We start from the raw sequence: 142,790 nt of genomic DNA, 5'->3' as shown, positions 1-142,790 counted from the left end.
TTGACTGGTACGAGAAGTCATAGTTTGAAGACATTAGGAGGAAGGTATAAAGGAAACGTCAAAGGTAGATTCTTTACGCAGAGAGTTGTGAATGCATGGAATGCGTTGCCAGCAGTGGTGGTGAAAGCAGAGTCATTGGGGACATTTAAGCGACTGCTGGACATGCACAAGGATAGCAGTGAGTTGAGGGGTGCTTAGGTTAAGTTATTATACTTTATATTAGGACTAAATCACGGCACAACATCATGGGCCAAAGGGCCTGTTCTGTATTGTAATTTTCTATATTCTATGTTCTATGATATCTTCTGGTTTTAATGTAACAATTAGCCTTAAGTGTGTTTTGTTAATATTGTAATGGGATATTCCTGTGCAAACATCTGTTTAAATTAGTTGTAAACCTGCAGTTTGACTCCAGAAGGCAGTAATAACAGGCTCTGGTCACAAGACAATACCGAACAGCAAATCCCAGTTTGTTCACATTGAATTCTATCTGCCAGCACAACAATGGCAAAATACTGCAGATGTTGAAAATCCTGCATAAAGAGCAAAAGTGCTGGAGAAGTTGAGCAGGTCGGGTAGCATTTGGGGAGAAAGAAAAAGAAAGTTAATATTTTAGATCATGGACTGTTCTCTCCATTGTCCTCATCTTCTGGCCCGCTTAATTATTTCTCAAACTTTCTTTTTGATAATGTTATTTTAAAATTGAATTGTTTCTAATGAGGCAATTATCATATCCTCTCCTTTCAGCCTCCAATCAGAGACTGTACAGTTCTTATAATTAACAGCTGTAGCTTTCATTTCCTTTATGCATGTTTTCATTTCTTTTATCTCATAAACATACCTCATCGAAATCCTGTTCAGTAAATATCTGAGCATTTTGTTTAATTAATTTGTACTTGTGAATTATATTTTAGTTCTTAATTTTAATCAAATTATTATTTGAATCAAAACAAAGGGTCAATTTAGTCTATCAATAAACTGGTGCACAGATGAAGAACATCATCATTATTAAATGAGCGTTGTTTTTATTGAATAAAGATATTCCTTGGGGAATAACCCTGTTGCCTATATTCCCTGATGACAACTCAACAAGACAACGACAAATATGTCATCATGACACTTATGTTAGCCAACCATGGTTTGTTCAGAGACCTAATGTCTCCTTGTGCCATTATGTTTAAAACACGCTTTTTATGTTGATGTTGAACAATGCAACTGCCCCAGTTAACACTTAAAAAGGGAATGGATCTGCAATCATTTCTGTTTAATCAGAAGCTCTCTCTCATGGACCATGGATGTTACTGATGTTGCCTCCATTGTGTGTGTCTTTGCTTTCTTCTTTAAGAAAAGAGGCTAAAGACAAAACTTGCACTCTGTGGTTGCACTCTGATTGCTTAACAGTTTCCTAAAAGCAAATGAAATCTTAAAGAGCAATTCCTGTCAGGAAATTACGATGTTGTCCTACTCACAGCAGCTGTACAGCAAGTACATCAGCCACAAGGAGGCTAACTTTACTCTGGTAGCACACCCACTTTTTGATGCCCTGAATGGTGTTAAACAAGATTGCATTCAGGTATTACCAAGCTCTCAGCACTGATGATGTCAGGCGAAAGTGAGGACTGCAGATGCTGGAGATCAGAGTCAAGATTAGAGTGGTGCTGGAAAAGCACAGTAGGTCAAGCAGCATCCGAGGAGCAGGAAAATTGACGTTTCTGGCAGGAGCCCTTATCACACTAACATTCCACATATAGTGAGAATTGGATTGCCTCACACCTGTAAACAGTTTGGTTTGACTATCAGTATCAGGAAGACAAATGTCATGGTTCAGGATGTTACCATACCACCATCTTTGTGCATTATCAATGTGATGCTGGGGATTTCCAATAAACTTACACAGATAGACTCCCACAATTACCAACAATCTGCCACTTGAATCTGAAACCAATGTCCAAATTGCAAAAGCTGTGGATGCTATGTCCAAGCTGGATAGGAGAATGTAGAAAAACAATGACCTGAGAACACCAAACTGCCTGTGCACTCTTCTCCTGGATAACATAGGCTAAGCTGGAGAAAAGGTTGAACAGTTTTCACTTTTGCTGTCTCAGACAAATGCTGAGCATCTCTTGGCAGAACTAAATCACCTGCTCAAAGGTCACAAAAGGTATAATTCCATCAACTTCCAGTTATTGCTAAGCCAAAGGTACCCGTGTTGGTTTAATGACATTCAACGTATTGAAAACGAGCATATACACAAAGATATTCTGCAAAGTGAACTGGCCACTGGATTGCAACTTCCTGGGCATTCATAGATCTGCTACAGGGTCACCTGCAAGCTAGATATACAACAAGAACACAATCACTGACAGCTTTATCTAGAGGTTGACTGTTTGGAAAGGCACTGGAAGAAGTAACTAGAAATGGAAAGCTCAGTCGGCTGAGATTGGGGTTGGGGAAGGAAATAGAGGCCAGTGAGTATTCTTTATTATTCACTGATTTGCGTGTTGCAGGCAGAGCCAGTGTTTATTGCTTATCCTTCATTGCTCTTGAGAGGTTGATGGTGATCTGCCTTCTTGAACCACTTCAGTCCATTTGATGTAGCTATATCCACAAAACCAATAGAGAATAGAGAAGAAGTTCCAGGATTTCAGGCAACGACAGTGAAGGAACGGTGATATAATTCCAAGTCAGAACGGTGTGCAACTTGGATGTGAATTCTCAGGTAGAGATATTCCCATGTATCTGCTGCCCTCGCACTTCCAATGGTAGTAATTGTGAATTTGGAAAGTGGTGTCTAAGGAGCCTTTAGCAGTGCATCTTGGAGGGGGCACACAGAGCTGTTACTGGACACTGGTGGTGGAGGGACTCAGGGCTTACGAATGTGGTGCCACTCAAATGGCTGCTTTGTCTTGAACAGTGTCAGGATTCTTAATGTTATTGGAGCTGCATTCATTTAGTGAAGTGAAGTCTGAAATTGTGTCTTGTCGATGGTTTTTGGTAATTGTTGGAGTCTAGCTGTGTAAGGTTATTGGAAATCTCCAGCATCTCATTGATAATGCACAAAGATGGTGGTCTGGTAACATCCTGAACATGACATTTGTCTTCCTGATACTGATTGTCAAACCAAACTCTTTACAGGTGTGAGACAATCCGTTTCTCACTATATGTGGAATGTTAGTGAAACACCATCAGTGCTTTGGGGAATTGGGAGGTGGGTTATTTGCTGCAGGATACCTAGCCTCTGACCTGCTGTTTTAAGCACAGTACTTTATGATGAGCCCACTTTAGTTTCCAGTCAATGGTAACCCCCCAGGAATGCTGCTAGTGGGACTGAGTGATGTTAATGTCATTGAACATCAAGGGTCAATGCTTAGATTCTGTCTTGTTGGAGATGGTCATTGCCTAGCACTTGTGTGGTGGATGCATTACTTGCTACTTGTCAGTCTGAACCTGGATATCACTCATGTCATGTTGGGTTTGGGCATGGACAGTTCTGGTATCTGAGGAGTCACAAATGATGCTGGATGTTTTGCAATCAACATCGAACATCCCTGCTTCTGAATTCACGAAAGAAGCAGCAGGAGATGGTTGTGCCAAGGAACATATACTTATCAGTTTTCCTCTGCAGTCAATGCAGCATTTATTGCCATGCCAGAGTAAGGTTCTTAAAATGGAGGGTTGCCAAAGGCTCACAAAGGCCAAAATCTCTGTTAAAGATATTGAACTCATCAACATCTCTTGAGTGTGATGATATCGGATTTTGACAGATACCACAGCAACCAGTGATTCTTACTGTTCTCTTGGTGTTAGTTTATTTATATTGCCCTCAGATGCTACAACATTGACAGTCATTCTCTGATTCCTGTGGTTTATGCTGGTTTCAGTGGGTGCCATTCTCATAGTGCAATGTTATGGTTTAGAAAACAAGGTGTACCACATTTTGTTCTGACTGAAGGTATCAATTTTATTGTGATATTTTTAAATCTGTGATTTGTAGTGATCATATCATCTGACAACTTTTTTTTAATGTTACATTTTCACCTTAGTCTTTGGGAAGAGCAACGTAAAGATTGCAACGCTATGTATGGCTTGAATACATGTTTTCCAAATGCATTCCTGTGGTGTTGTCATCAGAGGAAATCTAGCACTCATTATTCATCTCTAATTATCATTGTGAGTCACTTTCTTCATCAGTGCAGCCTGTGTGGCCAATGTACTCCCACAGCACTGTCAGAAGGAATTTGAGGATTTTAAACTAGCTAAGCGATCCCAAATTAAGCAGTCAGTCACATTTTTGAGGATCTGGTCTGGTAAGTGGGTAAGATTGGGCAAGTTAAATAAAATTGCCTATCCAAATCTCATTTATCATTCAGATCGGTTTTGCAATAACCCAATTGTTTCACTGATTTACTGATCCTAGATTTAGCCTTCCAGATTTACTTAATTCACTGAGTTTTAAATTCTTCCAGATGCTGCAGTGGGATTTGATCTCACATCCTCAGATCATAGAATTTATGCTCTGTTAGAGCAATTCCATGAGTTCCACTTCCCTGCCGTCTTACCGTAGACTTATAATGTTTGGAAAGTTATTGTTGTGGGGAAAATCACCAGCCTTGGAGTCAGAGTTGGGGTTCAATGGCAGAGTTTATTGTACAAGGAATTACCGGAGCTCCGGGGAGTGAAAGACACCAACACACAGTGGTCAGCTGCGAGTCTGCTCTCAACCCGGAGCACATGTCAATACGTTTTGTAATATAATAGGATGGGTTATTTTCTGTGTAACATATTTATTTATTGTAAATATTTCAGAATCACTGATAGTTTGGGTGCAGTCATTGTCAGTTCCAGCGTTGTCTTTGTTAATTTCAGTACGGTCATTGTCAGTTTCAGCACAGACAGTGTCAATTTCAGCGTCGGCGCAGAAGTCCATTGCTATAGTAATGGGCGCTAATCGCTCTTCCTGAGAAGGATGATTATTGCAGCTCTGGCTATTATCACTCTGTATTGGGTCCATATCAAGCTGTTAGCATTTCTATCAAAGATGTTGGCTAGACCCAGGCACCTCGGCGGGTAATGTACGTTACTCACGTGTATACTCTCCCCCACCCACCTTAAACAATTCAACTGGTTGTGAGAGCATTGTGCTGACATTCTGGTGGTCCCAGGCAGTTTCTGTGTTTGCTGTGCTGTCTGTCTCTATAGTCTGGTCCGGTGGCCATCTTATGTATCAAGTGGCCAACTGATGGCTCAGCGGCCTAGTGTCACCCTGCCCCATGCCATCTCCCACTTCACTCACCCTGTTTGTGGTCAAGGAGGCGATTTAGAAGCTCTCCCGCAGACCACCCAATTTACATGTACAGATAGGTTATCTCTAGGAGCTCCTCCTCCTGAAGGGTATCATGGAGTGCCAATTTCGTTGGGGTTCTTCCATGGTGACACTCGCTGCTGGCACAGTTCTCGCCAGTAGTACCTTACAGCAGAGTTTTAAACACCCGAGGCCCACACAGAATACCAGCATGAGTGCAATGAGGAGAAACGTCCCGTGTGTCAAATATGGTCCCCAAGATTTACCTATCAACCAATTTAGCCAGCTGTCTGTAATTGAGGCTCCCTGTCAAAAATTATCAAGCTGAACTCGGGTATCCTTGATGGCTTCTGTAATGTTATAAGAGTCATCAATTACATGGATAATACAATTGTCACCTTTAATTGTACAAACTCCCCCTTTCTGTGCTAATTGATAATCCACCACATAACGTATCTGCTGTTTGTAGACTCTGAGTTTAGCCAACCCTGTATTAATTGCTTCCGCAGCTTTTGAGGTATTATTGCCTAAGACTGCCAGGCCACATCCAAGGTAATTTCAATTTTTAGTGCTGATGACCCCTGCTGCATCCCCTCAAAGATAGAGATCCCAAGAATCCATATCCCAATGATGACCCCAGAGTGGTGGGGATTTGCCAGTCAGCGTAGAACATCTGGCTGATGGAGCAGGTCACTATCCTTCTCCAGACATGTCCCCCCCTGGGGCATGGTACAGTAAGGGGTGCCGTGAACAGGTTTGCGAGGTCTGCAGTGTCTGTTGCATAAGTCCCCAGAAATAGAAATCCCTTCACCGTTTGGTAACATACATTGTCCTGTCCTTCCGTCTGTCTGTCCACCCAGATCCCCTGGGTGTTCCCCTCAGCTGGTAAGTATCAAACAGGTATGTCCATGTGGCAGAGCTGACATAAGTGCCATTTCACTGACCACATATGAATTGCCTCCCCCCGGTCACATTCAAGCATGCCTGCTCGCTGCAGGTGCAGATAAACTGTCCCCTGGTGACCGTATATTGCTGATAAGTGCACAATGCCTGAACGCATGAGTCATTTTTTGGAACCAGAGCATAAATACATCCCCATCCCTGCCCTGTGAAACAGAGTGGGTAATTACTGGGTTGAAATAGGTCTTCCCTTCACTGGCTGGGAGACCCAGCCACATGGGCCAGTGGTCCTGACCAGCTGTACACATCTAGCCTGGAAGTCCCCGTTTGTACTTCTCTATCTGCGCCTTACATGGCGCTCATGAGGTGTTTACTGCATACAGGTCGCGAGGGGTCCACACTGGGGTGGGCACTAATAGGGATTCTACTCATTGCGCCAGTGGGTAGCAGACAGTTCGGTTCCCATGCAAGCTTAGGTGGGTTTTATAGAAGAGCTTATCTTCAAATCCTGACATGTTCCCAACAGTCACAACACTTAAATACAGTGAAATACATACAGGTATATACATTTTTACGTTAAATAAGGTTATCAGTCAAAGTCTTTGTTTTTGTCAGGAGGTGCAGTTGTGCTTCTGTGTGGTTTGTTCTGTGTGTTGTCAGTGCTCTCCCCAGGATGACCATCTTGTCCGCCTTTCCTGTCTGCACCTGGGGAATGGTCAATGACATTAATTTGACCACAGGAGTCTTTAAACGGTTTTAGTTGGGTCCAGTACTTCCATGTGCCTTTTCCTTTACTATATATGTAGGCACAGGTGTCCCCACTTATTACCATGTCGTATAACCCATTCCATTTTGGGGTGAAAATGTGTTGCTGGAAAAGCACAGCAGGTCAGGCAGCATCCAAGGAACAGGAGAATCGATGTTTCGGGCATAAGCCCTTATTCAGGAATGAGGAAAGTGTGTCCAGCAGGCTAAGATAAAAGGTAGGGAGGAGGGACTTGGGGAGGGGTGTTGGAAATGCGATAGGTGGAAGGAGGTCGAGGTGAGGGTGATAGGCCGGAGTGGGGTGGGGGCGGAGAGGTCAGGAAGAAGATTGCAGGTTAGGAAGGGGCGGTGCTGAGTTCGAGGGATTTGACTGAGACAAGGTGGGGGGAGGGGAAATGAGGAAACTGGAGAAATCTGAGTTCATCCCTTGTGGTTGGAGGGTTCCTAGGCGGAAGATGAGGCGCTCTTCCTCTAACCGTCATGTTGCTATGGTCTGGTGATGGAGGAGTCCAAGGACCTGCATGTCCTTGGTGGAGTGGGAGGAGGAGTTGAAGTGTTGAGCCACGGGGTGGTTGGGTTGGTTGGTCCGGGTGTCCCAGAGGTGTTCTCTGAAACGTTCCGCAAGTAGGCGGCCTGTCTCCCCAATATAGAGGAGACCACATCGGGTGCAGCGGATGCAATAGATGAGGAGGTGGAGGGCGTGGGTGTTGTCCCGAACGTAGGTGGGGAGTTCTTGGACTAAGGGGGACAGGACCGTGTCGAGGTATGCAGAGATGGGTTCGGTGGGGCAGGAGCAGGCTGAGACAATGTGTCGGCCCGGGGAAGTCAGGTTTATGGATTTTGGGCAGGAGGTAGAAACGGTGGTGCGGGGTTGTGGGACCAACTCCCTACCTACGTTCGGGACACCACCCACGCCAATTCCCCACCTACGTTTGGGACACCACCCACACCCTCCACCTCCTCCATGATTTTCGCTTCCCCGGTCCCCAACGCCTTATCTTCACCATGGACATCCAGTCCCTGTACACCTCCATCCCCCATCACGAAGGCCTCATAGCCCTCCGCTTCTTTCTTTCCCGCCGTACCGACCAGTACCCTTCCACTGACACCCTCCTTTGACTGACTGAACTGGTCCTCACCCTGAACAACTTCTCTTTCCAATCCTCCCACTTCCTCCAAACGAAAGGAGTAGCCATGGGCACCCGCATGGGCCCCAGCTATGCCTGCCTCTTCGTAGGATATGTGGAACAGTCCATCTTCCGCAGCTACACTGGAACCACTCCCCACCTTTTCCTCCGCTGCCTCGTGCTCCCACGAGAAGGTTGAACAGTTCATCCACTTTACCAACACCTTCCACCCCGACCTCAAATTCACCTGGACCGTCTCAGACTCCTCCCTCCCCTTCCTAGACCTTTCCATTTCTATCTCGGGCGACCGAATCAACATGGACATTTACTATAAACCGACCGACTCCCACAGCTACCTAGACTACATCTCCTCCCACCCTGCCCCCTGCAAAAACACCATCCCATATTCCCAATTCCTTCGTTTCCGCTGCATCTGCTCCCAGGAGGACCAGTTCCAAAACCGTACAACCCAGATGGCCTCCTTCTTCAAAGACCGCAATTTCCCCCCAGACGTGGTCGACGATGCCCTCCACCGCATCTCTTCCACTTCCCGCTCCTCCGCCCTTGAGCCCCGCCCCTCCAACCGCCACCAGGACAGAACCCCACTGGTCCTCACCTACCACCCCACCAACCTCTATGTACAGCGTATCATCCGCCGCCATTTCCGCCACCTCTAAACGGAACCTACTACCAGGGATATATTTCCCTCCCCTCCCCTATCAGCGTTCCGAAAAGACCACTCCCTCTGTGACTCCCTCGTCAGGTCCACACCCCCCCACCAACCCAACCTCCACTCCTGGCACCTTCCCCTGCAACCGCAAGAAATGCAAAACTTGCGCTCACACCTCCCCCCTCACTTCCCTCCAAGGCCCCAAAGGATACTTCCATATCCACCACAAATTCACCTGCACCTCCACACACACCATCTATTGCATCCGCTGCACCCGATGTGGCCTCCTCTATATTGGGGAGACAGGCCGCCTACTTGCGGAACGTTTCAGAGAACACCTCTGGGACACCCGGACCAACCAACCCAACCACCCCGTAGCTCAACACTTCAACTCCCCCTCCCACTCCACCAAGGACATGCAGGTCCTTGGACTCCTCCATCGCCAGACCATAGCAACATGACGGTTAGAGGAAGAGCACCTCATCTTCCGCCTAGGAACCCTCCAACCACAAGGGATGAACTCAGATTTCTCCAGTTTCCTCATTTCCCCTCCCCCCACCTTGTCTCAGTCAAATCCCTCGAACTCAGCACTGCCTTCCTAACCTGCAATCATCTTCCTGACCTCTCCGCCCCCACCCCACTCCGGCCTATCACCCTCACCTCGACCTCCCTCCACCTATCGCATTTCCAACGCCCTCCCCCAAGTCCCTCCTCCCTACTTTTATCTTAGCCTGCTGGACACACTTTCCTCATTCCTGAAGAAGGGCTTATGTCCGAAACGTCGATTCTCCTGTTCCTTGGATGCTGCCTGACCTGCTGCACTTTTCCAGCAACACATTTTCATTTCTGATCTCCAGCATCTGCAGTCCTCACTTTCTCCATTCCATTTTGGGCCAAAGCCTGGTTTGGCAGGCAATGCTCGCACCAGGACACGGCTTCCTGCCGCTCAGATGTCAGAGAAGGTGGAGCTCCCCTGCCTTGCCCTTTTTGTCCTGGTTATCAATTACAGATTTCTGCATCCCTTTCAATTGGGCGTGTAATTGTATGACATATCGCTGAATTTTATCTTTTCGTGGACCCACATCTGTGATCATTGTCTCTGGCAATTGCATTGCTCGCCCGGTCATTAATTCATATGGTGTTAGCCCAGTTGCCTGATTCACGGTGGCTTGTAATTTCATTAGTATGGTTGGCTGCACCTCAGCCCACGTTCTGCCTGAGGTTTGCATAGCCTTAGCTGAATTATTTTTGAGCGTTCTATTCATTCTTTCTACCATCCCTGAGCTCTGGGGGTGATAGGGAATGTGAAATTTTTGTTTGATGCCAAGTAATTAGCAGACAATCTCCATGACCTTGCCTGTAAAATGCGTCCCTTGGTCGGAGTCGATCTGGAGGGGTAATCCCCTCACCTCGGGATTAGCTCCTCGGCTAATATTCTGGCTACAGTGGTCACAGTGCAGCTTTTAGTTGGAAATGCCTCTACCCACCGGGTGAATCGGTCTATGATGACCAGGCAGTATGTTTTCCCACAGGTAGGTGGTAGTGACCCTGTAAAGTCTATCTGAAGGAATTCCCAGGGTCCCCTAGGTCTGGGCTGGTGTCCCATCTTAACGTTTATAGGTCTCTCTGGGTTATGTTGTGCACAAACCATGCATCTGCAGCAGTACATGGTCACATCTTTACATGGTCACATCTTTTCCCATTTCCTTTCCACCACCACTCGCTGCCGAGGCTTGCTATCATGGCCTCTCTACCTGTATGGGAGAGCCCATGGTGCAGTTCAAGCAATGTGTTCTGTATACACGGTGGTGCTACCACCTTGTCTGCTCACCTCCAGAGACCATCCTCCCCTTTGAATACCCCTGCAGTTCCCATTGCTTTCTTTCTTCCTGCGAGGTAACCTCCTGTAGCTGCTGAATTTGGATAGCGGCTTTTGCTAAGTCAATAGTGGCTATTGCAGCTTCATCAATGGCTTCTTATTCTCGGGCTTTTGGAGCTGCTTGGTCTCCTTCCTGGTTTCCTTTGAATTTTAGCCAACCTAGGCTCTCTTTTTGTTGCCTCCTTTTGCTGGGCTTTTATTTTTATTACTGCAGCCTCTTTTGGCTGTTCACTGGCACACAGTAGTGCCTGAGTTCTTAATTAGTGTCTGATAGGTGATCCCCATAAGGTGGTGAACCCTCATCTACCCATGCCACCATGTAGTCATGGACTACACCAAAGGCATATTAACTGTATATATATTCACCATTTTTCCATTTGCTAGTTCCAGTGCTTTGGTGAGTGCTACCCAGTTCTGCTTCCTGTGCGGACTGACTTCCATCAATCCTCCCGGACGTAACTATTTCTAACTTATTATTTACCAGAGCCCATCCTGTTCGGGGCGATCTGCTGCATATTTTCGTGATCTGTCCGCGAAGAGTGTCTCCTCAGCTGTGTCTAGGGGGATATCCTTTACTCTCCCACTATCTGCAGCCCCATCTATATCCCCATCTGTTGGATTGCCTTCCTATGATCGTTGGACATTTCTTTGAGTCCCTGGGATATGAGGTGTCCTAGGTATAAGACTTGTGTTTTGCCAATTTGTGCCTTTTTGGGACAAACATTTTACCCTGCGGTTGCCAATTCCTGTAGTACTAGACATAAAGCTTCCTGGTGTCCTGACTCGGACGCTGTTGCAATTAGGATATCATCTACATTTTGGAGGGCAGTGCTACCCTCTGGTAAATCTATTCTCTTCAGAATGTCGCTCATCACAATGTGAAAAATAATGGAGCTGTTGTGAAACCATTGTAGCAGATGAGTTCACGTATACTGCCTGTTCTTTACTGTAAAAGTGAATTTATTCTGAGACTCGGTTTGTAACAGGATAGACCAGAACCTGTTGGCTGTGCCTAAAACAGTAAAAATCTTGTGTTCGGTGGCCAAGCCATTTAATTCATTTTCTAGTCGCCTTCAAGGAGAGTCCTTGCACATACACTCAAATTAGGCAAACACCCAGGTGGCCAGTGACAAACACTGCCCTTTACATCAAAGGGCAGTGCTGTGTGAATCCCTATTTATTTATTTATTTATTTTTAAAAATAATTCAACCCCATACTACCACCTAAGTGCGGTAGTTCTCCTGTTTATATTTTTTTTCTTCTTTTTTTTTTCTTTTTCCCCTTTCTTTTTTTAACCCCCACACTACCACCTAAGTGCGGTAGTGCTTATTTTATCCCCAGCACCCATGGTGTGTGTGTGTGCAGGTGGGAGACACAGTGGAAGACACAAAGTGCACCAATCTTTATTCAATTTCCACCACCAGGAAGATAGGAAAACACCCGAGTGGCCAGTGACAAACACTGCCCTTCACATCAAAGGGCAGTGCTGTGTGATCAAAACAGTGAAGGGGAGGGTAGGGACTAAATCAAAATAGAGTTGGAGGGAGAAATAATGCACTCCACTCCCTGCGGCGCCCACCTCTCCCTGAACAACTCCAGGGTGTTGGTCGACACCGCGTGCTCCTTCTCCAAGGACACCCGGGCTCTAACATAACCGCGGAAGAGGGGCAGGCAGTCGGCCCTAATGACCTCCTCCACGGCCCGCTGCCTGGACCTGTTGATGGCCAGTTTGGCCAGACCCAGGAGCAGACCAACGAGGAGGTCTTCAGATCTGCCCTCCTTCCTCCGTACTGGGTGCCCAAAGATCAGGAGCGTGGGACTGAAGTGCAGCCAAAAACAGAGGAGAAGGTTTTTAAGGAAATCAAAAAGGGAGTGCAAACGCCCACACCCAATATACACGTGGTCCACGGACTCCACAGCGCCACAGAACAAGCAGTTGGGCTGGGAGTCCGTGAACCACCGCAATCTGCGGTTGCAGGGGACTGCTGCGTGCAGCACCCTCCACCCCAGATCCCCAAGAGAAAGGGGGAGGACTCCCGCGTAGAGAGCCCTCCACTGGGGATCCTCACCGCCCGGTGGCAAATGGGCACGCCAAGGCGTGTCCGGACGGTGGATGAGGGAGAAGAGGTGGACGGTGTGCAGCAGCATTCTGTACAGGGCTCTTCTTTTTATTTCCCTAAACGAAACAAAATTAAAATTTCGGAGGCGGCTCAGGTTGTGGGGCACAGGCTCCCGCGGGAAGTATGGGACCTTGGGGCCAATGTGAAATTCCGTCCGGGCTGGGGTGAGCGCGGACGGGATCCCACCGCACACCTGAGCGTCCTCCAACTGGTGCACTACGTCGGGTCCGAGCACCGCCGTTTTAAGGCGTCGGATGGCGGTGGCCACGTACTGGACGTCTACCGCTGCCCTGCCTGCTATGGCCAAGCCATTTAATTTTTTTTTTTTTTCTTTTTTCTATAATTTAACCCCACGCTACCGCCTAACTGCGGTAGTGCTTATTTTTTCCCCAGCACCCATGGTGTGTGTGTGCAGGTGGGAGACACAGTGGAAGACACAAAGTGCACCAATCTTTATTCAAATTCCACCACCAGGAAACCTCCTGTTTTTATTTTTTTTTTCTTTCCTTCTTTTCTTTTTTTTTTAGTGCTGTGTGATCAAAACAGTGAAGGGGAGGGTAGGGACTAAATCAAAATAGAGTTGGAGGGAGAAATGATGCACTCCACTCCCTGCGGCGCCCACCTCTCCCTGAACAACTCCAGGGTGTTGGTCGACACCGCGTGCTCCTTCTCCAAGGACACCCGGGCTCTAACGTAACCGCGGAAGAGGGGCAGGCAGACGGACCTAACGACCCCCCCCACGGCCCGCTGCCTGGACCTGTTGATGGCCAGTTTGGCCAGGCCCAGGAGCAGACCCACGAGGAGGTCTTCAGACGTGCCCTCCTTCCTCCGTACCGGGTGCCCAAAGATCAGGAGCGTGGGACTGAAGTGCAGCCAAAAACAGAGGAGAAGGTTTTTAAGGAAATCAAAAAGGGAGTGCAAACGCCCACACCCAATATATACATGGTCCACGGACTCCACAGCGCCACAGAACAAGCAGTTGGGCTGGGAGTCCGTGAACCACCGCAATCTGCGGTTGCAGGGGACTGCTGCGTGCAGCACCCTCCACCCCAGATCCCCGAGAGAAAGGGGGAGGACTCCCACGTAGAGAGCCCTCCACTGGGGATCCCCACCGCCCGGTGGCAAATGGGCACGCCAAGGTGTGTCCGGACGGTGGATGAGGGAGAAGAGGTGGATGGTGTGCAGCAGCAGTCGATACAGGGCTCTTCTTTTTATTTCCCTAAACGAAACAAAATTAAAATTTCGGAGGCGGCTCAGGTTGTGGGGCACAGGCTCCCGCGGGAAGTACGGGACCTTGGGGCCAATATGAAATTCCGTCCGGGCTGGGGTGAGCGCGGACGGGATCCCACCGCACACCTGAGCGTCCTCCAACTGGTGCACTACGTCGTGTCCGAGCACCGCCGTTTTAAGGCGTCGGATGGCGGTGGCCACGTACTGGACGTCTACCGCTGTCCTGCCTGCTATGGCCAAGCCATTTAATTTTTTTTTTCTTTCTTTTTTTTTGGAGGGAGAACACTCCTGTTTATTTTTTTTTATTTTAACCCCCACACTGTCACCTATTTTATCCCCAGCACCCATGGTGTGTGTGTGCAGGTGTGAGACACAGTGAAAGACACAAAGTGCACGAATCTTTATTCAATTTCCACCACTAGGAAGATAGGAAAACACCCGGGTGGCCAGTGACAAGCACTGCCCTTCACAGCAAGGGACAGTGCTGTGTGATCAAAACAGTGAAGGGGAGGGTAGGGACTAAATCAAAATAGAGTTGGAGGGAGAAATGATGCACTCCACTCCCTGCGGCGCCCACCTCTCCCTGAACAACTCCAGGGTGTTGGTCGACACCGCGTGCTCCTTCTCCAAGGACACCCGGGCTCTAACGTAACCGCGGAAGAGGGGCAGGCAGTCGGCCCTAATGACCCCCTCCACGGCCCGCTGCCTGGACCTGTTGATGGCCAGTTTGGCCAGGCCCAGGAGCAGACCCACGAGGAGGTCTTCAAACCTGCCCTCCTTCCTCCGTACTGGGTGCCCAAAGATCAGGAGCGTGGGACTGAAGTGCAGCCAAAAACAGAGGAGAAGGTTTTTAAGGAAATCAAAAAGGGAGTGCAAACGCCCACACCCAATATATACATGGTCCACGGACTCCACAGCGCCACAGAACAAGCAGTTGGGCTGGGAGTCCGTGAACCACCGCAATCTGCGGTTGCAGGGGACTGCTGCGTGCAGCACCCTCCACCCCAGATCCCCGAGAGAAAGGGGGAGGACTCCCGCGTAGAGAGCCCTCCACTGGGGATCCCCACCGCCCGGTGGCAAATGGGCACGCCAAGGCGTGTCCGGACGGTGGATGAGGGAGAAGAGGTGGATGGTGTGCAGCAGCAGTCGATACAGGGCTCTTCTTTTTATTTCCCTAAACGAAACAAAATTAAAATTTCGGAGGCGGCTCAGGTTGTGGGGCACAGGCTCCCGCGGGAAGTACGGGACCTTGGGGCCAATGTGAAATTCCGTCCGGGCTGGGGTGAGCGCGGACGGGATCCCACCGCACACCTGAGCGTCCTCCAACTGGTGCACTACGTCGGGTCCGAGCACCGCCGTTTTAAGGCGTCGGATGGCGGTGGCCACGTACTGGACGTCTACCGCTGTCCTGCCTGCTATGGCCAAGCCATTTAATTTTTCTTTTTTTTTTTTATTTTTTCTCTTTTCCTCAAATCCCAGTTCCACATATGACAAGACAGTGACAATGACATTTGTACATTAGACAATACCGTTACATACAAAAGTGCAGACAATACAGACCCAGCAAGCCCCCGCCCCTCCCACCTTCCGACCACTCTAAGGCAGCCCGCCCCTACCCACCTGACACTGCCCTTTTTTTTTTATTTTTTTTTCTTCTTTTTTTCTTTTCTCTCTTCTTTTTTTTTTATATTTTAACCCCCACACTACCACCTAAGTGCGGTAGTGCTTATTTTATCCCCAGCACCCATGGTGTGTGTGTGCAGGTGTGAGACATGTGAAAGACACAAAGTGCATGAATCTTTATTCAAATTCCACCACCAGGAAGATAGGAAAACACCCGGGTGGCCAGTGACAAACACTGCCCTTCACATCAAAGGGCAGTGCTGTGTGATCAAAACAGTGAAGGGGAGGGTAGGGACTAAATCAAAATAGAATTGGAGGGAGAAATGATGCACTCCACTCCCTGCGGCGCCCACCTCTCCCTGAACAACTCCAGGGTGTTGGTCGACACCGCGTGCTCCTTCTCCAAGGACACCCGGCTCTAACGTAACCGCGGAAGAGGGGCAGGCAGTCGGCCCTAACGACCCCCTCCACGGCCCGCTGCCTGGACCTGTTGATGGCCAGTTTGGCCAGGCCCAGGAGCAGACCCACGAGGAGGTCTTCAGACCTGCCCTCCTTCCTCCGTACCGGGTGCCCAAAGATCAGGAGCGTGGGACTGAAGTGCAGCCAAAAACAGAGGAGAAGGTTTTTCAGGAAATCAAAAAGGGAGTGCAAACGCCCACACCCAATATATACATGGTCCACGGACTCCACAGCGCCACAGAACAAGCAGTTGGGCTGGGAGTCCGTGAACCACCGCAATCTGCGGTTGCAGGGGACTGCTGCGTGCAGCACCCTCCACCCCAGATCCCCGAGAGAAAGGGGGAGGACTCCCGCGTAGAGAGCCCTCCACTGGGGATCCCCACCGCCCGGTGGCAAATGGGCACGCCAAGGCGTGTCCGGACGGTGGATGAGGGAGAAGAGGTGGATGGTGTGCAGCAGCATTCTGTACAGGGCTCTTCTTTTTATCTCACTAAACGAAACAAAGTTAAAATTTCGGAGGCGGCTCAGGTTGTGGGGCACAGGCTCCCGCGGGAAGTACGGGACCTTGGGGCCAATGTGAAATTATGTCCGGGCTGGGGTGAGCGCGGACGGGATCCCACCGCACACCTGAGCGTCCTCCAACTGGTGCACTACGTCGGGTCCGAGCACCGCCGTTTTAAGGCGTCGGATGGCGGTGGCCACGTACTGGACGTCTACCGCTGTCCTGCCTGCTATGGCCAAGCCATTTAAGATGGTGGAGGGGTCTGCTACAATAGGCTGCAATTTGGGTGTGACCTTGTTTAATCCTGTATAATCAATGGAGAGCCTGTAGCTCCCATCAGGTTTTATTACTGACCACATTGGGGAATGAATTGTACTTGTGGTTTCTTTCAGGATTCCCTGTCTCACTAGTCCTTTCCATGTTAACTAAACCTGTATCTAACTTTGTTTCTGCCCAAGCTCCAGGGACAGAGGTGCAGATGGCTCCAAATCTCCCCTTTTTCAGGTTCCAGTCTCTATTGGTGACTGCAGCCACTTTAATAGTTTCAAGGTACCGTGAGTTTCCCAATCTCGGTCTTTTGACCGCCCTGTCTGGGACAAATCAATTTCCCTTTTGCACAATCAATTAGAACATTATATTCTCTCATGAGGTCATTGCCCATTATGGTGCCCTCATTATTTTGGCAAAAGTAGAACTTCATGGGGATATATATATTGTTTATTTCTATGAGGGTAATTTCGCTTAGGTAAGCTGGTGTTTTATCCTCACCTACCCTGGTGAAGTGAATCATTTTATTTGTGTGGGGTAAGGGTAAGTTTGTGATGGATTCAGCCGCTCTTGTGTCTACTAGCATTTCACATTTCCTCCCTCCTATTACTGCGGGTACAAAACTTCTCCCTTCTCTCTTACCCTCATGAATGGGGGCAGCTGGTTGTCAGCTTTGCTGATCTCGGGATTCCTGTGGTTCTCCGGGTGGTGTTTGGGGGTGCCCCGTGCTTTTTTCAGCACACTGCTTCTGTGTGTCCTATTCTGTTGCAGTGGTTGCAGTATTTTACATTATTCCCTGCTCATGGGGCCCTACATTCCCGAGCAAAGTGTCCCTGTCAGCCACAGTTATGGCAGAATAGTTTTATTATACTCTTGCCTCCATTCCGGTAGGCTGCTTTGTCAGGTTTTGCCTTTATTGCAGGAGCTTCTACCTCCTGGACCCTGTTAACCCACTCAACTAGATCATCATAATCCTGGGACATTATTACTCCCATTTTCAGGATGGCTTGGTGGGTGCTAGAGAGCCCATCTCTAAAAGCTTGGATGAATGCCCAGACTCCCTGATCTGAATTTGCTTGATCTGAGCATTCCTGATAAACCCTAAATAATTGTTCCCCATATCAGAGGCTCCTTCCCATTTAAGCTGTTTAGTGGTCATGATTTTGCTCCAGTTCATGGGAGCGTTTTCCAACACACTCTGGATATTTTTTAAAAAATTGGTGAAGGGGACCTGCTGGGCATCAATCTTGGCTGTTAGGGCAATGGCATGTGTCTACCATCCTCTCCTAAAGTCTCGGGCTGCTGTGGCATCGGGTCTGCCAGCGACCTGCCTCCACTTGTCTGCTGGGCTAGCTGCCCGGACCAGCTGGTGTACATCCCTCAGGTGTAGTTGGTGCCTTACCCATACACTATCCAACTCTTCCCAGCACCTGGTGTTTGTGGTCTGAGGCTGTAGTTTGCTCAGGGATGCTATAAGTTGCTGCCTCTCCCCTGACGTGAAGGGTTTATAATTCGCTTTGAGTTGTAAGTCTGTTCCTCCTCGAGTAACTGGCATTAAATTATACTCTTGCACAGTTCATCCAACAGAGGGAGCAGTTGGTTGCGGCTGGATAGTCTCGTAAGGACGAAGCGAATCCACGTCTGAATTTTTGTGCATCCTTCCCAGCTCCTTCTCCAGCTCTTGTATACTCTCTTTCAGCTCTTTAACTTGTTCCTAATCCTTTCTCCACCTATTCGTAGAGGCAGTCACTTGTTCAATTCAGTCTGCTAATTGGTGCACTAACATTACCCCTATCTTTTTAGTTTTATTCCGTTTCTGTTTATCTATCCACTCTCTCTGTTGTGCTAATGTCTGGGATGGATCCCAACCACTTTTCTTCATTTGCTCTGTCAGCCCTTGTCTGTCTGCCTTGTGTTTCTCAACAAGGGAATCTGCAGTATCTCCCTGAAACTTTGATCTGCATTTAGCAGGTTGTGTACTCCCAGATACCACCAACAATAAAATGTTCCTAACCAGTGGGGACTCCTTTATCCCCTGGCCAATAGTAGTGTCCCAGCACCGTCCGTACAGCCATATCATACTCCTAGCAAGGTGTGCTCTCTACTGATGGGACTCCTCTATCCTGCCGGCCACCACTACTGACCCAACACCTCCCGATAGGTCCAGAAACCTACCTCCAACCTGGTGCGCTCTCTACCAAGGAGACTCTTTACCCTCCTGGCCACCGCCACTGTTCAAGTTCTGTCATTTGACTACGGGCTGACAGGGTATCACAGTTACTCGCAGGGTCCATGCTTCCCACCTTGGTAATGTGCGCTTCACTGAGGTTTGGCTCTTGGTCAGAGTGATCAGCTCCTCTTCCTCACCACATTGGAAATTACAAGTACAAACAGCACCCAACTTTTGACTTAAACTCTAACTGGACTCTGCGTTGTTCGCCCCTACAGAGTCCAATGTTACCTGACTTTGCCATTTGTGCTTCACAGCTCCTAGTGCCCTTGGCGCCTCAATTCCCACTTCAAATCCCAATCATTGCATTGGTGAGGGTGGGGTCTGCCAGGTTAGGGCAGGGTTTTTGAGACAGGCACTACCTTGTCCTCTGGCCGTTTCAGCACCAGCAGCAGGTTCTTACAACAGCTAATACAGTTAACACTTATTTTCCACAGACATGCACTTAAATTTTTTTATCTCAGTACTGTAGCAAGTTAGACATTACAATCGATATAACTTTTAAACTGTATCTTTGGCCTGGTCTGACTCTTCCTGTTTGCAGGTATAAATTGGTTCTTACCCTGCCCCCCTTGCCCCCCTGCCCCGATCGTGGCCTTTGACCAGGGCACCAGTAATAAAAATCCTGCCGACTATGCTAATTGTTGTGGATTCAATCACCAGCCTCGGAGTCAGAGTCGGGGCTCAATGACAGAATTTATTGTACAAGGAAATACCAGAGCTCTAGGGAGTGAAAGACACCAACAGCACAGTGACCAGCTGTGAGTCCTCTCTCAACCTGGAGCACATATCAAGTGGGCAGTATACACTACTCATGTGTATTCTCTCCCCCACCCGCCTTAAACTAACCAACAAGGTTGTGAGTGCATTGTGCTGGCACTCTGGTGGCCCCAGGAAGTATCTGTGTTTGCTCTGCTGTCTCTCTCTCCATAGTCTGGTCCAGTGGCCATTTTGTGTGTCAAGTGGCCAACTTATGGCTCAGCGGCCATCTTGTGTGTCTATGTGCTCCGTGCCATCTCCCTCTTCATTATCTACAGAGGAACCTCGATTATCCGAACAAGATGGGCAGGCATTATTTCGTTCAGATAATTGATTATTCGGATAAATAGAGAAAGCCATACTGATCTAACACTGTGCTCTAATGGAGAATTTGTTTCAATCTATAATTTTAATGAGTCTGCCATTTAGACAAACTAATATTTGTAGTCTGAAAATTACAGGTTAAAATGAGAAGAACAAAACCCTTACTGTAAAATCCCAGCATTAAGCAAGGTCCCAAACAACTTCTAGGATCGCAAGACCATTTACAGTATCAGTTTCTGGGAAATCAGTCTCGCGATAGAAAGATGGAGGCCCCACTATTCGGAATTGTATCCTTTATTTCATACTGCCCTTCTATTTTCTTCCTACCTAATTGTATCACTGCACCCCCATTTGGAATCTCAGTGACAATCAGTACATGGAGGACCTTTACTCACGTTAGTGTCAGTGTACTTGAGACCTTTGCCCCAGTTAGAATCAACACTCATGTAACCTTCACTCCAATTACAATCAGTGCATGTGGGACCTTTAGCCCAGTTTGAATCAGTACATCTGGGACATTTAAACCAATTAGATAACTGGGGAGACAAGCACTGATCCCTGCAATATCCCACTACTTGCTGCCTTCCACTCATAAAAGTGACTATTATGCCTATTCTTTGTTTATCTGCCAACCAGTTTTCTATCCATGTCAGGACACTACCCTCAGTCCCAGGTGCTCTAATTTTATATGCTAATCTCTTATGTGGAACCTTAACAAAAGAACTTGGCAGTCCAATTAAACCATGTTCACAAGATCCCCCTTATTAGCACTATTATTTACATCTGTGGGAAATTTGTCAAGCTTGATTTCCCTATCAGAAGCCCATGCACAGTCAGCCCAATCTTGTCAGTGTTTTCCCTCTGGCCTTGGAACCTCTCTTTTGATCAATGATCGCTTACAATCTTGGCTTCTTGGAAAAACTTGCTGTGACATGCTACAGGATGGGACACCTGTGATAGGGTTAAGGTTAGAGTTAGATTTATATTCAATCTACACCAATTTGTGGAGCTAAAAGCATACTCCCCAGACATACTTCTTATGCTCTTATGATTTTACATTTTTGTATTTATTTTCTGATTCGTAGGTAATGATGATTTGCCTTCACTCAAGAAAACCTTGAATTAGTTCTCCTTCAATTTTATCTTGTTTATTACATTTGGCATGAAGTGTGATAGCTGCATACTGAAAGAGAAATGATGTTATTTGTTATGACCGACCATGATGTGTTTAAAAAGAGGGGAGCTGATGCCTCCTCCTCACTTACCTGAAATATTTTTTAACTAGTCCAGCTCCTATTGGAATTCCTTTGAAGCAACCTTTATTAAGCACAACTCTATTTCTTTATTTAGATTACGGATTTGGGAGAAAGTATAACTTTTATCAGTTTAGTCTTTGATGCCCAGCAAATTCTGTGTCTTAAAGATTCTGGTTTGGATCCAACAAACTCTACACTGAATCCTATCCCGGATGCTGTGAGTATTACAACGTTAGCGTTAATTGCTCTGTTGTACATAAACCTTATTAAACTGGAAACTTCAGTGTGACAACACAATGATCTACCATGGAGCAGTTGAAATTTAGTGCTGTGTTGATTGATGTTTCTCATTGACCCACATACAGCAGATACTGATAAAGCATTTTCCTATGTCTAAGTCTTTGGAAAGCCATCCTGTCAACATGGAGCGATGTCTCCTCCAATATCTTCTCATTCAGTACGAGACATTGGCTAACCAGTCTCATAATTTAACAGCAGTGGAGACAAGGGAGGTTGTGGTCAGGTGGATCTGGGTGCCAACTACATTTTTGAATGATGTTGCCTAAAAGGCAGCATACAGATGAGAAATAGGAGGGGACAAAGAATAGATACTTTGGAAATAACCGAGGTAACAGTGCAGGAGCTGGAAGAGAAATCATTGCAAGTGATTCTCTGGTTTTTAATTAAACAATCAGATGAGAGCAGTCCCATCGAAATGGATGATGGTGCAGAGGCATTGGAGGTTGGATGGTGTGGTCAACTATGTCAAAGACAGCTGGCAGTTTGAAAAGGATGAGAAGGGTCAATAACTGCCACATAGGAATGCATTCTTTATTCCCAAGTATACATCGTCTACCTGTCGTCCTTCAGCAACATTATGCATTCCTCAGTGATAAATTCAAACATGTCTGCTGATCACATCCAGTTCTAGATCACTATCATGTCTCACAACCTATAATTACCTCTGTGCTGTCAACCTACTAGACCACCAGTTGAGCTTGGATGAGCTATCATTTCATCCAGTATCATTGTAAGAGTAAGTAACAAATTTTCAACAGACAAGCAGAATTCAGGCACGTGGTAATTTATTCAAGCATTACCGGTACAATGCAGGGAGAGGTTAAAGACCACATTGAATCTGGCCTCAAAGTGAGGGTTCAATTATCCCTTTAATCTTCAGCTCAGATTGGAAGAAAAGTCGATGATGCTCTGATTTTAAAACAACTAAGCTTTCTTTTATACATTTTCTTGTTACTTTAACATGGTAACATATACTCCCTCCCTCTATGTACTATTGGTAAATTAGTGCTGGGTTGTCCAAATATGATTGGGTTTTAGTACATTACTCTATATTATTAATTGCTTGTTGCTGTGATCTGATTGGGCCATTTTAGCATGTGAGAAGTTGAACTCTCTCTGGTCACTTGTGACCCTTATCTCTCAATTATGACATCTGTGTCTGTTATCTTGTACAAGGCTGTAACAAGGCCTTTTTGTGATTTCCTTTCATTCCCACTCTCTTAACCACTGTCCTTGATAAGAGATAGGGAGGTTCCCTCCATTACTCATAATTAGTTTTTACACCTTTGTTTCGAATGTTTTGTTTACTGATTGATGTATGTGTTAAATCTATAATTTATGGTGAAACTATATCAATGATTATCTTGAAGAATCTTAATTAATTAAATATTATAACTGGTTGATTAGAAAAAAAACTTAAGTGAAGTGGTGTTTAATGTTCTTATCTTCAGGAGAGCAAAGAAAGTTGCACATCCAAGATCACAGACAGCTATTGTTTTCTGTGCTGAGAAAACACATTTTTCCCACACTCTTTAATTTCTGTTAATCGTGTACTGCAAAACCTGTTGGGGCTTTTGTCGGCCATTTTATGCTGTTCTGTCATGAGTATCCCTAACAGTCCCACCTAGTTTGGTGTCATCCAAAACTTACGATCCATGCCTCTGAAATTCATATCCAAATCACTTCTATAAATTACAAAAACCACTTGATCCAGCACTGATCCATGTGGCATATTGTTGGTCGCAGGCTTCCAGTCCAAACAATAACCCTCCACCACCACCCTCTGTCTCGTACCTTGCAGTCAATTTGTTTCCAAATGGCCAGCTCTCCCTGAATATCATGTGATCTAACCTTACTAACCAGTCTACCAATGCAGAACCTTGTTGAATGCTTTACTTACGTCCAGATAGAAATGTCTACTGCTATGCCTTCATCAATCTTCTTTGTCACCTCTTCAAAAAACTCAATCAAGTTAATGAGACACAATTTCCCAGCCACAAAACCATGTTGAATATCTTTAATAAATCCTTTCCCGTTGCAAATGCGTGTAAATCTTACAATATTCCCTCCAACAACTTACCCATCACTGACATAAGGCTCACTTGTCTATAGTTCCCTATAGTCTTTCTTAAATAATGTCACAATAGTCAATCTCCAATCTTCTGCCACCTTACCCCTGGTGTAGATGATACAAATACCACAGTAAGGGGTCCAGCAATCTCTTCCCTAGCTTCCCATAAAGTTCTGTGAAACAGCTGATTAGGTGTGAAGGTTAGTGTCCTCATAGTGTCCAGGGATGTGCAGGCTAAATGGGGTTAGCTTTGGTAAATGCAGGGTTACTGGAATAGGATCTGGGTGGCATGCTCTTTGGATGCTCGATGTGGACTTGGTGGGTAGAACGGCCTCTTTCCACAATGCAGGATTCTATGGATCTATTTATTTTCCATCCCTAATTGTCCAGAGGGTAGCTAAGTGTCAACCAAAAAAAAATGTATTATGAATATTATTGCGTTAACTGTCAGCCCTTTGACCTACAAATGTCTAATATATTGAAAAGAGTGGAAGGTATTGAATGTTATATGGACAACATTCTCTTCCACTAGTCCACTAAAGCTCAACATGAGAATGGAATACAGAGGTCTTGCATAGGCTACAGGATGCTGGTTTAATACTCAATGTCAAGTGTATGTTTTCCAAGTCCATTATCAAGTTCTTGGGACATACTGCAAAAGTAACAGGACTAATGTTAGATCCACAAAAATAGAAGCCATCAGCACCTTTCCACTAGCCAGAAATACTACAAAACTCTCATGGTTAATGGTAATGGTAAATCATGGGGGGACATTCTTACCTTACTTAACTCAGGTTAATGAACGTCTTTGATAACTTCTGAAGTATGATCAAATGTGGCGATGAAATGAATATAAACAGCATTCACTTGAATGCATTAAAGAGTTGGAGAAAGTGAGGACTGCAGATGCTGGAGATCAAAATCGAAAAGTGTGGCGCTGGAAAAGCACAGCAGGTGCTTCTGAGGAGCAGGATAGTCGATGTTTTGTGGCATAAGCCCTTCATCAGGAATGGGCTGATGAAGGGCTTATGCCCGAAACGTTGATTCGCCTGCTCCTCGGAAGCTGCCTGACCTGCTGTGCTTTTTCAGCGCCACACTTTTCAACTCCTGATTAGAGAGTTGCTCTTTTTGTCTGAGGTCCTCTGACACTATGACCCAGATCCCCAAGTACAACAGTAGCAGATGCCTCATCTACAGGTCTGGGTGCAGTCTTATTTCAGATACAATGTGATGGGGTCAGATAGCTGGTCTACTATGCCTCTCTGATGCCATTTGGTGCCAGTGTCGCTAGGGCTCTTTCATGCCATATTCAATCAAATGCAGCTTGGATGTCCAGGCAGTCACTCTTACCTCACCTCTGGAGTTCAGTTCTTTCATCCATGATCAACAAAACTTGGAAAGAGGTCAGGAGCTGAGTGGCCTGGGCATAACCCAAACTGAGCATCAGTCAGCAGGCTATGACTGTGAAAGTGCTACTTAGTGGAACTTGATGACACATTCTAACATTTTGCTGATATTGAAATAGGAGTACGTGGATGGGGTCATGGGTGTTCATGTTAGATATGACCTGCAAATTTAGACAGGATGCACCTGGACAAATTTACATTGTCAGATCGATGCCAATATGGCAGCTGTATTGTATCAGCCTGGCTGGTGGCCCAGGTAATTGTGCAACCAAAATCTTCAGTGCATTTGCCAAGACCCTAGCCTTTGTGTCTTTAGTAATTTCTTGATATTATGTGCAGTATATCTAATTGCCTGAAACTGGTATCTGTGATGCTGGGATCCTCAGGAGACTGAGATGGATCATCCACTCAACATTTCAGGCTGAAGACTGTAGCAGTTGCCTCAACCTTGACTTTTAATGTGCTGGCTGCCCTGTTATTGAGGAAGGAGATTTTGTGGAGTACCCTCTTTCCAGTAGTTTTAGAGTTATATGGTCAGAGAGTTATTCAGCACGGACACAGAAAGTTTGGTCCAACTAATCCATGCTGACCATAATCCCAAACTAGAATAGTCCCACCTGTCTGCTCTTGACCCATAATACACCAAACCTTTCTTATTCATGTACTTATCCAAAACTACCCGCATCCATCACTTCCTCTGGAAGTTCATCCACTCATGAACCACCCCCAGTGTAAACAATTTGCCGCTCATATCTTTTTAAAATCTCTTACCCCTCACCTTAAAAATGTGCCCCCTAGTGTTGAAATCCCCCATCCTAAAGGAAAAGACAACTACCATTAACTGTACCCATACCTTTAATTATTTTATAAACTCCTATCAGATCACCTCTCCACTTCCTACACTGCAGTGAAAGAAGTCCCAGCCTGTCCAGCCTTTCTTTATAACCTAAAACTTCCATATCCAGCCACCTCCTGTTAAATCTCTTCTGAACCATTCACTGTTGGACTGCGACAGAATGAATGAGAATGACTTCTGATCCATTCATTATGGGATTGCTTTGTTCTATCTATCACATGTGCCAAGGTTGATCCCTCAGTTTCAATCATAATAATGGAAGAAGGGCGGTGGTTATGCCAGGCCAGGAGGTCACAGATGAACTACAACTCTGCTGCTTCTGATGTTCCATAGCACCTCATGAATGGCAATCTTGTGTTTCTAGATTGCCTCAAAATCTCCCCATTTATCACAGTGGCGATAATGCAGTACAGGTTGGAGGGTATTAAGTCACTGAATCTGTTCATATAGGTACACCACACATACTTCAGGGATGAATAAAATTGCAATGAGTAAAAAGGCATTTCCATGCGCTATAAATAGTTAATTTTATTTGAAAAAGGGAACCATTTATTTGAAAAACATATATGTCTGGTTCACCTTCATCTGGGTAAAATGATGCAATGTATCATATGATTCCGATTCAGTCTCATTTATTGTCAGGAAGCTACTAACTCAGATCATGTGTAATAAATTCTCTCATCACACCAACAGGCCAGTACTCAGCCCCATATATGTGTGAAATGTTTTTTGTGTTGTGTTCTCAAATTGAAAGAGCCTCAGGGGCTCAAAAATTTAATAGTCGATATCAATATCTACTATGCATTATATGGCAGTTAATTAACTAGTTCATTGCTAAGCAATGATAATGAACAAGAATATATTGAATTATCATAAACTATTACAGTAATATCAACTAAACAGTAAACTATTAATAATTAAAAATCCACAATGTTTTAAAATTAACTTTACAGTATGATAACTTTATTTTTCCTGCAGATCATTTTCCTTCATTGTGACATCTCTTTTCATTCTTTAGTATTCTTCCAAAATCTGCAAATTAATCAGGGAAATTAATTCAGTGAAAATTCTCAATTGTTTTAGCTGAATTTTAGTTAATCATTTCTAAAAGGTGTTTTTGGAGAGTCTTTTCAGTTCATGAAAAGTCTCTCCAGTTAAAGGGAAATTTGATTTCCTTGCGGATACCTCCTTAGAAAGGGGCTAATGCTGGAAAGGATGCTTACTTCCTTCTAGATATGATGGCACCAGTATTGAGTTAACAGATTAACTCTGGAAGCATCAACGGTCCTTTCTACAGTGACTAAGCACAGATACATGGAGTATTTTAATTCTGTTCACAGGAAGATACATGCATGAAAGGGAGCTAAAAGAAACTGAAAGGACTATTTTCATTTTCAGTGTAAGTATTTACCAGATCCTCTAACGTGACCAAATATTCGTGACACTTTATCACACTTGACAATTTTGACAGTTTACATGTGGGGAAGCGGTGTTGTAGTGGCAAGGTCACTAGACTGGTAATCCAAAGGCTCATCATCTGGGTTCAAATCCTATCACAGCAATTTGTAGAATTTAAGCTCAACTAAATTTGGCATAAAAAGCTAGTCTAATGGTGACCGTAAAACCATTGCCTTAAATATTCATTAGTGTCCTTTAGGGACAGATCTGCAGTCCTTGCCTTCTCTGGCCTACAAGACCCAGGAATAAGATCCACAGCAATGTCACAGCAATACAAAAGCTCAAAGGAATGAAACTAATCACACCACTCAGTATCAACCTAGACACTGGAACCAGTGAAGTCAGCCTTGTTGACCCTGCTTAGTAACGTCAGGGGGCTTGTGCCAAACTTAGGAGAGCTGTCCCACAAATGACTCAGGTAACAGATTGACATAATCATACTGAGCTAATCATATTACACAAGGTCCCAGTATGCACTGTTCCACATACAGGAGAGATTTATGAAAGGTGGTAGAGCAGTGATACACAGTCAGGAGGGGGCTACTGTTGGAATCTTCATCATTGCCTCCCAACCCTATGAAGTGACATGTTCTCAGGTCAAGCATTCAATTAAATGTCCTGCTGATTACTACTGATTACACTTCCACACAGTTGATGCATTACTACTCCTCCATGTTGAACACCAAATGAATGAAGCACTGAGAGTAGCAAAGTCTCTGAATGTGCACTGATGGGGGATTTCAATGTCTATCATCAGAATGGGTTGTTAACACCACTACTGGCCAAACTAGTTAATTGCTGCAGGACAAAACTCCTAGACTGGGTCTGCAGCAGACGATGAGGGAACCATCAAGACAGTTAAATTTACTTGACTTAATTGTTACCAATTTATCCGTTACAAATGTATCTGTCCATAACGGGATTTGGAATAATAACTGTCATATCAGTAATAACGGTCCAAAAATCAATTCTTTATTATGAATTGATTAACTTCTTGGATCCACAACCTCCTGTCAGGATCTATTGGAGATGAATTTAGCCAGGTCCAGGAGCAGGCAACCTATTTGTATTGTCAAGTCTTTCTTGCATGGGGCTGTAGCTGCTGTCACAGAACTTGTTTAACCTGATCACAAGTTTCATTTGAAGTTAACAACTGACTGAACTTGTTCCTCAGGCTGATTTGTGTGTTACAAATCTTCTTTGCTGTTTTGTTTCCAACACATTTTGAAGCTGCTGTTTTTACTCCCTAGATTCTCCTAATTCAATCAAAGTTTTAAGCATTTGTTGGTCCAGTATATTTTCTCCTTTTAAACCAGCTCTAATAATGGACTGGCCTCTCCATCATTTTATTTTTTCCCTCTTGATTTCTTTTCCACTTGCTGCTTTCATGGTTGTTTGTTCTCTTAATGTCCTGTTTAAGTTATTTCATTACTGGCACTTATTTCTGAAAAGACTGTATTATGAGTGGCCTTCAGCTCTTCAACCATCTGATGAATGAGCAGCACTCCGAAAGCTAGTGCTTCAAAATAAACCTGTTGGACTATAACCTGGTGTTGTGTGATTTTTAATTAAGTCTGTGCAGACCCTCATTCCCAATTGCTAAGCAAAACTTGCTTGATACTCTGCATCAAACCTGAATCCAGAAACCATACCTTTGAATGGTGTTCAAGTATTTTGAATTCTTTTAGGAATTCTGCTGTGTCCCAATTTACATGAAGGAATATTATGAATATTTTTACAGTGTGTCTTTGGCTTGCATTATTTGCTGAGAGTTCAACTCATACCCTGATCAGAGGAGTTGAACTGATCTCTTGGAAGGAATTTTGCCGATTTGCCAGCATTGAAGTGTGATTTCATTCTTCAATGCTTCAACCAACAAAGGCATCAAAGGTTTATTCCATGCACTTTAGTGCAATGTAAGACTTGCAATCATCTGTTTCACCTATAGAATAATTTTCTTGCTCAGTATTCGAATGCAGTATGTCTCATTAGCACAATGTTTTCCACCACTTGTTTTTCCAAACCATTATAACACAAATTGTATCTTACTCAATAGCTAGGACCTCCATGGATTATTATATTTAAATTAGAAGGACACATTATAAGTTATGACATTACAGCAACCAACTGATATCTGTGGTGTGCAGCTTGTAAACCCCCAGCAGAATAACAGCTGAATAGAGTTTCAACATTGTATGCACACTGCATACGGAGCCCTTCAAGGCAAGATACATGTACAACAGTAACCACCACACAAGTCATGTGGATCTGGACATTTGTGACAAGCTATTGGCCATCATGCAGCAGAATTGTAATCATCCACAATCTGTAACCTCAGGGGCTTGCATATTGTAATGGAAAATAAACATTTATTGTGAAATCTGTAAAAGAATACTTTGTAAAGTCTTGCAGGCAGACATAAAAAGCAAAGCCAGGGAAAAATGTAAAGTTAAACCAGACTCACAGTTGTCTCACAAGGACAGTAAACTATCATATCAACAATCAAGGAATGAGAAAAACTACTCCATATGTGGAAAGGAGCTTGAATGTTCTAAGCTCCCAACCTTGAGATATGATAAGGAAAAGCGAAGTATAGTATAAAGGGAGCATGTGAAAGTCATGAGGCGCCCCTTACATGAGGCATCTTGCCAATGTATTGGGTAGGCTCTGCAGAGTCCAAAATAAACTTTTTCTTTGCTCTTGCTAGCATTTGAGTTGAGTCAATTTAATTTCCACGATACATATCCCCAAATCTATTGTTAGCTGCAAGCTGGGCGAAAAACCTTAATTCAATGAGGAGTAAGGGAAGGTATGCCAGGAACAGTGCTGGCTGTAACTAAAAATAAAGTGTCAATAAAACTACAACCCAGGGCTACTTACATGCCAGACAATGGAAACAGCATGATGTTGACAGTGCTAAGTGATCAATTAAATAATAAATCAGATCGTTTTCACCGCAGTCCTGTCACAGCCAGTAGTGAATGATGGTACACAGGACAAGGACATTCCAAAAATATCTCCATCTTAAATGGTGGGGGAGCCAGACATATTAGTGCAAAATGCTGAACTGAAGTATGCTTTAGGTCCTGACAACAATAACACTGAAGATTTGAGCTCCAAAATCAACTATGCTTTTGACCAAGCTGTTCCAGTCCTGGCAATTCCCTGGAAATATGCAAAAATTACCCTGGTATTTCCTATCCATAAAAAAGACAAATACAATTTAAGAGATTGCCACTCCATCAGTCTACTTCCAATCATCTGCAGAGCGACACAAGGCCATCTACAGTGCTAATAAGTGGCACTTTCTCAGCAACAAACAGTTCGCTAACACTCAGTTTGTGTTTGACCAAGGCCACTCAGCTCTTGACATTTTTACAGCCTTAATCAACCAAGGACAAAAGAGATAAACTCAAGATGTGAGGAGAGGGTGCCTGTCTTTGACAGTAAGGTCCTGTTTTAACAAGTGTGGCTTCAAGGACAATTAGCAAAACTGGAGTCAATAGGAATCAGGCAATAGGAGAAAGTGAGGACTGCAGATGCTGGATATGAGAATATAAGAGTGCGGTGCTGGAACAGCACAGCAGGTCAGGCAGCATCCGAGGAGCAGGAGAATCGATGTTTCAGGGAAAAGCCCTTCATCCGGAATGAGGTTTTCCTGATGAAGGGCTTTTGCCCAAAACGTCAATTCTCCCGCTCACTTGAATCAGGTAATTGACATTCCTTGGTTAGACTCATCCCAGCACAAAGGATCGACATCGGAGTGCATCTGGGAAAATTATCAAACAGTGAAATTCATAAATGATCTTGGAGGAACTGTTGGATGAAGTTCACAGCACAGAATCAGATAAGTGAATTGTTGTTTTTAAGTGTGGCCTGCAGAAAGTCTGCAGTAGTGAGTAGAGTGGGTTCTTTCTTGATTATATGTTTTTGGAGATATGTCTCTTGATTAAACTTAAACACCAATTTTGATGGTATTAGGTAAGAACTTTCAAAAGCTGATTGGGGGCAGATGTTCACAGGTAAAGGGACTGCTGGAAAATGGGAAGCCTTCAGAAATGAAATAACAAGAATCCAGAAGAAGGAAAGGCTGATAGATACACGGAATGTTGGATGACTGAAGAAATTGAGGGTTTGGCTAAGAAAAAGAAGGAAGCATATATAAGATATAGACAGGATAGATCGAGTGAATCCTTAGAAGAGTATAAAAGCAGTAGGAATATACTTAAGAGGGAAATCAGGAGGGCAAAAAGGGGACATAAGATAGCTTTGGCAAATAGAATTAAGGAGAATCCAAAGGGATTTTACAAATACATTAAGGACAAAAGGGTAACTGGAGAGAGAATAGGGCCCCTCAAAAATCAGCAGGAGGTCTTTGTGTGGAGCCACACGAGATGGGGCAGATACTAAATGAGTATTTTGCATCAGCATTTACTGTGGAAAAGGATATGGAAGATATAGACTAGGGAAATAGATGGTGACACCTTGCAAAATGTCCATATTACAGTGGAGGAAGTGCTGGATGTCTTGAAACACATGAAGGTAGATAAACCCACAGGACCTGATCAGGTGTAACCTAGAACTCTGTGGGAAGCTACAGAAGTGGTTGCTGGGCCTCTTGCTGAGATATTTGTATCATTGATTGTCACAGGTGAGGTGCCGGGAGATTGGAGGTTGGCTAACATGGTGCCACTGTTTAAGAGTGGTAGATGTAATCCAAATGGACTTCAGTAAGGCGTTTGACAAGGTTCCCCATGGGAGACTGGTTAGCAAGGTTATATCTCACGGAATACAGGGAGAACTAGCCATTTGGATACAGAACTGGCTCAAAGGCAGAAGACAGAAGGTGGTGGTGGAGGGCTGTTTTTCAGATTGGAGGCCTGTGACCAATGGAGTGCCACAAGGATCAGTGCTGGGTCCTCTACGTTTTGTCATTTAAATAAATGATTTGGATGCGAGCAAATGAGTTACAGTTAGTAAGTTTACAGGTGACACCAAAATTGGAAGTGTAGTGGACAGTGAAGAGGGTTACAACAGGATCTTGACCAATGGGCTGAGAAATGGCAGACGAAGTTTAATTCAGATAAATGCAAGGTGCTGCATTTTGGGAAAGCAAACCTTAGCAAGACTTAATGGTAAGGTCTTAGGGAGTGTTGCTGAACAAAGAGACCTTGGAGTGCAGGTTCATAGCTCCTTGAAAGTGGAGTCACAGGTAAACAGGATAGGGAAGAAGGTGTTTGATATACTTTCTTTTATTGGTTAGAGTACTGAGTACAGGAGTTGGGACGTCATGTTGCGGCAGTACAGGACATTGGTTAGGCCACTGTTGGAATATTGCGTGCAATTCTGGTCTCCTTCTTATCGGAAAAATGTTGTGAAACTTGAAAGGGTTCAGAAAAGATTTACAAGAATGTTGCCAGGGTTGGAGGGTTTGAGCTATAGGGAGAGGCTGAACAGGCTGGGGCTGTTTTCGCTGGAGCGTCTGATTTCTTCTCTACTTATGCTGGATGGTTTCAAGTAGAGGTTTTATTTTGACAGTTTGTGCAATTCTGGTCTCCTTCCTATCAGAAAGATGATGTGAAACTTGAAAGGGTTCAGAAAAGATGTACAAGGATATTGCCAGGTTGGAGGATTTGAGCTATCGAGAGAGGCTGAACAGGCTGGGGCTGTTTTCTCTGGAGCATCGAAGGCTCAGGGGTGACCTTCTAGAGGTTTACAAAATCATGAGGGGCATGGATAGGATAAATAGACAAAGTCTTTTCCCTGGGGTCGGGGAGTCCAGAACTAGAGTGCATAGGTTTAGGGTGAGAGGGGAAAGATATAAAAGAGACCTAATGGGCAACTTTTTCATGCAGAAAAAGTTATAGAATGAGCTGCCAGAGGAAGTGGTGGAAGCTGGTACAATTGCAACATTTAAGTGGCATTTGGATGGGTATATGAACAGGAAGTGTTTGGAGGGATATGGGCCGAGTGCTGGCAGGTGGGACTAGATTGGGTTGGGATATCTGATTGGGATGGATGGGTTGGACTGAAGGGTCTGTTTCCATGCTGTATATCTCTATGACTCTTTGACTCTAAGATGGTTGTGGTTGTTGGATGTCAATCATCTTGGTTTACTGGCATTGCTCACATCTCATGAATAAAATATAAAAAGCACCGGGTACCAATCAGACTAACGGTTGGTGAAATCATATTGTGCTTTGCTTAGACTGCCCTTTACGTGCTGTGTCCAGTTCTGGTCACAGTGAGATAAAGGAGAATAATTCAAATCCTGGAGGAAGTTCAGAAGGAGAATCTGATCCATAGTATTAGACAAAGAAGTTATGAAGAAAGACTTTAGATTTTCATTTTCGAAAGACAGCATCTGGAAGTTGACAATGAACAAATATGCACAATCAAAATACTGCTGAAAAATCAATCCCATACCGTTACTGCAAACAAAACAATTACAATGGACAATGTAAAACATTTGAAGATTAAAATAAACTGCATGGGACTGAGGATGATGAGAACCAAGCAGAAAGCTGAGAGTAGGAATAAATGGGTCATGCTCAGGTTAGCAGCATGTAACCAGTGGGACACTGAAAATAGCAGTGCTTGGAACCACTTACTCACTATCTGTATCAATGATTTTGAGATGGGAACTAACTGTAAGATTTCAAAATTGTCAGATAATGCAAAACTTTGTGAGAATGTGAGTTATGAGGAAGATGTAAAGAGTGTTCAAATGATTCAGGTAAGCTGAGTGAGTGGGCAATAAATATCAGATCAATAATAATGTGGATAATTGTAAAGTTATCCACTTTTGTAGGAGGATATTTCTTAAATAGTGAGAGATTGGAAAGTTAATATCCAAAGGGACCCAGGTGTCTTTGTTCACAGATCATTGAAAGCTAGCATGCAGGTGCAGCAAGTAATTTGTAAGGCCAACACTGCGTTGGATTTTATTATAAGAGGATTTGAATACAGGAGCAAAGAATTCCTGTTTCAATTGTACAGGACACTGATAAGGCTGCACTTGGAGCATATGTGCAGCTGTGAGGAAGGATATTCTGACCACAGAGGGAATGCACAGGGTGTCACAAAGCTAGTCTCTTTTTTTTCGAAAAGGTGTTCCTTGGCTCAAGGAGACTCTGCCCTTGATTTTATTCAGAGGGGTAATAAACTGGGCCGGGCTCCAATCAGTCTGGTTTGGTACAGAGATGAACAGTATTTTGAGAGGCCTTTTGTTTATATGTAAACAGGTGAGACTTCAGGCCAAAGTGGTAATGTCTTAGAAGTGACCTGCATAATGAAAGAGGAGTGGTCAGCTCTCTAACTGAACTGAACAGTTTAGTTCAGTCTTGAGCTGGTTGGAAGTTCAACAGGGAGCTGTGTGGAAACTCTCTCTCTTTCTGCCCTTCAACTTCAACCTGTAAGCATGTGTTCCATTTATACTGGGCTTTAAAGGGAGTTTGCTTATAGGGACTGTTGTGTATATTTGGAACAGTCTAATTAAGTCTATAGGTTGAATTCTGTAGGGGTTCTTAATTCTGTTCTTTGAGTTTCATTGTGTAATTTTGTGAATAATTTTTGTCTGTTTTAAAACCTAGTTGTCAACCCAGCTAACTTAATCTGGGTAATTTTCATTGTATCCTTACCCGAAATTGTAAAGTTATGATCTGTGCTGCCAGCTTAAGAATGTTTTAATTTGTCTGACCTAGTCCATAACAGATTGGGGGCTTTTTGTGGGATTTTAAACAGTGAGTGGTAGGTGCTAGTGTCTTTATTTTGGGTATTGGTTTGGTTACGTGGACAAAATTTGGGATAGAAATGGTTGTTTCAGTTGGCAGAAGTTTTCTGGAGGTGGATGTGGTGATTTTGGAAGTTTTGCAAAAAGACCAAGTTGCAAGAATTAGCAGAGAAGCTGCTTCTGTGAGGAAAGGAGAGATAATTACAGCAGTAGCTCAGCATTTAAACTTGCTGGAGAAACCATCAGAATCTATAGAGATGGCAAGAATTAGCTGCAAATGAAGTAGCTTGAGTTGGAAGAAAAAGATAAGGAAAGGGCAGCAGAAATGAAACAGCTTGAGTTACGATTAAACGCAGAAGAGAGGGAAAAAGAGAGCAGAGAAAAAGAGAGAGCTTTTGAGTTTCAAAACTGACACTTAAAAAGGAAAGACAGCTTAAAAGGCTGGAGATAAAGGCTGAGGGTAGGCTTAATGAGGAAGAGAGTGAGGAGGTGCAATCCCTTGGTAGTCAGAAGCCTTGTGAGAAACTGTTGAAGTATGTTCAAAGATTGCCTAAATTTGATGAGAAGGATGTCGAAGCCTTTTTCATCTAATTTGAAAAGGTGGCTAAACAAATGCAGTGGCCAGTGGCAATGTAGGTTTTGTTGATCCAAACAAAACTTGTGGGTAGGGCTGGTGAGGTATTTGCATCACCATCAGAGGAGGTAATTGGGGAGTATGTGGAGGTGAGAAAAAGCCATTTTAAGTGCATATGAGCTTGTACCAGAGTCTATAGACAACTTTGCAGGAATCAAAGGAGGGACCCTGATCAAACCTATCCTGAGTTTGAAAGGATCAAACAGAGTAATTTCGATAGGTGATTAAGAGCTTTAAAAATTGAGCAAACCTATGATGCCTTTAGAAAGGTAATTCTTTGGAAGAATTCAAAATTCACTGCCTGAAGTAATGAGAACACATGTGGAAGAGCAGAGAGTTAAAGCAGCAAGGTTAGCAGCTGAAGTGGCTGATGATTATGAACTGCTCCATAAAACTCGGTTTGGCTTCCAGAACCAATTTCAGTCCATGAGGGATAGAAACTGGGGCCAAGAAAAATCCTCATTTGGAAAGGGAAAGGTAGATCAGAGTGAAGATCATAAGGATAACTTATCACAGGGTGAAAAAGAAACCTTTGAGGGGCACAAAGAAGTTAAAAAGCTCCGGTGTTTTCACTGTAATAAAGTGGGCCACATGAAATCACAGTGTTGGTGGGCTAGGAGAAAGCTAGATGTAGGGAAGCCAGACAAGCCTGGAAGTTTTGTTGGACTAGTATTAAAGAGCACCAGGGAAGTTAGACAACTGCCTCAAAGTGTACAAGATGATCAGAGGTCGATTAAGGAGGAAGTGCCAGATCTGCTTAAAAAATATACATGCAAGGGTAAAGTTTATTCACATAGACCAGGAGTAGTAGGTAACGAGGTTACAGTATTAAGGGACACAGGATCCTCTCAGTCTGCAATGCTGAAGGATGAGGAGATGTGTTCTCCTGAGGGACTATTGCCAGAAAAGGTACTGGTAACAGGAATTCATGGTGAGACAAAAAGTGCTCAGTTGTGTAAAGTGAGGCTAGAGAGTCCAGAGAAGAGTGGAGAATTTGTGGTAGGAGTACTGGACAAACTCTCATGTGTTAGTTGCAGTAACAGGTGAGCCTTTAAAAGCAAGGTTTAGTGGACTATATTAAATTGAGAAGAAATGGAGTGAGGTAAACTACTTGATAAGGACTCCAGACAGGAAGAAATCTCACAGAGTGTGTCATGTGAATATGCTCAAAAGATATTTTGATAGAGAAGGAAAGCAAGAGGAGAAGGTGTTAATGATTACAGCTCAGAAGGAAGAATCAAGTTCAGACAATTCTGAATTAGACATTCCTCAAATCAAATTGGACAATGAGGAAGTTGTCAAAAATTGGTATACATTTTTGAGTTACCTTCCACAAGAAAATCAAAATGACCTGAAAGAGTTATTACAATCACATGGGCGAGATGTGCAGAAATAAACTGGGAAGAACTAACCTAATTGTGCTTGATGTAGATATAGGAGATGCTGTTCCATATAAGCACCATCCTTGTAGGCATAACCCTCTAAAGTTGGCACAGGTTCAGAAGGGGATAGGGCACATGCTCCAAAATAGTATAATCAAAGTGAGTTACAATGACTGGAGCTCACCCATAGTAATGGTGCTAAAGCCAGATGGTACCCAACAGTTATGTGTGGACTATCGCGAAGTCAATGCCATTACAAAGACTGATGCATATCCAATTCCACGGTGGGAGGACTGTGTTGAAAAAGTGGGACAATCAACTTACATTTCAAAGTTGGACTCGGTCAGAGGCTACTGGCAAGTACCTCTGTCAGGGAGAACAAAGGCAATTTAGGCTTTTGTAATGCCAAATGGACTATATTAGTTCAAAGTCATGCCATTTGGTATGAAAAATGCTCCAGCCACATTTCAGAGACTGACTAATAAGGTCATTGCCGGTTTATCCAACTGCGTAGTGCATATTGATGACCTGGTGATTTTTAGTCACTCATGGAAGGAACGTTTACAGCATTTATTAGACTTGTTTGATCGACTTCGGAAGGCAGGCTTGGTGGTAAACCTAGCTAAAAGTGAATTTGCCAAAGTCCAAGTCACCCTCCTGGGCCATGAGATGCTAGAATGAAAGTAATTGGGGAATATCCCACACCGTTGACGAGAAAAGCAGTTCTACAGTTCCTGGGATTGAACGGGTTTTATCGAAAGTTTGTGCTGAACTTTAGCAGTGTAGCTGCACCACTCACTGAATCGTTAAAAAAAGGCAAGATGGTTCAGTGGACAGCGGACTGTCAAAAGGCATTTGATAGCTGAAAAACTGTGTTAACTACTGCCCCAGTATTAGCCACACCGGATTACACAAAACCTTTCAAGGTGGCTATTAATGTCAGTGATGTGGGTGTTGGTGCGGTGCTTTTGTAGGAGGATGAAGGGACAGAAAAACTTATCGGGTATTTTTCCAGGAAGTTAAACGTTCAGCAACAGAAATATTCAACAGTGGAGAAAGAGACTTTCAGCTTGGTGTTGGCATTACAACATTTCCGTGTTTATATTACCAGCAATGCAACTGAGACAGTCATATACACTGATCACAACCCATTGACATTTGTGGAAAACGTTAAGCACAAAAATGCCAGTCTGTTTAATTGGAGCTTGTTGTTGCAGCCATTCAATTTGACAATTCTGAATGTGACAGGTTGTAAAAACGTGATTGCCAATGTGTTGTTGAGACTCGAATGAGATCCAGAGGCAATTGGTGGTAGGTGTACCGTGATCTGAATTTGCATGTGGTTATGAATGTTTGCATGTTTATAGTTAGTATAGTGTATATGTGTATTTAGACTACTAACCAGGTTTTGAAGGGTTAAAAATGAAGCCATCTTTTAGTTTTTTTTAAGGGGGAGGTGTCACAAAGCTAGTCCTTTTTTTTCTAAAAGCTGTCCCTTAGCTCAAGGAGACTTTGCCCTTGATTTTTTTCAGAGGGGTAATAAACTAGGGTAGGCTCTGATCAGTCTGGTTTGGTACAGAGATAAAAAAGTATTTTGAGAGGCCTTTTGTTTATATGTAAACAGATGAGACTTCGGGCCAAAGCGGCCATGTTTTAGAAGTGACCTGTATAATTAAAGGGGAATGGTCAGCTCTCTAGCTGAGCTGAGCAGTTTAGTCCAGTCTTAAGCTGGTTGGAATTTCAACAGGGAGCTGTGTGGAAACCCTTTCTCTTCCTTTCTGGCCTTCAACTTAAGCATGTGTTCCATTTGTATTGGGTTTTAAAGGGAGTTTGCTTATTGGGACTGTTGTGTGTATTCAGAACAGCATAATTAAGTCTAATTGGATGGGCTGAGTTCTGTAGGGGTTCTTTATTATGTTCTTAGTGTTTCATTGTGTAATTTTGTGAACGAAGTTTTGTCTGTTTCAAAATCTAGTATTCAACCTAGCGAAAGTAATCCGGGTAATTTTCACCGTACACTTACCGAAACAAATTGCAAAGTTATTGTCTGAGCTGTCTGCTTAAGAACGTTTTGAGTGGTCTGACTTAGTACATAACAAGGGGCATAACTGGACTGATTCCTGGATTGGTGGGATTTTCCTGTGATGACAGATTGAGGTGACTATATAGTCTGCAGTTCAGAAGATTGAGAAATGATTCTGTAGAGACCCACAAAATTATTAAAGGGTAGATACAGAAATGGTATTTCATCTGATTAGCAGGGTCTAGAATGAGGGAACATAATCTTAGACTGAAAGGCAAGCTAATTTAGACTGAAAAGAAGCAGAATATCTTCGCTTTGAAGATGGTGGATCTGTTGAATCCTTTACCTGAGAAGGTGATGGAAGACTAGTCATTAAGTAAGTTCAAGGCAAAGATTGATAGATTTTTAGTTATTAATGATGACAAAAAATATGGCGATAGCACGTGAATATTGCATTGAGGTAGATAATCAGCCAAGGTCTAAAATGGCAGAGTAGGCTCAATGGGCTGAATGGCCTATTCGTGCTCCTATGTTTCGATGCTTCAGTAGATTATAGAGGAAGCTGAATGAGGGAGAGCAAAATTGATTTGGAAACTGGATAGGCATATTGATTAGATGGGAACAAATAAGACCAACACAAACTGGTTATAATGTTATGCAATCCAGGACAAAACATAGATGAAATAAAAACAAAAGTAAGTCTCTGGTGATACTTACTAAATTTGGATTTTACTCTCTCCAGTTCTTCCAGCCTTTTCAGTATCTTCTGTGGTACCTGTGGCGATTCCATCTGTTTTGCCTTCGTCTGCCCCAGCGACGCCTCCACCAATACCACCATCTTGAACCATGTCCCTTCCTGCAATGTCTGTATCTTCGACCTCTGCCATATCTCTGACATAAGAAGTATCAGTTATATCTCCAATTCAGAGGATATAGAGGTCTTTGTGTAAATATTTCTTGAACAGAAAATCTCAAAAATCTGTCTTAATCAATCAATCAGGTCTTCTTTATGGTCAAACATATTAATTGCCCAGATTTTGACTTCAGTGACCTATCTCTGCATAGGCAAGTTTAAATCTCCCTCAGATAGCAATGTGCTAACTTCACTTCATAACACAGCTCCTTTCCTTAAAGCCAAGTGATCAAAGGACAAAGTTTTCATTGCAAGTAAAAGCTTTAAATGGGAGGTCAAAATAAGACAGTCTGTCCATGTAGGTGAACAAAGAAGATCCCATGTTGTTATCCAAAGACAATGAAGCTCTCGTGGTCAAAGGTTGCACCATCAATAATTAGATGAATTGCTCTCCTTTCGCATTTGTTATTTGTGGGGCCTCATAAGCTGCTTGCTGTATTTGTTAAAAGGAATAGAGTGTATTGTTGGTTTAACCAATCACATGTCATTGGGTTTGGGAAGTTAATAAGTGGTGTCATTGCTGATCTGATCTTTGTGTTATCAACCACTTTCATACTGGAGTACATTCTGAGTCGGCTGAAAAACACGTATCAGTGTTGCCTGGACTTTTCATATACAGCAAGCACCTAATTTTTAAAATTTGTTCACTTGTGGGAATAGATAATGCTGGCTGGGCCAGGATACATTGCCAGTTCCTAGGCACCCTTGAGAAGGTGTTGGTGAGCTGCTTCTTGAACTGCTGTATTAGATGGACAATGTGAAAACTCACAATGCTGTTGACTGAACCACAGAATGTTATCAATTAAAAAGGTAAATTGTGTATATTACCACTATTACAAGAAGGTTGAAACATAAAAGCAAGGGAGTCGTTTGCAATTATCAGGGACTTTGGTGAAAGTACATCCAGAGAACTGCATATAGGTCTAGACTCCTTACTGAAAGAAATGTTGGAATATCTGTAGGAGTGCAGCAAGTATTCATGAGATTGATTCCTGGAAAGGGTGGGCTATTTAATAAAGGGAGTTGAGTAAGATGAACTGATTCTCTCTGAAGTTTTGAAGAACACATGGTGATGCCATTGAGTTATATGAAGTTCCACTAGTATTTCAAAGATTAGCTTCCCCATTTGGAGAATCTAGAACATGTGGGTCAAAGATCGATGACAATAGGTTGTCCGTTTAAGACAATGATAGGAGAAATTTTTCACTCAGATTATTGTGAATCTTTGGAAATCTTTCGCACAGAGACCAGGATCCCCATTTGCCTCATATTTAAAGCTATGATAGATTTGTGCCTAAGGAGATCAAGCATTACATTCACAAGCATCCACTCCCTCCAACACCAATGCTCAATAGCCGTATTTACAAGATGCACTGCAGAAATTCACCAAAGATCCTCAAACAGCATCTTCCAAACCCACAACCACTTCCATCTAAAAGGACAAGGGCAGCAGATACATGGGAACACCACTATCTTCAAGCTCCCCTCCAAAACACTCACCATCCTGACTTGGAAATATATCGCTATTCCTTTACTGTCGCTGGGTCAATATCCTGCAATTCCCTCCCTAACGGTATTGTGGGTCAACCCAAAGCAGGTGGACTGCAGTGATTCAAGAGGCAACTAGGGACAGGCTATAGAGAGTACAAGCCAGGTACTCCCACATTCTATAAATGATTTTTTTAAAATAAGGGCACAATAAAGGGGTTGTGTAGATGGTCAACCTTGATCTAGTTGAATGGCATGAATAAGATGCCAAATGACTCACCTCCCTCCTTATGCTGGACGGTTTCAAATAGAGGCTTTATCATAACAATTTAGCTCTAACATAAAATAAGACACCACTATTTCAAATCAGATTACAGGATGTCATAAACCAGTACTTAATGAAGTGAATTTTTCAGAGTTCTGCAATTTACCTTTGTATTGCATTCCTCTGATGATTCACTGCTTTCCGATGACGACGATGGTGGTGATTTGGTTGTTGTTGTTGTAGTTGTGGTCAACGTTGGCCTTGATGTTGCTGTTGACGTCGGTGTTGGTGTTGATGTTGATGTTGAGGTTGGGGTTGATGTTGGTGTTGGTGTCGACGTTGTGTTTGGTGTTGGTGTTGATGTTGGGGTTGGTGTTGTCATACTTGTGTTCATGCATTGTACCATAACAACTGGACTTTCATTCCGTCTCACTTGAACCTGGCTGGTGCAAGTAGCAGTTTTCTACAAATATAACGATTGAGGTTATAATTCAATAACAGTGTTAATGAGAGGAATATTGAACTAAAGATCACCCACCTGACTGAAGTATACTGTAAACAACAAGGGATTTTATTAACACAATGAATATTGGGCTAGATTTCCTGGGGAGTGACAGTCTCATGCAAGTTGCCACTCTCATCCTTCTTTTCAATGGAGGAATGGGTTTTTCGGAAGTGATCTGCTTTGGTCTCCCTCAGATATGTGGAGCCATTCTTCTATTCTGGCAGGTCTTTTGCAATGTTGAACTGTCAGAGGAAGGCAGACTGCATCCCCATTTCACAACAGTCAGTTGCTGTATTCTGAGAATTGAAGAGTCCACAAAAAACACTTTAACAGCTGCTGTCAGACAATAAGTGCATCATCAAGTATGATGTTAGGGTGCTGGGTGGATAGGATGCTAGGTGGTCAGGGGGCATGAAGCCAGGTAAATAGGGTGACCAATGGAGTCAGAGTTAAGTGACAGCTGGATAGTGCCCAATGTATGTAGGATATCATGAGCAGGGGGTAAAGTGCCATGTGGGTACAGGGCCAGTGTTAAAGATGGCAAGCAGGGCAGTTAAGTGGTGAGGGTGAGCTGGTAAAATTTGGTCTGGCAGTGGAGTGGTGGGTGGGGTGTGTGGATGTTGTGTCTCGGGATCACATCCAGTGGCAGTGGCAGGGGGTGGGGGTCAGATCCATCGGAGGGGCTTTGGGTCCCAAGGACTGTCAGATGAGGTCCTGGGTGATGTTAATGGTCGGCGGGTGTAGTTAGGGGTATGTAAGGTAAGTACGCAGTCAGTAGATGTAAGTCTCCAGTTTTAATGGCGATGTTCAGAAGGTTCTGCTGAGCAGAAAATTCAATTCCTCAGGCAATTCCTATGAGTGTCTGGCACTGTGAGGCAGCAGTGCTAACCACGGGGGCTCAGTGATCAGTACTACTGCCTCACAGCGCCAGGGATCTGGGTTCAAATCCAGCCTCGGGCGACTGTCTGTATGGAGTTTGCACATTCTCCCCGTGTCCGCGTGGGTTTCCAACGGGTGCTCCGGTTTCCTCCCAAATTCTAAAGATGTGCAGGTTAAGTGAATGGCCATGCTAAATTGCCCATAGTATTCAGGGATAGGTAGGTTAGGTGCATTAGTCAGAGGTAAATGCGGAATAATGGGAAATGGGTTTGGATGGGATACTCTTTGGATGGTCGGGGTGGACCTGTTGGGCTGAAGGGCCTGTTTCCACACTGCAGAAGTTCTATGGGAGTGTGCTACAATCAGGATTCCACAGAGTCCACATGCATACCTCCTCTCTACACTGGAATAATGTCTATCTGGCCAGCAGAATATCTGTCCCACTGCACATTGGTATGGTACCATGATATTGTTCAGTGTGGGAGACTGAATGCATGATATTTCTTTTCAGCTCCCTGAATTTCACTTGCGGGTCCAGAATTTTTCATCATGCCCGATAGAAGGATTGCCCAAGGAAAATTAGGCTGGAGGTAGGACTCCATTACCTGCCATTTTCCCACTGCTAACACTTTAACAACATTGATATTCAGCGCTCTGATATCCAGCATTGCCAGAACAGTGCAAAGGGCAGTGCAAAGAATGAAAGGGTTGCCTATCTTAATGCAGCTAATCGCAGAATCAATCTGACTGAATCAGATCAGCGAGGTTACTGAGACAACAGGGTTATAGGCAAATCCTGAAACTATTCAGAAAAGTATTTTTAAAATATTTTATAAAGATTCCTTTTGCTACATTCTAACTCCTCCCTGACTGTCATGATAATAGTCTATGTATCTCTTTGCTCAGGTACCACGGTGTTTGAATCCTTTCCTTTAACTGTTTCCTATGTTTTGAATATATTATCAGGGAATGCTTTAATATTTGAGTCTGTGGAACCACACCCATTCTGTTTAAAAGCCTTTAATAATGGTAACCATCAGTCATAATCTTTGGTGTATAAGCCAAGACCTATTGCAGCTAAACAACAACTCGCTTTGCCTTCTGTCTAATACGTATCATTGACCTGCTTCTTTCTCCCAAGTCTCATGATTCCCAATCCATGCAGAGTTCAGTTGTACTGCTTTCCAAAGATCTTCAAAAAGTATTATACCGGTCACAGTTTTAATAGGAAGTCCCTCAGGTCCCTCTGGAGCAAGGTGTCCTGAGTTAACCAGACAGACCAACAGTGGATCAAAAAAGCCATGTCACAGATGGGACAGGCAATGGCCCTAGTGGTGCTACCACTAGACTAAAAATCCAGAGAGCCAGGTAATGTTCTGGGGACCTGGCTTGAATCCTTTCACTATCTATCTCCCTACAGAAGATCTTTGAATTCCCTTTGCGCAGACTACCAATCTAATCTTGTTTTGCCCCTTGTATTTCCTTTTTCACTTCTCCTTTGCACTTTTAATATTGATCCAGATTTTATTTATACTATCCGGGTGATATTTTTTCTACACACCATTTTGCTCTAAGGCAAAAAACATGTCTTGATGATGGTTTGCAGGAGACAAATTCAAGCAGTCCACTTTTGCAAGTCTCAAATCAGTTTATCCATCATTTGATGTGATTCTCCCATAGGAAATCATTTATGAAACAATCTGGACATGCTAAGAGCTACACAAGTAACTAATTTTAGATTATCAGCTGGGTGTACAGTGTGATGCTTTCACATGTACTAAAAGCTAATTACATTAATGCACTTTTATGGAGACAAATGAATTTGTACATATATTACAATTTCTTCAAAATATTGGTAATGGAGACAGCTAAATTCTGTTGCAATTCCATGGCAACGCACTGACCTATCAGAATTTAGCTGTCTTACCTAAGAATTAAGATTAAAAGGTAACTTCTTTCTGTGTCTCTATGCCAGTGATGGCCCAACAAATCAGCACTCTTTTCTCCCTTTGTTCAAGTATGTTTCTTGTGGCATAGTTATGAAGGTGCAATATAGGTAAGGAAGAGAAGGGAACTGAGGATGTGTTCTTGAGGTAACTATTCAGAAATGGGAAGCGATCCCATTACTGGCACTGGCACAACTATTAATGGATAAGCAAGAAAAGATTGATTGAAGGCAGTCCCATTCAGCTGGATAATGGAGGAGGTTCATACTGCATCAAAATTAGAGCTGTAGTTCATTATACTATTGCCCTATCACTGACCCTACTTTGTTCCATGTTAACAACAGAACCTTCCAAAGCTATCTCTGTAATGCTAATTTGCAAGTGGATGCTTTATTACCTACTGATGTGTGGGGGTCAATGTGAATTATCAACCAATGCAGGACTAAATTTCATATGTTGCATGGCAGGTCAATATGCCATTTAAGGATTAATTAGAACAAGGCAGTAAATGGTTAGCATTGTAATACTCACAGCATCTGGGGTAAGTAGCAGTGTACAATTTGCCGGATCCAATCCAGAATTTACAGCACATACAGTTTCCTGGACATCAATGATTATTTCGAAATCTGTTGCACCTTCTCCCAAATCAGTGGCCTAAGCAAAGGGACAGGGTTAAATGAATGAAGTATGTTTCAGGTAACACTTACAAACAATGATATAGGGCTTGGTTCCAAAAGAAAGTGTGCCGGCTAAAAGAAAAATGACTTTGACATGACATGCCATGCCCAGAAATATCACCCCTCCAATTTTGCCTTTCCTCAACTTTTATTATTTCAAAAGACAGTAAAAATCCTTTAGCCAACCCACACAAATTATGAGGCCAATTGAAAAAACAAACATGTATGCTTTAAAAAGTAAAGGGTACAATTCTAACCGGGTGAAGGAACAAAGGGACATGGATGCATATGTGCATTGGTGGCAGGACAGGATGAGAGAGTGGCAAACATAGAATACAGTAAGTCCAACTGTAACATTAAAGTTGGATGTCAATAACTAATATGATCTGGGTGATACTTTCTTCTCCAACAGTTACCCAGGCACAAGAACAGAAGTGTGTTTCAGCTCACACTTATAAATAATGATATTTTAGCAAATAGTGTTTTTTTTTCCTAAATCTTATTGTGCTCCTGGAAAATGACTTGGGACATTTTACTATGTTAAAGGAGCTATTCAAATTCCAAATTGTTGCATAGTGATCAGTTAGAAGAACCTCTTAAAAAATTATTGTAGAGAAGATGATATGAGTTATATGAGTCCTAAATTGAGTAGATTGATTTGTGGATGAATTACTAACATATTCATATGATCAATTTCACGAGTTGATTTTCCTGGTACTGAATTTTACAAAAATGCAGGAATGTAATGGTTATGTTCCTGGATTAGTAATCCAAATGTTTGGAAGATGGGGTTCCTCATCTCTGAAAATGATTAACTGCTGGAATCATACAGATGTACAGCACAGGAACAGACCCTTCAGTCCAACTCGTCCTTGCTGACTAGATATTCTAGGTTATTCTAGTCCCATTTGCCAGAATTTGGTCCATATCCTGCTTAACCGTTCCTATTTGTATACCCATTCAAACGCCTTTTAAATGTTGTAATTTTACTAGCCTCCACCTCTTCCTCTGGCAGCTCACTTCATACTCACACCACACACTGGTAAATTCTGTTGCTTTTATTAAATAACATAAAGAAATAAAATATGAATCTACTAAAAAGTACGAATTAAATCAGAGACTCAGATGTACATTGAAGATGATTTCACTAAAACAAGTGAAATTTGTATCATCAATAGTCACACGTGAGGTGCCGGAAGACTGGAGGTTGGCAAACATGGTGCCACTGTTTAAGAAGGGTGGTAAGGACAAGCCAGGGAACTATAGACCAGTGAGCCTGACCTCGGTGGTGGGCAAGTTGTTGGAGGGAATCCTGAGGGACAGGATGTAAATGTATTTGGAAAGGCAAGGACTGATTCGGGATAGTCAACATGGCTTTGTGCGTGGGAAATAATGTCTCGCAAACTTGATTGAGTTTTTTGATGAAGTAACAAAGAAGATTGATGAGGGCAGAGCGGTAGATATGATCTATATGGACTTCACAGCAACAAGTTAGGAATTACAAAATCTTAATTCAGCTTCAATGCAAAGCACTTACTATTTTCTTTAATTGTAAGAAGGCAGAACTTACACATGGGTCCCCTAAACCTGACTCATGAGAATTTGAGTTAACACCCAATGTTCAGAATAAAAAATCTGACCCTAATCACTCCAGAGTGCACCTCACTATTTGCCAGAACAGCAGAAAATCTGGCCTACAGTAAACTTGAAGAGAAATATTTCACTTGTGTTGTAAATACTTCTATTCCATTCTTCAAAAGGCAATCTAATTGAAACATGCAAGATCCTGAGGGTGTTCAGTAGTGTGGGTACCATGAGGTTTTTTCCCCTTCCAGGAACTTGAGGACTCAATTTATAAATGAAGGATCATCTGTTGAGATGGGGGATGAGGAAATTGTTTATTTTTTTTGCAGAGAGTTGTTAGTATATCGAAGACTCTTTCCCAATGAGTAATGAAAACAGGATCATTGAATATTTTTAAGCCTAAATTAAATAGAGTCTTGTTTAAGCAGGGAATCAATGGTTAAAGCTGGTAAACAGAAAAATCGAGTTGAGGCCATAATCAGATTAGCCATGATCTTACAAATGATGAAGCTTGTTTGAGATCCCCAAGATCCTGCTCATACTCCCGTTCATATATTCTCTGCCTGTCGTTTGTTTCTTTTTAATGTTTACAGTCATCAGGCCATGCAAAACAATAGAGCATTTTACAGAACAATGATGCAATCAGACCACGATCATTGCACTCCACTCAGTTCATTTCATTCATAATCTTACCACTTATTAACTACGTGTCCGAACATATCACAGGATGTTGCAATTTATTTTGTAAGGAATGGCATGCATCAATTTCCAGTTTCGTAATCAATACACTCCAAACTCTAAATTCTTTTGGTAACTTTCCCAACTATCTATTATAATGTCAATGGAATAAAGAAGTGGTGAATTATCAAATTAAGTAAACAAATTCAGAGGTATGAAATGTTCTGGCTTCTGTTACCGGATCTTTTAAGATGTAGCAAAAGCACAATGACAGATCATTCCCATCCTAATATCAAACTCAGCAATATTCCAGAATCCTGTTTACTGCTTTGAGACATAGAGTCATACAGTTACGCAGCACAGAAATAGATCCTCTGGTCTGACGCCTGCATGTTGATCAGTTATCCGAAATTGATCTCGTCCCATTTGCCAGCATTTGGCTCCTATTCCATCCAAATGCCTTTTAAATGTTGTAACTAGCTGTCAGCTGTAAACTGAAATTTCCTGCCATTTTTACTCAGTCATTGACAGCATAACTTCAGCCACCCAGTTCCCATCTTCTGATATTCTGTTCTTGAATTATGCTTCCTCCCCCCAATTCTTTTAAACTCCACCATTTAGTCAAGTTTTGTCGACCACTTCCAATTAGTCCTTTTCAGTTCATGAATGCATTTTCAATATGCATTTGTGAAGCTTCTTTGGATATTTTTTCTGCATTAAAGATATTGTTTTGTTTGTGAGTTATTCATCATGTGAAAAGGTATAAAAGTGTAGACCAATATAGGAAAAGGCATTGACACAAATTAATACGAAGGAATGTGGTTGTGATTCTTGAAGGCTAACCAGCTAAGTCCCGGTGTAATGCAAGCTGTGTGATTTATATGTTATATTTTAATAGAACTTATTTTTGACTTTGAGCTTTGAACCAAAGACATGTGGCTTTTGGTCTCCGTAAATGAAATGATTTAATGAGTAACTGTCAATATTGGAAGCATATTATTTTTAAGTGAGTGTGTGAGAGAGGAACTTCTTGGAATAGTAATGGGAAACTGTTTGCATTGGGAGAGTTTTGCAAATGGGCAGAGTAAGCGTTGAGAGGCATTAGCTTGCTTTTAATTAGATGGATCAGGAGATATTTTGGTTTGTTTGTTGAGGGAAAAACTAAAAGTTTGGATTTTTTGTTTCAATTTGTAGCAGACCTGGTTGAAGTGAGATAGAACTTGTTTGAAATCCAAACTCAAAAGAAAAAATATTAATATATCGAAATGACACACCTTACCTCATAACTTACATCAGAATTATTAGTTTATCAACACAATGTCCATATGTCTTACATTTAACAATTAATGTTCAAGCAATTAAAGCTAAATACTTGGAACACAATTTTCAATGTACTACACCCCTCTATTCTTAGTAAATGAGAGTCATCGTATGTTGTAAAAGCTTGTTTTCAGAAGTGAAAATAATAAACTTAAACATAATATGATCATTCAACTTCACCAGTAACGCTACTACATATTCTATTTGTTGTCATAAATTAACAAAACACTCAAGTCATATACAATGAAATAAAAGATTAGTTCACTGTCTGAAGAGAGCTCATTTCATAACATAATCACTCAAATCATCTTGTTGCATGAGGAGGATACCTTCCAACATCAGGTATGATCCCTATTTTATCCCAATCTTCAATTGTGAAGTTAAAATTGGAAAAATGGTCAATGTTTACCAACATGGTTTTCAAGAGCTTTGAAGAGGGGCAGGTTTCCTGTGATGATGTGTGAACTGTACTTACCAATGATAATTGATTCTTTTGGCTATGTCCCAGAAAATGGCTGGGTGGCAGTCATGATTGAATAGCAGCGCAGACTCAATGGGCCAAATGGCCTAATTGCATCAATAGCTTAGGGTCTCATGATCTAACGACACTGTCTTGAAAACTAATGCAACTGAAACAATTCAAGCCACAGAACTCACAACAATTTTTCATATTTTGCAAAGCAGTGAAATAGTTTCATGAGATGAGTATTTTTCATGATCCAACATCAATTTATTGATCAGAACATTTTGGAAGTTGACATGCTATTAATGATAGATTCCATTGCTCTGGGATGGATGTGCTCTTTTTGAATCCATATTAATCCTAATTATAATGATTCCTCTCTCCACTCCTAGTCTTTATACACAACTTTCTAGATCTGCATGGTGTTAATTAAGGGCAGCCACTAAGTTGGAGTGAGAGCGATGCAGAGGTAGTGCTGCAGCTGGGGGCACTACGTGATCGGGGGTTTCTGATGTTTTAAGACGAAGATGTACAAGCAGATGTATACCATTCAGCCCATCAAGTCTACTCCATCATTCAATTAGATTATGACTGATCTGTGATCCTCAATTCCAGCACTGATCCTTGAGGCACGCTGTGGATTACAGACTGCCATCCAGAAAATGCCCCACTTATCCCAACTCTCTGTCTCCTCTTAGTAAGTTAATCCTCTATTCATGTCAACATACTACCTCATGGACTCTTATCTTATTAAGTAGCGTAACGTGTAGTACTTCATCAAATGCCTTCTGAAAATCCAAACATATTATATCCATTGTTTCTCATTTATCTATCCAGCCTGTTACCTCCTCAAAGAATTCTTGTAAATTTGTCAGGCATGATGTCTCCTTCATGACATCATGCTGACTCTGCTGGAAAATATTATGTTTTTCTAAATGGTCTGCTATTACATCCTTTATAATAGATTAACATTTTCCCAGCAACAAATATTAAACTATCTGATATCCAGCTACCTGTTTTGCATCTCCTTCTCTTTTTAAATAAAGGTATTACCTTGGCAGTTGTCGAATCCTTTGGGATTTTTCCAGAATCTAAGAATTCTTGGAAGATCACTATCAATGCATTGAGTATTTACTGGAGCTACTTCCTTGAATATGCTTGTATGCAATCCCATCAGATTCAGGGGACTTATAAGCCTTTAACCTCATTAGTTTCCCTGGCACTTTTTCTCTCATGACAGTTTTTTTTTTGTGTCCCTTGAATTTTGGAAGACTACTAGTGTCGTCCACTCTGAAGACTGAGGCAAAGTATTTACTCAACTTCTCTGCCATTTTCTGGTCCACATCATTATTTCCGGTTATAGTCCAACAGGTTTAATTGGAAGCATACTAGCTTTCGGAGCGACGCTCCTTCATCAGGTGATAGTGGAGGGCTCAATCATAACACAGAACTTATAGCAAAAATTTACAGGGTGATGTAACTAAAATTATACATTGAAAAATTGATTGTCTGTTAAGCCTTTCATCTGTTAGAATACAGTGATAGTTTCACTTCTTTCTTGTGTAAATCACAAAACCTTTTTTTTAAGTTGCATTCTCAGGTTAGCTGTTAACAAAGGTGATAGCTAGACAATATGTTGAAGGTGTTGGCCCCCTGTGTTCTCTGTCTATGCCATGATGTTTAGATTGATTCTAATCTAAAAAGTGAGATAACAGAGTTTTACATATATTCAGCGTCCACCATGACAGGGGTGTATGGAGTTATCCTGAGAGCCGGGCAGTTTGCTACGAACAATGATCTGTTTGACGTTTGGCGGTTGTTTAAAGGCAAGTAGTGGAGGTGTGGGGAAGGTCTTGGTGAGGTGCTCATCCTCATTGATAATGTGTTGCAGGTCACGAAGAACATGGCGTAATTTTTCAGCTCCTGGGAAGTTCTGAACAATGAAGGGTATTCTGTCAGTTGCAGCACATGTCTGTCTCCTGAGGAGGTCATTACGGTTCCTTGCTGTGGCACGTCGGAACTGGCGGTCGATGAGTTGAGCATCGTACCCCGTTCTTGTGAGGGCATCCTTGAGTACTTCCAGGTGTCCGTCACGTTCCTCCTCATCTGAGCAGATCCAGTGTATGCATAGGGCTTGTCCATATGGCTGTTTTAATACGTTTTGGGTGGAAGCTGGAGAAGTGTAGCATTGTGAGGTTGTCTGTGGGTTTGCGGTAGAGTGTGGTGCTGAGGTGTCCGTCCTTGATGGAGACGCATGTGTCCAAGAATGAGACAGATAGTTGAGAGTAGTCCATGGTGAGTTTGATGGTTGGATGAAACTTGTTGATGTCACTGTGTAGTTTTATCAGTGACTCCTCGCCATGGGTCCAGAGGAAGAAAATGTCGTCAATGTACCTGGTGTACAATGTTGGCTGTACAACTGACAGGGTACCCTTCGTTGTTTATTACTTCCCTGGAGCTGAAAAATTACACCATGTTCTTCGTGACCTGCAACACATTATCAATGAGGATGAGCACCTCACCAAGACCTTCCCCACACCTCCACTACTTGCCTTTAAACAACCGCCAAACGTCAAACAGATCATTGTTCGTAGCAAACTGCCCGGTTCTCAGGACAACTCCATACAACTCTGTCACGGTGGACACTGCAAGACGTGTCAGATTGCGGACATAGATACCACTATTACGCATGGGAACACCTCCCATCTTGTACATGGCAGGTATTCATGTGACTCAGCCAACGTTGTTTATTTTATACGTTGCAGGCAAGGATGCCCGGAGGCATGGTACATTGGGGAAACCGAGCAAAGGCTATGACAACGGATGAATGGGCACCGCACAACAATCAACAGACAGGAGGGTTCCCTCCCAGTTGGGGAACACTTCAGTGGTCCAGGACATTCAGCCTCGGACCTTTGGGTGACCATCCTCCAAGGTGGACTTCTGGACAGGCAGCAGAGAAAAGTGGCCGAGCAGAGGCTGATAGCTAAGTTCGGTACCCATAGGGAGGGCCTCAACCGGGACCTCGGGTTCATGTCACATCACAGGTGATCACCATTGCACTACACACACACACACAGATATTCCTACACACACACACTCTCACATACACACGGACACAGGTACACACAGACATGCACACAAACACCCACACACACCCTTATAGACACACACACTCCCACACTCACACATGCACCCCCTCACAGACTTAAGACACTCTGCACTCACTACACACACACACACACACACACACTTTCTCACACTCACAACCCCCACGCCAAACAGACACACACACAAAGACCCACATGCACACATATATTTTGTGGGGTGAATTTGTACTTGCAGAGTTACATTGTTATTTGCTCAAAAACTGCATGCACGCATGTAGAACTCTGAGCTCAAAAGCTGCATGAATTTATGTAAAACTCTGTTATCTCACTTTTTAGATTAGAATCAATCTAAACATTAGGTCATAGTCAGAGAACACAGGGGGCCAATACCTTCAACATATTGCCTAGCTATCACCCATTGTTGATAGCTAACCCGAGAATGCAACTTTAAAAAAAGGTTTTGTGATTTACACATGAAAGAAGTGAAACTATCACTGTATTCTAACAGATAAAAGGCTTAACAGACAATTAATCTTTCAATGTATAATTTCAGTTACATCACACTGTAAATTTTTGCTATAAATTCTGTGTGTCAGGATTGAGCCCTCCACTATCACTTGATGAAGGAGCGTCGCTCCGAAAGCTAGTGTGCTTCCAATTAAACCTGTTGGACTACAACCTGGTGTTGTGTGATTTTTAACTTTGTACACCCCAGTCCAACACCAGCAAGTCCAAATCATTACTATTTCCAGTCTTGTTCTCTCAGGGGCTTATGTTCATTTTGGATTCTGTCCTCCTTTTTATATATTTAAAGATACTCTTGCTGTTTGTTTTCATATTATTTGCAAGTTGAGACTAAAAGTTTACATTCTCTTTCTTTATAATTTTTTGGTCACCTTTTGTCAGATTTTAAAACTTTCCCAAGCATTTGGCTTACCACTAATCCTTGCAACATTGTATGTTTTCTCATCAATTTGATGCTCCCTGGTTATATTCTAGTTCATCGCCTTCTTCTTCATGAGCTGTGATATACTTTTGCTGTGAGCCATGAATTATTTTCTTCAATGTCGGTGTTTTTCCTTGATCGGCCTTGCTTATAAATTCCTTTCTTGGTCTACTCCAGCCAGCTCTGTGCTCATTCCTTTGTAATTACCTTTATTAAAGCCTAGCACAGTTGACTCTAAAGAAAGTTCCTCCCTCTCAAACTGATTGTTAAATTCTATCATGCTATGTACACTGTTTCCGAGGATATCGTTAACTTTGATATCTTTTATTAAATCTGCCTCATTGAACATCACCACATCCCAAGGAGCCTGTTCCCTGGTTGAATCCAGAACATAATGTTCCAGGAAATCATCCCAAGTACAATCCATGAATTCTCTGTCAGTCTGATTTCATGAATATTAAAGTCACCCATGATTAATGTATTCCCTTGTGGAATCAAGATTAGAGTGATGCTGGAAAAGCACAGCATGTCAGGCAGCATCCGAGGAGCAGGAGAATTATTGTTTTGAGCAAAAGTCCTTCATCAGGTCCTGATGAAGGGCTTTTGCCTAAAATGTCGATTTTTCTGCTCCTCAGATGCTGCCTGACCTGCTGTGCTTTTCCAGCACCACTCTAATTTTGACTCTAATCTCCAGCATCTGCAGTCCTCACTTCTGTTGACCTTTGTTGAATACTTAGTTACCAGCTACTTTGTACTCATGTCTCTGTAATGTCTATAAGATCACACCCATTAACTTATATTTGTGCCGATAATTCATGTCTTTTGCTTTGAGTATGAGCATTCAAGAAAAGAGCCATTAATTTTGTCTTTTTACCAATCTTTCCCCTTTTGACCCTTTGTATGGCTGTTCTACTACTGGTTTTCTATTTTTGTATCTTCTTTCTCTCCCTGTCTACTTGGGTATCTTTACCCAAATAGCTGCCCTGTTAATGCTGTCACATCCACTTGCTTCATATGCCTACACTACCCCTCTCCAAAACCCCGCAGCCCTCTAATTATTTTAAAACCCTATCTGCAGTCCTAGTTTTTTGACTTTCCAGGCCGCAGATCTCAGGATGATTCGGATTCCATCCAATTGCAGTATTCAGGGCTTCCTTTCATGTGCGATACTTTATTCAGATTTTATTCAAATTTCATGCAGCATTTTGCTTTTGCTATGACGACAGAGAGGGATGGACTTGAACCAACTGCATATTTGCTTTTCAACAGTATCTAATGGCTACAGCCTCCTATTGTCACCTCTAGAATGAAATTGCAATCTCATCACAGGTAAGCAAATCTTTGCGCAGGGAAATCCCATTTTGATGTTCACAAAGGAATTTCAAGATTACTGGTTCACATCGAAGCAATTAATAAAGAGGTGATGTCAAGAGGAAATAATAGATTTGGACAAAAAGAAATACAATCATACATTTTCTTTTAATAAGATGTAGATCTAATCCAAACAATTCCAACCTAAAATGTTGTAATTTATTGTCTATCTCTTGACTATGACCAAATTTCTCACTCTAAATTCATAGCACGTTCCATAAAATGTGTAAAGTTAATGTTCATTACAAGGAAAAAACTAAAGGGAATCAATTGGATTTGGTGACACTTACATTTAGTACTTGGCAGCTCACAATACGGAAGAGATTATTCATTGCAAACATCTGATTCACTTGTGTAATTGTAGCATTTACTGCCTCAGGTGTCTGTGAATTGGTCGACTGATCACATGGAATCCCAGAATCTAAAAGCAAAGGGAGTTAAAGATGAATATATTTGTGATTGTTTGTCTTTTGGTTTAACATCCAATGCTTACAACAACAATTTACACAGTAAAATCATTCCTTAATATATTTCAATACTTGCCAGAATAGTAGAGGATCTGGGCTACAGCAAATATGATAAAAATGATTTTCATTTTGTCTGTTTGGATATGTTGATAGACACTTCAGTTCTGTTCTTCTGTCTTTGCCTGCTGCCTGTTTCTATTCAACATTTATATACCTCAGGAAAAACAACTCACATTCTGCATCAGTGATGTAATCTGACCACAAGTAATGCACACCTTCACTCATTTCGTTTCCTTCAAATTCTTCCCACTTGCTAACTATGTGTTCAAAAGCGTCACTGGGTGTCGCAATTTTTAATAAGCAGTAATGTGTGTCAATTTCCAGTTACATAATCAAAACAATCTAAAGTTAAAAATCACAGTACACCTGGATGTAGTCCAACACATTTATTTGGAAGCACTCACTTTCAGAGTGCTGCTCCTTCATCATGTGGTTGTGCAGGATATGATCGAAAGACACAGAATTTATAGATAAAGTTTACAGTGTGATGGAACTGAAATTATATATCGAAAAAGACCTGGGTTGTTTACTTAGTCCCTTATCTTTTAGAATGACCATTTTGCTTTCAGTTCATTCATTTGTAAATGAGCCTCAAACAGGACATCTCACACCTTCAATTCATTATCCAAAAATGTAACTTCAAAAAAGTTTTGGGATTTACATATGGAAGCACTGAAACCAACATGGTCATTCTGAAAGATGAGAGACTTAACAAACAATCTATGTCTTTTTCAATATATAATTTCAGTTACATCACACTGTGAACTTTTGCTATAAATTTTGTGTTTTACGATCTTATACTCCACAATCACCTGATGAAGGAGCAGCACTCTGAAAGCTAGTGCTTCCATATAAACCTGTTGGACTATAAGCTGGTGTTGTGCAATTTTTAACTTTGTACATCCCAGTCCAACACCGGCATCTCCAAATCAAAACAATTTGAGTTCTACATAACTTGGTAACTTTAGAAATTATTTATGATGAACTTCAATAAAGTAAAGAAGTGATAAATTATCAAATTAAACAAGTAACTCATGAACATGAAACTTATTGGTCACTTTGAAGTTACTGGATGCCTCAATAGGTAGCCAGCCATTCGAGCACATCCAACCTCTCAATTAGCATCCCTTCTATTAACTTAATCATTTTCACTACAACTGATACTATGGCAACCTTCTCTTCCTTAGTTATTGCCAGCATAAAATACCCGTAAGTATTTTGGACTGATCCTGCTATCTCAGCATATATAATTTCTTTGTCTATAATAGGCCTCACCTCTCCTCTGAATACTGAGTTATTAGGTACATTTAATGAGAAGACATTTATGTTCCCTTTTATTAACTGCAGTTCTGTTTTCATATTCTGTGTTTGCTGGTCCTTTATTCCTCTTCATTTCCTGTCTCAATTTACTGATTTTGCCTAGTTCTTACTTAAAGAATTCACCGAATATACCTCAAGTACACTTCATTTGCGTCTGATCATACTCTCCACCTTGCTTGTCATCCAAAATAACTTGTCTTTCATAACTCTACCTTTTGCTCTTCTTACTTTGTGCCCAGCCCATTCTGAAAGCATCTCCTCCTTGAAGATCACCCATTGATCTGTTCCTGCTTTCACTGTTGGACACTGGATAGATCCTCTCTTATCACATTACGATTGGCCCTTTCCAAGTTTAGAAATTCTATTTTACATTGCTCCTTGATCTTCCTTCTTGCTTGCCCAGCCTTATGATACAACAATCACTCTTATCTGAGTGTTCTGCCACAAATATTTGGTCAACTCACCCAACCTCATTCCCAATCACCAAATGTAGCAATGCTTTATGTTCAGAAGAAATAGGGCAGAGTTATCAAAACTGAAATTGCTTGAAACATTCAGCTGATCTGGCAGCATCTATGGGGAGAAATCAGAATTAACTTCTCAGGTCCAGTGACTCTTCCTTAGGACACAGGGAATGGATATGTCATTTGCCCCTCAAATCTGCTCGGCCATTCAATAAGATCAGATCTAATCTGCTTGTGTTTTGATTCTCACATTTTATTCAATACTTGATAACATTTGATTCAATTGCCTGTCAAGAAACTATTTTTGTAGTTGGATGTGAACATACTGATCAAGGAAGTGTTCATAAATACATTTTAGAAATTCCTTCCTCTCTATACATTTTACTCTGACATAATACCTATTGATGATAGGGTAATTAGTACCATTCTATAGCTGTGATCTCCCCATGATTTTGATCCTTTGCTTCTTGCTTCTTGCTTCACATCTCATACTGAATGGATCTTGCCTTTGCTCTGTCAAGGCCAGCCCCTTTTTTCCAACACTAGAGCTCCAGGACCTTTATTCCTTCTCCATCTGCCCTGAATTTTTGTCTAAATGCTAGCTTCCAATTCTGAACTGTTTTTAATCCATGTCTATCTATAACATACTCTGACATGACTATTATACTTTTAGTTCACCAACCTTGTCCACCACACTCATGTTTTGCAATAATATCTCTACATCCTTGATTGCTGTTCCTCACCTGTTATTATCTACACTCTCTCTTGTATTGTCCAACACTCACTATTCACCATATTCCTCTTTTTTATTTCTATATGCTATTGCCAGAATGTGCCAATTTTAATTGAATCCTCTATAACCACACCAGTGAACCTCCCAAAAGGAAATGTTCCCATTGTGTTGAGCTGGAAGCCATCTTTTTGTTTCAGCATCTCCTGCCACATACTTGGTCCCAATGGCCAATTATCTGAAACCTTTCCTGTACCTGAAGCCCTGCATTGATCCTTCAGAGCTGCCAGTTCTATTCTCAATGACTCTTAATTCGCACATTTACCCTAAATCTGACCATGACTTCCAATACTTGCTGTCTTTTATAAAGGGGAAAGGGAAAGACTATTGATGGAGAGCCAACATTTTATGTGTAGGTGATATCTTCATGTTTGTAAATTATATCATTAATATAGGGACTGCAGGAAGTACATAAGCTGTATTTGCACCAATGCAGATTTAAACTGAAAATTGATCCATAGTCACAGACAGTACTGGTATGAAGGCAAAGCAACTTTTAAAGCTGTGTTTTTAAAATAGTGAAATATTTTAAAACAGGAGACAAATCAGTTCCAGACAAGTCCTGAAACTAATGCAAGTACCTCAATAGATTATGAGCAATAATTGCCTTTTTGTTAAGGGGGAAAACAAGCAAATGTCCGTGCTGTCTCAAACCTCACAAAAAATGAAAAGCCCCATCTCAGCCCAACCTTGGACTCATAATGAGTCACGTGACCGAGCGAGCCATATTTGTGACCTGCGTTTAAATGTAACAGCAGAGATTTCTTAAATTAGCGAGAGAAACGCCAAAGAGATACCGTCTGTAAACTTATTGAAGTAACAATGAGACAAAAATATCTTGTAAGTGGGAGTGGAGCTCTCCTCCATGCTATTCCACCTGTATATTCACCAAACAGAAAATCCCTGGATAATTCAACTGTGATAAACTTTGTAGCTCATGAGCATCCTCTCTATTTACCGATGTGATGTCAAGTCTGTCATTTATATTTTTTTTAATCATACATAAGATTTGGACATGACTGGATAAAGAGGCCTGCATTTATTGCCCAGCTCAAGATGCCCTTGAGAAGATGGTGACAAGCTGCCTGGTTGAACTGCTACAGTCCATGTGTTATAGGCAGACACATCATCCCATCATGCCATTTGAAAGGGAACTCAAGAATTTTGACCAAGCCACACTGAAGGAGCAGTGATACATTTCCAAGATTGGATTGTGAGTGGCTGGGAGGAAAACTTACAATGGCCTGTGTTTCCATGTCTCTGCTACACTTGTCGTTTTGGGTGGTAGTGGTCATGGTCATTTCCTTGAGAGATGCTTTCTAAGGAGCAATGGTGAATTTCTGTCGTACATATAGATGGTGCACACCACTGCTACTGAGCATTGGTGGGGAGAGTGTGAATGTGGTGTAAGGCAAGTAGATGGCTTTGATTTGAACGGTGTCATCATCTTGTGTATTGTCAGAGCTGCACTCATCCAGGAAAGTAAGGAGCATTTTGTCACATTCCCATCATATGCCTTGTAAATGATGGACAGATTTTTTTAATGGAATCAGACGATGAGATACTTGTTGCATGATTCTCAGTATCTGACCTGTTCTCATAGCCATGTTATTTATACAGCTAGCCCAGTTCAGTTTCTGATCAATGACAAGCCCCAGAGAGTTGATAGGAGAGGGATCAGTGATAAGAATACCATTGAAAGTCAAGGGGGTGATGGTTAGGTTCTTTCTTGTTGGAGATGGTCATTTCCTGGCACTTTTCTGGCTTGATTGCTACTTGCTACTCATTGGTTGAATCCTGAATATTAAACATGTTTTGCTGTATTTGGACATGGAATGTTTCAGTGTCTGAAGAGTTGTGAATGGTACTGAACAACGAGCAATCATCAGCAAACATCCCATTGCTGACCTTTTCATGGCTGGAAGGTCATTGATGAAAATGGTTGGACTGAGGACTCAACATCTCCTTTAGAGATATCCTGGAACTAAAATGACTGACCAACAGCCACAGTCATCTTCCTTTTTGATGAATATAGCACCAAACAGGAGACAGTTCTCACCCTGATTCCCATTGACTCTGGTTTTACTAGGGCTCTTTAATGCCACACTCAGTCAAATGCAGCCTTGACGTTAGGGTCAGATACTCTCACCTCACCTCATCAGCTCTTCATGAATTCAGCTCTTTTGTTCATGTTTGAACCAAGGCTGTAATGTGATCAGGAGCTGAGTGGCCCTGGTGGTACACAAATTGTGCACCAATGAGTATGTTGTTGCGAAGCAAGAGCTGCTTGATTATATTATTGATGACATGTTCCAACACTTTACTTAATATCACGAGTAGACAGATGGTGATTGCCAGGGTTAGATTTGCCCTGTGTTTTGTGTACAAGGACACAGCGGAGCAATTTTCCTCATTGTCGGGTTGATGCCAGTGATATAGCTTACTGAAACAACTTGGCTAGGGCTGCAGCAAATTCTAAATTACACGTCATCAGTACTATTGCTGGAATGTTGTCAGGGCTCATTGCATTTGAAGCGCCTCCAGTTTTTTCTTGATACCATGGGGAGTACACAGAAGTGGCTGAAGGTTGGTGTCAGTGATCCTGGGAAGTTCTGAAGGAGACTGAGCTGGATCACCCACTTGGTACTTTTAACCAAAGATCTTTGCAACTGCTTCAGCTTTATCTTTTGCATTGATGTGCTTGGCTCCCCTGTGTTTAAAATGATGACACTTATGGAGCTTCCTCCTCCAGTGAGTGTTTTGTTATCCAGTACAACTCAGATCTGGGTGTGACAGGTCTGCAGAGCTCAAATCTCAGATCCATTGATTGTGGAGGTCCTTAGTTCTGTCTATCACTTGCTGCTTATGCTGCTGAGCACATACGTGGCTCTGTGTTGTAACTTCACCAGGCTGACCCTCATTTCAGATACACCTAGTGGTGCTCCTGGCTTTGCCTCCTCCACTCTTCATTGAACTAAGCTTGATCCACTAGTGTGAAGGTAGTGGTAGTAGAGTGGGGGACATGAAAAGCCATGAGGTTGCAGATAGCATTGGAGTACAATTCTACTGCTGTTGATGTCCAGATCGTGAGTTGCCAGATCTGTTCGAAGTCCACACCATTTACCACAGTGATTGTGCCAACACAAAATGAGGGTCAGCATTCTCAATGTGAAGACAGGACTTTGTATCCATAAGAACTACTCTTACTGATACTGGTTATGGGAAAATGCATCCACAGTAGGCAGATTGGTAAAGATCACACCAAGCACATTTCCTCTGGTTGGCTCCTTTCCCACCTCCTATTTGACCCATTCCGATAGCAAAGTTCTTTCAGACTCAAGCAGCTCGGTCTATATTGGTGCTGTCAAGGCAACCCTGCTGCTGAATGATGTAGTCTCTGACTGAGTGTACATTGTGCATCCTTCCCAACCTTAATATTTCCTGCAAGTGGTATTCCACATGAGGGATGATGGATTCCCCAGCCGAGGGAGGCACGTCAGTGTGGGGTAATCAGCAGAAGATTTCTGCACTCAAAGTTGACCTGATGCCATGAGTATCATTGGGGAGGTTCAGAGCCAATATTGGTGACTCTGAGGGCAACTCCCTCCCAAGTATATACCACTGTGCCACCACCTCTGCTGGATCTTCTGTAAGAAAACTCAGCCCTTACAGAGTCATATAGTTCCAACAAAGGGGGAAAAAGTTCATACATCCCGTCAAGTCTCTGTGAGAGACATTTAGTTCAGTTCTTCCCACACTACTCCTTTGTGGTTCATGTTACCATTTGAAAATTAATATAAGCCCAGAAGCCAACAAAAACAACACAGTGAAATGGCAACATAGGAATTTTTCACTTAAAACTCCATGTATTGTAGATCAACACATAATTTGTTAGTTAATATGAAAATCTGTGGTTTCAATGTAATTTGTAGAATGTTATTGGTCAGAAATATCAACAGGGAAGTGGTCAGACATCCACAATAGGACCACACAGAAATTCCTACAATGTTAATGAAAAGTCACTCAATCGAAATTAGAGTCAGAGATTTCAGATGGTTCCAACTCTCTCAAGCTTAATATTAGGAATTGTGAGAGGATTAAAGCCTGCTCTCCCTCCTGTGTAATTATTACACTGAATCATGGTATCACTGCCCTTAATCTGACAGCCCACTCTCACAAAGCTAACTCCCACAACATACTTACTCACGACCCTACTCTGTCTGATCTACTACAACCCCTTTACCCAGACACAACATAACTCAACATCCCATCCCCGATCCAATCAGACACAACAGCACCCCACTGCAATCCAAAATCCCCCATCTGACTGGATTCGACTAGATCCCACAGCCACACCAATTCCTGGCTCTAGCCTGAGCACTCATCCACTTACCTGACTCCCTACCCCTCACCTATACGTTACCCCTCATCCCCCTGACACCTTACACCCCTCTCCCCAACACCCACTGGCTGCCCTCCTCCCTCACCCACCTAGGACCCAACATCCCTTCCGACTCACCCCACCCACGTAACTCTCTAACCCAATTCTTTCCTTCTCTCAATAGCATTCAAAGGGGCTGCAGCACTTTTAAATCACAGAATGATGCACTCACTGCTGAGGAAGGCAGTATGATTTCCATGCCGATTCCCTCCACTTCTGTGTGCACAGATTCCTAGATTCACCTACATTGTTTTGGAAGAGAAGATTCCTGTCCAGGAAATTTGTGGAGAGAATTCATCTGAAAGCAAGTATCAGGATCAGGATCACAAATAAGGGGTCAGGCCCTTATTTCACCTATTTATGTTTGTTCCAGCCAAGCTCTCCACATTCCTCAATGATAGAACACTGAGGGAGACCCATCTCCTCCTGCTCATTGAATCCAGGATAGCCATGTATGACCCTCTACTACACATTTCCCCATATAACACAGAAGGGAAAAATGGTAATGTTTGGAAATGAATGTATTGTTCATTCTAATTACACAAGATGAGCCAGAACACCGGTGCATGATTAGAACATCAAACGTAGAATGGTACAGCACAGGAACAGGCCCTCTTGTCCACTATGTTGAGCCAAAAATGACGAACATTGTTTTAACTTTTATTGGTTGTCAATACAGAAATCAGTCTGAAATATCTCAGGTTATGGGTTTTTCACACATACTCTGTCCCTGTTGCTGCCTTCTCCTTCTCATTAAGTTAATCTCTTCAATTCTTTATGTACTGTCACACCTCTATGTTGACACCTTGTACTGTTAGAGTCGAAGTGTGGTGCTGGAAAAGTACAGAAGGTCATGCAGCAGTCGAGGAGCAGGATTGTCAATGTTTCTCAACCCACTTCCCCCAAACATTCCTGATGAAGAGCTTCGGCCCAAAACATCACCCCTTCTGCTCTTCGGATGCTGCCTGACCTGCTATGCTTTTCCAGTGCCACACATTTCAGTTCTGACTCTCCAGCATCTGCAGCCCTCACATTCTCCACCTTGTACCGTTAGGTTGAACATACCTAACGACGTTCTTTAAGACCTGATTGAAATTAATGGAAGAAGACACGCACACTTTAATATGAAACAAATTCACGATCGTGTTCTACTTTTGACATATACATACAAGTGAATCTTTCACTGCCTGTCGATCCATTGGGCAGTTTGGACATGGTGTCACTCAGACCTCCATCTTAGAATCTGTGGCACCGATCTCATGAACCCCAGCCTGAAAGTGAAATAAACAAAGCATTGATGGGGACAGCTCCTGATATCAATACCATCTTGGAATTGATAAATCAGGCCTGTTTCTCCTGAGCTTACCCACTTTATTTCAATTGTTCATTGTCATGTCCAATTAATCATGTTTATGTCAGAATGATAGCTGCTAATGTGAGTCCTTTCCTGGGAGAACCTTCCCCATTACACCCCCAGCTCTACCTTTCTTAGTGCAAGCACAAGGCTTCTAATTCAGGGCCTGCAGCTATCGTAAAATATTTATGACACTTCCTCACCCACCCGTCAGATCTAACTCTTTTCTCTCCTGTACTTCAGAGTGAGACAGAGAGAAGAGGAGGACAAAGCCAGGGACTCGGGTTGCCTGGGTCTCGGTGCCAGTGCAGGGTATAATTACAGGGAGCTTGTGAGCTCATCTGCTGCTTGTGTGAACATCATGAACAAGGAACACATCAGGAGCTGGAAACTGTGGCAACTCAACACATGATGGAAGATATTCCACTCAATTTTATAAACTTATTGCCCATTGTGACCGCTCAAAGATTCATGTCAGATCTCTCAGAAAACTAACCAACTAGAGAACCTTGAGTCTCTAATACTTTTACTGAACTGCAAGGGCTTCTGAGACACAAAATTGGACAACAATATTTTGTTTATTCTTTGTGTTTACATTGATATATTGTACAAATCACTTTGCTAGATTTACTCCACTTACCAGACAATACTGAGTAGTGACAATATCTTGAGTATCAATGTAAGAAGCTATATTATGAATTTCTAATAATTAAGTAGCAAGCTAGCTCTCATTAAATGCTTTAGAATTAAGCAATTAAAGCCGATTGGAATTTTCTTCATGTTCATCAGTTCCTTTACATCTCCATCCACTCTTCTTAAAAGTCTGTAAATTAATAAGCAATGTTAGTTGAATGACAGTTTCCAAATGCTTCATGGGGATATTAGATTCCCATTTATTGAAAAGGCTTTAATGAAATGTTTTCAAACAGGGTATGAGCTGAAAAATCTCTTCTCAATAATGGAAAAGCGATTGTCTTGGATAGACATGGAACTGACACAGGAAAGGTTCCATGTTTCCCTCGAGGTGGTTATGGTCACACTATGGAATTAGGTGATTAGTTCTCAAAATGTTTGCTTTTTCTGCAGTAAATAAGCACAGTTTATGCAACACTTTAATTTTGTTCCCACATAATTGAGTGTGGAAAATAAGTTAAAAAGAGATTATTTCATTCTTAAGGATTTTTTGAAGTTCCCCAATATGTGCTGGTGACACTTCATCACACTCGGTGGCTCCAATATTTTCAGGGATGGGGTGAGTGTGCTCACCGAGTAAAAACTGTGGCAGACACGATGGGCCATGTCCTCCTGTGTTGTCAACGTCTGTGAGTATATAAAATCTGGGAATGTTATGGGAGCAGAGTTCCTGCCAAATTAAATTGCAGGAACCTGTTATAATCTTTAAAAAATCAATGCCCTGCTTGGCAGCTAATCAGGCTCCAAGTTTGACCAGTTGGCTTTGGAATTAGGAAAACACCCCAACAGTCAAGAGTTTGAAGGAGAGGAAGGAAGGATTCTGGGTAATCCAAGATGGAGGACAGGAAAAATTTCTGGCTGTAACAGGCTGCTCCTCTTTGACATATTTTAGGTGTTGGAGGTGATTTCCTCAAATTCCAGGAGCAGCAATTGCTTTTTATCTGCTGTTGCATTGCTTTGGAACTTTGGAGAAAAGAAGTCAATACAACAGTACTTATAATAGGGAGAGGAACAGACAAAGGCAGCACATGGTCAGTCAGTGCAGGAGAGAGAGAGAGAGAAAGAAATCCACAGTGCTCCCTGACACAGCAGTGAATCTGCGTAGTTTCTGCCTTTGCTGTTGAATTAATGTATTTCTGGACATTGGAGTACGTCTGCGAAAATTAACAATAGTGAAATTCACAGCTGATCTTGGAGGAACTTGTTTGGGAGAGGTCACAGCACAGCATCAGATAAGTGAATATTTTTAAGTGTGCCCTTGCTGTAAGTCTGCAGTAGTGAGTAGAGAGGTTTCATTCTTGAATATATTTTTTACTGAGCTATATCTCATGATTAAACTTTAAAATATAAGCCATAAGTATTAAGTTAGCCTGGAGCAGTGTTTTCTAGAAAAATAAGACTGTGCTACTTTCTGGGTCTGTAGATTGGAAGAAGGAAAAATGGCCTTTAGTAAAATGATATGCTCTTCTTGTCGGATGTGGGAGTTTAGGGAGAGTTTATGGGTTACTGAGGATTATATCAGCAATAAATGATGTTGTTTGCAAATCCTATCAGATCGAATGGATTGGTTGGAGAGACAGTTAGAGGCACTGAGGAAGTTACAAGAGCAAGGAGGTATGATGGATGGCAGTTATCGGAAGGGAGAAAAGTTACAGATACAGTCACATAGATGGGTTTACTCCAGAAAAGGTAAGAGAGGTAGGTAGGTAATGCAGGAGTCTTATGTAGCTATCCCAATTCCAAACAAGGATGCCATTTTGGAAAATGGAGGGGCTGATGGATTCTCAGGGGAATGTAGCACCAACAGCCAGGTTTCTGGTATCGAGATTGGCTCTCTTGGTACGTTGGGTTTCAAGAGATCGATTGTGTTCCTGGACTTCCTAGTCCAAGGCACAGACAGATGTTTTTGTGGCCAGCAGCGAAAAATCAGAATGGTGTGTTGCCTCCCTGGTGCCAGGATCAAGGATGTCTCAGAGATGGTGCAGAATGTTCTCAAGGGGGAGAGGGACCAACAGGAGGTCATTGTACACATCGGAATCAATGACATAGGAAGGAAAAAGGATGAGATTCTGAAGAGAGAATATGGAAAGTTAGGCAGCAATATAAAAAGGAAGTCCTTGAAAGTAATAATATCTGGATAATTCCCGGTGCTTTGAGCTAGTGAGGGTAGGAATGGAACGATAGAGCAGATGAATGCATGTCTGAGGAACTGGTGTATGGAAGAAAGATTCACATTTTTGGATCATTGGAATCTCTTCTGGGGTTGAAGTGATTTGTACAAGAAGGACGGATTGCACCTGAATTGGAAAGGGACTAAGATACTGACAGGAACATTTGCTAGAGCTACTTGGGAGGTTTAAACTAGTAAGGTGAGGGGGTGTGACCCAGGGAGATAGTGAGGAAAGAGATCAATCTGAGACTGATACCATTGACAAAAGAAGCAAATCAAACAGCCAGGGCAGGCAGGAACAATGCAGAGAACAAGGTAGGACAGATAAATTAAGCTGCATTTATTTCAATGCAAGAGACCTAACAGGGAAGGCAATGAACTCAGGGCATTGTTAGGAACATGGGACTGGGATGTTATAGTAATTAAAGTGGCTCAGGGATGGACAGGACTGGCTGCTTAATGTTCCAGGATACAACTGCTGTAGGAAGGATAGAAAGGGAGGTAAGAGAGGAGGGGGAGTGACAATTTTGATAAAGAATAGCATTACAGCTCTATGAGGGAGGATATTCCAGGGAAGTTATTTGGGTGGAACTGAGAAATAAGAAAGGGATGATCACCTTATTGGGATTGTATTATCGACCCCATAATAGTCAACAGGAAATTGAAAAACAAATTTGTAAGGAGATCTCAATTGTAAGAATAATAGGCTGGTTATGGCAGGGAATTATAACTTTCCAAACATAGAATGGGACTGCCATAGTGTTAAAGTTTTAGATGGAGAGGAATTTGTTAAGTGTGTACAAGAAAATTTTCTGATTCAGGATGTAGATGTACCAACTAGAGAAGGTGCAAAACTTGATCTACTCTTGGGAAATAAGGCAGGGCAGGTGGTTGAAAGGTCAGTGGGGCCAATGAGCATAATTCTATTAGTTTTAAAATAGTGTTGGAAAAGGATAGTTCTAAATTGGAGGAAGGCTAATTTTGATGGATGGCTGGAAAATGGGAAGCCTTCAGAAATAAGATGACGAGAGTTCAGAGAAAGTATATTCATGTTAGGGTGAAAGGAATGGCGTAGGCAATGCTGGATGACTAAAGAAATTGCGAGTTTGGTTCAGAAGAAAAAGGAAGCATATGTCAGGTATAGACAGGATACATCAAATGAATCCTTAGAAGAGTATAAAGGCAGAGGGATTATACTTAAGATGGAAATCAGGAGGACAAAAAGGGTAACTAGGGAGAGAATATGGCCCCTCAAATATCAGCAAGGTGGCCTTTGTGTGGAGCTGCAGGAGATGGGGGAGATACAAAATGAGTACTTTGCATCAGTGTTTACTGTGGAAAAGGACGTGGACAATATAGAATGTAGGGAAATAGATAGTGACATTGAACAATGTCCCTAGTACAGAGGCAGAGGTGCTGGATGTCTTGAAATGCATAAAAGTGGATAAATCCCCAGGACCTGATCAGGGGTATCCTTGAACTCTGTGGGAAGCTAGTGAAGTGATTGCTGGGCCCCTTGCTGAGATATTTGTATCATCAATAATCACAGGAGAAGACTAGAGATTGGCTAATGTGGTGCCAATATTTAAGAAAGGTGGTAAGGACAAACCAGGGAACTATAGACCAGTACACTGATGTCAGTGGTGGGCAAGTTGTTGGAGGGAATCCTGAGGGCCAAGATGTACATGTATTTGGAAAGGCAAGGACTGATTAGGAATAGTCAACATGTCTTTGTGCGTGGGAAATCATGTCTCACAAACTTGATTGAGTGTTTTGAAGAAGTAACAAAGAGGATTGATGAAGGCAGAGCAGTTAATGTGATCTATATGGACTTCAGTAACATTTTTTGCAAGGTTTGTGAAGGTTTGTAGCTCAGGATGAGGTTTAGGGTGTAGGTTTGCTCGCTGAGCTGTAGGTTTGATATCCAGACGTTTCATTATCTGGCTAGGTAACATCATCAGTGGCGACCTCCAAGTGAAGCGAAGCTGTTGTCTAATGCTTTCTATTTTTATGTTTGTCCTTGATGGGGTTCCTGGGGTTTGTGGTGATGTCATTTCCTGTTCGTTTTCTGAGGGGTTGATAGATGGTATCTAGATCTATGTGTTTGTTTATTGAATTGTGGTTGGAGTGCCAGGCCTCTAGGAATTCTCTGGCATTTCTTTGCTTAGCCTGTCCTAGGATAGATGTGTTGTCCCAGTCAAAATGGTGGTTTTTTTTCCTCTGTGTGTAGGGCTATGAGGGAGAGAGGGTCGTATCTTTTTCTGGCTAGCTGGTGTTCGTGTATCCTGGTGGCTAACTTTCTTCCTGTTTGTCTTACGTAGTGTTTCTGGCAGTCCTTGCATGGAATTTTGTAGATGTCTGCAAGGACTGCCAGAAACACTACATAGGACAAACAGGAAGAAAGTTAGCCACCAGGATACACGAACACCAGCTAGCCAGAAAAAGATACGACCCTCTCTCCCTCATAGCCCTACACACAGAGGAAAAAAACCCACCATTTTGACTGGGACAACACATCTATCCTAGGACAGGCTAAGCAAAGAAATGCCAGAGAATTCCTAGAGGCCTGGCACTCCAACCACAATTCAATAAACAAACACATAGATCTAGATACCATCTATCAACCCCTCAGAAAACGAACAGGAAATGATATCACCACAAACCCCAGCAACCCCATTCAGGATAAACATATAAATAGAAAGCGGGAGACAACAGCTTCGCTTCACTTGGAGGTCACCAATGATGATGTTATCTAGCCAGGTAATGAAATGTCTGGATATCAAACCTACAGTTCAGTGAGCAAACCTACACCCTAAACTTCAGTAACATGTTTGACAAGGTTCCCCATGGGACTCTGGTTAGCAAGATTATATCTCATGGAATACAGGGAGCACGAGCCATTTAGATACTGAGCTGGCTCAAAAGTAGAGGATAGAGGGTGATGGTGGAGGGTTGTTTTTCAGACTGGAGGCCTGTGACCAGTGGAGTGCCACAAGGATCGGTGCTGGGTCCTTGGAGTGCAGATTCATAGCTCCTTGAAATTGGAGTCACAGCTAGGTAGAATAGTGAAGAAGGCTTTTGGTATTCTTTCCTTTATTGGTCAGAGTATTGAGTATCCTAATTTGGTAGGTCATGTTGCGGCTGTACAGGACATTGGTTAGGCCACTTTAATAGTAGTGTGTGCAATTCTGGTCTCCTTCCTATCGGAAGGATGCTGTGAAACTTGAAAACGTTCAGAAAAGGTTTAGAAGGATGTTGCCAGGGTTGGTGGATTTGAGCTATAGGGAGAAGCTGAATAGGCTGGGGCTGTTTTCCCTGGACCGTCGGAGATTGAGGGGTGACCTTTTAGAGGTTTACAAAATCATCAGGGGCATGGATAGGATAAATAGACAAAGTTTTTTTTCCCTGGGGTAGGGGAGTCGAAAACTAGAGAGCATAGGTTTGGGGTGAGAAGGGAAAGACATAAAAGAGACCAAAGGGGCAACTTTTTCGTGCAGAGTGTGGTACATGTGTGGGATGAGCTGCCAGAGGAAATAGTGGAGGCTAGGACAATTGCAACATTGAAAAAGCATCTGGATGGGTATATTAATAGGAAATGTTGGAGGGATATGGGCTAGGTGCTGACAAGTGGGACTAGATTGGGTTGGGATATCTGTTCGACATGGACAGGTTGGACGGAAGGTTCTGTTTCCATGCTGTACATCTCTATGACTCTGTGACTGACTTCTGGGGAGAAAAGGGTGACCAAGAAGGATCCACAGGTTTGGGCATTGGTGTGGGGGAGGTGGGGAAGTGTACACGTGGTCTGATTATGAGAAGATGATAGATCCACTGGATGGAGCGCTCCTGCCCCACTGCTCCACAGTACCAATACTGTTAGCTGCTGGGTCCAACTGTTTCAAGAGTCCCAGGGAACCTGATCAGCATGTGTTACATTTAAAAGACTACCCAATTCTCAGGGATGGAATCTCATTGAAATGTGACAGTGATATATCTGCTCACCAGAGGCACAAACCTGCTGCCATTTAAAATGGAAACAGCCAGCAGATTTGGAGATTGGATCTGCACAAAGATCAGCAACCTGATATGGACTTCTCATATACAGTGAACATCTAATTTTGAAAATGTATTCACTTGTGGGACATAGCTCATGCTGGCTGGGCCAGGATACATTGCCTATCCCTAGTTGCCCTTAAGAACTTTGGGGTTAACTGCCATCTTGAACCGCTGTATTACATGGACAATGTGCAAACTCACAATGCTGTTGGGAGTGAATTCCAGGAATTTGACTTGTAAGCTCCCCTCCAAGTCACTCAGCACTCTGACTTGAAAATATATCGCTGTTCCTTCAGTGTCAATAGTTCAACACACTGGCAGTCCCTCCCTAAAGGCATTGTGGGTCTGCCTACAGCACATGGACTGCAGCAGTTCAAGAAGACAGCTCCCACCCTTTCTCAAGAGCAATTAAGCCTGGGCAATACATGCTGGTCCAGCCAGTGAGTGAATTACGAAAACATATTTGGTGATAAGTTTATAAAAATGGAGACCTTCGTGTTTGCTTTAAAAAACAGCTATGTTCACGCTCAGATGTCCTTGGAAAGGTGTATGCAATGCAATATTCTCCACAAGGCTGTTAGAGGGAGATGTGCACAGCAGGGCTTGGGTGTATTAGCTCCCCTGCCTACTCCATTTTGATTTAGTACACTCCCTTTGTTTTCCACAGACATTTTTGTTTGTTTCCTTATTCAGTTATTGCTCCTGGTTGGTATTAGTTTGCTATTAATTAATTAACTGTGTGCTTTGTTAGTGGGTTTTTCAAAATAGCTAAAAGAATCTGAGTTCTTTAGTTGGGTGATTTGATGGTAGGTTATAACACTAGGAAAAAGGAGTGGTGATCCTCTCAAGATGGGGTTGGCTTCTAGAAAGGGAAAGGGAAAGGGAAAAGTGGAAGCTGGTGTTTCTGCTTGAAGTATAGATTTATAATTATACCCCGCTAAATCTCTGAGTCTGTCTGTTTGTCTAATTCAACACATTGACATCGGTACACAAAACATCTTATTCATGTTGGACCTGAGGCCATGAAACCTCATGGGGTTTGGAGTCAACTATAGACCCATCAGAAATGAGTGCAAATTCAAGAAATGTGCATGAGTTTCACTTTTACATAGGGGCGGAGCTACGTCATGGAGAAGCACAAAATTACCTATTTTGTTTGGAAGAATGAAAAGCAGGCTTTCTTTTTCATATAAAAGAAGATGAAGTGTTGCGATTCAGAGGGTGAAGAGTATATTTGAATAAGAATCACAGAAAGCTGTCAATTAAGAAGGCAAATTGTGTATGTTACCACTATTACAAGAAGGTTGAAACATAAAAACAAGGGAGTCCTTTGTAATTATTAAGGTGAAAGTACATCCAGCGAACTGCATATAGGTCCAGACTCCTTATTGAAAGAAATGTTATATTGGAATGTTTGTGGGACAATTATTCACTAGATTGATTCCTGGAAGGGGTGTGCTGATAATAAAGGGGGATGAGTAAGAGTGACCGATGCTCTCTGAAGTTTTGGAGAACACATGCCAATGTCACTGAGTTATATAAATTTCCTCTAGGATTTCAAAGATTGGCTTGCCCATTTGGAGAATCCAGAACATGTGGGTCAAAGATCGATGCCAATACGTTGTCCATTTAAGACAGTGAGAAGGAGAAATTTTTCACTCAGACTGTTGTGAATCTTTGGAAATCTTTCTCACAGAGACCAGGATCCCCATTTGACAATATATTTAAAGCTATTAAGGAGATCAAGAGGCATGCTTGATTGGCATTACATTCACAAGCATCCACTCCCTCCAACACCACTCTCAGTAGCAGTATTTACAAGATGCACTGCAGAAATTCACCAAAGATCCTCAAACAGCACCTTCTAAACACACAACCACTTCGATCTAGAAGGACAAGGGCAGCTGTTACATGGGAACACCACGACCTTTAAGCTCCCCTCCAAGACACTCACCATCCTGACTTGGAATTATATCACTGTTCTTTCATTGTCGCTGGGTCAATATCCTGGAATTCCCTCTATAATGGCATTGTGGGTCAACCCAAAGCAGGTGGACTGCTGAGGTTCAAGAGGCAGTTCAGCACTGCCTCTCAAGGGCAACTAGGGACAGGCTATAGCGAGTACAAGCCAGTGACACCTACATTCTATAAATGATTTTTTTAAAATAAGGGTACAGTAAATGGTTTGAGTAGATGGTCAACCATGATCTAGTTGAATGGCAGAACATGAATAAGAAGCCAAAAGACTCACCTCCCTCCAACTTCTTCTGTGCTTATGCTAGACGGTTTCAAATAGATGCTTTATCATAACAATTTAGCTCTAACATAAAATAAGACACCACTATTTCAAATCAGATTGCAGGATGTTATAAACCAATACTTAGAGAAGTGAATTTTTCAAAGTTCTGCAATTTACTTTTTTATTGCGTTCCTCTGATGATTCACTGCTTTTCTGATGATGACGACAACGATGATTTTATTGTTGTTGTTGTTGTTGTTGTAGTTGGTACAGTTGTTGTTGTTGTAGTTGTATTTGTTGTCGTTGTTGTAGTGATCGATGTTGGCCTTGATGTTGATGTTGATGTTGAGTTAATTGTTGATGTTGACGTTGGTGTTGGTATCGATGTTAAGTTTGATGTTGTCATGCTCATGTTCATGCATTGTACCATAACAACTGGACTTTCATTATGACTCACTTGAACCTGGCTGGTGCAAGTAGCAGTTTTCTGCAAATATAATGACTGAGGTTATAATTCAGTAGCAGTAATAATGAGAGGCATATTGAACTAAAGGTCACACATCAGCATGAAATATACTGTCAACATCAAGGGATTTTATTAGCACAGTGAGTATTGGGTCATATTTCCTGGGGAGTAACAGTCTCATGCAGATTTTCACTCTCGTCGCTCTTTTTAATGGAAGGATGGGCTTCTGGGAAGTGATCTGCTTAGGTCTCCCTCAGATATGTGGAGCCATTCTTCCATTTGGGCAGGTCTTTTGCAATGTTGAACTGTCAGAGGAAGGCAGACTGCATCCCCATTTCACAACAGTCAGTTGCTGTATTCTGAGAATTCAAGTGTCCACACAAACACTTTAACAGTTGCTGTCAGACAATAAGTGCATCATCAAGTATGATGTTAGGGTGCTGGGTGGATAGGATGCCAGATGGTCAGGGGGCATGATGCCAGGTAAATAGGGTGACCGATGGAGTCAGAGTTGAGTGCCAGTTGGATAGTGTCCAATGTGTGTAGGGTATCATGAGCAGGGGTAAAGTGTTATGTGGGTATGGTGCCAGGGTTCAACATGGCAAGCAGGGCAGATAAGTGGTGAGGGTGAGCTGGTGAAATTTGGTCTGGCAGTGGAGTAGTGGGTGGGATGTGTGGATGTTGTGTCTCGGGATCACATCCAGTGGCAGTGGCAGGGGGTGGGGGTCAGATCCATCGGAGGGGCTTTGGGTCCCAAGGACTGTCAGATGAGGTCCTGGGTGATGTTAATGGTCGGCGGGTGTAGTTAGGGGTATGTAAGGTAAGTATGCAGTCAGTAGATGTAAGTCTCCAGTTTTAATGGAGATGTTCAGAAGGTTCTGCTGAGCAGAAAATTCAATTTCTCAGGCAATTCCTATGAGTGTCTAGCACTGTGAGGCAGCAGTGCTAATCACGGGGGCTCAGTGATCAGCACTACTGCCTCACAGCGCCAGGGATCTGGGTTCAAATCCAGCCTTGGACGACTGTCTGTGTGGAGTTTGCACGTTCTCCCCGTGTCTGCGTGGGTTTCCTCCCACAATCCAATGATGTGCAGGTTAGCTAAATTGGCCATGCTAAATGCCCATAGTATTCAGGGATTTTTAGGTTAGGTGCATTAGTCAGGGGTAAATGTAGAGTAATAAAGTAAGAGGTTTGATTGGGATACTCTTCAGAGGGTCGGTGTGGACTTGTGTAGGCCGAAGGGCCTGTTTCCACACTGCAGAGATTCTATGGGTGTGTGCTACAATCAGGATTCCACAGGGTCCACATGCATACCTCCTCTTTACATTGGAATAATGTCTATCTGGCCAGCAGAATATCTGTCCCACTGCATATTGATTTGGTACTGTGATATTGTTCAGTGTGGGAGATTGAATGCATGATGTTCCTTTTCAAATCCAGCCTTGGAAAGTTGCGTGTGGAGGCTGAAGAGATTGGGGAGACACTGGATGAATACTTTTCATCAGTATTCATTCAGGAACAGGACATTGTTGCCGATGTGAATACTGAGTCACAATTAATTAGAATGGATGGCTTTGAGGTATGTAGGGAAGAGGTGTTGGAAATTCTGGAAAGGGTGAAAATAGATTAGTCCCCTGGGCCTGATGGCATTTATCCTAGGATTCTCTGGGAAGCAAGGGAGGAGATTGCAGAGCCATTGGCCTTGATTTTTATGTCCTCGTTGTCTACAGGAATAGTGCCAGAAGACTGGAGGATAGCAAATGTGGTTCCCTTGTTCAAGAAGGGGAGTAGGGATAACCCTAGTATCTATAGATCGGTGAGTCTCACTTCTGTTGTGGGCAAAGTCTTAGAGAGGATTGTAAGGGATAGGATTTATGAACATCTGGATAGGAATAATGTGATCAAGATTGTCAGCATGGTTTTGTGAAGGGCAGGTCGTGCCTCACAAACCTTATTGAATTCTTTGAGAAGGTGACTAAGGAGGTGGATGAGGGTAAAGCGGTAGATGTGGTGTATATGGATTTTAGTAAGGCATTTGATAAGGTTCCCCATGGCAGACTACTGCAAAAAATCCAGAGGTATGGCATTGAGGGTGAGTTGGAGGTTTGGATTAGGAATTGGCTGGCTGGAAGAAGACAGAGGGTAGTAGTTGATGGTAAAGGTTCATCTTGGAGTGCAGTTACTAGCAGTGTTCCGCAAGGATCTGTTTTGGGACCATTGCTGTTTGTCATTTTTATAAATGACCTGGAGGAGGGGCTAGAAGGTTGGGTGAGCAAGTTTGCGGATGATACGAAAGTCGGTGGAGTTGTTGACAGTGAGGAAGGATGTGGCAGGTTACAGCGGGATATAGATAAGCTGCAGAGCTGGGCAGAAAGGTGGCAAATGGAGTTCAATGTAGGTAAGTGTGAAGTGATTCACTTTGGTAAGAGTAACAAGAAGATGGGGTACTGGGCTAATGGTCGGATACTTGGTAGTGTGGATGAGCAGAGGGATCTTGGTGTCCATGTACATAGATCTCTGAAAGTTGCCACCCAGGTAAATAGTGCTGTGAAGAAGACATATGGCGTACTGGCTTTTATTGGTAGAGGAATTGAGTTCCAGAGCCCTGAGGTCATGTTGCAGTTGCAGGTCTGGTGCGGCCGCACCTGGAGTATTGTGTGCAGTTTTGGTCGCCGTATTATAGGAAGGATGTGGAGGCACTGGAATGGGTGCAGAGGAGGTTTACCAGGATGTTGCCTGGTATGGTAGGAAGATCGTATGAGGAAAGGCTGAGGCACTTGGGGTTGTTTTCATTGGAGAAAAGAATGTTTAGGGGTGACTTGATAGAGGTATACAAGATGATTAGGGGTTTAGATAGGGTTGACCATGAGAACCGTTTTCCATGTATGGAGTCAGCTATTACGAGGGGGCATAGCTTTAAATTAAGGGGTGGTAGGTATAGGACAGATGTTCGGGGTAGGTTCTTTACTCAGCGAGTCGTGAGTTCATGGAATGCCCTGCCAGTAGCAGTGGTGGACTCTCCCTCTTTATGGGCATTTAAACGGGCATTGGATAGGCATATGGAGGATAGTGGGCTAGTGTAGGTTAGGTGGGCTTGGATCGGCGCAACATCGAGGGCCAAAGGGCCTGTACTGCGCTGTATTCTTCTATGTTCTATGTTTTCAGCTCCCTGAATTTCACTGCCAGGTCTTGGATTTTTCATCACAACTGACGGAAGGATTGCCCAAGGAAAATTAGGCTGGAGGTGGGACTTCATTACCTGCCATTTTCCCACTGCTAATACTTTAACAGCATTGATATTCAGCGCGCTGATATCCAGCATTGCCAGAACAGTGCAAAGGGCTGTGCGAAGGGCAATGCAAAGAATGAAAGGGTTGCCTATCTTAATGCAGCTAATCGCAGAATCAATCTGACTGGATCAGATCAGCGAGGTTACTGAGACAACAGGGTTATAGGCAAATCCTGAAACTTTCAGAAAAAGTTTCTAAGGTTTATATAAAGATTCCTTTGCTACATTCTAACTCTTGCCTGAATATCACCCGAGAATCTGTGTATCTCTATTTTGTCACACTATAGTGCTTGAATCCTTTCTTTTAAATGTTTCTTACTTTTTGAACATATTGTCAGAGAACGCTTTAATATCTGACTCCATAAAACAGCACCCATTCTGCTTAAAAGCTTGTGATAATGGTAACCATCATTCATTATATTTGGTGAACAAACCTTGACTTATTGAGGCTAAACACCAACTCTCTCCTACCTCTTTCTAATTGCCCTTGGAATGTGACTCTCACCCTTACCTAAAACCATTGTATTCAGACGTATCATTGGCCTGTTCCTTTCTTCCAAGTCTCATGTTTCCCAATCCATGCACAGTTCAGTTGTACTGCTTTCCAAAGATCCTCAAAAAGAATTGTGCTGGTCTTTTTCTTCATAGGCAGTCTCTCAGATCTGATAATTATTTATTTTTACCATTCCAGGGTGATAGAATCCTGAGTTTACTAGCCAGCCCAACACTGGATCTACAAATCATACCACAAGTGGGGCAGGTGATGGCCTTGTGACATTGTCACTTTTATGAATCCTGAGAGCCAGATAATGTTTGACCTGGGTTTGAATCCTGCTATAGCAGTTGAATAGAATTTGAATCCAATAAAAATCTGGAATAAAGAGCTGACTAATGATGAACATGAAATTATTGCTAATTGATGGAAGAACACATCTGGTTCACTAATGTGCCTTCAGGAAGGAAACAGGGCCGACATGTGACTCCAGACCCACAGCAATGTGGTTGGCTCTTAACTACCCTTGTGCATTTAGGTATGGGCAGTAAATGCTGGCCTAGCCAGCAATGCCCAAACTTAAGAAAAACAACTTAATGCATGAAGAGCTGGGTGGAATACTTGAGGGTTTTTGCATCATCTATTTGGTGTTTGTGTTTGGGTCTATCTGGATCTCTTGGAGATGTCAAGGTGTTTGGCACATTTGTAAATAATTCTTCTCCAGTTTGTATAGTCTGGGGCAAGAGATTTGCATGGGTCAGTGAGGAAATTGCATCTTCTCTGGGTGATTGAGAGGATATGCTTGACGCATTTACTCTGCCTTCTTGCTAACTAATTGTGCTGATCGGATTTAACGTACAGGGCTTATGTTGGAAGTGTTTCGCCAGGAAATGTTGACAATTTGTGGTTGCTGGGTAGGGGGCAGGGAATGGAACAGAAACTGAAAAGGTTCAGTCCACACAATTTAGCTCAGGGATTGCCATTCTCATAACACAATTATGGCAGAAACGGCCAAATCAAGTTCTGCGTGATGTGAAGTTTATATATGATTTTGCCATGACGATTGTTGTCAATCAGCTAAACAGAATGTCAATCAGACACTGGATGCTGGGGACGTTCACCTGATGGAGGATCCTGATATTGGGGCTCTTGAGTGAGGCTGATGTGATGAGACATTGTAGTTCTTATATTCCCTTTGAGGAAACAATGGATGCCAGCTCATTGTGACCAGGCCATGTTCATTGAATTTTATCAGGAGAAGGAGCAAGGATCCATTGATGTTTGCTTTCCCCATACCTTCATTGCCAATTACACCTTTCCAAATGTTTGTTTTAGCTCCTAATGCAGACATTGAAATTACAAAGGAGTCACAGCTTGTCTGCCTCTTGGGTACAGGACAATCACTGATCAATGCTAAAGTAGAATATCACTTTGGCTCAATCAGGAGCTGCGGCGTATACTCTGATCATAATGGTGCACTGCTTCTAGGTTAGGGAGAGCCAAACAACCATGTAGCATTCATTAGCCCAAAGAAGGGCTGACACTGATGGTTACATATCTGACCCATTCATTCAATGAATCAAACTTCATTCATTAGCCCTAAAGGAGGGCTGACTGTGTTGCTGACGTGTCTGACTTGTCATTACCCAGTTTATCTTTCTCCCTGTTTTTGAAGAAGGCTGTACCACTTAGAATGCTCCAGCCCTTCAGATACCATCACTGTGGTCAGAAATCAATTTCTGTCCTTCTTACAGTTACTGAAAATGAGGAAATAGTTAATCACCATTAATTACTGCCAGTCTTTCTAGTATTTCCACTTTATCAATCTTACCCAGCATACTGAAAACCCCCTTGTTTGACGTAGCCTTAAAGATTTTCCTTTTTTGGTGAACAATGATGCAAAGTATTCATTTAATATCTCAGCCCTGGCTTTCTGTCTCCCACAAAACAATAGCATTTTGGTCACAACTCAATCCTTTCATGATTTATATCCCTGTAGAAGACCTTTGAATTTCCTTTATGCAGACCCTAGTCTAATCTTGTATTGTATCTTTGTCTCTTGTATTTCCTTTTTCACTTCTCCTTTACACTTTTAATATTGATCCTAATTTTACTTGTACTATCAAGATGATATCTCTTCTACGCACCATTTTGTTCCAAGGCAAACAACAAAATTTGATGTGATTCTGCCATTGGAAATCATTTATGAAACAAATGATTAAAATATCAGCTGGGTGCACAGTGTGATGTATTCATCCGTACTAAAAGCTAACTACATTAATGCACAGGATTCTCTTTTATGGAGACAAAATGAATTTGTATATATATTACAATTTCTTCAAAAAAATGGGCATGGAGACAACTAATGTCTTAGCAACTTTTGAGAAGATGTGTAGCTCAGGTTGATGAAAACTATATAAGTTAGCTCACTGAGCTGGAAAGTTTGTTTTCAGACATTTCGTCACCATACTAGGTAACATCATCAGTGAGAGTCTTCGGTGAAGGGCTGGTGGTATGTCCCACCTCTCTATTTATAGGTCTTGGTTTCTGAAGGTAGGTGATGTCATTTCCAGCTCATTTTTTCAAGGGAAGGGAGATAGGGTCTAAGTCGATCTGTTTACTGATGGAGTTCTGTCTAATGTCTGCTGCATTTCCATGGCAATGCACTGACCTATCAGAATCTAGCTGCCTTACCTGAGAATTAAGATGAATAGGTAACTGTTCTTGCTGTATCTCCATGCCAGAGATGGCCCAACAAATCAGCACCCTTTTCTCATAGTGTAGAAGGTACTGACCCTTTGTTCAAGACTATTTTTTGTGGCATAGTTATGAAGGTGCAATATAAATGAGGAAGAGACTGAAACTGAGGATGTGTTCTAAAGGTGACTATTCAGAAATGGGAAGGAATTGCCTTAGCACAACTATTAAGGGATACGTAGGAAAAGATCAATTGACGGCAGTCCCATTCAGCTGGATAATGGAGAAGGTCCATATTGCATCAAAATTAGAGCTGTAGTTTATTATACTATTGCACGATCACTGATCATACTTTGTTCCATGTTAACAACAGAACCTTCCAAAGCTATCTCTGTAATGCTAACTCACAGGTGGATGCTTTATTACTTACTGCTGTATGGGGGGTCAATGTGAATTATCAACCAAAGATAGGACTAAATTTCAAATGTTGCATGGTAGGTCAATATGGTTTATGGTTAATTAGAACAGAGCAGAAAATGGCTAACATTGTAATACTCACAGCATCTGGGGTAGGTAGCAGTGTACAATTTGCTAGATCCAATCCAGAATTTGCAGCACATACAGTTTCCTGGACATCAATGATTATTTCAAAATCCATTGCCCTTCTTCCAAGTCAGTAGCCTAAGCAAAGGGACAGGGTTATATGAATGAAGTATGTTTCAGGTCACACTTACAAACAATGATACAGGGCTTGGTTTTCTTGGCTCTAAAGGAAGTGTGCTGGCTAAAAGAAAAATGACTTTGACATGACATGCCATGCCCAGAAATATCACCCCTCCAAGTTTGCCTTTCCTCAACTTTCATTATTGCAAAAGACAGTAAAAATCCTTGAGCCAACCAACACAAATTATGATGCCAATTAAAAATAAACTTTAGGCCATAAAAAGTAAAGGGTACATTTCTAAACGGGTGAAGGAACAAAGGGACATGGATCCATCTGTGGCGCTAGTGGCAGGACAGGATCAGAGAATGGCACACACAGAATACAGTAAGTCCGTACTGTTACAGTAAAGTTGGATGTCAACAAGCAATATGGTCTGAGTGATACATTGTTTTCTAACAGTTACCCAGGCAAAATAATAGATTTACACCTAATGAAGTGTGTTTCAGCTCACACCGATAAACAATAATGTGACAACAAACAGTGTTGGTTTTGTGTATCATTTGTGTTCTTAGAAAATGACTTGGGACATTTTATGATGTTAAAAGAACTATTCAAACTCAAAATTGTTGCATAGTGGTCAGTTAGAAGAACGCCTTAAAAAATGATTGTAGAGGAGGTGATATGAATTATGAGTCCAAAATTGAGTAGATTGATTCATTGGTGAATTAATAACATATTCATATGATCAATTTCATGAGTTAATTTTCTTGGTACAAAATTTTGCAGAGCTACGGCAATGTAATGGTTATGTTCCTGGACTAGTAATCCAAAAGTTTGGAAGTTGGGGTTCCTCAGCTCTGAAAATGATTAGCTGCTGGAGTCATACAGATGTATAGCATAGGAACACACCCTTCAGTCCAATTCATCCTTGCCGACCAGATGTACTATTTTATTCTCGTTCCACTTCATCATCATAGAATCATCGTAGAATTCCTACAGTGAGGAAACAGGTCATTTGGCCCAAAAAATCCACACCGATCCTCCAAAGAGTATCTCACCTTGACCCAACCCCCTACATTTCCCCTGAGTAATGCCCCTAACCTACACATCCCTGACAACCATCGACAATTTAGCATGGCCAATTCACCTAACCTGCACATCATTCAACTATGAGAGGAAACAGGAGCACCTGGAGGAAACCCACGCCGACACGGGGAGAATGTACAAACTCCACACAGACAGTCGTGCGAGACTGGAGTCACAATGTGAAGCATCATTCATAACTACTGGGCCAGCATTTGGTCCATTTCCCTCTCAACCTCTCCTATTCTAATACCCATCCAAGTACCTTTTAAATGTTGTAATTGTACCAGCCTCCACCACTTCCATATACACACCACTCTCAGCGTGAAAAAGAATCTTCAATCTATTCAAGCTGAATTCTGTTGTCTTTATTAAATAACAAAGAAATAAAATATCAATCTGCTAAAATGTATGAATTAAAGCAGAGGCTCAGATTTATATTGAAGACCATTTCACTAAAAGGAGTTAATGAAATAAAACAAAATATTTTAGTCCACAATTGTAAGCGAAATAAAATTTCTAGCAGTTACTATATGAATTAAACAGTCTTTGTAATGCAGGTTAAAAAGATAGTCTTAGACAGGAGTTAAATATGAAGACAGAGTATTTGGCCAGTTGGAACTATACATTTAAAAATATGAACAAAAGTCAAAAAATTTGAAAAATTAGCATGGCAGAAGATCAGGATATTATGGGGAAACGTCTTCAACTTGAAACATGAGTTTTGTTTTTCTTTCCCTGTATATCTGAATATTTCCAACAAATGGTTTGGTTTTATTTCAGATTTCCAACATCTGTAGGATTTTACTTTAATTGTGACGGTGAATAGAGTTGGACAGGAGCAATGTCGAGTGACTGGAGTCTGAAATGAACTTGCAGACCCAAAGCAAATCAGCTGCTATTATATCTGTTATAATATTTACAAAATGAATTGCAAAGCTAAGAGTTCTTGTTAAAGAATGAGAAAGAAATAATGATAACAAGATGTTGGACAGAAAATGTAATCATCCATGAGTTCTTAATATGATGTAAAGAGCTGATTGTTCCATTCCAGAGGATATTGACTGAAATATGATATGTCTTGACAATATTTTTCTCACACTAAAAACCTTCATGCATTCAACAGATTTTTTTTAAAATCACAAGTCAATGAGTACAATAAATCCATGAAATTTAGAGGCATTTACAACTATTATTTCACGGCAACAAGTTATAGATTGCAAAATCTTAATTCAGCTTCGATGCAAAGCCCTTACTATTTTCTTTAATTGTAAGAAGGCAGAACTTACACATGGGTCCCCTAAACCTGACTCATGAGAATTTGAGTTAACAGCCAATGATCAGAATAAAAAAATCAGACTCTAATCATTCCAGAGCTCACCTCACTATTTGCCAGAACAGTAGAAGAGCTGGTCTACAGTAAACTTGAAGAGAAATATTTCACTTGTGTTGTGAATATTTCTATTCCATTCTTCAAAAGGCAATCTAATTGAAACATGCACCATCCTGAGGGTGTTCAGTAGTGTGGGTACCATGAGGTTTTTTCCCCTTCCAGGAACTTGAGGACTCAATTTATAAATGAAGGATCCATCTGTTGAGATGGGGGATGAGGAAATTGTTTATTTTTTTTGCAGAGTTGTTAGTATATCGAAGACTCTTTCCCAATGATAATGAAAACAGGATCATTGAATATTTTTAAGCCTAAATTAAATAGAGTCTTGTTTAAGCAGGGAATCAATGGTTAAAGCTGGTAAACAGAAAAATCGAGTTGAGGCCATAATCAGATTAGCCATGACCTTACAAATGATGAAGCTTGTTTGAGATCTCCAATATCCTGCTCATACTCCTGTTCATATATTCTCTGCCTGTCGTTTGTTTCTTTTTAATGTTTACAGTCATCAGGCCATGCAAAACAATAGAGCATTTTACAGAACAATGATGCAATCGGACCATGATCATTGCACTCCACTCGGTTCATTTCATTCATAATCTTACCACTTATGTGTCCTAACATATCACAGGATGTTGCAATTTATTTTGTAAGGAATGATGTGCATCAATTTTCAGTTTAATAATCAATACAATCCCAAATCTAAATATTTTTGGTAACTTTTCCAACTATTTATTATAACGTCAGTGGAATAAAGAAATGGTGAATTATCAAATTAAGTAAACAAATTCAGAGGTATGAAATGTTCTGGCCTCCGTTACTGGATTTTTTTAGGATGTAGCAAAACGACATTCCCATCCTAATATCAAGCTCAGCAATATTCCAGAATCATGTTTACTGCTTTGAGACATAGAGTCATACAGCTTCGCAGCACATAAACAGACCCTCCAGTCCAATACCTGCATGCTGACCAGATAACCTCAATTGATCTAGTCTCATTTGACCCATATCCCTCTAAGGCCTTCTTATTCATGAACCAATCCAGATGCCTTTTAAATGTTGTAATTAACTGTCAGCTGTAAACTAGAATTTCTTCCTATTTTTACTCAGTATTGACAGCATAACTTCAGCCACCCAGTTCCCATCTTCTGAAATTCTTTTCTTGAATTATGTTGTCTGTCCACTTCTCCCAATTCTTCCAAACTCCACCATTTAACTAAGTTTTGTTGACCACTTCCAATTAATCATTTTCAGTTCATGAATGCATTTTTCAACATGCAGTTGTGAAGCTTCTTTGGATATTTTTCTGTATTATGGATGTTGCTTTATTTGTGAGTTACTTGCAAGGTGAAAATGTATAGAAGTATAGAGCAATCCAGGAAAAGGCATTGGCACAAATTAACACAAGGAATGTGGTTGTGATTCTTGAAGGCTAACCAGCTAAGTCCCGGTGTAATGCAAGCTGTGTGATTTATATGTTAATATTTTAATAGAACTTATTTTTGACTTTGAGCTTTGAACCAAAGACATGTGGCTTTTGGTCTCCATAAATGAAATGAATTAATGAGTAACTGTCAATATTGGAAGCATATTATTTTTAAGTGAGTGCGTGAGAGAGGAACTTCTTGGAATAGTAATGGGAAACTGTTTGCATTGGGAGAGTTTTGCAAGTGGGCAAAGTAAGCGTTGAGAGGCATTAGCTTGCTTTTAATTAGATGGATCAGGAGATATTTTGGTTTGTTAGTTGAGGGAAAAATTGAAAGTTTGGATTTTTTGTTTCAATTTGTAGCAGATCTGGTTGAAGTGAGATAGAACTTGTTTGAAATCCAAACTCAAAAGAAAATATATTAATATATCGAAATGACACACCTTACCTCATAACTTACATCAGAATTATCAGTTTATCAACACAATGTCCATATGTCTTACATTTAACAATTAATGTTCAAGCAATTAAAGCTAAATACTTGGAACACAATTTTCAATGTACTACACCCTTCCATTCTTAGTAAATGAGAGTCATCGTATGTTGTAAAAGCTTGTTTTCAGAAGTGAAAATAATAAACTTAAACATAATATGATCATTCAACTTCACTAGTAATGCTACTAAATTTCCTGTCTTTTGTCATAATTTAACAAAACACTCTAGTCATATGCAATGAAATAAAAGATTAGTTCACTGTCTGAAGCGAGCTCATTTCATAACAGAATGACTTGAATCATCTTGTTGCATGAGGAAGATACCATCCACCATCAGATATGATCCCTCTTATATCCCAATCTTCAACTGAGATGTTAAAATTGGAGACTGGGTCAATGTTTACTAACAAGATTTTCAAGAGCTTTGAAGAAGGGCAGATTTCCTGTGATCATTAATTCTTTTGGTTATGTCCCAGCAAATCACTGGGTGGCAGTCACGATCAAATGGCAGAGCACACTCAATGGGCCAAATGGCCTAATTACACTGATAGCTTAGGGTCTCATGATCTAATGACACTGTTTTTAAGACTAATGCAACTGACACAATTCAAGCCACAGAACGCGCAACAATTTTTCATATTTTGCAAAGCAGTGAAATAGTTTCACGAGATGAGCATTTTTCATGATCCAACATCAATTTATTGATCAGAACATTTTGGAAGTTGACATGCTACAAATGATAGATTCCATTGCTCTGGGATGGATGTGTTCTTCTTGAACCCATGTTAATCCTAATTATAATGATTCATCTTTCCCCTCCCAGTCTTTATGTGCACCTTTCTAAATCTGTCTGATGTTCATTAAGGGCAGCCACTAAGCTGGAGTGAGAGCGATGCAGATGTAGAGGCTGCAACTAAAGACATGTTATGATCCAGGAGTTTCTGATGTTTTCAGACTAAGAAGTAGGCCTTTCAGCCCATCAAGTCTGCTCTGTCGTTCAATTAGATTATGGCTGATCTGGTGATCCTCAACTCGAGCACTGATCACAATGGATTACAAATTGTTATCCAGAAAATGTCCTGCATATCCCAACTGTCCATCTCCTTTTAGTAAGTCAATCCTCTATTCATGCCAAAATACTACCTCATGGACTCTTATCTTATTAAGTAACGTAACATGTGGTACCTCATCAAATGCCTTCTGAAAATCCAAATATATTACATCCACTGTTCCTCATTTATCTATCCTGCTTGTTACCTCAAAGAATTCTTGTAAATTTGTCAGGCATGATGTCTCCTTCATGACATCATGCTGACTCTGCTTGTAAATATTGTTTTTCTAAATGGTCTGCTATTACATTCTTTATAATAGATTAATGTTTTCCCAACAACAAATATTAAACTATCTGACATCCAGCTACCTGTTTTGCATCTCCTTCCCTTTTTAAAAAAAGTTGTTACCTTGGCAGATGTTCAATCCTTTGGGATTTTTTCAGAATCTAAGGATTCTTGGAAGATCACTATCAATGCATTGAGTATTTGCTGTAGTTATTTTGTTGAATATGATTGGATGCAATCCCATCAGATTCAGGGAACTTATCAATCTTTAGCCTCATTAGTTTCCCTGGCACTTTTTCTCTCATGATAATTATTGTATTTAATTCCTTTTTTTTGTGCCCCTTGAATTTTGGAATACTATTCTGAAGACTGAGGCAAAGTATTTACTCAACTTCTTTGCCATTTTCTGGTCCGCCATTATTATTTCCAGTCTTGTTCTCTCAGGGGCTTATGTTCATTTTGGTTTCTGTCCTTCTTTTTATATATTTAAAGATGCTGTTGCTGTCTGTTTTCATATTATTTGCAAGTTGAGACTAAAACTTTACATTCTCTCTCTTTATAATTTTTTGATCATCTTTTGTCAGATTTTAAAACTTTCCCAATCATTTGGCTTACCACTAATCCTTGCAACATTGTATGTTTTCTCATCAATTTGATGCTCCCTGGTTATATTCTGGCTTATCGCCTTCTTCTTCATGAGCTGTGATATACTTTTGCTGTGAGCCATGAATTATTTTCTTCGAGGTCGGCCATTTTTTTCTCAATCAGCTTTGTTAAATTTCTTTCCTGGTCTACTCCAGCCAGCTCTGTGCTCATTCCTTTGTAATTACCTTGATTAAAGCCTAGCACAGTCGACTCTATACAAAGTTCCTCTCTCACAAACTGATTGCTAAAGTCCATTATGTTATGTGCACTGATTCTGAGGTTATTTTGACTTTGATAACTTTGATTAAATCTGCCTCATTACACATCACCAGATCCAAAATAGCTTGCTCCCTGGTTGAATGTAGAACATAATGTTCCAGGAAATCATCCCAAACACCATGCATGAATTCTCTGTCAGCTGATTTCATGAAGATTAAAGTCATCCATGACTAATGTACTACCTTTGTTGAATCAACACTAGAATGGTGCTAAAAAAGCACAGCAGGTCAGGCAGCATCCGAGGAGCAGGAAAATCAATGTTTCAGACAAAAGCCCTTCATCAGGTCCAGCACCACTCTAATCTTGATTCTAATCTCCAGCATCTGCAGTACCCACTTCTGCTGACCTTTGTTGAATACTTAGTTACCAGCTACTTTGTACTCATGTCTCTGTAATGTCTATAAGATCACATCCATTCACCTTTATTAATGCTGATAATTCATGCCTTTTGCTTTGAATACCTTGAGCATTCAAGAAAAGAGCCATTAATTTTGTTTTTTTTTTACCATTCTTACCCCTTTTGACCCTATGTATGGCTGTTCTACTCATGCTTTTCTGTTTTGTATCTTCTTTCTCTACCTGACCACTTGGGTATCATTACCCAAATACCTGCCCTGTTAATGCTGTCACATCTATTTGCTTCATATACCCGCATTTCCACTCTCCAAAACCCCCCAGCCCCTCTAATTAATTCAAAACCCTGTCTGCAGTCCTAGTTTTTTTTTACGTTCCAGGACACAGATCTCAGGATAGTTCAGTTTCTGGTCCAATTGCAATATTCAGGGCTTCCCTTTGTTTGCAATATTCAAATTTCATGCAACATTTTGCTGTGCTAGCAGAGAGAGATGGACTTGAACCAACTGAATATTTGCTTTTCAACAGTACCTAATGGGTAGAGCTTCCTATTGTCACCTCTAGAATTAAACTGCAATCTCATCGCAGGTAAGTAAATGTTTGCACAGGGAAATCCCATTATGCCACAAAGGAATTTCAAGATTATTTGTTCACATTGAAACAATTAATAAAGAGTGGTGACAAGAGGAAACAATAGAGTTGGACAAAAAAAATCATACTTTTTTTTAATAAGATGTAGGTCTAATCCAAACTATTCCAACCCAAAATGCTAAAAATGAATGTTAACCTCTTGGCCGTGACCAAATTTCTCAAAATTCATAGCATATTCCATAAAATGTATAAATCTAATGTTCATTAACATAAAAATGCTAAAAGGATTCAATTGAATTTGGTGACACTTACATGTAGTACTTGGCAGCTGACAACACGGAAAAGGTTATTCATTCCAAACATCTGATCCACTTTTGCAATTGTAGCATTTACTGCCTCAGGTGTCTGGAAGCTGGTTGACTGATCACATGGAGTCCCAGAATCTAAAAGCAAAGGGTGTTAAAGATGAATACATTTGTGACTGTTAGCATACAACAACAATTTACACAGCAAAATCACTCCTCAATATATTTCAATACTTGCCAGAATAGTAGAGGATCTGGGCTACTGCAAATATGATAAAAATGATTTTCATTTTGTCTATTTGGATATGTTGGTCAACACTTCAGTTCTGTTTTACCTTCTGCCTGCTGCCTGTTTCTATTCAACATTTATATACCTCAGGAAAAACAACTCACATTCTGCATCAGTGATGTAATCTGACCACAAGTAATGCACACCTTCACTCATTTCGTTTCCTTCAAATTCTTCCCACTTGTTAACTATGTGTTCAAAAGCTTCACTGGGTGTTCCAGTTTTTCATTAGTAGTGATGGGTGTAAATTTCCAGTCTCATAATCAAGACAATCCAAGCTCTACATAACTTGGTACCTTGAGAAATTATTTATGATGAACCTCAGTGGAGTAAAGAAGTGATAAATTATCGAATTAAACAAGTAACTCAAACGTGAAACTTACTGGTCACTGTGAGTTAACGGATGCCTCAATAGGTAGCCAGCCTTTCGAGCACATCCAACCTCTCAATTAGCATCCCTTCTATTAACTTTATCATTTCCACTGCAACTGATACTTTGGCAACCTTCTCTTCCTTAGTTTTTGCCAGCACAAAATACCCAGTAAGTATTCTGGACTGGCCCTGCTATCTCAGCATATATTGTTTCTTTGTCTCTCATAGGCCTCACCTCTTTGCCAAATATCTCGTTATTAGGTACATTTGAGGAGAAGACATTTATGTTCCTTTTTTTAACTACAATTCTGTTTTCATATTCTCTGTTTGCTGATCCTATTTTCCACTTCATTTTAGTCTCAACTTATTGATTTTGCATGGTTCTTGCTTGAAGAATTCGCCGAATATACATCATGTACACTTTGTTTCCATTTGATCATATTCTCCACCTTGCTTGTCATCCAAAATACCTTGTCTTTAGGTCCACTACCTTTTCCTCTGCTTACTTTGTGCCCAGCCTGTAATGAAAGCAACTCCTCTTTGATGATCACCCATTGTTCTGTTACTGCTTTCACTGTTTGGCACGGGATAGATCCTCTCTTATCCTATTAAGATTGGCCCTTCCCGTGAATTTGATCCTTTGCTTCTTGCTTCTTGCTTGACACCTCGAACTGAATGGATCTTGCCTTTGCTCTGTCAAAGCCAGCCCCTCTTCCAACACTATAGCCGCAGGACCTTTATTCCATCTCTATCTGCCCTGAATTTTTGTCTAAATGCTAACTTCGAATTCTGAACTGTTTTTAATCCATGTCTCACTGTAACATACTCCCATATGACTATTATGCTTTAGTTCACCAACCTTGTCCACCACACTCTGTGCATTTTCATGCATGCATTGCAATAATACCGTTACATCCTCAATTGTTGTTTTTTAGAACATAGAACATAGAAGAATACAGCGCAGTACAGGCCCTTTGGCCCTCGATGTTGCGCCGATCCAAGCCCACCTAACCTATACTAACCCACTATCCTCCATATACCTATCCAATGCCCGCTTAAATGCCCATAAAGAGGGAGAGTCCACCACTGCTACTGGCAGGGCATTCCATGAACTTACGACTCGCTGAGTGAAGAACCTACCCCGAACATCTGTCCTATACCTACCACCCCTTAATTTAAAGCTATGCCCCCTCGTAATAGCTGACTCCATACATGGAAAAAGGTTCTCATGGTCAACCCTATCTAAACCCCTAATCATCTTGTATACCTCTATCAAGTCACCCCTAAACATTCTTTTCTCCAATGAAAACAACCCCAAGTGCCTCAGCCTTTCCTCATACGATCTTCCTACCATACCAGGCAACATCCTGGTAAACCTCCTCTGCACCCATTCCAGTGCCTCCACATCCTTCCTATAGTATGGCGACCAAAACTGCACACAATATTCCAGATGCGGCCGCACCAGAGTCTTATACAACTGCATCATGACCTCAGGACTCCGGAACTCAATTCCTCTACCAATAAAAGCCAGTACGCCATATGCCTTCCTCACCGCACTATTTACCTGGGTTTATCTGTTATTATCGACTTTATTCCTCACCTGTTGTTATCTACACTCTCTCTTGTATTGTCCAACACTCACTATTCACCATATTCCTCTTTTTTATTTCTATATGCTATTGCGTTGAGCTGGAAGCCATCCTTTTGTTTCAGCATCTCCTGCCACATATTTGGTCCCAATGGCCAAGTATCTGAAACCTTTCCTATTCCTCAAGTCCTGCATTGATTCTTCAGAGCCTGCCAATTCAATTCCCAATGACTCTTAATTCTCAAATTAACCTTAAATCTGACCATGGACTTCCAATACTTGCTGTCTCTCTTGTAATGGGGAAGGGGAAAGACTATCGTTGGGGAACCAACATTTTATGTGTAGGTGGTATATTCATGTATGTGAATTATATCATTAATATGGGGACTGCAGAAAGTACATATGCTGCATTTGCACCAATGCAGATTTAAACTGAACAATTGATCCAGAGTCATAGCCAGTGCAGGTATGAATGCAAATTTTCAAACTGTGTTTTAAAATAGTGAAATATTTTAAAACAGCAGACAAGAAATCATGTGACTTTCACAATATCAGTTCCAGACAAGTCCTGAAACTAATGCACATATTCAATAGATTATGAACAATAATTACCTTTTAGTTAAGGGGGAAAACAAGCAAATGTCCGTGCTGTCTCAAACCTCTCAAAAACTGAAAAGTCACATCTCAGCCCATTATGAGTCCAATCAGGATTGTCAATTTTTCTCAGCCACTTCCCCCAAACATTCCTGCTGAAGAGCTTACGTCCAAAACATCACCCCTCCTGCTCTTCGGATGCCGCCTGACCTGCTGTGCTTTTCCAGTGCTACACATTTCGGCTCTGAGTCATCAGCATCTGCAGACCCCATATTCTCCACCTCGTACCGTTAGGTTGAATGTACCTAACAGGGTTCTTTAAGACCTGATCAAAATTAATGGAGGAAGGCACACGCACTTTAACATGAAGCAAATTCATGATCGTGTTCTACTTTTGACATATACAAACAAGTGAATCTCCCACTGCCTGTCGATCCATTGGGCACTTTGGACATGGTGGCAATCAGACCTCCATCTTAGAATCTGTGACACCGATCTCGTGAACCCCAGCCTGAAGGTGAAATAAACGAAACATTGATGGGGACAACTCCTGATATCAATATCATCTTGGAATTGATACATCAGGCCTGTTTCGCATGCGCTTACCCACTTTGTTATGTCCAATTAACCATGTTTATAGAGTCATAGAGTCATAGAGATGTACAGCATGGAAACAGACCCTTCGGTCCAAACCGTCCATGCCAACCAGATATCCCAATCCAATCTAGTCCCACCTACCAGCACACGGCCCATATCCCTCCAAAGCCTTCCTATTCATATACCCATCCAAATGCCTCTTAAATGTTGCAATTGTACCAGCCTCCACCACATCCTCTGGCAGCTCATTCCATACACGTACCACTGTCTGTGTGAAAACGTTGCCCCTTAGGTCTCTTTTATATCTTTCCCCTCTCACCTGAAACCTATGCCCTCTAGTTCTGGACTCCCCAACCCCAGGGAAAAGACTTTGCCTATTTATCCTATCCAAGCCCCTCATAATTTTATAAGGTCACCCCTCAGCCTCCAATGCTCCAGGGAAAACAGCCCCAGCCTGTTTAGCCTCTCCCTGTAGCTCAGATCCTCCAACCCTGGCAACATCCTTGTAAATCTTTTCTGAACCCTTTCAAGTTTCACAACATCTTTCCGATAGGAAGGAGACCAGAATTGCACGCAATATTCCAACAGTGGCCTAACCAATGTCCTATACAGCTGCAACATGACCTCCCAACTCGTGTACTCAATACTCTGACCAATAAAGGAAAGCACACCAAACGCCTTCTTCACTAAACTATTTACCTGCGACTCCACTTTCAAGGAGCTACAAACCTGTACTCCAAGGTCTCTTTATTCAGCAACACTCCCTAGGACCTTACCATTAAGTGTATAAGTCCTGCTAAGATTGGCTTTCCCAAAATGCAGCACCTCGCATTTATCTGAATTAAACTCAATCTGCCACTTCTCAGCCCATTGGCCCATCTGGTCCAGATCCTATTGTAATCTGAGGTAACCGTCTTCGCTGTCCACTACACCTCCAATTTCGGTGTCATCTGCAAACTTACTGACTGTACCTCTTATGCTCGCATCCAAATCATTTATGTTAGAATGATAGCTGTTAATGTGAGTCCATTCCTGGCAGTATCTCTGCTCCCACAACATTCCCAGGGTTTATATATTCACAGATGTTGACAACACAGGAGGCCATTTCCCTATCACACCCCTAGCTCTACCTTTCTTAGTGCAAGCACAAGTCTTCTAACTCAGGGCCTGCAGCTATCATAAAATATTTATGAAGCTTCCTCACCCACCCGTCAGATCTAACTCTTTTCTCTCCTGTACTTCAGAGTGAGACAGAGAGAAGAGGAGGACAAAGCCAGGGACTCGGGTTGCCTGGGTCTCAGTGCCAGTGCAGGGTATAATTACAGGGAGCTTGTGAGCTCATCTGCTGTTTGTGTGAACATCATGAACAAGGAACACATCAGGAGCTGGAAACTGTGGCAACTCAACACATGATGGAAGATATTCCACTCAATTTTATAAACTTGTTGCCCATTGTGACCGCTCAAAGATTCATGTGAGATCTCTCAGAAAACTAACCAACTAGAGAACCTTGAGTCTCATACTTTTACTGAACTGCAAGGGCTTCTGAGACACAAAATTGGACAACAATATTTTGTTTATTCTTTGTGTTTACATTGATATGTTGTATGACTCATTTTGTTAAATTTACTCCACATACCCGACATTGCTGAGCAGTGACAATGTAAGAAGCTAAATTATGAATTACTAATAATTAAGTAGCAAGCTACTTCTCATTAAATGCTTTAAAATTAAGCAGTTAAAGTCGATTGGAATTTTCTTCCTGTTCATCAGTTTCTCTTTCCTTTACACCTCCATCCACTCTTCTTAAAAGTCTGTAAATTAATAAGCAATGTTAGTTGAATGACTGTTTCCAAAAGCTTCATGAGGACATTAGATTCCCACTTATTGCAAAGGCTTTTAGTGAAACGTTTTCAATCAGGGCATGAGCTGAAAAATCTCTTCTCAATAAAGAAAAAGTGACTGTCTTGGATAGACATGGAACTGACACAGGAAAGGTTCCATGTTTCCCTCAAGGTAGTTATGGTCGCACTATGGAATTAGGTGTTTAGTTCTCAAAACATTTGCTCTTTCTGCAGTAAATAAGTACAGTTTACAGAACACCTTACAGAACTGAGTGAGACAAAGAAGTTAAAAAGAGATTATTTCATTCTTAAGGATTTTTTGAAGTTCCCCAATATGAGCTGGTGACACTTCATCACACTCGGTGGCCCCAATATTTTCAGGGATGGGGGGGGAGTGTGCTCGCCGAGTTAAAGCTGTTGCAGACACGATGGGCCAAATGGCCTCCTGTGTTGTCAACATCTGTGAATATATAAAACCTGGGAATGTTGTGGGAGCAGAGATACTGCCAAATTAAATTGCAGGAACTCGTTATCATTTTTTCAAAATTAATGCCCTGCGTGGCAGCCAATCAGGCTCTGAGTTTGACCAGTTGGCCAAGGAAGTAGGGAAACACCCCAACAGTCAAGAGTTATAAGGAGAGGGAGGGCTGATGTGTGGGGAGAAAAGAGTGACCAAAAGGGACCCACAGGTTTGGGCATTGGTGTGGGGAAGGCTGGGAGGTGTGGTTCTGGTCTGATAATGAGAGGATGATAGATCCACTGGGTGGAGCGTTCCTGGCCCACTGCTCCACTGTATCAATACTGTTAGCTGCTGGGTCCAACTGTTTCAAGAGGAGCAAGGAGCTTGATCGGCTGGTGTTACATTTAAAGGGCTACCCAATTCTCAGGGATGGAATCTCATTGAAATGTGACAGTGATATATCTGCTCACCAGAGGCACAAACCTGCTGCCATTTAAAATGGAGACAGCCATGGGGTTTGCACCTACACAAGGATCAGTCACCTGTCAGATTGTTGCAGCCCATATTCTGTGGCAGAGAATTGCATTTTAATGACAGGTTAGAGAGTCTTGGATTTCTCAACCAGAAAAGTGACCTTACAGAGATACAGGAGATCATGAATAGTACAGAAAATAACAAATGCTTTTTTTTTTTCCGAATATAAACCTATTTCATTTGACCAAACCAATATTTAAATATGGTTTCAATAACAGACTGGATATGGATATATGAAAAGAGTTCCTGGTATCTGCTGCCCCTTGGGATGTTACAAAGTGCTTTACAGCGCTTTGAACTGTGTAACATGTGAAATGCTGCAGCCAATGTGGTCATAGCAAGCTCATACTGACAAGAAATTGACTACAACTTTACTAATATGTTGATTGACAAATAGGTATTAGTCAGAATTTTGGAATTAACTCCCCTACCACTATTATGCAGGCTGAATCAAGCTCACTATACTTCCCAAACCCATGATGTTTACTATTCTAAGACAAGGGCAGCAGATGTATGGAAACACCGCCTGTTACAACTTCCCCTCCAAGCCACTCACCATCCTAACTTGGAAATATATCACCGTGCCGTGATGTCACTGGATCAAAATCCAAGAATTCCCTCCCTAATGGCATTGTGGCTCTATCTATAGTACATGGACAGTGATGGTTCGAGAAGATTGCTCACCAGCATATTCTCATGGGCAGCTAAGGCCAGGCAACAAATGCTGGCCCAGCCAATGACAGCAACATAACATGAGTAAATGAACCAAAGGATAACACTCAGTGAAAAGGTAATGGTGCGTGGGAATATGGATTATGGTATGGCTCATGTAGATGATAAACATGAGCAAGTCCATTTGCATGTTGTAATTTTACGTAATTCTGCGACACAAAAATTACGCAGAAGAATGGACAACTTATTCTCCAAAGAAGTAACAAATAATCACTAGTTTCAATTACTGTGTCTGCATTTTGCCATGCCTTCAGCCTTTTGATCTATGGGTGTTCCTGCACTGCTTGTGTTTTCCCTAAATAAAAATGCATTTCCTTTAGGCCAGAGAAAGTATAAATGTTTTAATATATGCATTTCTTATTCCCACCCCCTTCAAGTCTTAAGTACGGTGAAATCTGTGAATTGCCCAGTGTTAGATTTCTGCATCCTGTCCTGGATGGATGGGTTTAAGTCTTGCCTGGATAGCAGTGTGCCAATTAGGCTGTCGTACAGTTCCCTTTTTGTGAACCCCACTTGAAGAGCTGAACATCTCATTAAACCTAATGTTTCAAAATACGTCTGAGACTCATTTTTGTTTATACATCAAGTTATGTGTAAACTGCAGCAAACAGACTGCAATGTAGGCATTCATTTTGATACTAGACAGTACTTCCTACATGTTGGAAAACTGGAAACAGTGATGGCCAAAGAAACATTTGGTCCAGCAACATAGATCATTAACATATCATGAACAGATGCAGAAAATATTCAAGAGAAGGCCTTTATATCTTGAAGACTAAAATAGAAGGGGGAGGAATTCCTATTCAAGCTATAAGAAGGCCTGATTAGCCCATGCCTTTAGTATTGTGTTCAATTCTGGATACAACACCTTGGGAAGGATATGTTTGTTTCAGAGGAAGAGCAGTGTGAGTTCACCAGAATTATATCTGAACTCCGAGGGGAAAATTACAAGGAGAGATTATGTAAGCTACAGTTGTGTTTCCCAGAGTTTCAAAGGGTAGGGTGTGATTGAAACAAAAATTCCCATCTCTCTCTTGGGAGAAGAATTACTTTTAATCCTCTTTAACCTTGCTAACTTTTACTTGAATTTCTCAATGTAGATTCTTCACTGAAGGTTAACAGAGTTTTTCAAGCCATTTTATCCAGAAACTGCATTATTTTACTTACTTCATCAGGCCATCAGTATTTTGAACATTTGGTCAGAGCTGTAAAGGTACAGTGGTGTCTTCTAAGAGGGCTAAGGGGAGGGAGCAGAAACAGGATGATCCTAGGACAATGGACAATGGATGTCAGAGGGCAGTTGTAGATTAGCTAGTGGGTGTGTGAGGATATCGTAACAAAGACAACCGTGACATACAGCACATCTCCGGATGGATACACACAGCAGTGACAGCAATGAGGTCTCCCTCGCATCACATAACCCCCACCACCTCTGTTCCAGAGAAAATAGCCTGAACCTTTCCAATCTTACCCCATAATAAATCCCCCAGTCCAAGCAACACCTTCATAAATCAACAGCAATATTCCCTGACGATAGAACACTTGCTTTGAGGAGACCCCATGGTACAGGCTCATTGTGATTTAAATTTAATAACACAGGGAGCATCGGTAGCACAGGTCACAACAGATTTGAGAAGAATGTCATAGATCATAGAGAAAAGGGTATGTCGCAATGTGCATATTAAATTAGTTGTGTGACAGGAATCAGACAGTAAATGTTAATGGATATTTTTCAGGCTGGAAGCAAGTTTGTAATGGAGTTACCCAGGGGTTGGATTTGGGACCCTTGATTTTCCTGACATATATTAAGGATCTATATCTTGGTATCCAGAGGGCAATTTCAAAGTTTGCAGATGACACAGAATGTGAAAGAATTGTAGAATGTGAGGAGGGCAGTGTGGACCTCCAGAAGGACATTGACAAGTTGGTGGAGTGGGTGGGTTCCAACGCAGAGAGGTGTAAGGTGATGCATTTTCATTGGAAGAACATTGAAATACAACACAAATGAAGGACTTAAACATCATGAGTGGTCTGGATAGATGAGATAGAAAAAAACTGTCCTTGCATATAAAAGGAAGAAATGGACATTCAATGTGATTTAAAGTCAATATAAGAGCTTTGAAATGATCTGCAAATGAATCCACAGTGAAGTGAAGAAAAGAAAGTTTCAGATAAGGAATGCCCTGTCTGGAAGTGTGATGGACACAGGTCCAATTGAGGCTTTAATGAGGGGACTGGATGATTATTTGGATAGCAATAATGTGCAAGGCTTGGGAATAAAGCAGGAGATTGGCTCCCTGATGATACTCATTTGATAAGCAAGCATGATGGCCTGAATGGATCCGTCTGTACTGTAATACTTTCTTTATAGAAACCCTATTGAGTCCATACTGACCTTCTGAAGAACATCCGACCCAGACCTAGCCGCCTACCCTATTCCTGTAATTCTGTGATTAGTACAGTCAAGCAAAACTCATTTTACAATTGCAATGCTGTGAATGAGTTTGGTTGCAGTTGGTTTGTCGCTTGACATATTTTATATCTCTAGGAACAACATCTGTGTGAGTTTGTGGTCAACTATGAAAGTTGTGAACTCAAAAGCATTGAGATTAAAGTATGCAATGGTTTTCTGCCTGATGATATTTCAGCATCCTTCCAACATAATCGCACTTGACTCAGATGAAACTGAAAAGCAAAATGAGAAAACTGAGGTAACTGCAGTATGGTTCGATTTGTCCCTGAGAATTGACCGGCGTGGATTATTATTCCCTGAGGAGACAGTGAGATCTGCAGATGCTGGAGATTAGAGTTGAGAGTGTGTTGCTGGAAAAGCACAGCAGGTCAGGCAGCATCCAAGGAGCTCCTGATGAAGGGCTCTGGCCTGAAACGTCGATTTCTCTGCTCCTCAGATGCTGCCTGACCTATTGTGCTTTTCCAGCAACACATTCTCAACAGAAATCTCAGAGTCTGGCATGCCCACTCTTTGAGGTACATCTCCACCCCACTGACCCCTCACCCACCTCTGTTGTCCCTTCCCCATCTCCACTAATTCAAGCTGAGGGTGAGGAAGCCAAGCAGGGCTTCTTTGAAATGGGAGCACCTTGGGAGTGAGGCTGATCATAGGAGAGACTCTAAATCCTCCCGAACTACAGTCAGGACTGCACAAGCATTGCCACTTCCTGAAGAAATCCTCAACTCTTTCCAGCAGTGGGGATTGCAAAGGACTGTGAAATCCAACTGCAAAGGGTGGAATCTATCGGGCAGTTTAACTACAGGGCTTTCTGACTCACTAGAGTATCGTTGACGTGCCTCTGCTAAACCGAGAAGTGATTGGGTTTAATGTGTGTGATATCTTTCAATTGTAACATCTATCCTGATGCTAACGCTCTCATTTTCTGTGTGATAAATTTCAGTCTAAATTATCTTTCATGCATCAATTTTAATGAAAGTTATTGGTAATGTCAGCATTTGTTGCCCATCCCCAACTATCCTTGATGTGGTAGTGATAATCAACCTTCTTGAACTGTTATAGTTTGTGCTATAAGTAGAAGTGCATTAAGGGAAGAATGTGGAAAATATTTCCCCAGTATAGGATACATTTAAATATTTTCTAACCAAAATCCCTCCGCATATTGGGTGCAGGCACTTCCAGGATCGAATAATTATTGATAGTTGCATCATAAATACCTGAGGCAAATAATTGAACTCTTTGATAAATTGCCTTTCAAGTAGTAACTAAATTTTCTTGATGACTTTACCTGTTAGACTGATTGACCTAATATTTAACTGAGACACCATGGAAAATTTACCTTATTCTTCTTTCAGTTGCAGGATTCTCAAGTTTAACAAGAAAGCTGGAAAAGGAAGGCAAAACCAAACACAAACCAGAAATGGAATTTCTACAACGCATCAGTTCAATTCCCAATATTGCTTTAATACAACAAGGAAGTAACTTGTTTCTCAACAGCTAACATTTCCTGACTATACCTTAACATACTGGTGTGAAATCTTCATTATTTCTTTGAGCAAGGTGTTACTTCTCTCCCATTAATTCTTCACCCATGAATTGTTGAGTTGTCATGAACATCAGCCCTGAATCTATTCAGATCTGGCATGGGTTACTGTGGTTCTCTGATGAAAGTTTTCAAAGTTGCGAGGCATAGGAGTCTTGTCCAATTGGCCACAAATGATCTCTGGCCTTGAAATGGGCTAACAGACCACCGCATCTCCTTCCCCTGACCTCCCAAGTGGGGGAGTTCATGAACAGCAAATCCTTCCACTACAACCCAGGTGCGTGTGCTGCAAAGTTTGGTCATACTGGATAAAATACCCCAGCAGACTTGGAGGGCTAGAACAAATTATCAGGAAGTAGCGATGGAGTGGAGGCAGGAGCTGCCAGCTCTGCAGAACTTGCCTTCTACAGAACTCCTTGTAGACCAGGAAGAGAAGAAGTGCTTTGTCCATGCATTCAGGAATAAGCTCTTCATCAGGAATTCCATCTGGTTCAGATGATTTATCCACTTTCAGACCTTTCAGTTTATCTAGCACCTTCTCCTTGGGTTAGTGTGCGGCACAGTGGTTAGCACTGCTGCCTCACAGCGCCGGAGACCCAGGTTCAATTCCCGCCTCAGGCGACTGACTGTGTGGAGTTTGCACGTTCTCCCCGTGTCTGCGTGGGTTTCCTCCGGGTGCTCCGGTTTTCTCCCACAGTCCAAAGATGTGCAGGTCAGGTGAATTGGCCATGCTAAATTGCCCGTAGTGTTAGGTAAGGGGTAAATGTAGGGGTATGGGTGGGTTGCGCTTCGGCGGGTCGGTGTGGACTTGTTGGGCCAAAGGGCCTGTTTCCACACTGTAATGTAATCTAATCTAAACTTTCGGGGGTTGATTGGTGGCGGCGGATGTTCACAGGTGAAGGGGTGACTGCATCATGGGAAGCCTTCAAAAATGAGATAACAAGAATCCAGAGACAGTATGTTACTGTTACAATGAAGCGCAAAGCTAGTAGGTGTTGGGAATGCCTATTGATGAGAGAAATTGAGGTTTGGGTCAAAAATAAGAAGGAAGCATATGTCAGATGTAGACAGCAGAGGAGTATAAAAGCAGTAGTAGTATACTTAAGAGGGAAATCAGAAGAGCAAAAAGGGGACATGAGATAGCTTTGGCAAATAGGGTTAAAGAGAAGCTAAAGAGATTCTACAAATACATTTAGGACAAATGGGCAACTAGGGAGAGAATACGGCCCGTCAAAAATCAGCGAGGCAGCCTATGTGTGGAATCGCAGAGGATGGGGGAGATACTTAACGATTATTTTGTTTCAGTGTTTACTGTGGAGAAGGATATAGAGGATATAGAATGTGGGGAAATAAATAGCAACATCTTGAAAAATGTTGATATTACAGAGAAGGTTGGAAGTTAGAGTTTAGAAGTTGAAGGGAGATCTATTATAAACTTATAAGAATACATGGCTTAGAAAGGGTGGAGGCTGAGAGTTGTTTCCATTAGGTTGGCAGACTAGCACCCATGGGCACAGCCTTAGAATTAGAGGAGGTCAATTTAGAATGGAAATGAGGAGACATTTCTTCATCCAGAGAGCGGTGGGCCTATGGAATTCATTACCACGGAGTGCAGTGGAGTCCGTGATGTTAAATGTCTTCAAGGCTACATCCTAGAGTTCTGAAGGAGAAATCAGAAGAGATAGTAGAGGCTTTAGTAGTGATCTTTCAGGTATTACTGGAATCAGAGAGGGTCCCGGAGGACTGAAAAATCACAAATGTAGCCCACCTGTTTAAGAAGGGAGCAAGGCAAAATTATAGACCGATTAGCCTGACCTCATTCGTTGGTAAGATTTTGAAGTCTATTGCGAAGGTAGAGATTTCTGAATACTTGGAAGGCCACATCCTCTGTCCATTCTCTGCTGAGTCTTAAACATTACGGCCAAGCACCTATCTCCTCACAAACTGCAGCTGAAAACCTCTGCAGTTCTGAGTTTGTTACTCCTAGTGTTACAATTTAGCATTAACTCTAGTTCATCCTGATTATTTTAAGCGAGTTTACTGTGCAAGCTAACTGCTGACCTTCACTGTGTTAACAAAGTACCAGCAAAGCAATTCTGTCTTAGAATTTTATTTTCATTCTTCCAACTGTGGCTCTTTTCAAAAGCATCAGTCAAAAGTTAATACTTCAGTATGAAGAATGACCCTTTGATTGTACTTTTGTCTAATTTCCCATTCTTGCAATAGTGGAAATATGACTTACTGGTAGCTGCTCTGTCACAGTGCTAGTCTCTCCTGGTGCAAAGGTGACCTGTACAAAAGGTTTAGGTTGCATCTGAACTGGAGGGGGAGGAATATCTTGTTGGGAAAATTTGCTGGAGCTGTTTGGGAGAGTTTAAAGTAGTCTGGCATGGGGGTGGGACTCAAAGCAGTAGTGAGACAAGAGAGAAGGTTGAGGCTGGTACAAAAATCAAAGGGAGCAAGTTAAACAGACAAGGCAGGAAATAAAATTGCATTTATTTCAATGCAAGAGGCCTGACAAGTAAGGCATATGAACTCAGGGCACAGATTGGAACATGAGAATGGGATATCCTAGCTATTAGAGAAATATGCCTATTGAGGGACAGGAGTGCACGGTGGCTCAGTGGTTAGCACTTTGCTTCACAGCATCAGAGACCCGGGTTCAATTCCAGCCTTGGGTGACTGTCTGTGTGAAATTTGCACATTCTCTTCGTGTCTGCGTGGGTTTCCTCTCGGTGTTCTGGTTTCCTCCCACAATCAAAAAGATGTGCAGGTTAGGTGAACTGGACATGCTAAATTGCCCATGGTGTTCAGGGATATGAAGATTAAGTGCATTAGTCAGGGGTAAATATAGACTATAGGAATGCATCTGGGTGGGTTACTCTTCAGAGGGTCGATGTGGCCTTGTTGGGCTGAAGCACCTGTTTCCATGGATTCTATGATTCTAAGGCTGGCAGCTCAATGTAGTGGGATACAGATGCAGCAGAAAGGATGGCAAGGGAGGAGAGGTGTGGTAGTTTTGATTAGGGAAAACAGTACTGAGAGTAGATATTCCTAATGAAACGTCCAGTGAAGCTGTATGTGTGGAACTGAGGAATAAGAAGGAGGCAATGAATTTGATGGGATTATTCTATAGGCCTCACAGTAGTCAGCAGGAACTTGAAAGGCAAATATGTAGAGAGATTGCAGATAGCTGTAAGATTAATAGGGTTCTTATAGTAGGGATTTTCCAAACATAGACTGGGACTCCCATAATGTTAAGGGCTTGGATGGGGACGAATTTGTTTAGTGTGCTCAAGAAAACTTTCTTGATCAATATATATATGGCCCTATTAGAGAAGGGCAAACCTCACCTATCTCTTGGGAAAAAGGCAGGATAGGTGACTCAGCGGGGGGAGCACTTTAGGACTAGTGACCATAATTTGACTAGTCTTACATTGCTATGGAAAAGCTAAACCTGGTCCACAAGTTAAAGTTCTAAACTTGGAAAGGGACAATTTTATTGGTATTAGACTGAGAACTTCCAAAAGATGATTGGGGTAGGTTGTTTGTAGATAAAGGGACATCTGACAAGTGGGAGGCTTTCAAAACTGAGATAACAAGAGTTCAGGGACAGCATGTTCCTGTTAGTTTGAAAGACAAAGCTGGCAGAAGTAAGGAACACTGGATGACTATAGATATTGAGGATCTGGTCAAGAAAGTAGTGGAGGCATTTGTTAGATAGAGACAGCTGGGATCCAGTCAATCCCTTGAGGAGTATAGGAGTACACTTATGATGGAAATCAAGAAGGCCAAAAAAAAAACATGAGATAGCTTATGCAGATAAGGTAAAGTAAAATCCAAAGTAAAGGCAAAAGAATAACTAGGGAGAGAATAGGGACCCTTAAAGATCAACAAGCTGGTCTATGTGTAGAACCACAGGAGATGGATGAGATCCGAAATGATTATTTCGTGTCAGTATTTGTCATGGAGAAAGACATGGAAGCTGGGGAACTCGGAAAGTAAATAGTGATGTCTTGATAAGAGTCCGCATTACTGAAGAGGAGGCGCTGGAGGTCTTAAAACACAAAGTTAAAAATCACAGAACACCAGGTTATAGGCCAACAGGTTTATTTGGAAGCACTAGCTTTCAGAGCGCTGCTCCTTCATCAGGTCATTGTGCACATAATACTCTAAATAAACCTGTTGGACTGTAACCTGGTGTTGTGTGATTTTTAATTTGGTACACCCCAGCCAAACACCAGCACTTCCACACCACTAAAACACATAAAGCTAGATAAATTCACGGGACCAGGTCAAGTGTATTCAAGCTAGGGAGGAAATCACAGGTTTCCTGACAGAGATGTTTTTATCACTGCCAGCATTGGTGAGGCACCAAAAGCTGGAGAGTAGCTAATGTTGTGGATTGTTATGAAGGAAAGGCTGCAAGGAAAAGCTAACAAGCTACCAGGAAATAATGGTGAGCCTAATGTCAATGTTGGGTAAGTTGTTGGAGGGGATTTTGAGAGACAGGATCCATTTGCATTTGGAAAGGCAAGGATTGATTAGAGATAGTCAGCATTGTTTTTACGTGGGACATAATGGCGCACAAATTTGATTGAATTTTTCAAAGAAGTGACCAAGAAGATAGACGAAGGCAGAGCAGGAAACCTGTCTACATGGATTTTAGCAAAGCCTTCGACAAGGTTCTGTATGGTAGACTAGGTGTTAGTAAGGTTAGGTCACATGGGATCCAGGTAGAGCTAGACAATTGGATGCAAAATTGGCTTGATGGTAGTATGGTGGTAGAGGGTTGTTGTTCAGACTGGAGGCTTGTGACCAGTGGTGTGCTGCAAGGATTGGTGCTGGGTCCACTGTTATTCATCATTTATATGAGTGATTTTGATGACAATATAGGAGGCATTGTTAGTATGTTTATGGATGACATCAAAATTGGTGATATAGTGGACAGTGAAGAAGGTTATCTAAGAGTACAAGGTAATCTTGACCAACTGGGCCAGTGGGCTGAAGAGTGGCAGATGAAATTTAATTCCAATAAATATGAGGTGTTGTATTTTAGTAAGGGAGCGAGGGCTGGACTGACACAATTTAACGTCAAGATTATAGTGGTGCTGGAAAAGCACGACTCTAACCTTGACTCTAATCTCCAGCATCTGTAGTCCTCACTTTCGCCTTCTGACATAATGTAATGATAGTCCCTGGGGAATGTTGTCTAACAGAGGAATCTAGGGGTGCATGTGCATTGTTCCTTGAAAGTGGCATCACAGCTAAACAGGGTGGTGAAGAAGGCATTTGGCATACTTGACTTCATTGGTCACAGTATGGAGTACAGGAGTTGGGGCATATTTTATGGCTGTATTTGACCTTGTTAAGGCCACATTTGGAGTACTGCATACAATTCTGGTCGCCTTGTGATGGGAATTATGTTATGAAACTGGAAAGGGTGCAACAAAGATTTACAAGGATGTTACCGCAGCTGGAAGGTTTGAGTTATAAGGAGAGGCTGAATAGGCTGCGTCTACTTTTCCTGGAGTATAAGAGGGTTATGGTAGACCTGATAGAGTTTTATAAAATTAAGAGGGGCATAGATAAGGTGAATAGCCAAGATCTTCTCCCCAGGATAGAAGTGGCAGAATGAGAGGGCATAGGTTCAGGGTAAGAGGGGAAAGTTTTAAAAGGAAGTCGAGGGTCAGCTTTTTCATATAGAGGGTGGTGAGTATATGGAATGAGGTGCCAAGTAAATAGTAGAGGTGAGTACAATTATAACCTTCAAAAGACATTTGAGCAGATTCATGAATAAGAAAGGTTTAGAGAGACATGGGCCAAATGGGACGAGAGATGGAAATGTGTTGCTGGAAAAGCGCAGCAGGTCAGGCAGCATCTAGGGAACAGGAGAATCGACGTTTCGGGCATTAGCCCTTCTTCAGGAATGAGGAAAGTTGGTCCAGCAGGCTAAGATAAAAGATAGGGAGGAGGGACTTGGGGGAGGGGCGTCGGAAATGTGATAGGTGTAAAGAGGTCAAGGTGAGGGTGATAGGTCAGACTGGGGTGGGGGCGGAGAGGTCGGGAAGAAGATTGCAGGTTAGGAAGGCGGTGCTGAGTTTGATGGATTTGACTGAGACAGGCTGGGGGGAGGGGAAATGAGGAAACTGGTGAAATCCGAGTTCATCCCTTGTGGTTGGAGGGTTCCTAGCCGGAAGATGAGGCGTTCTTCCTCCAACCGTCGTTTCGCTGTGGTCTGACGATGGAGGAGTCCAAAGACCTGCATATCCTTGGTGGAGTGGGAGGGGGAATTGAAATGTTGAGCTACAGGGTGGTTGGGTTGGTTGGTCTGGGTGTCCCAGAGGTGTTGGTTGGAGGAAGAACGCCTCATCTTCCGGCTAGGAACCCTCCAACCACAAGGGATGAACTCGGATTTCACCAGTTTCCTCATTTCCCCTCCCCCCAACCTGTCTCAGTCAAATCCATCAAACTCAGCACCGCCTTCCTAACCTGCAATCTTCTTCCCGACCTCTCCGCCCCCACCCCAGTCTGACCTATCACCCTCACCTTGACCTCTTTCCACCTATCACATTTCCGACGCCCCTCCCCCAAGTCCCTTCTCCCTATCTTTTATCTTAGCCTGCTGGACCAACTTTCCTCATTCCTGAAGAAGGGCTAATGCCCGAAACGTCGATTCTCCTGTTCCCTAGATGCTGCCTGACCTGCTGCGCTTTTCCAGCAACACATTTCCATCTCTGATCTCCAGCATCTGCAGACCTCACTTTCTCCCCAAATGGGACAAGTTCAGTATAGGAAACCATAAGACCATAAGACATAGGAACAGGCAAATTGGACCATTCAGCCCATTGAGTCTTACCTGCCATTCAATCATGGCTGATAATTTTCTCAACACCATTTTCACGCTTTCTTCCCGAACTCTTCATGCCCTTGACAATCAAGAACATACCTATTTCAGTCTGAAATACTGTACACTCAATGATCTGGCCTCCACAGCCTTCTGTGGCAATGAATTCCATAGATTCACCACTCCCCGGCTGAAGAAGTTTCTCCTTATCACCACTCTAAAAGGTCTTCCCTTCACTCTAAGGCTGTGACCTCAGGTCCTAATCTCTCCTAACAATGGAAACATCCTCCCAACATTCACTCTCTCAAATGTTCCTCATATGTTAAGCATTTCATTCCTGAGACCAATCTCGTGACCTCCTCGGAACACACTTCAGGGTCTAAACATCCTTCCTAAGATATAGGGCCCAAAACTGCACACAATACTCAAAATGTGGTCTGACCAGAGCCTTATAGAGCCTCAGAAGTACATCCCTGCTTTTATGTTCAGGTCCTCGCAAAATAAATGCCAATATTGCATTTACCTTTCTAACTATTGCAAGTTTACCTTGAGAGAATCCTGGACTAGAACTCTCTTTACACTTCAGATTTCTTAATTTTTCTCCCCATTTAGAAAACAGTCCATGCCTCTATTCTTATTACTAAAGTGCATGACCTCACACTTTCCCACGTTGTACTCCATCTCCAACCTCTTTGCCCGCTCTCCTAAAACCTGGTCAGCATGAACGAGTTGGGCCAAAGGGCCTGTTTCCATGCTGTATGACTCTATGACTCCAGTGTTGTGTAATCATAGATGAAATATTTATTGCAATCAGCGTGTGATCTGCAAATTAGCCATCATCACACAGATGCAAATGTTTAACGCTGTGGAATCCCTGGAAATCTTGAGCATGTTAATATGTCATGTTGTGGCTGTACAGGACATTGGTTAGGCCACTTTTGGAATATTGTGTGCAATTCTGGCCTCCGAAGAATGTTGTGAAAACCTGAAAGTATTCAGAAAAGATTTACAAGGATGATGCCAGTCTTGGAGGGTTTGAACTATACGGAGAGGCTGAACAGGCTGGGGCTGTTTTCCCTGGAGCATTAGAGGCTGAGGGGTGACCTTATAGAGGTTTATAAAATCATCATGGGCATGGATAGGGTAAATAGACAAGGTCTTTTCTCTGGGGTGAGGGAGTCCAGAATTAGAGGGCATAGATTTAGGGTGTGAGGGGAAAGATATAAAAGTGACCTAAGGGGCAACCTTTTCACACAGAGGGTGCTGCATGTATGGAATGAGCTGCCAGAGGAAGTGGTGGAGGCTGGTACAATTACAGTGTTTAAAAGGCATCTGGATGGGCATATGAATAGGAAGTTTATAGAGGGATATTGGCCGGGTGCTGGCAATTGGGGCTAGATTAGTTTAGGATATCTGGTCAGCATGGACGAGTTGGACCAATGGATCTGTTTCTGTCATGTACATCTCTATGACTCCATGACTTTAAGTGGAAGATTTAACTTTGAGAATTTAATTTTTAAATGCCCAGCCAGGTCTGTAATCTACTAGCCAGTTTCACTCCTCATAATACTCCAGATGTGATCTCACCAATGCCCTGTACAGTTACAGTAAAAGTTACCTACTTTGACATTCCATTCCCTTTGCAATAAAATTAGATTAGATTAGATTAGATTACAGTGTGGAAACAGGCCCTTCGGCCCAACAAGTCCACACCGACCCGCCAAAGCGCAAACCACCCATACATTTACCCCTTACCTAACACTACGGGCAATTTAGCATGGCCGATTCACCTGACCTGCACATCTTTGGACTGTGGGAGGAAACCGGAGCACCCGGAGGAAACCCACGCAGACACGGGGAGAATGTGCAAACTCCACGCAGTCAGTCGCCTGAGTCGGAAATCAAACCCGGGTCTCAGGCGCTGTGAGGCAGCAGTGCTAACCACTGTGCCACCATGCCGCCCATGAATGAAGAATTCCTGAAGAAGGACTTATGCCTGAAACATCGATTCTCCTGTTCCTTGGATGCTGCCTGACCTGCTGTGCTTTTCCAGCAACACATTTTCACCTTTGCAATAAAAACCAATAACATTCCATTGTCCCGCTGAATCACTTGCTGCTCGAGTGTATGTTAACTGATGTGAATCATGTATCAGAACATCCAGAACCCTCTGTACAAGCAGTTTCTAATACCTTCATTTGAATTGGATGGTGATTTTCTATTCTTCCTACCAAACTGGCAAAGTTCACATTTACCCACTTCATCTTCCATCTGCCAAACCTTTTGTCCACTTCCTAAATCTATCAGTAGAGCTTTACAGATTCACTGCCTCCTCTCGACATGTTACCTTCCTGTCTATCTCATTGTCATTGACAAATTTGCCTCCCATTCATTCAATGCCCTCATCCAAATCATTGATAAAGATTATAGTTGAAACTGAAACACTGAATCCCCATGGAGTTCCACTTGAGACATCTTGCCAATTTAAGAACTTTATCTCTTTGTCCTATTTAATCCCTCTTATCCCCAGTCTCTACTTCCTATTATGCAATTAATCTTTGATCTGTGCTAATATTTTTATCCCCTATACAATGGACTCTTACCTTATGAAGCAATGTTGTAATACTAGGGGGCATTCATTGAAGGTAAGAGAGGGAGAAAATTCAAAGGAGATGTAAGGAGCAAGGTTTTTACACAGAGAGTGGTCAGATTCTGGAACCCACTGCTAGGGATGGTGATGGCAGCTGATATGATAGGAGTATTTCAGAGACTTTTAGATAAGCTCATGAATATGCAAGGAATGGAGGGATATGGACCAAGGGCAGACAGAGGGATTAGTTTAATTTGGCATCATGTTCGACACAACATCGTGAGCCAAAGGGCCTGTTCCTGTGCTGCACTGTTCTATGTTCTAAGTGGCACCTTATCAAATTCCTTCTGAACAACCAAGTCAGATAAAAGATTAGATTTCTTATTATTTGCTACCAGGGATTCCCAAAATGAATCTAGTGGATCTACCCAATTTGAATTGCACTGTATTATACATTACATTATATATTCTTCTGTACTAAGTCATACTTCACTTTTAATGAACTCCTCAAATTAACTAAATAGTTTGGTTTACCCTGTGGTTCTAAATTTTGTTTAAGCCATAAAGATCTGAAGATTTAGTTGGCGAGGATACATTTTCTTCTCGCATGTTATTAGAATTCTGTCAAAGACTGAAAGGCTATTTCAAAAGTCGGAGCAAGCTTTCTATGGTCAATATTGCCATCTAGTGGCAAGATATGGTATGGAGCAAGTTCTTATCTGGAAACACAGCACACCGTGTTGTAGATTATTCAGTTTTGAAACCTGAACAAACCCCCTAGCATTTTACTCTGATTTCATGAGCAATGCAGGAGAGAGCTGGTTAATATTTTGTCCGCAATTTTTTTCTTCCATTACATGTATCACCGAGGTCTTGCGCAGCAACGATGTGCCTGCGTGTGTGGAAGTGTGCATTAGCACACTGTATGCAGACCCTCCCAGTGCTGCTACACAGTTTAAAGGGAATGTTGGTTCTGGCATGCCTCAATCCATTCCCCACAAGTGATTTAGGGGCCTGCTTCACTCTGACAATTTGAAGGCAGCTGACAACAGAAGAAAGAAGCATGGCTGCCTCACAGCATCAGGGACTCCAGTTTGATTCTAGCCTTGGGCAATTGTTTGTGTGGAGTTTGCGTGTGCTCCCCATGTCTGCATGGGTACTCTGGTTTCCTCCCACAGTTCAAAGGTATGCAGGTTAAGTGGATTGGCCATGTTGGCTGTGGGTCTAGGTGGGATGCCTTCAGAGGATTGGTGTAGACTCGATGGGCCAAATGGTCTCTCTCTGCGCTGTAGAGATTAGATAAATATTAAAATATGCAAATTATAAACACTGATTAATTGCTTCAAAATAGAACTCCTGCAATCCCAGTGGATTTGTTTTCAAGTGTTGCTGTTATTTCTTACTGGTCTGTCTCTCTTGCACAAGAAGTAGAGCAAGCCTTCTGGTATCATCCATATAGCACTCACAGAGGTTGAGAGTTAAAACCAGCCAATGGAAGTTTTCTGGGAGACTATATTCTAGCAGGTTGGTCACTGTCACAGTCACTGAAAATATTCATCAGAGACTTGCCAATATTATTTTAAACAAAGAAGGAGCATCAAAATTTATTACACAGAAATGGAAAGAAACTAATTATATTAAATAATACTAGAACTGCTTGGAACATTTCTATTTCAAATACCAGAAATAAAATCAACCATTTTACACCCCCCCCACAATAACCTTGCAAATACTTAAATCTCAGTGAGGGGTCACCCCATTTCTACTTTAAAGTTTCCTGTTCAGCTTTACCTATAAAGCTGGCAAACTTCTGCTTTTTCTTAATTCTAGCTTTGTTAGTTAACATCTTTTCACCAGATCATTTCAAAACAACTGAAAACACAGCTCAGGTCTTCCTTAAAAAATTCCTTACAATCATGCATTCAGTAACCTGAAAATACATCTTACTGGAGGATGCTGTAATATTTTCTGTTCCTTGAAGCTAATCAGGACTTCTTTTCAGCCCAAACATTTTTTGGAGTCTTTTTAAAATTTTAATTTTTAAATTTTATTTTGAATTTTTAAATTTGTGTTTTTTCTAAATTGTACCACTGCTTTCAACAGGCCTTCTTTTTCTCGCTGTTCGGCTTGCCCCTGAAATAAGCTTAACTATTCACTAGTTCTCTCTTTCTAAGAAGAAGCTTGTTTCTGTCTCTGTCTCACTGTGCAATAGAGCACTTTGCAGAAATTGCCAGAATCCATATGCAATTGACATACTGTCCTGTGATGAATGAGTGCAGACCTTACAGTTGAAAAGAAAACTCTTAAGAGAGGAAATGTAAATCCTCGTTCAAAATTGCAGAAAGAGTATCCATGAACACTTCTCCACATGTGCACTGATGAGATCCCTTGGAATCTCATATGTTTCAAGACAGTCACCTCTCACTCATCTGAATTTCAGTGAGTACATATCCAATCTACTCAACTTCTCCTCATAAGACAATATTACTCTAACCAGAATTAACCTTGTAAAGCCCTCTCTGGACTGTCTCTAATGTCATGGGAATGTGTTTTTACAGTTTCTTTTGTGCTGAAAGCATGCTACAGTTGTATGATCTTATTTGCAATTGCATTGTTCTAGAGAAGAAGGCTGAGAGGAGATTTGGTGAGCTGCAGTAGATAGAGAGACATTATGCTTGCTCATGAAAGAAAAAAGAACATGAGAGTATAGACTTAAAGTCCTGTGCAAATGAAACAAGAGTGATGAGAGAAAAACTTTTTCACACAGCAAGGAGTTAGTTAGGTAGGTTGGACTGCCTAGAATAGTGGTGGAGGCAGGTTCACTTGAAGCAACCACAAGGACATTGGATGGTGATTTGGACAGAAATGGTGTCCAGGGATATGAGAAAAAGGCACGTGATTGGCTCTATTTAATAGGACAAGTGCAGGCACGATGGGCTGAAAAGCCTCCTTCTATGGTATGATAATTTGTAATTCTGTACAAAACATGTACCCCTCCCCCAAGTCCCTCCTCCCTACCTTTTATCTTAGCCTGCTGGACACACTTTCCTCATTCCTGAAGAAGGGCTCATGCCCGAAACGTCGATTCTCCTGCTCCTTGGATGCTGCCTGACCTGCTGCGCTTTTCCAGCAACACATTTTCAGCCCTGATCTCCAGCATCGGCAGTCCTCACTTTCTCCTGGTAATTGGACAATAACCCATTATATTAGTCAACTGTGGGAAAAGGGAGAAGTGTAAGAGAAAGATCTGTCAAAATTCTCAAATCTGTGATAAGTACATCAAGGTTCCTCACAGGAACAGAAAAACCTCATATCTCAGATTGTTCTCAGTATATTACTACAGTTTCAGTGTTATTAGGAACTTGTGAAATATGGCATGATTATCATATTCATGGCGTCCTCTGCTGCTTTTACCTTCTACCCCTTGGATCTTTTATATTTAACAAATTAAAATTGTTATTGTTACATTTCAGTAAAGTCATGCGGATGTTCAAGAGCAGACTTATCAAGATGATTGTGGAATTAAAGGTTTAATTTGTATGGAACAAAGCAGTTAACACGTCAGACTGTTGAACAGTTTTATTGTTTACAGTATTGCATACAGTTTGTGTTCGTCATTTCTCATAGTGTTTTGCAGAACTTAAAGGGTCTCAGAAATACAAAATTCAATATTCTATTTATTATGCAACCTCACATTCATGTGGAGTATAGCATATGATTTAATTAATTGGCACATTGATGATCAGGGATCAAACAATGCAAATCGTATAATGAACTACAAACAGTATTCTACTTCTAATTAAACCTGAAACAATGTTTTAAAATTGAACATTTTACTCCAGGCAGAACATTCTTCCTACCAATCATTTTCCTTTGCTCTGCTGTTTCCTTCCATGCTTCAGTTTTTATTCGTAAACTTGTAAATTAATAAGTACATTTAATTCAGTGAGAATTTCCAATAGTTCCAGCTGAATATTGGATAAACACTTTTTAAGGAGGTTTTTGGGTTTTTTTCAGTGAATATCTCTCCTCAGATAAACTCAGGGGACTTCCTTGTAGCTACCTGTGTACAAAAGGGCTAATGCTGGAAATTATGTGTCTGTTCCTAGAGTTAGTGATGGTAACAGTATTGTTTAGTTCTTGTGAAGAAGGGAATTGGGGGAGGAATGATGAGCACAAGAGGCAGTGGTCAGGGAGGAGAGAGAGAAGCTAGTGAAGAGCGTGGTCTGGGCAGAGAAAGGATGTAGTCAAGTGTGAGGGGGACATGTGGGAGGTGAAAGAGTTATGGGACAACATGGAGAGTAAGGAAGGAGGAAGGGTGACGTGAGGGCCCGAGCACAGAAGAGAGGAGTAAGGACAGAGAATAGAGTGGAAGGGAGAATGAGTGAAGGATAGAGAAAAAGGGGAACTAGAGGACAAGGGAACCGAGGGAGAGGAGAGGGAATGAAGGCAAGGAGCACAGGAAGGGGGCAACAATGGGGAAAAGAGGAAATAATGATGGGGCAACAACAGATACCTAATTCAAGGAAAGCATTGAGTGTGCTACTATATGTTCCTGGATACAAGATTTTCAGGAATGATAGAGAAAGGAACAAAAATGTGTTGGTGACATTAATTATACAACAATTCACATTTCAACCGCCATGTTTTTACATTATCCATTACCATTCCCCTTATCTCCAGTGGCGTGTTCCAGATGCTGTTAGTTTTGAAAAAGTCAGGTGCCAGACTGGAACGTAGCAGGATAGATTACATTTTGTTTTGTTTTTGTTTTCGGAAAGTGGGTCTGTCACTGAAACATAGACACCCGAAACTGCAGATTTTGTTTTACAAGAAAACATAAGTTTATTAACTAACGATATGATGATAAAATAGAATAAACCAAACAAATTTGGCTTTAGTAAACACACACAGTAAAACTGTAAGCCTGGTAATCGCAAAACACTACTTTATACAGTGAAAAGATAAACAGTAACTTTTATATAGGATCCAAAGCACACTCCCAGTATAGTCCTTCAAAGCAACATTCATACAATGCTCATGCCAGAGTCTCTGCTTCTAACACCTCAACAGGTTTAAGCTGCTTGTGACTTTGACTTATCAATTGAACATACTGATAGCTTCTTCCTGGAGCTATAATGCATCTGAGCCTAAACATGCACAGCTGGAAGTAAACTTATCAGGGTTTTATCCCAACGTTTTTGGTCTGGGACAACACAAACTCTTTATCTAAGATAAACTATATTCTTTTCTTCTGAGGAGCAATGGTCTATGTTGCTACTTTCATCAAAAAATTTCATAAAACTGCCGAAAAAAAGTGCAGTAAGACAGAAAAGAATTTTGTTTTTCTATGCTACGGGTGCTTCCCTCAAACCAAGGGTTCTACAAACGTTGACGCTCCATTGTTTACTCTGCTGGGTCACAAAACAATCTAAAATAAACAAAATCTATTAATGGTGCACAAATACCTCAAATAAACTATTTTTACAGAAATCACAATGGCGACATGAATTCTTAGAAGTTAATTATTCATTTCAGAACAAATCCCATGTCTCTGATAAACCCAATATCCAAAAACTCAAGCATGCCACAATGAATATTAAAAGCATATATAAATCACACAGTTTTTGTTGCATCTGTATCATGAAATCTTCTTATAATTTAATCTCCCTGTTCTTCACCCTATCACAAACCTTCCACACATAGCCTTTCCCCTTATATTTTCTCAAAATGTGATCAAAAAGCGTCTTCAGTCTGAAAGACAGTATGTGCACAAATTAATTAAGGTCACAGGGCAAGTTTAGAAAGTGGGTAATGAAGTAAACAGGATCCTGGGCTTGGTTAATAGACAAGATTTGGAGATGCTAGTGTTGGGCTGGGCTGGACAAAGTTAAAAATCATACAACACCAGGTTATAGTCCAACAGGTTTATTTGGAAGCACTAGCTTTTGGAGCACTGCTCCTTCATCAGGTGGTTGGAGGCAGCTCCTTGAAAGCTTGTGCTTCCAAATAAACCTGTTGGACTATAACCTGGTGTTGTGTGATTTTTAACTTGCTAAATAAAGGCATGGTAATTGAATGTACTTGAAGCAAACATGGTCCTGCACACTCTTGGAGATCTGGTGGAAAACCAAAATCACTTTTTCATGTGAGGTCTATTGCTATTTCCACACAAACAGATGCTTTCCTGGAGAGTGTCTAGATTCCCACATTTTCAGGTCTGTAGCTGTTGGAAATTTGCTCCTTAAGAGCAGACAGCAATCAGACGTCCACAGTGTACTCTGGATGGGAGACTTAAATGTCCATAAACAAGAATGGCTCATTTGCACTACAATTGATGGGGCTGGCTGAGTCCTAAAGGACATATCTGCTAGGCTAGGTCTTGAGCAGGATGCTGAGGGAACCTACAAGAGGCAAAACCCTGCTGGATCTTACCCTCACCAAGCCAAATATTGCAAGTACATCCATCATGATAATATCTGGGATTAGCCAATGTATAATCATTAGGAAGACCAAGTTTCATCTTCATGTTGAGGACACCCTTGCTCATGTTGAATGGCTTGACCGAAATGGGAAGGAATTTGAACAGTATTGTGCATCTATGAGCTACTTTGTGTAATCAATAGTGTTGTACACAACCACAAACTATAACCTCACGGCCTTGTGTATACCTCACTCATCAAACTAGAGACAATCCTTGGTTAAATGAACAGTGCAGGAAAACACTCCAAAAGAAACACCATGCATATTTAAAATTAAGTGTTAATTCATGAAGCTACAATACAGGACTACTTTATATCTCATCCTCAATGTTGGGGAAGCCAAAGTCATCAGTGCAAATGTTAAGAGTTGAAACATTTGAACCATCTTCAGCCAGAAATACTAAATGCATGTTCCTGTCAGACCCTTCCTGAGCAGACAATTTAATGGGCACAAAGGATTAGGTTACTCCCCACGATGGGATAAATAACAGAAAGACCAGTTGCAATTCTATGTGATACAAGGATAAAGTATAAGTGAAGCATGACAATAATCTCTGCTGATACTTACTAAGTCTTTATCCTACTCTCTCCAGTTCTTATGGCCTTCTGAGTTGTAAGTGTGGTTCCTCCTGTGTATGATAACCATATGTTCCTCTCTTGTGCCTGTTATGATTCCATCCCTATGTCTTCTTCTGCCCCAGTGATGTCTCCACCAATGCCTCTAATATCACCTCCTCCTACAATTTCTGTATCTTCGACCTCTGCCGTATCTCTAAAAAGGAATGATATTTTCTCATTATCTATCTGGAATATAATATCTGGAAATAGTGGAAATAATTTCCACCAGCTGGAAATATAATATCTATGTTTTGAGAAAGTAAGGAGTCTGAAAACAAGAAACTATAGGCCAGCTAAACTAATGTATTCCAGAGGAGAAAGTGAGGTCTGCAGATGCTGGAGATCAGAGCTGGAAATGTGTTGCTGGAAAAGCGCAGCAGGTCAGGCAGCATCCAGGGAACAGGAGAATCGACGTTTCGGGCATAAGCCCTTCCTGAAGAAGGGCTTATGCCCGAAACGTCGATTCTCCTGTTCCCTGGATGCTGCCTGACCTGCTGCGCTTTTCCAGCAACACATTTCCAGCGCTAATGTATTCCAGAGTCTATTATTAAAGAGACAGGAGCAGAACATTTAGAAAATCATAATACAGTTTTGGCAGAGTCAGTGTGGTTTTGTTGAATGGAAATGGTGTTTGACAAATTTATTACAGCTCTTTGAGTATGTAACAAGCAAGATGGTTATGTAGGAATCAGGCAATGTCGTATAATTTGATTTCCAAAATGGCATGTGATAAGAAGCCACAGAATGGGCAATTGAACAAAACAAGAAATAATGGTGTTGATGGTGATATATTAACATGGATAGAGAACTGGCTATCAAGCAGCAACCAGACACATTGTAAACCGGATTGGAAACCAGTAATTACTGGAGTGCCACAGTTATCAGTGCTGGGCTGTCAACTATTTATGATCCAAATTCATGACTTGGTAGGAGGAACTGAAGATGTAGACAAATTTGCAAACTGTACAAAGAAACATAGGAAAGAAAGTTTGTAGAGTATACAAAGAGTCAGCAAAGCAGTATAGACAGGTTAATTATATTCTCAGAAACAGAAAGTTGGTATTTAACAAGGGATGTTTTGTTCTCTTTATTTAAGCAGGGATATCATTGTATTGGAAACAGTTCAGAGGAGATTCCTGAGAGGAATTATGAGGAAATTATGTCTTAGGAGGCAAGATTGAGCAGGTTGGAGTGAACAGTTGGAATTTTGAAGAATTGAGAGGAGTCTTGACATAATAGACATTCAGAGGATAACACAATACAGAGAAACCTCGATTATCCGAATACCAATTATCCGAAAATTGGATTATCCAAAGGAAATCTCGAGGTCCTGATAGAAACATTACAACAACGACGTGTTTCCAGCAATGGTCACGTCTTTTGTTTACAGTGATTAAACAGGCACCATCTCCAAATGACTGACTTCTCACCCTCTTTCTCTTCCTACACTTTCTCTGGAGTTTTACAGAGGGGTGTACCCTATCACCCCCCCACCGCCTTCCCCAGATAATCTCTCCAATATTGTCCTGTACAGGGAAAAGGTGGAACCTGTCAAAAAGGTGCAGTAAAAAGTTGTGCGTGTGGCTATGTGTGTGTGTGTGTGTGTGTGCGCGCGCGCGCTTGTGTGTTACCTGGAGACTTACCCCACAAAGGCAGCAGCAGCAGTCTTGTTGTTGGTGTCCAGTCTGGCTGCCCAGAGAGGGGGTGGAGGTGGTCCGCACCGGGGTGTGGTGGAGAGAGGGCAGTATCAGACGCAGTTGGGGGTCAGTGTTGGGTTGGGGAATGGTGTTGGGAGCATGGGGCAGTGTTGTGCAGGGTGGGGGCCTTGTTGGACGGGGTTGAGGGTGGTGTTGGGGGGGAGGGGCCGTGTTGGATGGGGAGGGGGGCAGTATTGGACGGGTCGGGGAGGTGTTGGACAGGGTGGAGGTGTTGTTTGACGGAGCGGGGGCGTTGTTAGGGCGGGGACGGGGTTTGGGTCGGGGGCAGTGTTTGGCAGGATGGGGGCTGTGTTGGGGTCAGGGGGCGGTGTTGAATGGGGTTGGGTGCAGGGTTGGGGGGGCGGGGGCTCGCATGCTGTGTGCTGCTGCAGTCTCCTGAACGGGGAGCAGTCTTTAAAAACTCCGAGCCCCAGATGAAAAGCATTTAATCGATTAATTGAATAATCGATTATCCGAACGAAATAGTGCCTGCCCATTTCGTTCAAATAACCGAGGTTCCCCTGTAATTGGATCACCGATGAGAGGACTCCTAAGGGAGTTAAAGATGAAACGCACATAAGAGCTGAGGAAGAAATTCTTCTCTTAAAGTGTAATGGAGGATTGTTCATTGAATAGATTCAAGGCTGATTTAGACAGAGTTTTGTTTCTCATGGGGTAACGGGTCATGGGGACAGACAAGAAAATGGATTAGAGGTCACAGTCAGAAATAACCATGATCTTAATGAGTAGTAGAGCATACTCAATGGGCTGAATGGCCTACACTGCCCCTATTTTTACGTTTGTATATCTTCAGGCCACACAAACTAATGTTTTTTTTAATACAGAGATTTCGAGAATAAAATCCATCTTGATTAACCAGGCAGGGCTGAATTGTGGACAAACCTATTAATTGGCCAGTTTTAGATTTCAATCTCCATTGCTGCACACAAACACATTTTAATTTACTTTCTTCATTGGAGCCTTAGGATTAGCCCCATTGCAGGAACAAAGTACATAATGTAGTTTCAGTGTGGTACTGAGGGATTGCTGCTTGGTAAATGGAGCAAATTGTCAAAAAAGTACTGGTCATGTAGGTGAACAGAGAAGATGGGGCTTGCTCTCCTGGTCAACAGCCACTCCTTCAACCAACATCACCAAAACCAGATTATTTTGCTCATTTATTTATTTTGTGGGGTCTCACTGTGAGGAGGTTGATTGTTTGGTTTGATCAGTCACAGACATCAGGTACGGGAAGATGCCAAGTGCTATCATCAGTGATCCGTTTATTGTGCTACCTGTTAGTTTTCATAAAGTCATGAAATCATAGAGATGTACAGCATGGAAACAGACCCTTTGGTCCAACTCATCCATGCCGACCAGGTATCATATAAGAACCCATCCTGAATCTCTCTGAGGCAACACTACCGATGCCTCTTGATGTTTCCTAAGGGCCTCTTATATGTAAGTGAGCAGCTAATTGCAAAATTGTCTATTCTCTGCCTACAATAATGGGCTGTATGTTATGCAATAAATATGCAGATAGAGGGAGAGAGCAAAATATCCTACCAGAGGGTGTTTGGTTAGTTTGGGAACCTGTTTCAATTTCGCAAGCACTAAACAAATGGTTATTCAGGAAATCCTCTCATGTTTCGAGAAGGAACTATTAAAATTTAAATTTCCAAGATGCAAATTGAACTGATTTATTGCAACTTTCGGAATTTTTGAAGTCATGCACAGGCAACACAGATGAACAGAGTCTCAGCAAAGGCTGCAATGGAGTAGAATGTCAGGCTTTGATATTACCATGAGTTACTTCATTCTCAATGCAACAATTGATTTGGGCAACGATGTAGTTATATTTGAGGCCCATGTCAAGGAGTCATTCTTTCTGTCAGGTAGCTGCCTGAAGGAGGGATAGAAAGGGACATCAACTGCAGAATATTTCGATGTGCAATTATCATGGCAGTGCTGAAATGGAAAAGTCATTTCCTTCTGCCCATCCCTCTTGATCCAGGATGACAATTTGAGGTATCCTGCCTGGAACTGTAATAACATGGGAGACCTTATGTGGGCTCCTATTATCATACTGCTGCCCTCTCAGCTGGACATGTCAGATCCAATAGCTTAAGGATGATGAGGAGATCTCCACAGAACACTGGCCATTTCTGATTTGTAAATGAACATCACAAAAGCATATTAATGGATGTTATAGATGTTTGTGGTATCTCACTGTGTGCAAACCTGCCGCAATGTTTCCTATGTGAATATGGTCACTACTTTCTAACATCATTCATTGGCTGCAAAACACTTAGAGACATCCAGTAGCTGTGAAAGATATTTTATGAATTCAGTCCTTTTGTGATATTAAAGATAAAATTGATATACATCTGTGCACTATGTGAATCAAAGATTGTGGGTATTGGTGGCACCCAAGAAAAAGATCAGTCATATCGTGTTCAACGTTCCAGCAAGAAGACCCACAAATGACCCACTCCTGATTTGAAGCACTGAGTTCTCATGAGCAGCAAGTGATGTCATCAGAGTTTACATAGAAGTATCATATAAAATATTCAGAAGTAATCTTTTGAACTGAAAATCAGCAATTGTAACACAATTTTCACACATATATTCAGGGCTTTGCAAGTCATTACTTCCTTTAACAATGAATTCCAAAAAACTTCCTGGGATTTTCCTTTGTACAGCATTCCTCCGAAGATTCATTGCTTTCTGATGATGATTCACTGCTTTCTGATGATGAGCATGGCGGTGCTTTGGTTGATTTGGTTGGTGTTGATGTGGTTGTTAGAGTTGATGATGTTGGTGTCAATGATGTTGATGCTGCATTTGGAGTTGATGTTTGGATTGGCATTGTTACAGTTGTGTTCTTGCACTGTAGTTCAACAATTGGACTCTGACCACATTCAAATCTAACCACGGCTGTGCAGGTAGCAGTTTTCTACAAATGTAAAATCTCAGGTTATAAATCAGGAATAGTGAGTGGACATTAACAATGGAATATTGAACCAATTGCCCTCACCTGCATGTTGAGATAGTATAATCATCAAAGAGTTTTATTAACATAGGATATTGCTTTATCATCAGATTCAATGTTGCACTGTACATTAAGGTGATAAAGTGATTGTTCTGCATTGAGGGAGAGTTTTCAATCTGTTGAAGCCAGGATTGTAAGCATAGAACAGTACAGAACAGGAACAGGCCCTTCAGGTTTCAAATGAGGCATTAATGTAATTTCCAATAAGCCAGTGTTGGTCACCAGGCTTGATTGTGATGGAGGATTGAAGCATAAATATAATTCTATTGCTTCTCACTGTGACTCCATTTTAAAAGAAGTGCTGATGACAACTATTCATTTCAGGCAGATGTTCACTCTTTATATGGAAATCAGTCTCCACTGAGTGAATAGGACCTTAAAATGCATTGAAAGCAGAAGTATGACCATAGCTTACATGCTCAGTTTACGATCATTGGTCAATGGAAGAGAAGAAAAAAGATGAAGGCCAGTCTTGAATTACTTAGGGCTGCAGCTGCTCAGGATCTTCAGTCTCTGGAATCCCTAACCCTTGACCTACCTTGCAATGTTTCTTGCTTTAAGATGCTGTATCCATTCTCCAGAGGTCAAACTAGCGATATATCGTAGGCCAAGTGTTTGACTCACTCTACATGCCTGGCTGCATCACAATCAGAAGTTATTGTCCTTACACAGCTCTGGTCACCTAACTCCTCCCTTACTCAGTGTTAGATTGCATCTATATTGGTTGGCAAACTTTGATACAGTAAAGCTATAAATGTGGAAGCATCTGCAAGATGGTGTGGTGGAAACATATGAAGGCAGAGACATGGGGGTAGGAACATTCAGTCATTCCTACAGGGAAAGGTATGGGTGGGGGGGATTATTAACATGGGGGCACAGGTGGAATTAGGAGCAGGTGATATTTTAGTTCATCCTTGGGTAGCAGCCAATCTTGGGTTGTCATTTTTAATATCTAACTAGAGTGGAAAGCTCAGGTTTAACCTGGTTTGGACCCATTTCTTGGAAATGCCTACAGCTTCACAGAGGAAAAAGATAACTTCACGGATCCCACATCGACAAATCTCTTTCCCACTCCCAGTAGGTTTGGGGAGACCAAGAATGTCAATGGCAAATAAATGGAACTTAGTCAGAGGTGGATGGCAGATGGTGATTACAGAGCGTGGTGGAAATCAGAAAATCATTAGCTTTGAAGATAGAAAAACTGACAACAGATAATTATTCAGAGAGAGAGTATGTGAGAGAGATGACACCCAGGAATTATTACTGTGGGGGAGAGAGAGAAACTGACAATAGTTAATTATTAGAGAAAGAGAGTGAGATTGATATTGAGTAATTATTAGAGGGAAAGAGAGAGCGAGAGAGAGAGGGAGAGAGAGAGGGAGAGAGAGAGTGAGCAAGATGGACACAAGGGCCCAGAGTTTTGCTTTGTTACAGAGCCTATCCATTGCTAAAATCATGGGAGTTTCTGAAAATCGTAAGACCCGCAATTGCGTCACCACGCAGCACTTCCATTTTTGGGTGGGCTGAAACAGAGGTTGGGCACATTTTGTGCACATCTTTTGTTAGAGGCAGCTATCCATTTAATTCATCAGCTGCAGCTTTGATAACCTTGGGGTATGAAACTCAAAGCATGAAACCTAGTTCTGGTAAGAGCAAATGTGAACTCTGACCATTTCATAAGTATCCCTTTGTTAAGGTAAGGTACCACTTTGGACATAGTCATAGACATCTTTGGTGATGATATTAGTTCTTTAGATTCATGCAAAGTACACCTGAATGTATATTACAAGTGAACCAACTCACTATCAAGCTCATTGGAACTCTTAACACAACTCTAGATCAGAGTGGTGCTGGAAAAGCACAGGTCAGGCAGCATCCGAGGAGCAGGAAAATCGACGTTTCGGGCAAAAGCCCTTCGTTAGGCTTTTTACCTAGTTGATTTTAACACAAACGGTCAACATAAACAGTCAAATGTATTAAAAGCACTTGTCCAAAGGATCATTCAGAGACCTTACAAAGGGAACTGGCAAATGCATCAAGACGATTTTCAAGACAGAACTGTCAACTTTTCAGTGTTATATATCCTGTCAATTAAATATTTGAAAAAAGTAACTTGCTAAAATGATTTCTTCCCCTCATTCCATCTGTTGAATTTGTCATAGGACTTTCATTACTTAATCAGTGCTGTGTGTCTGATTTCACAATGTCCATTGTCACAGTGGGGTGACTGAAGTTTCACAGCTGATTGATAGCTACAGGTGGTTATAAACTCTCTGAAATGGAATTATGAATGCAATTCAGTGCGCGTTATTATAAGGGATTCAGCATGCGAAGGAATATTTGTTGGTATAAAGCAATGTTAAGATAGTAAGGACTTTCTTTTTAATACAGCGAAATCTGCAATGTAAAGTTAGAGCCCAATTTTATCTAACTTCTGCATGGGTCTGATGTCTGCCCATGCTAGACACTGGCTGTATTGAACATGATGTGTAACAGCAAAGCATAGTGGATGGGAGGGGCTGGCTTTGTTATGAGTTGGCATGAAGTTTAAATAGGGGATATAAAAGGTCATGTTGAAGGAATGGAGGGGCATAGGTTGGTATTCATTTTGTGACGAGCCATGGGAGTAACAAGAATGTTCTGGGATGGTGTGAAGGTAATGAAGAGCAATGGGTGGGTAGAAAGACAAAGGTTTGCATGAGGGTATGAGGGTCCAAGGAAATTGGGTAGATGATATGGTTGGCATAGAGTGTTTGAGGGACAATTGGGGTGGCATCAAAGTTTGATATGGGACAAATGGAGGGCCATGGGGCTGGGTGGAGTCATAAGGTGGCATGGTTTGACATGAATGGAGTTTATGTTATGAGGGACAATATAGATTATTTGTTTTTTTTTATTAAACTTCACTGCAGGACCAGTACTCCAGATCTTTCACCCAGCCCACCAGCACACCTCCACCCTTATTCGAGAGTCACCTGGTCCACCTCCCAGGGACACATGCACCTAGAACAAAAAGCCAACTTTCCCAGCCATTAATTCCCGAGTCAGATTTATGGAACCAGATATCCTGACTCTGTGCTCCCAGGTTGGGAGGAAATATCCTGATCCAGATATTTATTATAGGGAGGGAGAGGACTGACAACTAATATTCACTACATAGGGAGAGAGACTGATATCAGGTTATAATTGCAGAAAGAGAGAGGGATAATGTGTGACTTAGAAAGAGATAGATAGAGAGAGAGAGAAACATTGGTACTGGGTATTCATTACATAGGGACAGGAGTTAACAACAGGTAAGTATTATAATTATTAGCTTTGGATTATTACAGGCAGAGGGAGAGCGACTGACACCAGGAAATTATTACAGAAAGAAACAGAGTGAGAGTGAGAGAGAAACAGACAGAGAGAGAGACTGACACGAGATAATCATTACAGAGTGAGACACTGATGCCAATTGTAACAGAGAGAAAGAAAGAAAGTGAGTGTAAAAGAGATTAGCACAAGGTAGTTATTACAGAGAGAAAGACAGACAGCCCCTCTTTGATTGACACCGACTGAAAATACTCATTCAGCATCATGGTTTTTGATTCCATCACTGTATCTCTACTTCAGTTTCTACTAAACTCGACTTCTTTCCCAGACAATCTTTTCACTTTTTATATGACTACAAGAAGTCTTTTAGATTTGCATTTCTGTTAGCTGTTCATCTAGTCTTGCATTGCTTTCTTGCCCCTATGATTTCCTTTATCACTTCACCATACTTTTTATATTCAGTCTGATCCTCACTTTTATCATCAAGATGATATCTTTTCTATGTACCCTTTTACTGTTTCATCCTCCACTCTAATCCCAAAATCTGTTTCCACCTTGACTCCCTTACACCAGACACTGAAACCTTCCACAATTCACTGTGAGTAGCCGTCCCCCAGAAATTTTATCCATAATCATTGTAAACCTCCTGACAGTATGATCACTGTTCCTGAGATGTCCCAAAACACTACTTTCATTCCACAATATTAAATCCAGCAATGCCTCACTTGTCAAGAAAGGCATTGTTTAAATTCTCCCATTTATCAGCATCCCAACTTTAATAACGCTTAGCAACTTCATTATAAATCTGTTCCTCTTCTTCCTCCCCACCAACTCGTGCATTTGCTCCTTTCCATTTTCTTAATTCCCAGTCAAATATATTTTGCGTTTGACCCTTAAGGACATTAATGCTTCCAAACTTCCTTAATCAAAACTGCCATCATCCTCCTGTTATGATTTCCAGGAATATTTTGTACCCAGGAAAATTGAGGATCAGTTATCAATACTACATCTTGGTTGCACATCACTACTTATACCTACACTCTTCAATCTTATGAATCACATCATGTGCATTGACATAGAGTTCCTTCAAGTTCGGCCTCATTGTACTTTCTATTTCATCTAATTCTGTCTTATCTAAACTCCAATGCCTCTGCACCGTCATCCATTTCAATGTGACTGCTCTCCTCTGATTGTTTAATAACAGCCAGAGAATCACTTCTCTACCAGCTCCTGCACCATTACCTCTATTCTTTGTCCCCTCCTATTTCTTATCTGTGCACTGTCCTTCAGGCAACACCATTCAAAAGTGCACTTTTGATTTTCACAAGTTCACTGATGGCACCCAGATCCACCTGACCATAACCTCCCTCGTCTCCACTGCTGTTAAATTATGAGACTGGTTATCCAATGACTCGTATTGGATGAGAAGATGTTTGGAGGAGACATTGCTCCATGTTGACAGCATGGCTTTCCAAAGCTCTCTCTATAAAACTTAGACATGAGAAAATGCTTTATCAGTATCTGCTGTATCTGGGCCAATGAGAAACATCAATCAACAGAGCACTAAATTTCAACTGCTCCAGTGTAATAAGGTTTAAGTACAACAGAGCAGCTAACGTTAACATTGTAAAATTCACAGCATCCGGGATAGGGATCAGTGTACAGTTTGCTGGATCCAAACCAGAATCTTTAAGACACATAGTTTGCTGGACATCAAAGACTAGACTGATAAATGTTATACCTTCTCCCAAATCTGTAATCTAAACAAAGGAATAGAGTTGTGCTTAATAAAGGTTGCTTCAAAGGAATTCCATTAGGAGCTGGACAAGTTAAAAAATATTTCAGGTAAGCGAAGAGGAGGCATCAGCTCCCCTCTTTTTAACCATGTCATGGTCGGACATAACAAATAATTTAGGGTGTAGGTTTGCTCACTGAGCTGTAGGTTTGATATCCAGACATTTCATTACCTGGCTAGGTAACATCATCAGTGGCGACCTCCAAGTGAAGTGAAGCTGTTGTCTCCTGCTTTCTATTTATATGTTTGTCCTGGATGGAGTTCCTGGGGTTTGTGGTGATGTCATTTCCTGTTCGTTTTCTGAGGGGTTGATAGATGGTATCTAGATCTATGTGTTTGTTTATGGCATTGTGGTTGGGGTACCAAGCCTCTAGGAATTCTCTGGCATGCCTTTGCTTAGCCTGTCCCAGGATAGATGTGTTGTCCCAGTCGAAATGGGACAACCCTCTCTCCCTCGTAGCCCTACACACGGAGGAAAAAAAAACACCATTTCGACTGGGACAGGCTAAGCAAAGACATGCCAGACAATTCCTAGAGGCCTGGCACTCCAACCACAAACAAACACAAAGATCTAGATACCATCTATCAACCCCTCAGAAAATGAACAGGAAATGACATCACCACAAACCACAGGAACTCCATCCAGGACATACATATAAATAGAAAGTAGGACGCAACAGCTTCGCTTCACTTGGAGGTCGCCACTGATGATATTACCTAGCCAGATAATGAAACGTCTGGATATCAAACCTACAGCTCAGCGAGCAAACCTACACCCTAAACCTCAACCTGAGCTACAAACCTTCACAAACCTTGCAATAACAAATAATATAATTTCTCTTTCAGTATGCAGCTGTCACACTTCATACCAAACGTAATAAACTAGATAAAATTGAAGATGAACTAACTCAAGGTTTTCTTGAGTGAAAGAGAGTGAATCATCATTACTTATTAATCAGAAAATAAATAAGATCATAAGAACATAAGAAGTATGTCTGGGGAGTATGCATTTAGCACCACAAATTGGTGTAGATTGAATATAACCCTAACTCTAACCTTAACCCTATCACAGGTGTCCCATCCCATAGCATGTCACAGCAAGTTTTTCCAAGAAGCCAGGATTGTAAGCGATCATTGATCAAAGAGAGGATCAACTACAGAACTCCAAGGTCAGAGGGAAAACGCTGGACAGTCTCTGTATGGGTTTCTAAAAGGGAAATCAAGCTTGACAAATTTCCTGCAGATGTAAATAATTAAGTTGATAAGGGGGAACCCATGGATGTGGTTTAAATGGACTGTCAACAGACTTTCGGTAAGGTCCTATATAAGAGATTAGTATATGAAATTAGAGTGCATGGGATTGAGGGTAGTGTCCTGACATGGATAGAGAACTGGTTGGCAGATAAACAAAGAGTAGGCATAATGGTCACTTTATGAGTGGCAGGCAGCAACTAGTGGGATATTGCAGGGACCCGTGCTTGTACTGATCCACACTGTAAAAAACCACCCTGCTACACTGGGTCCGAAGCAGACCCTCTGCAAAATACACTAAACTGCAACCTACCTGCTCCACAGGGTCCTAGGAAGGATCCTGGAAGCAGTCACCATCCACTCCACCAGACCACTCAAATGTAAGAAACCTGCACAGAAGCAGGGTAAGCATGCTGGCCTGCTCGTAAGACTGAGACTACGTGGTTTCAAGCCCCCCCTTCTTAGTTTATTCCTAGCAATTGTACAATTTCTAGAGAACGAGATGGACAAACTCAGATCACGGCTCAGCTTCCAGCGTGAACTGTGGGACTGCTGCGCACTCTGCTTCACAGAAACCTGGCTCAACCCATCCCATTCTCGACTGCGCACTTCAGGCTGATAGTTTTTCTATCCATTGTAAGGAGCGTACAGCGTCCTCGGGTAAGACAAAGGGTGGAGGGGTTTGCTTTTTAATCAACAACTTGTAGTGCATGGACATTGCAAGCCTGGGCTGCCATTTCTCCCCAAACCTTGAATTTCTCACCATCAAATGCCACCCCTTCTATCTACCAGGGGAATTTCCTGCTGCTATATTAACTGCTGTGTACATACCACCAAGAGCAAAGGTTGAGGAAGCTCTGGATGTGCTGTACTCCCCCACTAACACCCTGGAGACGGAACACCCTGAGGCCCTGTTTATTGTAACTGGTGACTTCAATCAAACCAATCTAAGGAAGGTGTTGCCCAAGTACCACCAGAATATTACCTGCCCCACCAGGGGCCCGAACATTTTAGACCACTGCTCCACCACTGTGAAGGATGCCGAACGCACTAATCCACGCCCTCACTTCAGGAACTCCAACCACAATGCTGTGCTTCTTCTGCCGAAGGTAATCCAAGATGGAGGATGGGAAAAATTTCTGGCTGTAAGCGCTGCTCCTTTTTTTGAGGTATTTTAGGTGTTGGAGGTGATTTCCTCGAATTCCAGGAGCAGCAATTACTGTTTCATATGCTGTTGCATTGTTTTGGAACTTTGGAAAAAAAAAATCAAAACAACAGCAGTTTAAAAGGGAGAAGGGCAGACAAAGGAAGCACATGGTGAGGTCAGTGCAGGAGAGAGAGAGAGAGAGAGAGAGAGAACGAACGAACGAACGAACGAACGAACAAACCTGCACAGTTACTGCCTTTGCTGTTTGAATTCGTGTATCGCTGGACATCGGAGTGCATCTGGGAAAATTAACAAACAGTGAAATTCACAACTAATCTTGGAGGAACTGTTGGGGGAAGTTCACAGCATAGAATCAGATAAGTTAATCGTTGTTTTAAGTCTGTCCAATAGAAAGGCTGCAGTAGTGGGTACAGTGCATTCTTTCTTGATTATATGTTTTTGGAGATAAATTTCTTGATTAAACTTAAACTATAAGCCATAGCTATTAATTTAACCTGGGGCAGTGTTTGTAGAGGAATAAGACGGTGTTATTTTCTGGGTCTGTAGATTGTGAAGGAGCAAAAATGGCCTTTGCAGTGATATGTACTTCTTGTCAGATGTGGGAGTTTAAAGAGAGTTTAAGTGTTACTGCGGATTATATCTGCCATTAATGCTGTTGGATGCAAATCTTATCAGATTGAGTGGATCGGTTGGAGAGACAAATAGAAGCAATGAGGAATTTGCAACAGCTACAGTATGTGATGGATGGCAGTTCTTGAAAGGGGGGAAAGTCTCAGATACAGTCACATAGATGGGTTAACTCCAGGAAGGTTGAGAGAGGTAGGCAGCTTGTGCAGGAGTCTTTTGTGGATATACCCATTTCAAACAGGTACGCTGTTTTGGAAAATGTAGGGGGTGATGGATTCTCAGGGGAACGTAGCACAAACAGCCAAGTTTCTGGTATTGAGACAGGCTCTAATGCAATGAGGGGTACGTCAGCTTCCAAGAGATTGATTGTTTTAGGGGATTCTGTAGTCTGAGGTACAGACAGACGTTTCTGTGGCCAGCAGAGAAAAAGCAGAATGGTGTGTTGTTTCCCTGGTGCCAGGATCAAGGATGTCTCAGAGAGGGTGCAGAATGTTCTCACGGGGGAGAGGGGCCAGCAAGAGGTCATTGTCCACATTGGAACCAACGACATTGGAAGGGAAAAGGTTGAGACTCTGAAGTGAGATTACAGAGAGTTAGGTAGAATTTTAAAAAGGAGGTCCTCAAGGGTAGTAATATCTGGATTACTCCCAGTGCTACGAGCTAGTGAGGGCAGGAATAGGAGGATAGAGCAGATGAATGCATGGCTGAGGAGCTGGTGTATGGGAGAAGGATTCACATTTTTGGATCATTGGAATCTCTTCTGGGGTAGAAGTGACCTGTACAAGAAGGACGGATTGCACCTAAATTGGAAGGGGACTAATGTACTCGCAGGGAAATTTGCTAGAACTGTTTGGGGAGGATATAAACTAGTAAGGTGGGGGGGGGGGGGGGGGGGGGTGGTGGGACCCAGGGAGATAGTGAGGAAAGAGATCGATCTGAGACGGGTACAGCTGAGAACAGAAGTGAGTCAAACAGTCAGGGCAGGCAGGGACAAGGTAAGACGAATAAATTAAACGGCATTTATTTCAATGCAAGGGGCCTAACAGGGAAGGCAGATGAACTCAGGGACTGGGATATCATAGCAATTACGGAAACATGGCTCAGGGATGGGCAGGACTGGCAGCTTAATGTTCCAGGATACAAATGCTACAGGAAGGATAGAAAGGGAGGCAAAAGAGGAGGGGAAGTGGCATTTTTGATAAGGGATAGCATTACAGCTGTGCTAAGGGAGGATATTCCCGGAAATACATCCAGGGAAATTATTTAGGTGGAACTGAGAAATAAGAAAGGGATGATCACCTTATTGGGATTGCATTATAGACTCCCCAATAGAAGAGGAAAATTGAGAAACAAACTTGTAAGAAAATCTCAGCTATCTGTAAGAATAATAGGGTGGTTATGGTAGGGGATTTTAACTTTCCAAACATCAACTGGGACTGCCATATTGTTAAATGTTTAGATGGAGAGGAATTTCTTAAGTGTGTACAAGATAATTTTCTGATTCAGTAAGTGGATGTACCTACTAGAGAAATTGCAAAACTTGACCTACTCTTGGGAAATAAGGCAGGGCAGGTGACTGAGGTGTCAGTGGGGGAGCACTTTGGGGCCAGCGACTATAATTCTATTAGTTTTAAAATAGTGATGGAAAAGGATAGACCAGATCTAAAAGTTGAAGTTCTAAATTGGAGAAAGGCCAGTTTTGACGGTATTAGGCAAAAACTTTCAAAAGCTGATTGGAGGCAGATGTTCGCAGGTAAAGGGACAGCTGGAAAATGGGAAGCCTTCAGAAATGAGATAACAAGAATCAAGAGAAAGTATATTCCTGTCAGGGTGAAAGGGAAGGCTGGTAGGTACAGGGAATGCTGGATGACTAAAGAAATTGAGGGTTTGGTTAAGAAAAAGAAGGAAGCATATGTCAGGTATAGACAGGATAGATCGAGTGAATCCTTAGAAGAGTATAAAGAAAGCAGAAGTATACTTAAGAGGGAAATCAGGAGGGCAAAACGGGGACATGAGATAGCTTTGGCAAATAGAATTAAGGAGAATCCAAAGGAGTTTTACAAACATATTAAGGACAAAAGGGTAACTAGGAAGAGAATATGGCCCCTCAAAGATCGGCAAGGCGGCCTTTGTGTGGAGCCACAGAAAATGGGGGAGATACTAAATGAATATTTTGCATCAGTATTTACTGTGGAAAAGGATATGGAAGATATAGACTGTAGGGAAATAGATGGTGACATCTAGCAAAATGTCCAGATTACAGAGGAGGCAGTGCTGGATGTCTTGAAACGATAAATCCCCAGGACCTGATCAGGTGTACCCGAGAACTCTGTGGGAAGCTAGAGAAGTGATTGCTGGGCCTCTTGCTGAGATATTTGTATCATCGGTAGGCACAGGTGAGGTGCTGGTAGACTGGAGGTTGGCAAACGTGGTGCCACTGTTTAAGAAGGGTGGTAAGGACAAGCCAGGGAACTATAGACCAGTGAGCCTGACCTCGGTGGTGGGCAAGTTATTGGAGGGAATCCTGAGGGACAGGATGTACATGTATTTGGAAAGGCAAGGACTGATTAGGGATCGTCAACATGGCTTTATGCGTAGGAAATCATGTCTCACAAACTTGATTGAATTTTTTGATGAAGTAACAAAGAAGATTGATGAGGGCAGAGCGGTAGATATGATCTATATGGACTTCAATAAGGCGTTTGACTTATTGATTAGCAAGGTTAGCTCTCATGGAATACAGAGAGAACTGGCTCAAAGGTAGAAGACAGAGGGTGGTGGTGGAGGGTTGTTTTTCAGACTGGAGGCCTGTGACAAGTGGAGTGCAACAAGGATCGGTGCTGGGCCCTCTACTTTTTGTCATTTACATAAATGATTTGGATGCGAGCATAAGAGGTACAGTTAGTAAGTTTGCAGATGACACCAAAATTGGAGGTGTAATGGACAGCGAAGAAGGTTACCTCAGATTACAACAGGATCTTGATCAGATGAGCCAATGGGCTGAGAAGTGGCAGATGGAGTTTGATTCAGATAAGTGTGAGGAGCTGCATTTTGGGAAAGCAAATCTTAGCAGGACTTATACACTTACTGGTAAGGTCCTAGGGAGTGTTGCTGAACAAAGAGACCTTGGAGTGCAGATTCATAGCTCCTTGAAAGTGGAGTCGCACGTAGATAGGATAGTAAATAAGGAGTTTGGTATGCTTTCCTTTATTGGTCAGAGTATTGAGTACAGGAGTTGGGAAGTCATGTTGCGGCTGTACAGGACATTGGTTAGGCCACTGTTAGAATATTGTGTGCAGATCTGATCTCCTTCCTATCGGAAAGACGTTGTGAAACTTGAAAGGGTTCAGAAAAGATTTGCAAGGATGTTGCCAGGGTTGGAGGATCTGAGCTATAGGGAGAGGCTGAACAGGCTGGGGCTGTTTTCCCTGGAGCATCAGAGGCTGAGGGTACACCTTATAGAGGTTTACAAAATTATGAGGGGCATGGATAGGATAAATAGGCAAAGTCTTTTCCCTGAGGTCGGGGAGTCCAGAACTAGAGGGCATAGGTTTAGGGTGAGAGGGGAAAGAAATAAAAGAGACCTAAGGGGCAACTTTTTCACACAGAGGGTGGTACGTGTGTGGAATGAGCTGCCAGAGGATGTGGTGGAAGCTGGTACAATTGCAACATTTAAGAGGCATTTGGATGGGTATATGAATAGGAAGGGTTTGGAGGGATATGGGCCAGGCGCTGGTAGGTGGGACTAGATTGGGTTGGGATATCTGGTCGGCATGGACAGGTTGGACCGAAAGGTCTGTTTCCATGCTGTACATCTCTATGACTCTATGACTCTATGACTTACAGGCAAAAGCTCAAGCAGGAGACCACCTCGTGGATACAGGTCCAGTGCTGGTCGAAGGAGGTAGAGGATCAACTGCGGTGCTGTCTGGAATCAGCTGATTTAGAAAATGTTCAAACAGTCCATAGATACCTTGGACGAGTACACCACCACCCTCACAGACTTTATCAGCAAGTGTGTGGAGGACTGCATACTGAGGCAGTCAGTTCGGGTGTTCCCCAACAGGAAATCTTAAATGAATCAGGACATACAGAACCTGCTAAAAACCAGTCGTGAGGTCTTCAGATTAGGAGACCCACTCAAATTTAAGGAATCCAAGTATGACCTTCACAGAGTCATTAATGCAGCCAAGGACCAATACCGATCCAAACTAGAGACCCAGACAGACACCCAGCGACTATGGCAAGGACTGAATGACATCACAGGTTCTAAAAAGAGACGGTGCAAGATAGCAGGCAATGCCTTCTATGCTCACTTTGAGCAGAATTTCGGCAAGTCCTGATGAACCTATCCCAACAGTCACTGCATCAGAGGTCAGATCAGTTTTCCTTCGTGTGAATCCAAGGAAAGCAATGCGACCAGACGGAGTACCAGACCATGCACTCAGAGCGTGCATAGATCAACTGGCAGAGGTCTTCTCGGACATCTTCAACCTCTCCCTGCAGCAGGCCATTGTCCCTGCCTGTTTCAAGAGGTCCAACATCATCCCTGTGCCTAAGAAGCCTCATGCAGCATGTCTCAATGACTACCACCCAGTGGCCCTAACGTTAGTGGTTATGAATTGCTTTGAAAGGCTGGTCATAGCTTTAATCAACTCCAGCCTCCCCACTACTCTTGACCCAATCCAATTTGTCTATCGAATCAACAGATCCATGTCAGATGCCATATCACTTGCCCTTCACTCCTCCCTAGAACATCTTGACATCAAGAACAGCTATGTAAGAATCCTACTCATTGACTACAACATTACAACAGCTTTTAACATGACTATCCCCTCGAGACTGATTACTAAACTTAGTGATCTTGGGCTAAGCCCCACTCTCTGCAACTGGATCCTCAGTTTCCTTACCCACAGGCCACAATCAGTGAAAATTGGGGACAATCATCCTCACTAACACTCAACACATGGAGCCCCCCAGGGGTGCATACTTAGCCCCCTGCTGTACTCACTGTATACCCATGCATGCATCGCCAAGTACCAGACTAATGCCATTTACAAGTTTGCTGATGACCATAGTTGGTTGAATCTCAGATGGCGACGAAACAGACTAGAGACAGGAGGTGGCAGACCTGGAAAAATGGTGCACTGAGAACAACCTAGCTCTGAATGCCAGCAAAACCAAGGAACTCATTATTGACTTTCAGCAGGATGTTACTCATGCTCCGCTACATATTAATACCACAGAAGTGGAACAAGAGAAGAGTGTCACACTCCTCGGAGTGGTCATCCACAACAAGCTTTCTTGGACTCTTCATGTGGAAGCACTGGTTACAAAGGCCCAACAACATCTCTTCTTCCTCAGGCAGCTGAAGAAATTTGGCATGACGGCAAATACCCTTTCCAACTTTTATAGGTGCGCCATCAATAGCATTCTGTCTGGATGCAACACTACCTGGTATGGCAACTGTACCATTCAAGTTCAGAGATGGTTACAGAGAGTGGTGAACCTGGACAATCACAAAGGCCAACCTCCCATCTATCGAATACATCCACCTGGCCCGTTGTCAAGGACAGGCCACCAGCATTCTCAAAGATCCATCCCACCCTGGCAATGTTTTTCTACAACCTCTACCATCGGGGAGAAGGTACAGAAGCCTGAACACACACAGCAGTCGGTTTCAAAACTGTTGTTAGAATACTAAGTGGACTCACAAACTCTTAATATTCACCTGGACCTATGTTTTGTTTTTGCCACTGTTTACCTATTACTTACAATCTATGCTACTTAACTCTGAGATCTGCCTGTATTGCTCACAAGACAAAGTGTTTCACTGTGCCTTGGTACATGTGATAATAAATTCAGTTCAACTCAATTCAATTCAATTCAATTGTACTCCAGTTATCTAATTGGTTTAAATGTCCCAGATGTATTGACTCTAACTGGGTTAAAGGTCCCACATGCACTGATTGTAATTGGAGTGAAGGTTCCATGAGTGTTGATTCTAACTGGGACAAAGGTCTCAAGTACACTGACACTAACTGGAGTAAGGGACCTCTATGCACTGATTGTCACTAAGATTCCAAATGAGGGTGCAGTGATACAATTAGGTCGGTAGAAGGGCAGTATGAAATAAAGGATACAATTCCAAATGGAGTACACCAGAGCAGAGGGCCATGTATTGGATCTGGTGCTTGGTAATGAACCAGACCAGGTGTTTGATTTAGTTGTACACCAGAGCAGAGGACCACGTATTCCACAAATCATTAAACCCATCAATTCAGCTGTGGCAGTGAATACAAACAGAAGGAAGCTGTGATGATCCTATATAATTAGCATGGGTTTGGTCTCAATTAGGTATTTTTCCAATTCTGGGCACTATACCTTAGAAAAAATATGAAGGCGTGGGAAAGACTGCAGTAACAATTCACCAGAATGGTCCGGAGGGGGTTGAGGAACTACAGTTATCGGATTGATTAAAGAAGTGGGGACTGTTCGCCTCAGGAAAGAAATGGCCAAGAGGAGATTTGTTCAAGGCTTAAACACAATCATGGAAGGGCAGAGGAGATAGAGAAAAATGCATCCGACAGCTGGGGGCAGGATCAAGATCAAGAGGGCACTAATCTAAGATGATTGACAAATTATGCAAAACCAACATGAAGAAAACCGTTTCATAGCAACTGGTTAGAATCTGCGATGTGCTGCCTAAGAATGTGGAGGAGGCAGATTCAGTTGTGGTTTTCAAGAGAGAATTAGATAACTTTCCAAACATGGAAACGTTGTAGGGCTATGGTAAGAGGGCACGGCCGTGGAACTAGGGGAATTGCTCGAACAGAGAGTCTGCACATATGACAACATGTAACCATAAATACTATGATCTGAGGATGTGAGATCAAATCCCACTGCAGCATCTGAATGAATTTAAAACTCAGTGAATTAAATAAATCTGGAAGGGTAAATCTAGGATCAGTAAATCAGTGAAACAACTGGGTTATTGCAAAACCCATCTAAATGACTAAGGCAATTTACTCAACATGCCCAATCTTATCCACTTACAAGAGCAGATCCTCAAAAATGTGATTGACTGTTTAATTTGGAATGACCTAGCTAATTTAAAATCCTCAAATTCCTTCTGAAAACCCTGTGGGAGTACATTGGCCACAAAGGCTGCACCAATAAAGAAAGTGACTCACTATGTTAATTAATGATGTACAATGAAGGAGCAAATTACTGCAGATGCTGTAATCTGCACCGAAAACAACAAATTCTGGAGATCACAACGAATCAGGCAGGATCCATATCGCTGGCCCCTTCACACTTCATGGCAGTTCAGATACAAAACATCGAGCACTATTCATCACTCCTCAGATAGTGAAACTGTCCATGCCCAAACCCAGCAAGACTTGGGAAATATTCAGGTTTGGACTGACAATTGGCAAGTAATGCTTGTACCACACAAGTGCCAGGCAATAACCATCTCTGACAAGAAAGACCATCATCCCATGATGCTCAATGGCATCAAAATCACTCAATCCCCTACTATCACCATCCTGGGTTTTACCACTGACCAGAAACTCAAGTGGGCTAATCGTAAAAATAATGTGGCTAAAAGAGCAGGCCAAAGGCTAGGAATCCTACAGCAAATAATTCACTTCCCAACTCCCCAAAACCTTTCCACCATCTACAAAGCATAGTTCCAGAGTGTGATGGAATGCTGCCCACTTCCCTAGATGAATACAATTCCAAAAACACTCAAGAAGCCTGATACATTCGTGAGTCCTGAGTCCCTCCACCACCAGTGTCCAATAGCAGCTGTGTGTGCCCCCTTCAAGATGCACTGCTGAAGTCTCCTTAGACTGCACTTTCCAAACCCTCAATTACTACCACTAGAAGGGCGAGGTGAGCAGATACATGGGAATATGTCTACCTGACAGTTCCTGTCTAAGTCACACACCATTCTGACTTGGAATTATATCACTGTTGCTTCAGTGTCACTGCACCAAATCCTGGAACTCCTTCTCTATTGGATTTGTGGATATAATTACATCAAATGGATGAAAAGATTTAAAAAGACAAATCACCACCAGCCTCTCAAAGGCAATGAAGGATAGGCAATAAACACTGGCTCTGCCTGCAACACCCAAATCAGTGAATAATAAAGAAAATTCACTGGCCTCTATTTTCTATGGCTGTCCTTCTCAGCCGACTAAGCTTTCAATTTCTACTCACCTCTTCCAGTGCCTTTCCAAACAGTCAACCTCTAGATAAAGCTGTTAGTGATTGTGTTCTAGTTGTATATCTAGCTTGCAGGTGACCCTGTAGCAGATCTATGAATGCCCAGGAAGTTGCAATCCAGTGGCCAGTTCACTTTGCAGAATGTCTTTGTGTATATGCTCGTTATCAATATGTTGAATGTCATTAAACCAACACGGGTACCTTTGGCTTAGCAATAACTGGAAGTTGATGGAATTATACCTTTTGCGACCTTTGAGCAGGTGATTTAGTCCTGCCAAGAGATGCTCAGCATTTGTCTGAGACAGCAAATGTGAAAACTGTTCAACCTTTTCTCCAGCTTAGCCTATGTTATCCAGGAGAAGAGTGCACTGAGGATGCAGGCAGTTTGGTGTTCTCAGGTCATTGTTTTTCTACATTCTCCTATCCAGCTTGGACATAGCATCCACAGCTTTTGCAATTTGGACATTGGTTTCAGATTTAAGTGGCAGATTGTTGGTAATTGTGGGAGTCTAGCTGTGTAAGGTTATTGGAAATCCCCAGCATCACATTGATAATGCACAAAGATAGTCAAACCAAACTCTTTACAGGTGTGAGACAATCCGTTTCTCATATTATGTGAAATGTTATTGTGACATCATCAGTGCTGAGAGCTTGGTAATACCTGAATGCAATCTTGTTTAACACCATTCAGGGCATCAAAACGTGGGTGTGCTACCAGAGTAAAGTTAGCCTCCTTGTGGCTGATGTACTTGCTGTACAGCTGCTGTAAGTAGGACAACATCGTAATTTCCCGACAGGAATTGCTCTTTAAGATTTCATTTGCTTCAAGGAAACTGTTAAGCAATCAGAGTGCAACCACAGAGTGCAAGTTTTGTCTTTAGACTCTTTTCTTAAAAAAAGAAAGCAAAGACACACACAATGGAGACAACGTCTGGCGCATCCATGGTCCATTGATAGAGAGCTCCAGTTTAGACAGAAATGATTACACATCCACCCCCTTTTTAAATGTTAACTGGGGCAGTTTCATTGTTCAACCTCAACATAAAAGCATGTTTTAAACATAATGGCACAAGGAGACATTAGGTTTCTGAACAAACTATGGTTGGCTAACATAAGTATCATGATAACATATTTGTCGTTGAACTGTTGAGTTGTCATCGGGGAATATAGGCAATAGGGCTATTCCCCAAGGAATATCTTTATTCAATAAAAGCAACGCTCATTTAATAGTGATGATGTTCTTCATCCATACGCCAATTTATTGATAGACTAAATGACCCTTTGTTTGATTCAAATAAAAATTTGATTAAAATTAAGAGCTAAAATGTAATTCCCAAGTACAGATTAATTAAATAAAAGGCTCAAATAGTTACTGAACTGGATTTCAATGAAGTATATTTTTGAGGTAAAAAGAATGAAAATGTTTCTCCCTAATGCATAAAGGAAATGAAAGCTCCAACTGTTAATACAGTTTCTGAGTGGAGGCTGAAAGTACAGATGTGGATGAGATAATTGTCTTGCCAGAAAGAGTTAAATGTAAAAATAACATTAGCAAAGGGAAAGTTTGAAAATAAAAGTAAGTGGACAAGAAGATGAGGACAATGGAGAGAATGGTCCTTGATCTGAAATATTAATTTTGTTTTTCTCTCTGCCCAAATGCTACCTGACCTGCTCAGTTTCAGCACTTTTGTCTTTACACCAGATTTTCAACATCTGCAGTATTTTGCCATTGTTGTGCTGGCAGATTGAATTCAATGTGAACAAACTGGGATTTGCTGTTCGGTATTGTCTTGTGACCAGAGCCTGTTGTTACTGCCTTCTGGAGTCAAACTGCAGGTTTACAACTAATTTAAACAGGTGTTTGCACAGGAATATCCCATTATAATATTAACAAAACACACTTAAGGCTAATTGTTACAATAAAACTATAAGAAATAGGAAGAGAATTAGAGCAATTGATCCATTGAAACTACTCTGCCATTCGATCATGGCAATTAAAGCAATTTGTGAAATGTGATGGCAACAGAAAGTAACTTAGATGCACAGAAAATACAATCAGATATTAAATTTTGATAAAATATAATAAAATCTTCCATCATAAACAACAATTATGTCAAATGCCATAGGACTTTTTTTTATCTCTTGACAGTAATATAGTTGTGCAGTCAACAGAAGGAATTCACCATGGTAATTCTTATTATGAGGAAAAAGACCGAAAAGAAGTCAGTTTTGTTGGTGTAGCTTACATTTGTTACTGCACACCTCACAATAGCAAAAATTCATCGCAAAGTCTTCATTCAACTTTGTAATTGTAGCAACTTCGATTATACCAATGGCTGCAAAGGTAATATTTCCACATATTTCCCCTAAATCAAAACACACCGGATTTTAAGGATGAAAATATTTTGGATAATTAGCCTTTGAGTTAACATCTAATCATGTCAACAACAAATAATGCAAAAAAAAACCCTGTTCCTTAGCATATTTCAACACTTGCCAGAAAAGTAGAAAATCTGGGCTGCTGCAAACAGAAAGAGAATGGTTTTCATTTTGTCTGTGTAAGTAAGTTGAAAGACACTTCAATTCCACTTTTCTCTCTGCCTGTTGTCTGCTTCGATTCAGTATTTCTATATATTGCAAAGAAATAGTGCACATTACAAAGCAATGATGCAATTAGACCATAATCACTGCAATAGTTCTGATCCTTCCAATTCCTTCAAAGTCTAACCACTTGGGAATTATACATCCAGTAGCTTCACACGGCGTGTTGCAATGTGTTTTGCATAGAGTGATGTATGTCAATTTCCAGTGTCATAAAATAAACCAGGCTACAATATTGATTACTTTGCCAATTATTTATGGTGAATGTCAGTGTGTAAAGAGGTGGTGAATTGTCACATTAAATAAATGGGCTGAGAGACATGAAGCTTGATACATGTCACCGTGATCTGATTATTCAGTATGTAGCAATATCATTAATCTATCTCTAATTCCTGTCCTGGTGTCAAACTCAGCATCAGTCCAAACAGAAGCTGTTAGTCAGCTCTAAACAACAATTGTCTTGCACCTTTTTTCAGTCATTGCCGGCAGTAACCTCAGCTACCCCATTCCTATCCTCTGGAACTCTATCCCTGAATTGTCCTGTTTGTCCACTTCCCTCTACATCATCAAGCCCCACTAATTAACAATATTTCACTGACCACTATCATTTTCAGCTCAACGTTAGTTCCTGTCAAGCATCTGTGAAGCTCATTTAGTCACTTTTTGTTTACATTGGAGGTGTCATAGCAATGTGAGTTATATTGATATCATCATAGGAACTTAGTTTAGACCAATATAGGAAAGATACATTGGCCTGAATTTGACACTTTGGTACTTGGAGAAAATGGGAGCTGAAAGCATTATTCAGGCAAGTGGGAAGATAGTTTCAATATGGTGATAAGCAAAGTAAACATTCTTCAATCCATTCCTCAACATTAGTGCCTATATGGTGTCTGTAAAGTCAGTTCACACAGAAGGAAACCATACTGGCTCTCTTTAGATCATTCAATGCTTCCCCATTCTCAGACTCTATCCCAGTGAATCTGCAAGCTTATTATCCATCAAGTGCTTATCAAATTTCCTTTCGAAATTATTGATTATCCCTGCTTCCACTTGCCCTTCTGGACAGTGAGGCCTGGATAATTAAGATCTTCTATGTGGCAAAAACTTTCCTCACATCCACCTTCTCAACTGTATCTCTCACCCAAAGCCTTAAACCTATCACTGTATGACCAGTCTTTTTTTGGCTAATTTAAGTTAATTATCCTGAAATGTACCAGAAAGAGCCTTGCATTAAGAGCCTTTCTTGAGTAACGATTGCCACTTTTCAATCCTCTGACATCTCTCTGACAGCTGAAACATGCCGTTTCAAAGCTGGGTAAATATCTTGAACAAGGTTACAATGGTGGTGAGGAGATAGTCATCTCTGTTCTTAGTGCAATGAATGCAGAAACTTATGCTACCAAGGATATGAGCAAGTAACTGCAAATTTGATACAGCTTCTGGTTTATAGGAAAAAAAGACCTTCGAGCAAAAGGGTGCTGTGGGATTGAGAGGCTTTGGGGTAAATCTGCTAAATCTAATTTTGACTAATTGTGAGTTATGTAGAGTATTTAGGAGCATTGTTCATCTCCCAGGATTTATCACCGTGTCGTACAAAACTCACCTTATTAACCACCTACCCCACCCTCTGTCATTCTTCACATCCAATTTCATCCTCAAATTATCATGCTCTGTTCCCAGAACAACTCACCACTCAGCAAATATTCACCAAATGACCAGATCCCTTGAGCCTGTGCCATCTTTGAAAGGTTACTGTGCACCTGGCAAAGTGTTGGCAATCCAGCAACATAATGCCACAAAAGCCATAAAGCCATGCAAACCATGGCACGTAGTCTAGCTGACAATCCTTACACGTACAACCTGATTCTCCCACCCTTGACACTGTTTAACCAGCAGACCAGTCTGTAGCTACAATTTATCTGAACACCCTGTGAGTCATTGCTACTCTGTTCCCAATGCCCTTAGCTTGTGTTTTCTTCAGTAGATGAACATCATTTCTCAGCAACCATTCAGACAATTCCTAACACAAACTTTTATTTACTCTCAGCAAAGGTGAACACAAACTAAACAGAGGCTGCAGGTTGCCTTGACAATGCAAACCAAGTACTGGCAGGATGACTATTCTATCGTCCATGATGGTCTGCTGCACCCAGCTCTTATCAACTGGAACTGGGTGTTATTCAGCTCCGACCTGACTTGTAGCACCTGGCACAGCAAAGCTCTGTCACAGAGAAGGAGAGCTTCCTCCCCACAATGTCCTCATCCTCCTCAGAAGAAGACTATTACTCTTTCCTAGTTCTTCAGCATCCTCACTGCCTGTTCCAATTTGCAGAGCACAGCATACCAGGGTAATGTAGTACCTTTGGCCCAGAGTACACTGGGTAGCCATCCCAGACTGGTCTAAACAGCAAGTCTGCATCTTTCGCAGTCCTATCATCTTCTCCACCAAGGACATGGGTATCATTGTCTCTGCACTGTACATCAATAAGGAGGTTGTACAA

General features: G+C 42.0%; 1 protein-coding gene and 1 long non-coding RNA gene across 2 annotated transcripts; both read right to left on the bottom strand.

Annotated features, from left to right (window-relative positions):
- Positions 1-26,472: 26,472 nt before the first annotated feature.
- On the bottom strand, positions 26,473-56,108 carry LOC122551901 (secreted phosphoprotein 24-like). The gene is made up of 6 exons (XM_087988588.1): positions 55,965-56,108; positions 55,712-55,842; positions 45,804-45,926; positions 42,109-42,405; positions 39,994-40,167; positions 26,473-27,079 (listed from the first exon to the last, which is right to left on the bottom strand). Exons 1-5 carry the CDS (start codon positions 56,014-56,016, stop codon positions 40,033-40,035), a joined length of 738 nt encoding a protein of 245 aa, XP_087844714.1. The 5' UTR covers positions 56,017-56,108; the 3' UTR covers positions 26,473-27,079; positions 39,994-40,032.
- An 8,774-nt stretch (positions 56,109-64,882) lies between these two features.
- On the bottom strand, positions 64,883-89,121 carry LOC122551341 (uncharacterized). The gene is made up of 4 exons (XR_006312076.2): positions 88,996-89,121; positions 80,980-81,101; positions 73,653-73,962; positions 64,883-65,140 (listed from the first exon to the last, which is right to left on the bottom strand). It is a non-coding gene; the product is annotated as an uncharacterized LOC122551341 (long non-coding RNA).
- Between the last annotated feature and the right edge of the window lie 53,669 nt (positions 89,122-142,790).

Source organism: Chiloscyllium plagiosum, unplaced genomic scaffold, assembly GCF_037043375.1.
Source record: "Chiloscyllium plagiosum isolate Xiang-an unplaced genomic scaffold, Cpla_swu_hap1 HiC_scaffold_7, whole genome shotgun sequence".
NCBI lineage: Eukaryota > Metazoa > Chordata > Chondrichthyes > Orectolobiformes > Hemiscylliidae > Chiloscyllium > Chiloscyllium plagiosum.
The sequence above is the reverse complement of the archived record's forward strand: the minus strand, read 5'-3'. Positions and strand labels throughout refer to the sequence as shown.

What these genes read in the sequence shown, in the direction of transcription:
- LOC122551901 (XM_087988588.1), bottom strand. Translation starts at nt 56,016, where the DNA reads ATGAAAATCATTTTTATCATATTTGCTGTAGCCCAGATCCTCTACTAT. An exon ending in CCAGATCCTCTACTATTCTG is followed by an intron (nt 55,843 to 55,964) that starts GCAAGTATTGAA and finishes CTTTGCTTTTAG; the next exon opens with ATTCTGGGATTCCATGTGAT. An exon ending in TGAGCTGCCAAGTACTAAAT is followed by an intron (nt 45,927 to 55,711) that starts GTAAGTGTCACC and finishes CCCTTTGCTTAG; the next exon opens with GCCACTGATTTGGGAGAAGG.